This window comes from Bufo bufo, chromosome 5 (genome assembly GCF_905171765.1).
Source record: "Bufo bufo chromosome 5, aBufBuf1.1, whole genome shotgun sequence".
Taxonomy (NCBI): domain Eukaryota; kingdom Metazoa; phylum Chordata; class Amphibia; order Anura; family Bufonidae; genus Bufo; species Bufo bufo.
In genome coordinates this window covers 564,666,376-564,810,554 of record NC_053393.1, presented here as the reverse complement: position 1 = coordinate 564,810,554, position 144,179 = coordinate 564,666,376, and the positions used below count along the sequence as shown (strand labels likewise).

The window sequence follows — 144,179 nt, the reverse complement described above, 5'->3', positions numbered from 1 at the left end:
GTAGACATATGGGGAATGTAAAGTCATCACAATTTTTGGCGGTATTACTATGTACTACAGAAGTAGAGAAACTGAAACTTTGAAATTTGCTAATTTTTCAATATTTTTTTGTAAATTTTGTATTTTTTTATGCAAAAAAATTAACTTTTTTGACCCAATTTTAGCAGTGTCATGAAGTACAATATGTGACGAAAAAACAATCTCAGAACGGCCTGGGTAAGTCAAAGCGTTTTAAAGTTATCAGCACTTAAAGTGACACTGGTCAGATTTGCAAAAAATGGCCAAGTCCTTAAGGTGAAATAGGGCTGAGTCCTTAAGGGGTTAAATAAAAATGCCAATTCATCAAAAATAAGCAGACAAATTGTGAAATCGCTTTAATACCCACTGCATCCACGAAGTGTAGAAGTTTCTGAGCTCCTGGGCAGCAAGCATAGGACTCTGGATCCAAGTATGGCCCAAACTGGACCCTAGGAGCACAGTTACCACAAAATGTATTTTTGACCTCTTTGGTTTGATGGGTTTCTGAATACTTTCTTTCAGAACCTAAAGGATAGAAGGGAGAGAGACCGAAGACCTGTAATTAGACTCACACCATGGAAAGAAAATATTCTAAATCCTGAAATATATTTATATACAGGTCCTTCTCAAAAAATTAGCATATTGTGATAAAGTTCATTATTTTCTGTAATGTACTGATAAACATTAGACTTTCATATATTTTAGATTCATTACACACAACTGAAGTAGTTCAAGCCTTTTCTTGTTTTAATATTGATGATTTTGGCATACAGCTCATGAAAACCCCAAATTCCTATCTAAAAAAATTAGCATATCATGAAAAGGTTCTCTAAACGAGCTATTAACCTAATCATCTGAATCAACTAATTAACTCTAAACACCTGCAAAAGATTCCTGAGGCTTTTAAAAACTCCCAGCCTGGTTCATTACTCAAAACCGCAATCATGGGTAAGACTGCCGACCTGACTGCTGTCCAGAAGGCCATCATTGACACCCTCAAGCAAGAGGGTAAGACACAGAAAAAAATTTCTGAACGAATAGGCTGTTCCCAGAGTGCTGTATCAAGGCACCTCAGTGGGAAGTCTGTGGGAAGGAAAAAGTGTGGCAGAAAACGCTGCACAACGAGAAGAGGTGACCGGACCCTGAGGAAGATTGTGGAGAAGGACCGATTCCAGACCTTGGGTGACCTGCGGAAGCAGTGGACTGAGTCTGGAGGAAGACTGGGGAGAGGGAAATGCCAAAATGCCTGAAGTCCAGTGTCAAGTACCCACAGTCAGTGATGGTCTGGGGTGCCATGTCAGCTGCTGGTGTTGGTCCACTGTGTTTTATCAAGGGCAGGGTCAATGCAGCTAGCTATCAGGAGATTTTGGAGCACTTCATGCTTCCATCTGCTGAAAAGCTTTATGGAGATGAAGATTTCATTTTTCAGCACGACCTGGCACCTGCTCACAGCGCCAAAACCACTGGTAAATGGTTTACTGACCATGGTATTACTGTGCTCAATTGGCCTGCCAACTCTCCTGACCTGAACCCCATAGAGAATCTGTGGGATATTGGGAAGAGAAAGTTGAGAGACGCAAGACCCAACACTCTGGATGAGCTTGAGGCCGCTATCGAAGCATCCTGGGCCTCCATAACACCTCAGCAGGGCCACAGGCTGATTGCCTCCATGCCACGCTGCATTTCTGCAAAAAGATTCCCAACCAAGTATTGAGTGCATAACTGAACTTAATTATTTGAAGGTTGACTTTTTTTGTATTAAAAACACTTTTCTTTTATTGGTCGGATGAAATATGCTAATTTTTGGAGATAGGAATTTTGGGTTTTCATGAGCTGTATGCCAAAATCATCAATATTAAAACAAGAAAAGGCTTGAACTACTTCAGTTGTGTGTAATGAATCTAAAATATATGAAAGTCTAATGTTTATCAGTACATTACAGAAAATAATGAACTTTATCACAATATGCTATTTTTTTGAGAAGGACCTGTATAGTTGAAGGCCTTCTTGATGCCAATAAAGTCTTCATTAGTTTTTATGATTAAAACCTCTAGACCTTAAAAGATTCATGTTAATTCTGGATTCTGATTGGATCCGGATGTAGTATGGCCTTCTGTGAACGAATGTCCTTGTGACTGGGGAAGCTTCCTGAGCATGCCATTCTATAGTAGTGACAAGCAGAAACAAGGCCACAATGCCAGGATGAAAATGACTTCCACTTGTCCTTCCACGGTTTACCTCAGAACCTGAGGTATTGTAATAGGAAAACTGTCCATCTAATGTCTCAGGATGATCCAAACTGTTGAAACAGCAGCATATATTGGTATTTGCATTTTCCCTTGTTACCATAGTTTAGTGCTCCCATTAAAAGGGTATTCCGGTAAAGTAACTTAATTTTTGAAAAAAACTGCATTAAGGCTGCAAGCTGTGACCCAACCAGAACCCATACCTGTACCTATAACCAGAGCCCAGACCTGTACAGATAACCAGGCACCAGACCTGTACCTATAACCAGAGCCCAGACCTGTACAGATAACCAGACACCAGACCTGTACAGATAACCAGAGCCCAGACCTGTACATATAACCAGAGCCCAGACCTGTACAGATAACCAGAGCCCAGACCTGTACAGATAACCAGAGCCCAGACCTGTACAGATAACCAGAGCCCAGAACTGTACAGATAACCAGAGCCCAGAACTGTACATCTAACCATAACCCAGACCTGTACAGATAACCAGAGTCCAGACCTGTACAGATAACCAGAGCCCAGACCTGTACATATAACCAGAACCCAAACCTGTACATATAACCAGAGCCCAGTCCTGTACAGGTAACCAGACACCAGACCTGTACAGATAACCAGACACCAGACCTGTACAGATAACCAGAGCCCAGAACTGTACATCTAACCAGAGCCCAGACCTGTACAGATAACCAGAGCCCAGACCTGCACATATAACCAGAGCCCAGACCTGTACAGATAACCAGAGCCCAGACCTATACATATAACCGGTGCCCAGACCTGTACATATATGTATAGATATTGGTTCTGGTTATGTACAGGTCTGGGAACGGTTATATGTACAGGTCTGGGCTCTGGTTATATGTTCAGGTCTGGGTTCTGGTTATATGTACAGGTCTGGGTTCTGGTTATATGTACAGGTCTGGGCTCTGGTTATCTGTACAGGTCTGGGCTCTGGTTATATGTATAGATATTGGTTCTGGTTATAACAAGAACCCAGACCTGTACAGATAACCAGAGCCCAAACCTGTACAGATAACCAGAGCCCAGACCTGTACAGATAACCAGAGCCCAGACCTGTACAGATAACCAGAGCCCAAACCTGTACAGATAACCAGAGCCCAGACCTGTACAGATAACCAGAGCCCAGACCTGTACAGATAACCAGAGCCCAGACCTGTACAGATAACCAGAGCCCAGACCTGTACAGATAACCAGAGCCCAGACCTGTACAGATAACCAGAGCCCAGACCTGTACAGATAACCAGAGCCCAGACCTGTACAGATAAGGATTCTCCAGGAGGCACCAGGGTTTCAGATTAATTGATCTGAAAAAAGGGGGAGAGAGATTAATTATACAATGTAATCTGTAGTGAAGGCACCATTACTGTTACAAGTCAATATCAGAGATTAGATCAGATCTTGTATCTCGTACTCTCTATTTAACCCCTTAGGTTCCAAACTGTCCAGTTTGTGTATCCAGTATGCTTCCCTCATTTTCAATAGTTTGATCCGATCACCTTGTCTTCTGCATGTCAATTGCCAGGTATTTTAATTGTGAGAGATTATGACCTGCTAAATCAAAGTGATGTTGGATTTATGCTGATCTATGCGGCCACATGCTTTATGTGTTGTCTCACCAACATATACTTTGCCACAGGGACATTTAAGTAAATATACCACAAAGGTGGAATTATACTGTAGGTAAAGAAACATTTTATGGGAAAGCTTTTTCCTGATTGTGAGTGGTAAAAGTGTGAACCTTTTTGGACATTGTAGACAGTGTATACATGGATATGTGCCTGTCCTCTGTGTGCCAAGAAATGTTTGTCTGGGGACTCTTGTGGAGGACCCGATGTCAGCTTTAGGGCTCGTTCACACGGACATGTGAAGCCCGTGCCCATGATGTGGACCACAAATTGTGGTCTGCAATGCACGGGCACCATCCGTAGGGCAGCCGCATGGGGATCGTGGACCCATTCACTTGAATGGGTCCACGATTCCTTTGTTACGCAAAAAGATAAAGCATGTTCTATCTTTTTGCGGAGTGGAGGCACGGAACGGAACCCCAGGAAGCACTCTGTAGTGCTTCCGTAGTGTTCCGTTCCATGCTTCCGTTCTGCATCTCCGGATTTGCAGACCTATTGAAGTGAATGGGTCCGCATCTGTATTGCGGAATGCACATGGAACGGTGCCCGTGTATTGCGGATCCACAAATTCTGTCTGCAATACGGCAATGGGCAGCACACGTTCATGTGAACGAGCCCTTAACCAGTAATGTCACGATTGGTTATTTCCCCGCTTACCTACCTAACACAGGAAAACAAACAGAACAAATGACTAGGCCCAAAAGCTAGGGAGAAAAGGGTCACCTCCTAGCGATCCCTAAAAGTTTTCCCTAAACTGCTGTGCCCATGTGCATATCCTAATGGTGGATATGCACATGCCCTCGTGCCTAAACCTATACACCCTGGGCAAACCCTAAGCTGTAGGGAAAAGGGAAGAGGCAACCTGCTTCTTCAAACCCGGAGGAAGCAAGCGTCTCCCTAGAGGCCTAGATAAAAGACACAATGGGAAATAACAGATTGGACTTATCTAGATCAGAGCTGGAGCAGACGATCCACCACACATCCAGAGCTCACAGGAAAGAACTATAACCCGCACAGGCCACTGGGGGAAGGAGGGATAAATAGCCTCACTAACAATCAAACCCAGTACACCTGAGGGAAGGTGGATCCAGCTCAAACCCAAACAAACAGAGAAGTCAGACATGTGCAGCCAGTCTGACAGACCTCCGCACATTCACAGGGCAAGGTGTGACAAGTAAATCTCGTAAATTTTTCGGGTGACGTGTACAGGCCAATCCCGGATTCTTAAATTCAACTACCTGAGGGTAGGCTTTCTGTAGGATGGGCCAATGGTTCCTGATACTGTTAAGTATCTTGTTGGCACTTGGATGGAAAGTGTGTACAAAAGGGATACGTGCGATTTCTTGAGTGGGTTTGGGAGTTTTAGGTGTATCTGTGGTCTGAAGAAGACGCTGTGGATATCCTCTTTCAAGAAATCGATGTCTCATTTCAGAAATTCTCTGATGTAGGGGGTCTGTTTTGACTATTCGTCATTTTCGTTTGAATTGAGACAGTGGAAGGGATTTTTGGGTATTTTGTGAATGGAAGCTAGAGTGGGTACAGGTCTGGACTCTGGTTATCTGTACAGGTCTGGGCTCTGGTTATCTGTACAGGTCTGGTGTCTGGTTATATGTACAGGTCTGGGCTCTGGTTATATGTACAGGTCTGGGCTCTGGTTATATGTACAGGTCTGGGCTCTGGTTATATGTACAGGTCTGGGCTCTGGTTATCTGTACAGGTCTGGGCTCTGGTTATCTGTACAGGTCTGGGCTCTGGTTATCTGTACAGGTCTGGGCTCTTGTTATCTGTACAGGTCTGGGCTCTGGTTATATGTACAGGTCTGGGCTCTGGTTATATGTACAGGTCTGGGCTCTGGTTATATGTACAGGTCTGGGCTCTGGTTATCTGTACAGGTCTGGGCTCTGGTTATCTGTACAGGTCTGGGCTCTGGTTATATGTACAGTTCTGGGCTCTGGTTATCTGTACAGGTCTGGGCTCTGGTTATCTGTACAGGTCTGGTGTCTGGTTATATGTACAGGTCTGGGCTCTGGTTATATGTACAGTTCTGGGCTCTGGTTATCTGTACAGGTCTGGGCTCTGGTTATATGTACAGGTCTGGGCTCTGGTTATATGTACAGGTCTGGACTCTGGTTATCTGTACAGGTCTGGGCTCTGGTTATCTGTACAGTTCTGGGCTCTGGTTATATGTACAGGTCTGGGCTCTGGTTATATGTACAGGTCTGGGCTCTGGTTATATGTACAGGTCTGGGCTCTGGTTATATGTACAGGTCTGGGCTCTGGTTATATGTACAGTTCTGGGCTCTGGTTATCTGTACAGGTCTGGGCTCTGGTTATATGTACAGGTCTGGGCTCTGGTTATATGTACAGGTCTGGGCTCTGGTTATATGTACAGGTCTGGGCTCTGGTTATCTGTACAGTTCTGGGCTCTGGTTATATGTACAGGTCTGGGCTCTGGTTATATGTACAGGTCTGGGCTCTGGTTATATGTACAGGTCTGGGCTCTGGTTATATGTACAGGTCTGGGCTCTGGTTATATGTACAGGTCTGGGCTCTGGTTATATGTACAGTTCTGGGCTCTGGTTATCTGTACAGGTCTGGGCTCTGGTTATATGTACAGTTCTGGGCTCTGGTTATCTGTACAGGTCTGGGCTCTGGTTATCTGTACAGGTCTGAACGGTAAATATGTGAAATTTACATTATATTAATTATTGATGATGCATCAATCTAAAATATAAGTTATATTTATAGTAACCGGAATACCCCTTTAAGAGAAACAAAATAAGAGTATTGCAGGTTTGATACCTTTAAATGGCTAACAAAAATAGAAGTAATGATGTTACATAGCGAGACATCACCAATCCCTTTATCAGGCTACTACAAGAATATGTGAAGAAACAGCCATAAATATACACAATAAGAGCAGAGACCTGGGGGAATGAATGGACATTTGAAGAACAACAGAATATCAAAGATCTTGAGACAGAGTCCTTAATTATCTCACAGATAAGGAGTGTAAAAGTTTTATGGTCTCTAAATTGATGTTCTCGCAGAGACCTGGTGCCCCGACTATGTCTATAGAAGACTCTTTAGATCTTGTAGTGTGTCATTGACATAGATCCTGATTCTTCTGCTTACCAGAAAAAGATGTGATTTGCTTGGTTTTGTAACCTTCTTCCTATTAGAGAACTTGGGGTTCCTCTTGTATATTAGAGGCGTTTTACCTTGAACTTAACGTTCAAGGTAAAACGCCTCTAATATACAAGAGGAACCCCAACTTGGTTCTGAGGTAAATTTTTACTAGTTTGAGTAAAAGCAACATCTTTTCCGTCACTAAGAGATTTAAGACTTTATTCCAGCTGAGGCCCAAATTAACACGCTAGTTGAAATGGCAAGGATCTGAAACAGTTTTTGGATGGGATGTCCAGAGACCACTTTAATTCACAGACTACGTCTAGTTGCATAAAAAAATCCTTGAACTTTGAAAAATATTTCAGGGAAAACCATGGCAGATCACACACAAATTCAGATTTGAGGACTAGAATATCAAGACTTTGCTTCCTAGGTCCTCCTCCTAGTGAACTGTGTGACAACTCGCTAGGCCTGATACAGAAGGCACTTGGAGCTTAAGTGAATGCAGAGCTGTAACCCTTCTGTCCATTGGATCTCTGGGAAGTGCTGATTCTTCAGGTAGGCTAACTGATTGATCTCTTAGGCAATTTAGTTGGAGGCAGATCTACCTTTAGGGTTGATGGTGTCACAACTTTTAGGGTAAGGAAAGTAAAATAGGTGCTTTCTCTTAGACAAACCTCTTGAGTTTTCTTCACTGCTTTACTACCCTTAGAGATTTTTATCTTAATGGAATTACTCCTCAGACGTCTCCTTACCAGACACACGGGAAAGAACTTTCCCTTCAGTGTATCAGAGGAACAGTTACTGGACTGAGAACTTGGCTCCTTATCCTTAGAAATATGGCATGCTTGTGTCTTCTCCATTTATTATTATATCCATTTATATAGCACTTCCTGTACAGAGACGGTCATCACACTGCCACCTGTACACTTGGGGTTAGTCGCCTATCTGTATGTTTTCGGAATGGGAGATAAAACTGGAGTTCCTAGGTGGGAACATACAGATGTTGCTGATTTGGATCCAGGACCCCAGCGCTGTAAAGCAACAATGGTATCCACTAGGTCCAGATGTTTACCTGTGGAAAGTTTTAAGAAGTTGTTTCTTGAACCAGGATAAGAAGCTCTTGGCATCCGAGTGAAAACAAGAGTCTCCCAGTTATCAGGCAAAGACTGCTGACATGAGCCATAGATACTAGACTTGGATTCCCACTTCCTTTTGCTGGATGTTTTTGATGAGTTGAGCATTTGCAAAAACAAGCTGGGACAGTGAGCAAAGCAAAGAAGAAACCATAGTGAAATTAGGCGTGCACCTCTATGAAACGGAGGGTTCCATTCCATGGCAAAGCACAGTATCTCATTCAATGACTGGATCTAAAAAGCGGAGAAATCCTGAAAGATTTTGGCGGTCAGTGGAGACCAGTGTGCACACCAAATGATGGAAGTCCCGAACCTCAGGCACAGCCAAATGATTTACCTGGAAGAGCAGAACTAAATAGCAATTAAAATATTCGCAGTTGCAGAAACTTCTGCAATGTATCTTCCATGTGTGAATTCATGCTTAGAGTTGAGAAGGTCTGTTACAGCAGTGGGTGTGGAACGATTGTATGGGCTAATACCGCGGGTGTTATCCCGGCAGTCCACTGGTACCCATATACAGGGATCTGGATGTTGAGCAGGGGAGCCACCACACTGCTACCTCCTGAAATAGTCTCTGTGTGGGTGACAGCTAACCTACAGGGTTAGGACTAGAGATGTCCCGAACTATTCGCCGGCGAACATCGCTTGTTCGCTTTAGTCACGGCAGGTTATATTAAATCGCATTGCGAATTCAACTTGGAGCTGGGTTCCTAATGGTTGTTGTATTGCTAGAATATAATGAAGATTGAGAATATAGCGCTATATCCATTATATTCGTCAATTCTAGCAATACAACCATTAGGATCTCAGATCTAAGTTGTAATCGCAATGCAATTAATGCAGGTTACATTAATCGCATTGCGAATTTAACTTACCACACTCTGCGTCAACTACATAATTTTCCATGGGAGTTTTGCCATGGATCCCCCTCCGGCATGCCACAGTCCAGGTGTTAGTCCCCTTGAAACAACTTTTCCATCACTATTGTGGCCAGAAAGAGTCTCTGTGGGTTTTAAAATTCGCCTGCCTATTGAAGTCTATGGCGGTTTGTCCGGTTCGCAAACATTTGCATAAATTCTCGTTCGCAGTTCGCGAACTAAAAATTTTATGTTCGCGACATCTCTAGTTAGGACAACAAAGCAGAGCGCCGAGGGGTCTATAAAAATTGTGGTCAGGACGGTGACAGAACATGCAATACAGTAAAAAGTCAGAGGTCTGGACAGACAGCAAAGGGTCAATACGGAGGTCAGGCAGTGGAGAAGTTGGTGTACAGCGCACCTTCTAAGGGAACTAGCAAGCTAGACAACATATGGCTCAGGCACCCTCCCACTAGGGAAGGTGCCTTGCGTACCCCAAGGTGGGCAGCCGCAGGCTGGTGAAGGCCCTTTAAGAGCCAGAGGGAATGTGCACGCAATGTTAGAACACAATAGAAGGCCTGGGCTGGCAGTGTGTAGAGGGACAGAGGTGGCCTCACAGCTCAGCCTTCAGGGAGGCTATGGGGAGTAGGAAGGGGCTCCTTGCTGCCGGGCATGGAGTCCCAGAGCGGTGACGGCACCTAGCCACCACTGCAAAATGCCATAGAGTTCACATTCACTGTAAAACGCTAAGATCACTGGCTACGTAAGGGGGACATCTGTCAAATCCGGTTTCCTCTTTTGCTGCTGTGTTATGTGATTCCTCTGGTTTTCTTTGTCATTACATCTGATTTACAGACCAAGGATCGTCAGGAGATCTCCAGGAGGATCAGGGTGAAGGCGCCTCCATCTCTGCCTTCAGGTCCCACATAACTGATTTTCAGGTTGGCCCTGTGTTCATTTTGTTCCCCTCGCCTGTAAAGTCCCAAGGACCATGGTTATCACAGTGGAGCCTATCCCGTTGTGTCCATAGACCATGTTCTGCCCGGCAGGGTTAGAAGTCATCATCGATCACTTGATCACAGTCGGGGTAATTCAGAAGTGTTCAGTGCGGCTATAGCACCATCTAGCGGTGTTAACTTGTATCACACTTTGTGTTCCTGTTACAAGACTGTCGATTTTTGTGGGTCATTGCAAGGCATCCGGGGAGAGAGAAGTCTCCAGGACACATCATCGGGGCTTGTATGAAAAGGATTGTAAGATCTGCACACCCTTGGACGAGAGCGTGCTCGTGGAGGACTTCAGTCAGATTAATAGATTAGATAATCCACGGCACACCAAATATTTGCTTGCAATTTCGTATTTATTGCGTATAGTAGTACATAGACGTCAATATATGACTTTTCGCGCAATTTCCAGTATGCACATATTCAGTAATTAGGCCATGATATGTCCCAACGTTTCGGTCTTCTTAGACCTTTCTCAAGGGATCTGTAAGGGTATATATAAGAAAGGAACGTATTTTGAGTGACATATATCAGGGCGAAAAAAATTACATACGGTTGACGCGGTGATGTCAGCATCAAGAGAAACTGAGGAAAAAGGAGTCTCAAGAGATTATGAATAAATGAAGGAAATGAAGGTAGGTAAAGTATGGGGGATATGGGACTGGTAGAGGAGCAACTAATTGAACCTGGAAGTAGGGAGTGGAATATGGAATAATCACATGGACAAATGATGATACTATAGTAAGACATTAGGAAAAAGGTCGACCAGAGAAGAATATGATCTGTATCAGAAATGCGATCGTGTAGAGGAGGGCGCCAATGGAAACAGTAAGGAGACGAAGGTCAGTCCCAGGAGGAGTGGAGGCTTCAATTTACCTGAAAGCATGATGTAGAGAAGCTCAGCTGGAGGCGCTTGTACTGTGCGTCCCCCAGCTGAACTATAGATTGTCGAGGCGGAGGTCGCGTGATCGCAGCAGTAAGGGCGCGCATGCGCAGTTTGCTGTTTGAAGAGATATGAATGTGGGCCTTTAAAAAACAATGTAAGTAAAATTATAGCAGCAATGGTAATGCGCTTGCGCAATTGGTTGGATAAGTTAGTGGTAATGATAAACATAACTGCAGGAGCAAAGGGGTGGTGTACATTTGCCAGTGTCCATGTCCTATGGACTACATAGGAAAAACCATCAGAGAGGTCAAGCGACTGATTTGTTAAGAAAAATATCACTCCGGTTGCGTCACATGTTAACGACGTCCATGGTGGTAACCCCAACTGTCTGAAGTTCTCGATCTTGGATATGATCCCCCCATCCCCAAGGGGAGGTGACTGGGATCGCAAAATTCTCCAGAAAGAATGTATGTGGATCCACCGATTTAAATCTCAGGTACCCCTTGGGATTAACGAGAGACTTACTTTCTCTTGTTTTTTATAGTTTTCTATAGCCTGTGGTGGATGTGCCCAGTCCGATCACTCTGATCATGATTAAACCTGCTCGGTTTGATAAGTTTTGATAAATTGGCAGGATACGGGAAGTATCCGATTATTGACTGTTTGGCGTCTAATATCATACAGACGCCTGGTGAAGCCCACTATCTAGGGCTTGCACCCGGGTGAAATGTTGTGTAACATATCTGTTTTTTGATCTTTGTCCACACCGTTCTTCCCAGTCTACCCCTTTTCTCCACACCCCTCTTTACCCCCTTTTTTCATCCTGATAGCTGCAGTGCTGCCGTTGGCACTCCAGCAGAATATGGGGGTACATCAAGGAAAACGTCGATATACATATTACTAACATGTACCCTCTTGTTATATGATGCGGTCCTGATATAGTGATTACCAATATTTTGGGGATTTATAACTGTATCGGGTATCCTATAAACTATGTCAGTTTACTCCGATGTGTATGTAAACCCCAAAACAATATACACTGCTCAAAAAAATAAAGGGAACACAAAAATACCACATCCTAGATCTGAGTTAATTAAATGTTCTTCTGAAATACTTTGTTCTTTACATAGTTGAATGTGCTGACAACAAAATCACACAAAAATAAAAAAATGGAAATCAAATTTTTCAACCCATGGAGGTCTGGATTTGGAGTCACCCTCAAAATTAAAGTGGAAAAACACACTACAGGCTGATCCAGCTTTGATGTAATGTCCTTGAAACAAGTCAAAATGAGGCTCAGTAGTGTGTGTGGCCTCCACGTGCCTGTATGACCTCCCTACAACGCCTGTGCATGCTCCTGATGAGGTGGCGGACGGTCTCCTGAGGGATCTCCTCCCAGACCTGGACTAAAGCATCTGCCAACTCCTGGACAGTCTGTGGTGCAACGTGACGTTGGTGGATAGAGCGAGACATGATGTCCCAGATGTGCTCAATTGGATTCAGGTCTGGGAAACGGGCGGGCCAGTCCATAGCATCAATGCCTTCGTCTTGCAGGAACTGCTGACACACTCCAGCCACATGAGGTCTAGCATTGTCTTGCATTAGGAGGAACCCAGGGCCAACCGCACCAGCATATGGTCTCACAAGGGGTCTGAGGATCTCATCTCGGTACCTAATGGCAGTCAGGCTACCTCTGGCGAGCACATGGAGGGCTGTGCGGCCCTCCAAAGAAATGCCACCCCACACCATTACTGACCCAATGCCAAACCGGTCATGCTGGAGGATGTTGCAGGCAGCAGAACGTTCTCCACGGCGTCTCCAGACTCTGTCACATGTGCTCAGTGTGAACCTGCTTTCATCTGTGAAGAGCACAGGGCGCCAGTGGCGAATTTGCCAATCTTGGTGTTCTCTGGCAAATGCCAAACGTCCTGCACGGTGTTGGGCTGTAAGCACAACCCCCACCTGTGGACGTCGGGCCCTCATATCACCCTCATGGAGTCTGTTTCTGACCGTTTGAGCAGACACATGCACATTTGTGGCCTGCTGGAGGTCATTTTGCAGGGCTCTGGCAGTGCTCCTCCTGTTCCTCCTTGCACAAAGGCGGAGGTAGCGGTCCTGCTGCTGGGTTGTTGCCCTCCTATGGCCTCCTCCACGTCTCCTGATGTACTGGCCTGTCTCCTAGTAGCGCCTCCATGCTCTGGACACTACGCTGACAGACACAGCAAACCTTCTTGCCACAGCTCGCATTGATGTGCCATCCTGGATAAGCTGCACTACCTGAGCCACTTGTGTGGGTTGTAGACTCCGTCTCATGCTACCACTAGAGTGAAAGCACCGCCAGCATTCAAAAGTGACCAAAACATCAGCCAGGAAGCATAGGAACTGAGAAGTGATCTGTGGTCACCACCTGCAGAACCACTCCTTTATTGGGGGTGTCTTGCTAATTGCCTATAATTTCCACCTGTTGTCTATCCCATTTGCACAACAGCATGTGAAATTGATTGTCACTCAGTGCTGCTTCCTAAGTGGACAGTTTGATGTCACAGAAGTGCGATTGACTTGGAGTTACATTGTGTTGTTTAAGTGTTCCCTTTATTTTTTTGAGCAGTGTATTTGGGTTTACCCCTGAGCGACTGCACAGTGAAGGTTTAATATACCTTTTGAATCGATGTGATGTCAATAAGTAATGCGTCGGGTTTCCTAGCAATGAATATAAACAGATCAGGAACACTGTGACCGATAAACCGGATATGACGGCCACATACGTTCCAAAGACCGGATGTGACGCACTAAGAAACACCTCGCGACCGGAAGTGACTGTTTGGCGTTCCATGAAGCGCCAATTTCAAACAGCTGATGTGGGGGTATTTAGGGAAACTCAAAACAACAGTGTGTGTGACTATCTGGAGGAACGGGACGATACCAGAGCGCAGGGGAGCGCGAGTACATGACCTTTTAACTGAACCTAGCAAGCTAGATTTCTGGTGCACATCAGAGCCTTATATACTGTACAATATATGTTTTTACAGTTCTGGACACTTTATTGGTCCTTATCTGAATGGGCTCCTGATAATGATGACCTTGTCTGATGCTAAGTAAGTGTTATGAACAGTAGGGGATATAAGTCCAAATAGGACTAAGGCTTTACCCTGATACATCTCTGCCTTCTATTTACAGGTGGGGTATATCTGACTGGTCCCCTTGAGTCCTTGCACCTATCATTATCTGCGCTATCTGGTTCCGTATCCTCCATGTGCATCATTTTGTACTATAAGTGTATCACATTATATCATAACTATCTTTTAATAAGACGGTTTACCCATGACTGTTTACTTACCCCCTGATGAACCTGAAAACAGGGGAAACGCGTCGGGGATTATGCTTTAAATAGCCTGGGAACGTTTTTCTATCATTACGTTTCCAAGGGGCTGTTTTTGTGGTGGTAGAGGTGGTACCTACACCTTTACACGATATGTTTTTCCATCTACATGGGCCGCTATCGAGACAGGTGACAACTAACCTGTGAGATTAGCTATATCCGTCATTTATACAGGTTGCCGGATTATTGATCACTGAGAGGAGGGTATACGTAGGGCAGCCAGTCCAGGTTCGAGGACAGGGAGTCTCCACCATCAGGGGACGTCCCTGGGCTGAGGCTTTACAGAGGGTGAGTGCAGGGATAGGACAGATACTCAAATACTCCCCATTACTGCCCTGTGTACACCAACCTTCATAACCATATCAATGGTGGGCGATTCTGTATAAGTATTTATCACTATTTTTTGATCATTATTTGTTTCACATATATTCACTGGTGAACCACGTATGTGGTATTATTTTATAATTAAGAACTAAGTAAAAGTTACATTTTAAGAGGGTCGATTTTGCTGGAACTCTACATATTTGATGATCCCATTATAATTTATTTAACAATTCAGCTGGACGTTAATAATAAACATCCTGGTCGGTATGCAAGGGATAGAAAAAGCTATGATAAGAGAGTATAAAAGTGTGATGAGTTAATACAGAGGGTAAAAGGGCTATACAGAAAATAGAAGTGTAATGGGGGGAATTCTCAGTATAGTTACTGGAAGAAATGTAGATATAGGAGAAAGTAACAGGAGTAAGAGGATTATACAATGAAAGAAGTTGCTAATATATTATGATGAACAATTGGCAAAAAATCAAACCCTAAAATAGCTGAAACCAGTAATGTAAGATACAGTTGGCATATAGCAATATGATATAAGGTATACAGTACAGACCAAAAGTTTGGACATACCTTCTCATTCAAAGAGTTTTCTTTATTTTCATGACTATAAAGGCATCAAAACTATGAATTAACACATGTGGAATTATATACATAACAAACAAGTGTGAAACAACTGAAAATATGTCATATTCTAGGTTCTTCAAAGTAGCCACCTTTTGCTTTGATTACTGCTTTGCACACTCTTGGCATTCTCTTGATGAGCTTCAAGAGGTAGTCCCCTGAAATGGTCTTCACTTCACAGGTGTGCCCTGTCAGGTTTAATAAGTGGGATTTCTTGCCTTATAAATGGGGTTGGGACCATCAGTTGCGTTGAGGAGAAGTCAGGTGGATACACAGCTGATAGTCCTACTGAATAGACTGAGAATTTGTATTATGGCAAGAAAAAAGCAGCTAAGTAAAGAAAAACGAGTGGCCATCATTACTTTAAGAAATGAAGGTCAGTCAGTCAGCTGAAAAATTGGGAAAACTTTGAAAGTAAGGGCTATTTGACCATGAAGGAGAGTGATGGGGTGCTGCGCCAGATGACCTAGCCTCCACAGTCACCGGACCTGAACCCAATCGAGATGGTTTGGGGTGAGCTGGACCGCAGAGTGAAGGCAAAAGGGCCAACAAGTGCTAAGCATCTCTGGGAACTCCTTCAAGACTGTTGGAAGACCATTTCAGGGGACTACCTCTTGAAGCTCATCAAGAGAATGCCAAGAGTGTGCAAAGCAGTCATCAAAGCAAAAGGTGGCTACTTTGAAGAACCTAGAACATGACATATTTTCAGTTGTTTCACACTTGTTTGTTATGTATATAATTCCACATGTGTTAATTCATAGTTTTGATGCCTTCATAGTCATGAAAATAAAGAAAACTCTTTGAATGAGAAGGTGTGTCCAAACTTTTGGTCTGTACTGTATACAATTAAATGATGAGAAGGAAGGGGGAGGGGAAAGCTAGGAGGAAAAGGGAAGGGAGGGAAAGGAAGGGGGGAAGGGAAGGGGTTGGAAATCTCACCAGCTTGTATAATGACTATGTTTATATCCGAGTTAGAGAATCTGTAATAAAGGAAAAATTATATCAGTTCAAAATATAGGCAGTCGATATCGTATGATGAAGAACATATCAGTCCAGAGTCTATAAGATAGAAGATATAAATATTAATGGTTACAATAAAAGTCACATTCACGATTAAGGCCTCTCGGAAATAAAGTGTCCAATCGGTGTATCCAGAACGATTCTCTCTAAGTATCAAAGTTCGGTTCCCCCCTCTCCGTGGGGCGGAGACTTGCCCCAGAACCTGGTAACGTAGGTACGAAATCCGGTGCTTATGTTCTTTGAAGTGTGCTGGAATCGGTAAAAGGAGTTGTTCGGTCCTAATTGTCGATTTATGCTTCGAAATGCGATTTCTGATATGTTGTGTGGTCTCACCCACATTTATGGAGCCCGCACGGGCATTTAATAAGGTATATTACAAATGAAGAGTCGCATGTGTAGTATCCTTTAATGGGGAAGCTCTTTCCAGTGTATGGGTGTGTGATGAAGTTGCCCTTGATTACACTCGAACATTGGTCGCAATGAAGACACGGAAAGGATCCATATTTGGGGGTTTGTAGAAACCTCTGTTTAGGGGTTTTCATTAATGGTCCAATGTCCGCACGGATTAGATGATCCCTTATGTTTTTGGATCGTTTGTAACAGGTGAGGGGTGGAGATTGTTTTCTGATCGTGTGTTGTATTTTGGGGGCTAGAGGGCGATAGGTTAGAATGGACGGACTGCGTTGGGTGGAGTAGTATTTTGTAAGGTTGTCCTATTAAATATTGGTGGTTTATTAATGATCAACTGTTCCGGATATCCCCTTTGTCTGAATTTTAGTTTCATATCCTGCTGTCTCTGGTGAAGTGTAGATGGATTTGTGACTATTCTACCTATCCGGGTCAGTTGGGATTTGGGGAGTGATGCTTTGGTGGCCCTTGGATGATTGCGTAGTATAGTAGACTATTCCTGTCTGTTGGCTTGCTGTATAGATCAAATTGAATGTGGCCTGACTGGTCTTTGAGAACTAAAGGGTCAAGGAAGCTAATTCTATTAGAATTAGTTTTGACTGTAAAGCCCAGTTCGGGGTATATATTATTAAGATATTGGTGGAATAGTAAAGCGCTTGATTCTGGACCCTTCCACAAGCAAAAAATATCATCGATAAATCAAAGCCATATTTTGGCGTGTTGTTGAAAGAGATGGTGTGTGTATACAAATTGTTCCTCAAAGTGAATCATGAAGGCATTAGCGTAGGGTGGGGCTACATTAGCCCCCATTGCGGTGCCACGTTTTTGGGCATAGTATTAGGGCATAGTATTGGTCACCAAAGAGGAAAAAGTTTTCATGTAGTACCAGGGTGAGTAGAGACAGGCAAAATTCCTGTTGTAGGGGAGGTAAAGTGGAAGTGGTGGAGAGCGAGTGTGCTGTAGCTTTAATGCCTTTATCGTGCTCTATAGATGTATATAAACTATTGACATCCATGGTCAGGAGAATTGAATCCGGTTCAGGTTGTGTCTGTTGAATTTTGGAAATGAAATCATTTGTGTCCAATAAAAATGAACGTGATGTCTTGAGAAGTGGAGTCAATATGCGATCTACATAAACGGAAACTGGGGATAAAATAGACTCTGTAGAGGCCACAATTGGTCTCCCGGGAGGATTCTGTAGGTTCTTATGTATTTTAGGCAGGATATAGAAAACTGGTGCTATTGGATGTTGTTTAGTTAGGAAAGTTATAGTATTATTATCTATTACACCTTGTTGTTGGTAGTGTTGTAAAAATGAATGAATTTTTTTGGCAATTGTCAACGTGGGGTCGGTAGGTAGTGGTACATAAGTTGTGGTGTCGCTTAATTGATTGTATCCTTCACTGATGTACATCGACTTGTTCATGACCACTTTGTCTGCTGGTTTGATGATAATGTCTTGATTGGTCTGAAGTTCAATAATGGCCCTTTGTTCTTCTATGGGGAGATTATTTGTATGTTTAAATTCACCGGCTTGTTGGGATTTGATAATCTGTTGAATGGATTGGTATGTAAAGGAAATGTAAGTTTCTACTGGATGATACCTTCTAGGAGGCCTTTCATTTTCAAAATTCAACAGACACAACCTGAACCGGATTCAATTCTCCTGACCATGGATGTCAATAGTTTATATACATCTATACAACACGATAAAGGCATTAAAGCCACAGCACTTCCACTTTACCTCCCCTACAACAGGAATGTCTCTACTCACCCTGGTACTACATGAAAACTTTTTCCTTTTTGGTGAAAGTGGGCATAGTATTGGTCACCAAAGAGGAAAACGTTTTCATGTTGTTTAGTTAGTAAAGTTATAGTATTATTACCATTGCTGCGATCATTTTACTTACATTGTTCTTTGACTGCCCACATTCATATATCTTCAAACAGCAAACTGCGCATGCGCGCCCTTACTGCTGCGATCACGTGACCTCCGCCTCGACAATCTATAGTTCAGCTGGGGGACGCACAGTACAAGCGCCTCCAGCTGAGCTTCTCTACATCATGCCTTCAGGTAAATTGAACCCTCCACTCCTCCTGGGACTGACCTTCGTCTCCTTACTATTTCCATTGGCGCCCTCCTCTACACGATATCAGATTCTTCTCTGGTCAACCTTTTTCCTAATGTTTTACTATAGTATCATCATTTGTCCATGTGATTATTCTATATTCCACTCCCTACTTCCCGGTTCAATTAATTGCTCCTCAACGAGTCCCATATCCCCCATACTTTACCTACCTTTGTTTCCTTCATTTATTCATAATCTCTTGAGACTGATTTTTATAAGTGCATTGGAGATATTCAGGAGATACTCAGGAGGTACTCTGGAGGTGGATACAATCTAAACAAGTGAGATTTGTTTGTTATAATCTTCCCCCTCTTTACTATGGCAGACCTGGTTCTGTGCAGGAATTGTGCTTTTATTTCAGGTTCCACTCTTCAGAGGTTTGGATACTGTCTGATCTGTAGACATCTCTCCATAATGCAGCAGGAAATTTGCCTTTTTGAAATCTGAGATTTGTAAATTAACCGTAAAACAAACTCAGGCTGAGAAGGTTGCAATGCCACTGGCACAGAGGCCCCCTAGAAATGGAAGATGGGTTACTGCAGGTTCTGGTAGACTGAGAGTTGTGGATAGAAGGCATGTCCCACAGGCTGTGGCTCTCCATAATTCATTTGCAGCACTTTCAGAGTGCAAGAGCAACATGGAGGATGGCTCAAGCACAGTGGGTGAGAAACAATCATCTCCCATGCCTAAAGTATGTAAGACTGCAGCCAAAGACAAAAAGGAGAAGGTGAGGACTGATAGTAAGCAACTGTTGGTGGGCGATTCCATCATAAGAGGTGTGAAGTTTGAGGAGAATGGTGTTGTGAGTTGTCTCCCTGGTGCTACCGCTAGCAGGGATAGACGACGGATCCTTAATATTGTTAGGCAAGTAAAGCAGGAAAGGGAGGTGGATGTTATTGTCCATCTGGGGACAAACGATCTGGCTTGCAATGAGGTTTCAAAGGTGAAAGAAGCTTTTCACACACTTGGAAAGGATATACGGGAGGTTGCATCAACTGTTTCATTCTCTGCAGTTTTGCCTGTGCATAACCTTCAGCATGACAGGAAGATGCGCATTAAGGAATCCAATGTATGGCTTGGTGAATGGTGCCTGAACCAAGGGTTTGGCTTTGTGTCTCATGTTAGCTCTTGTTGGAATGGAAAAGAACTGTACAAGAAAGATCGTTTGCATCTTTCTCTCAAGGGAACTAATGTCCTCGGTGAACAGTTCCAAGTATTTGCTAAGGAGCATTTAAACTAGGAAAGGGGGGAAAAAGAGTGATAATCCAGCAGTCCGACTGCCCCCCGGAACAATGCCAGAAGATGCCAGTAGCACAAAGGTTAAGAAATGACAAGCTCAGAGTCTTATCTACAAATGCTCGCAGTCTAGGGAATAAGATCAATGAACTTGAGGCTATAATGGCATCTGAGAATATAGATGTAGTGGCTGTTACTGAGACGTGGTTCAATGGGAGTAATGACTGGGATATAACAATACCAGGGTTCTCTCTATATAGGAAAGACAGAGAAGCAAGAAGGGAGGAGGGGTGGCACTGTATGTGAAAGATAGCATAAAATCTAATTTAATACAAGTTAGCAAGACCAATTTAGAGTCAGTTTGGGTTACGTTGCAGCTTGATAATTAGATGATCTACTAGTTGAGGAAATAGCTAAAATGACATTAAAGGGGGAAGTTATCTTCCTGATGTAAACTGGAAAACCAAAATAGCTAGTTCTGCCAGGAGTACAGATATTCTAAACTCCCTACTGGGATTATCTCTACAGCAAGTAGTTGAGGAGCCAACCCGGAAGGAGGCCATTGTAGATTTAGTATTCACAAATGGGAATTTGGTATATGATATTACTGTAGGGGAAAGCTTGGGATCTAGTGATCACCAGTCAGTATGGTTTACTATAAGTACAGTGACTGAGTCACACCACACAAAAACAAAAGTTTTAGATTTTAGAAAAACTGACTTTTCTAAAATTAGATTAGTGGTATACGAGTTCCTATCAGATTGGAACAGTTTCAATGGAGTCCAGGAGAAATAGGACTACTTAGGCACTATTGAAGGCAACAGAAAATTGCATTAGGCTTGTCAGTAAAAGCAAAAAAAGGAAGAGACCACTGTGGTACTCAGCAGAAGCGGCCAAAATCATTAAAAACAAAAAGATAGCATTTAGGAATTATAAAAAAAGAAAAAGAAAAACGAGGATGACAGGGAAATTTATAAGATTAGGCAGAAAGAGGCCAAACAAGTTATAAGAGCTTCTAAAGCACAGGCAGAAGAGAAATGAGCTCAGTCAGGGAAAAAAGGCGATAAGACATTCTTCAGATACATCAATTAAAAAAGGAGACTAAAACAAGGAATTACCAAATTAAAAACAAAAGAAAAAAGGTATATGGAAGAAGATAAAGAACTAGCTGACGGCCTCAATGAATACTTCTGTTCAGTTTTTACAAAGGAAAATGAAGGAAAAAAACCTCAGTTAGGAAGGAAGATTAATGAATCTTTTGATGCATGTGTCTTTACAGAGGAAGAGGTTCTGAGTCAGCTGTCTAAAAGTACTACAAATAAGTCACAGGGGCCAAAGCGGCGAACTAGCAAAACCATTAACAGATTTATTTAACCAATCACTGGCAACAGGAGTCGTCCCAGAAGATTGGAAATTAGCAAATGTTGTGCCCATTAACAAGAAAGGTAGTAGGGAGGAATCGGGCAACTATAGGCCAGTAAGCCTGACATCAATAGTGGGGAAATGAATGGAAACCATACTTAAGGAGAGGATTGTGGAACATCTAAAATCCCATGGATTGAGAGATGAAGAACAGCCTGGGTTTACTTCAGGGAGATCATGTCAAACTAATCTTATTGATTTTTTTGATTGGGTGACTAAAACAATAGATGGCGGAGGTGCAGTAGACATCGCTTATCTAGACTTTAGTAAGGCTTTTGATACTGTCCCACATAGAAGGCTTATCAATAAATTGCAGTCTTTGGGCTTGGACTCCCATATTGTTGAATGGATTAGGCAGTGGCTGAGGGACAGACAACAGAGGGTTGTAGTCAATGGAGTATATTCAGACCATGGTCTTGTTACCAGTGGGGTACCTCAGGGGTCTGTTCTGGGACCCATATTGTTTAATATCTTTATCAGAGAAATTGCAGAAGGCCTCGATGGTAAGGTGGGTCTTTTTGCTGATGACACAAAGATTTGTAACAGGGTTGATGTTCCTGGAGGGATACACCATATGGAAAAGGATTTAGGAAAACTAGAGGAATGGTCAAAAATCTGGCAACTAAAATGTAATGTTGATAAGTGCAAGATAATGCACCTGGGGCGTAAAAACCCAAGAGCAGAATATACAATCAGTGATACAGTCCTAGCCTCAGTATCTGAGGAAAGGGATTTAGGGGTCATTATTTCAGAAGACTTAAAGGTAGGCAGACCATGTCATAGAGCAGCAGGAGATGCTAGCAGAATGCTGGGTGTATAGGGAGAGGCATTACTAGTAGACAGAGGGAGGCGCTCATGCCGCTCTACAGAGCACTAGTGAGACCTCATCTGGAGTATTGTGCTCAGTACTGGAGACCATATCTCCAGAAGGATACTGATACTTTGGAGAGAGTTCAGAGAAGAGCTACTAAACTGGTCCATGGATTGCAGGATAAAACTTACCAGGAAAGATTAAAGGACCTTAACATGTATAGCTTGGAAGAAAGAAGAGACAGAGGGGAGATGAGAGAAACTGCTAAATACATAAAGGGAATCAACAAGGTAAAAGAGGAGAGAAGATTTACAAGTAGAAAAACTGCTACGAGAGGACATCGTTTTAAATTAGAGGGGCAAAGGTTTAAAAGTAATATCAGGAAGTATTACTTTACTGAGAGAGTAGTGGATGCATGGAATAGCCTTCCTGCAGAAGTGGTAGCTGCAAATACAGTGAAGGGGTTTAAGCATGCATGGGATAGGCATAAGGCCATCCTTCATATAAGATAGGGCCAGGGGCTATCCATAGTACTCAGTATATTGGGCAGACTAGATGGGCCAAATGGTTCTTATCTGCCAACACATTCTATGTTACTGCATTCTATGAGATCTACCTCTGTTTCAAGGACTTGATGTTATGCAGAGCTGTTCAGTCAGTTGTAATTGTTACTCAGGGAGTTATTACTGTTAGATAGACATGTAATCCTGTGTATAGGCAGCCATTTTATCATGTGCCTTCACTGATAATGTAATGTTATATTACAGGTGAAACTTAAAAAATTTGAATATGGTGCAAAGTTCATTTATTTCAGCAATGCAACTTAAAAGGTGAAACTAACATATGAGATACACGTTACATGCAAAGCGAGATATTTCAGGCCTTTATTTGTTATAATTTGGATGATTACGGCTCACAGTTTATGAAAACCCCAAAGTCACAATCTCAGGTCCCCTTTGCTCAGGGGGTATGGATTAACTGAGTGTGACACTTTGAGCCTAGAATATTTAACCTTTTCACAATATTCTAATTTTAAGTTGCATTACTGAAGTAAATGAACTTTTGCACAATATTTGAATGTTTCGAGTTTCATCTGTACATGCTATCTTATGCATGTTAATTTGTATTCTAGTAGTTTTACCACATATACAATATCTCACTCACGCACACCGTGCAGAGTGTACAAGTACAACCTGTTGACCAATAAACAAGTTAGATTACAAAGAACAATCCTCCTTTTTGGAAGACTGCAGACTGTGTACGAAGACAGAACAGTAAAACAGATGCTAGTTACCAGCGATAGTAGATCTGACCATACGTAGCCACCATTAGCCCTGCGGTCCTGCATACAAGATTGCAGCGGCTGCAATACAGTCGCAAGAAGCAAGAGTGCGCCCCCAGCAAGCGCAGCACGATCCAGACCAAGTCCGCTTCTACATAGACTGGGTCTGCACAGAGACATTAGGCAGTCAGCAAAAGGCACACAATGTCTACTAGCCGGGCATCATCAGTCAGGCCGAGTTCACAAGCAAGCCGCTCTAGCAGGTCCTCAAAAACAGAAATGGCTGCTCTCTCCCACGCACAAGCTGAGGCAGCAAAAGTAAGGTCTTCCTTTGCCACACAAGACATACAACTAAAGCTTAGGCAAGCATATCAACTAACAGAGAGAGCATGCCTGCAAGTGTCACTGGAATAAGAGAGAGTGTATGCCTGCAAGCGTCACTGGAAAAACTCGCCGCAGAGAAAGAAGCAGCAGCCGCAATACCCAAATCAGAGTACCTGGAAGCAATGGAGTTCCCCGAATCCAAGAAACACAGCAAAGTACTTAGGCCAGACCTAGATCAACAAGATCCAGCACAGCGCATCTCAGAATATGTCCATTAGCATCCCAAGACAGATGACGACTATAATGCAGTATATCAGCCAGCTACCCTACCTTGAACCGCAGTACCTCGAGCAGGAAAGTATGCGACAAAGCAATGCTGACCACAACAACCGCCGTACAGAACAAAAGCTATAACCTTTACTTCGACTTAAAGGGATACCCTTCGAATCACAAAGGTACTATTCAGACTGCCCTATGCCAGAAACCCCTGATACACCACACAGGCAGCATAACAGTACATCGGCTAGTATTAGCGCTAACCAGGCTGCCATGGACTTTGCTAAGTTCTTTGCTAAATGGAAGCTGGTTATGAAAGGACTTACAAAGTTCACCGATTGGGCCGAAAACTACAGGGCATGGCGAGCCTCTTTCTAGAACACCATAGGGACTAAGATCTTTCCTGTAGTGAGGAGTTAGATCTCTTGGTAAGATGGCTTGGAAGTGAGTCTGCCGAACACGCCAAAAGAATCAGAGACATTAACATAAACTATCCGGGCAAAGGCCTAAAATCAGTGTGGGAAAGACTTGATGAGCGTTATGGGTCAATAAAAGCTATAGAAAATGCTTTATATAACAGAATTGATAATTTTACCAGAATAGTGGGTAGGGGTTACCAGAAGCTCAGGGAACTCAGTGACTTGTTGATAGAGGTACAGGTTGCTCAGGCAGAAGGAGATCTGCCAGGGTTAGCATTCCTGGACACCGCCAGAGGTGTTAATCCGATTGTCCAAAAACTCCCTTATAACCTACAGGAGAAGAAGTGAATCACGCATGGTTCCACTTATAAACAGGTTCATAATGTAACATTCCCCCTTCGTGGTGTTTGTAGACTTTATCGCTCAACAGGTAAGGATCAGAAACGATCCCAGTTTTGACTTTACTCTGTCATGTCCCACTACCCCTGCTGTCACACTTCATAAAACACCAGTGGCAGTCCACAAAACTAATGTTGCCTCCACAGGTTCTCCTTACAGGCTGTTTAAGTCTTCTCAAGACAGTGCCCCCTGCACAAGAATCCACATTCCCTACTAAAATGCAGAGCCTTCAGAGAGAAGTCTTTAGAGGACCGCAAGGATTTCCTGAAAGAAAACAACATCTGCTTCAGGTGCTGCACTACAACATCGCACTTCGCCAGGAACTGTAAGGTCAGTGTGACATGCACAGAACACAACACGGCTTTACACCCAGGACCACCCTCTCAAGTATCATTCCAAGCATGACAGAATGCAGATAGACACTGACATAGACACCCCAGATCTGTAAAGGACACGTAGGAGGGAAGTCCTGCTCAAAAATCTGCCTTGTCACTGAGATAAGGCAATCAAGGTATATACAATCTTAGATTATCAAAGCAACAAGTCTTTATCTAAATCAGTGCTGCTCAATTATTTTCTGTCATGCCCCCCCTAGGAAGAAGAAAACATTTTGCGCCCCCCGCGCGACTGTAAATAGTATCATTTGTCTATAAAATTGTAATAAGTACACCTCTGCATAACACTGTATCCTTATTAACGTATACGAGAATAAAAAAAGAAGTTTGTAAAATACAAAGATTAAAAGCATAAAAATGAGCCACACTTACATCAGTTGTGGAGCAATGGCAATAAGGCATAGATGGATGAATGCCCCCTACAGGTCGCGTTGACGCGTTTCAAAGCATAATAAAAGCCTTTTCATCAAGAACACTGACCTTTTTTGGCTGAATCGGCGGTGTCCCCTTTTATGTGTGTTCAACTCCTTTCTTTCAGGCGTTTTTCTGTACAGAGGACCGATTTCCGGGTCTAAAAAAGTCACACGGGCGGGTTTGGCCAATCAGGATAGAGCATCATCCAGGGTACTGCCTTCTAGTTCGTATACTTTTTCCTCCTCCATCCCCTGGTTACTATTTCTTTTCCCCTTTTCAGTTTTATTATCAGATTTTGTGTTTCTCCTACCTCCTCTCCCTGACCCCTGCTCTTTATGTTCTTTCTGTGCTTCAGCTCTTGTTTTCCCACCTGGTGATGCTGCGGATGTATCTTTGCGACTCTGACTTGATGACATGCCGGCGTCCTGCTCTTTCTCCTCTGTGAGTGGCACTAGGAACCGGCATATTGATTCCTGTATGTCTCCACGGGTCCTCTGCATGTGTCACGTGCGTTGGCGGTCACGTGGTCCTCCGCGTCGGGCTGCTACTGGGGCTGCGCTGGGACAATCTCCAGTGATCGCGCCGCGCTGCTCCCTCTCTCGAGCCGTAGAGTTGCTAGGCAACCGACGCCGTGTGGGACGCCGCTTGCGAGTGCGTCGGATAATCCGATCTGGACATCCAATATGACAGTGTTTGCCGAGGTCAAACGAGCCCCCCTTTACGGAGCCTCGCGCCCCACTATTTGAGAAGCACTGATCTAAATCTACCTTCTTCGACACCTTCAACATCGTAGGCCCCGGTTTTCCCTACTCCTTAAGGACATGTGCTGGTACCATTGAGACGGCAGGGAGGAAAGCAACTGGGTAGAAGGTAGAGTCCAAGGATGGTCAGACCTGCTCGTTCCTCTGCCAACCATACTGGAGTGCAATCACATTCATGACAACCGTTCTAAAATACCTACACCAGAGGTAGCAGCATACCACCCCCACCTGAAGCGTATAGCTCATCTGATACCGGAACTGGACCCAGAAGCCCCCATAGTCTTACTCCTTGGAAGAGACATACTACGAGTTCACAAGGCTAGAGGACAGATTAACAGTCCCCAAAATGCTCCATACGCCCAGAGACTCGACCTAGGATGGGTCATCATAGGAGACGTCTGTCTAGGAGGAGCACACAATCTGACCTCAGTCAACAGTATGCTCACTAACACACTTAAAAATGGATGTCCTTCCCTATTCCAGCCATGTCAGAGCAGTTTCCTGATAAAAGAATTGCCACAAAACACCCTTGTGCTTTCGCAAGATCCCTCCTGTATAGACCACGCCTGAGATGGTGAGCAAGATCACTTAGGGTGCACACTCTTCCACAGGACAAGAGAAGACAACAGGGTCGCAATGTCTATAGAAGACAGGCTGTTCTTGGATATCATGAATCAAGGAATAGTAAAAGACAAGTAAAAAAGGTGGGTCGCACCTTTACCGTTTAAACCCCGGAGTCAACGCTTACCTAACAACAAAGAACTTGTCTACAGCCGATTTATCTTCCTCAAACACAAACTTCAGAGGACACCAGAGACGAGAGAACATTTCTTTACCTTCATGGAAAGAATATTCTAGAACAACCATGCAGAAATGGCACCCGCGCTCCAAGACTCCAAGGAGTGTATAATTCTAAAAAACCAGGGCAGATAAGAGTAGTATTCGACTCGAGTGCCAGGTGCGAAGGCGTCTCGCTAAGCGATGTCTTACTGTCTGGTCCAGACCTCAACAACAGACTACTGGAGGTACTTCTCCGCTTCCGCAGAGATTCTGTAGCATTTATGGCCAAAATACAACAGTTGTTCCACTGCTTCCTCGTCAAGGAAGAACATAGAAATTACTTGAGGTTCTTCTGCTACCGCAATAACGACCCCCAATGAAGACATTGTTGAGTACCATATGAGAGTGCACATCTTCGGAAACAGTCCTTCCCCTGCAGTTGCTATCTATGGTCTCAGACATTTAGCATGAGAGGGTGAAGCAAAGTATGGGTCGGATGTCAGATTTCTATGTGGACGACACCTTGAAATTCACACCCACAAACGAGACTGCAATCAGTCTCCTAAAAAGGGCTTAAGAAATGCTCGCTCTATCTAAATAGAGGTTTTACAAAATCGCCTCCAACAGCCGTGAGTTAATGGAGGCCTTCTCCCCCCAAAATCATTCAAATTCTAAAGGAATTGGATCTTAGCACCGACTCCCTTCCCATGCAGAGGAGCCTCGGTTTGCTCTGGGATTTAAAGGCATATTGTCACGGTCCTTCCAGTGACAGAGGTTAGAAGATCTGAGAGACTGGCTGGACGTTAGGTCATCTGTCAGCCTGTCTGTTTTCACTTGTTGCAGTGCTGTTGTTGGTAATGACCACACCTCTTGTCTCAGGTGCAGCTTGTGGTCATTACTGCTCCTCTATTTAGTCTGGACTCACACTTCTTACCATGCAGTTGATATTCTCTGCCTGGAGTTGGAAGAGCTGGTGTGTGGTCCTCATTGGAGTTCCTGCTCATCCATTTTCTATTGAAGATAAGTACTTCTCTTAGTATTTTGTTGCTCCCATTTGCTCGTTGTTTACTAGGCCTCAGAGAGACGCTGGTTCATTCATCTGGTAAGGAACCAGTAGTCTCAGACCCTGTCAGTAATCCTAGGGCTTTTCAGGGTTACTAGGGCCTAGGTTTCTGGTGTATGAATATTCCCACCTTCAGGGTCTATTCTTACTGACAGGAGTCAGGGCTAGGTTTAGGGTTTCCTTAGGTGGTCACCATTTCCCTTTCCCTAGCCTTGAGGCCTAGTTACTGTTGTCATTCAGGTGTTCCTCCCCTCCCCTACACTGTGAGACATATACATTCACCTTCCAAATCAGCAATAAAGAAAAGCCCTTCACATGCAGAGGGGTCCTGTCCACCATAAACAGCTTATATGATCCTCTGGGATTCGTAGCACCCGTTACCATCCAAGGCAAAATTATGTTAAGAGACTTCACCACAGAGACGTCTGATTGGGATGATCCACTTTCCATGGAGAAAAAAAGACCTGTAGACAGGTTGGAGGAAGTCTCTCGAAGGAATGTCCAGCTTTCATGTGGCACGACCGTATGCTTCCGTGCTATCAACTGAAGTCAAGATGCAAAGACTGTATATCTTCTGTGATGCTTCAGTCAAGGCGATGGCAGCCGTGGCATACCTAAAGACCATTGACGTCAAAGAACGATGCCATATAAGGTTTGTTATGAGCCGGACCAAAGATTGGAACTTTGCACTGCTGTGCTTGCAATGGAGTTGGCTGAACCTATAACGACAGGACTGAACCTTGAAATCCAAGAAGTCAAGTTTTTCACGGACAGCAAGGAAGTCCTAGAATATATTTGCAACAAAACCAGACGCTTTTACGTCTATGTCCGTAATCGGGTGCTAAGGATCAGGAGACTCACTTGTCCTAAACAGTGGCCCTATGTGCCAACACACCATAATCCTGCGGACCACGCAACTAGATCCAAGTATGTAGCAATCTGGTCGGCACTCAAACTGAATCACGCTGCAGCGGGAAGGAGCTCACTCCACGTGTAATTCAAAGAAGATCCCAGCAGTCGTGTTGCGTATATCCAAGTCTCTATTTTATTTTCTGTTCACAGTAAAGGTTATACCAGGACGTGTTTTGGCTATACAGCCTTCATCAACAGGTAACAGGTAAACTACTGTGGTTACATATAAAGCTAAGTATCTGAGTCACATGTCAGTGACGTCAGACGCCTCCAATGGGCGGTAATTACAAAACAGGTAACATAGTAACATAGTACATAAGGCCGAAAAAAGACAATTGTCCATCCAGTTCGGCCTGTCATCCTACAAGTTGATCCAGAGGAAGGCAGAAAAAAACCTGTGAGGTAGAAGCCAATTTTCCCCACTGTAGCGGAATAAAAAATTCCTTCCCGACTAATCAGGCAATCAGAATAACTCCCTGGATCAACGACCCCTCTCTAGTAGCTATAGCCTGTGATATTATTACACTCCAGAAATACATCCAGGCCCCTCTTGAATTCCTTTATTGTACTCACCATCACCACCTCCTCAGGCAGAGAGTCCATAGTCTCACTGCTCTTACCGTAAAGAATCCATAGTCTCACTGCTCTTACAGTAAAGAGTCCATAGTCTCACTGCTCTTACAGTAAAGAGTCCATAGTCTCACTGCTCTTACAGTAAAGAGTCCATAGTCTCACTGCTCTTACAGTAAAGAGTCCATAGTCTCACTGCTCTTACAGTAAAGAGTCCATAGTCTCACTGCTCTTACAGTAAAGAGTCCATAGTCTCACTGCTCTTACAGTATAGAGTCCATAGTCTCACTGCTCTTACAGTACAGAGTCCATAGTCTCACTGCTCTTACAGTAAAGAGTCCATAGTCTCACTGCTCTTACAGTAAAGAGTCCATAGTCTCACTGCTCTTACAGTATAGAGTCCATAGTCTCACTGCTCTTACAGTATAGAGTCCATAGTCTCACTGCTCTTACAGTATAGAGTCCATAGTCTCACTGCTCTTACAGTATAGAGTCCATAGTCTCACTGCTCTTACAGTAAAGAGTCCATAGTCTCACTGCTCTTACAGTAAAGAGTCCATAGTCTCACTGCTCTTACAGTAGAGTCCATAGTCTCACTGCTCTTACAGTAGAGTCCATAGTCTCACTGCTCTTACAGTAAAGAATCCATAGTCTCACTGCTCTTACAGTAAATAGTCCATAGTCTCGCTGCTCTTACAGTAAAGAGTCCATAGTCTCACTGCTCTTACAGTATAGAGTCCATAGTCTCACTGCTCTTACAGTAAAGAGTCCATAGTCTCACTGCTCTTACAGTATAGAGTCCATAGTCTCACTGCTCTTACAGTATAGAGTCCATAGTCTTACTGCTCTTACAGTATAGAGTCCATAGTCTCACTGCTCTTACAGTAAAGAGTCCATAGTCTCACTGCTCTTACAGTAAAGAGTCCATAGTCTCACTGCTCTTACCGTAAAGAGTCCATAGTCTCACTGCTCTTACAGTAAAGAGTCCATAGTCTCACTGCTCTTACAGTATAGAGTCCATAGTCTCACTGCTCCTACAGTATAGAGTCCATAGTCTCACTGCTCTTACAGTAAAGAATCCTCTTCTATGTTTGTGTACAAACCTTCTTTCCTCCAGACGCAGAGGATGTCCCCTCGTCACAGTCCTGGGGATAAATAGATGATGGGAGTGATCTCTGTACTGACCCCTGATATATTTATACATAGTAATTAGATCTCCCCTCAGTCGTCTTTTTTCTAAAGTGAATAACCCTAATTTTAATAATCTTTCAGGGTACTGTAGTTGCCCCATTCCAGTTATTACTTCAGTAATAACAAAAAACAAATCACTGCATAGAATAAACAAAGAGTATCAATACTTTATACCAGGCATCCTCAAACTGCGGCCCTCCAGCTGTTGCAAAACTACAACTCCCAGCATGCCCAAACAGCCTACAGGTATCAGCCTACAGCAGGGCATTGTGGGAGTTGTAGTTTTACAACAGCTGGAGGGCTGCAGTTTGAGGATGCCTGCTTTATACAAATAATAATAAAGTTTCAAATATAATCACCACTTGCGGCGCTCAGCGTGATGAAGAAGTGTATATAAAAAAAGAAAAGAACAACAAAATCAAAAACCATCAACGTCTTACAGATGCATAATTTCATAATCCCTATTTAAACCCCTTAGATGTAAGGTATCGAGAGTATGGATCCAAGATGCTTCCCTGCGTAACAAAAGTTTTTTTTATATCTCCACCTCTTCTCGGTCTTTTTATCTGTTCCAAAACTTGGAACTTCAGCTGTGCTATAGAATGTTTGCATTTATCGAAATGATAAGGAAGGGGTAATAACAGATTTTTAGTCTGAGAGAATACTGACACCATTGATAAAAATTACAAATTCCTTTTGTTAGACATGTCACATTTTTTGCTAATTATTGCTGATTTACGGGCGGTATGGATACTGTTTATTCTATGCAGTGATTTGTTATTTGGGATCACTACCTGTTTTGTAATTTCCGCCCATTGGAGGCGTCTGACCTCACTGACATGTGACTCAGATACTTACCTTTATATGGAACCACAGTAGTTTACCTGTTACCTGTTGATGAAGGCTGTATAGGCGAAATGCCTCCTGGTATAACCTTTACTGTGAATGGAAAATAAAATAGAGACTTGGATATACGCAACACGGCTGCTGGGATCTTCTTTGAATCACGCAACTAGATCCGTCGCTGCGATACACCTTAAGGACACAATATGGTTTATAGGTCCTGCATTCCTGTACTATTCAACATGTTGCACTATCAGATCAGACACGTTTAAATTGGTAGAACCAGACGCTGATGAAGAAATCCGACCTGAAGTATCTGTTCTACGCACTGTAACTTCGGACCACCGACTTAAATCCCATAGTTTCAATAGGTTCTCTACCTGGATGTCGCTGTCGCTTGTTCGTGCTTCAGCCTTTCTAGTTTATATAGCTCAGTCTTACAAGTCAACGTTACCTGGGAGCCAGAAGCCCTGCAAAGGTTGGCATCACTACAAACATGCCTTTACCGCTCCTAATCTGGAAAAGTCCAAGAACATAATAATTTGCAGTATACAACGTAAATGTTATGCTAAAGAAATAGACTACCTCAGCAAAGGCCAAACAGTCTCCAAGTGCCACGCTTGGGTGTGGGAGGGAACACCACACCGAGCATGAGAGGAAAGGACGAAACAGGGAATCAGGCCTGAGAACTAGGGAAGGAAGATGGACACCTCCTAGTAAAACCCTAACCAAAATCCTGACTGACTACCAGTATGAACAGACGCCAAAGGTAGGGGTGTTCATACACAGGAATCCCTAGAGTCCTATATAGCCTTATAGGACCCTGGTACTAATGGCAGGGACGAGACTACCTATTCCTCCAAAAGGAAGAACGAACAGGAGTCTCCTTCAGGATAATACAAACAATAGGGAAATGCAACACACAGAACCCAAACAAAATACAAAAGGGAAAGGAAAGACTTAACTTCAGAGGGGCTATGGAAGCACCAGGAACTCCGCCGCTGAAGCTATAAACCGCACAGCATTGTGGGAGAAGCAACAGTAAATAAGGAAGATTTAATTACCACATTAGCAACACCTGAGGCAAGGGGTGTGGCCATTACCAGAAACAACACAGAGGCCAATTGATCCACAAGGAAAACCTGTCAGATCAAACCACGTGTTGCCAGTCTCGCTGATCTCCTGCCACTTGTCACGGGAACGTCAGTGACAGTAACCCCCCCCCTCTTCTACGGGTGACCTCCGGGCACCCAGAACTGACCTTATCTGGGTGAGACCTGTGAAAAGCTTTCACCAAACGAGTGGCATTCACGTCAGATGCCGGTACCCACATCCTCTCCTGTGGTCCATAACCCTTCCAGTGAACAAGATACTGAAGAGATCTACAGAGAACTCACGAGTCAATTATCTTGGCGATCTGAAAATCCAAACTACTGTCCAACATGACAGGAGCGGGTGGCAAGGAAGACGGCTCCAAAGGTTCAACATATCTCTTCAACAAAGATTTATGAAACACATTATGAATTTGAGGAAGTTCAAGACCAAAAGCTACAGGATTAATAATGGCAGTGATCTTATATGGACCAATAAACCTTGGACCCAACTTCCAAGAGGGTACCTTCAACTTAATGTTTCTTGTGGACAGTTACACAGTATCACCCACTCTTAGGTCCAGACCATTCATATGTTTCCTGTCAGCCATACGTTTATACTTGTTGCCCATATTCATCAAGTTATTTTGAATTTTCCGCCATATACAGTGAGGAACAGAAGTATTTGAACAACCTGCGATTTTGCAAGTTCTCACACTTGTCTGAAATTCACATTGTAGGTGCATTCCCACTCTGAGAGACAAAATAAAAAAAATAAAAAATAAAATCAGGAAATCACAATGTATGATTTTTTAAAGAATGTATTTGTCTTGCACTGCTGAACATAAGTATTTGAACACCTGAGAAAATCAGTGTTAATATTTGGTACGTGACAAGGCATCTGCCTTGACGTTCTTAACTCCAGGAGGATAAGCTACAATGAAATTATATCTGGTGGAAAACAAAGACCATCTGGCTTGTCTGGGGTTCAGTCGTTTAGCCGACTCCAGGTAAGCCAGGTTTTTGTGATCTGTGAACACCGTGATCGGATGAATCGCCCCTTCCAACCAATGACGCCATTCCTCAAAAGCCAACTTAATTGCCAGTAACTCTGTTACCCACATCATAATTTCTCTCTACGGAACAGAGTTGTTTTTTTCGAGAAAATGGCACATGGACACCATTTACCAGGTGACAGGCCCTGCGAAAAAACTGCTCCTACCCCCACCTCGGACGTGTCCACTTCCACAATCAAAGGTTGTGATACATCCGGCTGCACAGATATAGGGGCAGAAGAGAAGCACTCCTTAATCGCAGAAAAGGCTTGCAACGCCGAATCAGACCATACAGAGACATCTGTCCCTTTCTTAGTCATGTCAGTTAAGGGTTTTACTATTGTAGAATAATTCTGAATACATTTTCGGTAATAGTTAGTGAACCCCAAAAACCGCATAAGAGCCTTCAGATTTCCGGGTCGATCCCAGTCCAGTACAGCATAGATCCATTCGAAAACCTTAAGATAACAGCAGGTAGCCCAAAAACTGCACCTCGTGTACAGCAAAAAAACACTCTTATTTTGCGTACAATTTATTGTCCTTTAGGATCTGTAACACCTGTCTAACGTGATCCTGATGTGTTTCCACATCTGGAGAATAAATTAGAATGTCATCCAAATACTCGACTACAAACCTTCCCATAAGGTGATGAAAAAGTCATTCACAAAATGCTGGAAAACCGCAGGAGCATTGGTAAACCCGAAAGGCATGACCAGGTTCTCAAAGTGCCCCTCAGGAGTATTAAAAGCCATCTTCCATTCATCCCCTTCCTTGATCCTAACCAGATTATATGCCCCCTTAAATCCAACTTGGAGAACACCTTGGCACCAATAATCTGGTTAAACAAATCAGGAATCAAAGGAAGAGAGTAAGGATCATGGACAGTAATCCGATTGAGTTCACGGAAATCCAGACATTGCCAAAGTCCTTTTTTTTTTTTTTAACAGTCCTTTTTTTTAACAAAAAAAGAACCCTGCTGCCACTGGAGACTTGGAAGGTCTTTAGCCAAACTTTCAGTAATATACTCTGTCATGGCCAGTCTTTCAGGTCCAGAAAGGTTATACAACCTACATTTTGGCAACTTAGCTCCGGTAATAAGATTGATAGGACAATTATATTCCCGATGCAGAGGTAAATCCTGGCATCCGTTCTCAGAAAACATGTTGGCAAAATCAGATATAAAAGAGGGTAATGTCTTAGTAGTTAAACAGAAAAAGATGTATTCAGACAATTGTCGATGCAATAATCACCCCAATCCAGAATCTGTCTAGCTTGCCAATCGATAGTTGGATTGTGGTTGCTTAACCACGGTAAACCCAGAACCACCGATGCAGGGAGACCCTCCAACACAAAACACAAGCTAAATTATTGATGAAAGTCACCCACTCTTAATCTGATATCATGCACCACTTGAGATAAACACTTCTCAGCTAAAGGTGCAGAATCAATAGCAAATACGGGAATGTTTTTTTTTTTTATGCACTCTGTGACAACCCGTGCATACGGATGAACTGAGCATCAATCAGGTTCACCCCAGCCCCGCTGTCGATAAACACCTCAATCCCTACAATTTTGACTCTAGCGCCACCTCAGCAGCCAGGAGAAATCGGGTACTACCAGTAAAAGACAAATGCACATTTTCTGACTCCCCTCTCACCCCTCCAAGAGTCAGATGGGAATTAAATGTCCCTCTTTTTTCTTTTTGCCGTTGAATGCATGGACATACTCTGATAAAATGTCCCTTCTGTCTGCAAAAAAAAAACAAACACACTCCCTTCCTATTACCAGCATGCTTAAAAGCGGATCCAGGAGTAGCTTCTCCTAATTGCATGGGTTCATCCCCAGACATAAACCCAGGAGTAGCTTCACACAAAGTATCAGAAGAGGATGATACACTATATGATAGTACATGAAACAGAAAGACAAGTTTTAGCAGCTCTCACCTCTGATCACCTGCATGAAGCACGGAAAGAAAGTGGCTTGAACCCAGCCATACTTGATATGTCCGAAAACAAAGAGGTTGATTCCAGCTTTTAACGTATAAAATGTGTTCTTTATTCGGCTTTCATATTTTAAGATCCAACATATATCACATGGAGAGACACAAATATGTTGGATATATGTTGGATCTTAAAATATGAAAGCCGAATAAAGAACACATTTTATACGTTAAAAGCTGGAATCAACCTCTTTGTTTTCGGACTATATGATAGTACGTCTTGAGAGTGGGGGCCCCTAGATCTCTCTCAGGTGTCTATCCATGCGTATAGCCAGAGACATAGCAGCCTCCAAAGACACTGGGGTTTCATAAAAGGCCAAGGCGTCTTTCAGTCGCTCTGATAACCCTTGACATAACTGGCTACGGAGGGCAGGATCGTTCCACTCCGTATCCGTAGCCCGCCTCCTATACTCAGAGCAATACATCTCAGAGGAACGAACACCCTGACGAAGGCCACGCAGCTTGGTTTCGGCTAGGGAGGTCCAATCCGGATCATCATAGATAAGACCCAAAGCTTCGAAATATTCATCTACCCACCAGAGACTGTGATCCGGTCAGCAGAGAAAAAGCCCATGACTGCACATCCCCCTTAAGCAAGGGAATAGCCACACCAACTCGCTGTTTCTCATCCCCAGATGAGTGTAGACATAGCCTAAAATACAATTTGCACGCCTCCCTAAACAAAATGAAATTACCACGTCCCCCAGAGAATCTGTCTGGTAGGTCAACTTTTGGTTCAAGACAGGCCTGGTAACCACCACCACCACCACTAGGACCAGCAGTCTGTGGTCTCTGCATCTGTAAGAGGGTTGTACGGAGGTCAGCTACCTCCAAAGACAGCCCTTGCAGCTGACCTGCAATAGGATCCATGGCTGCACAAACAAAAAATGACAGTTTAGGCGGTTTATAATGTCACACTTCGTTGTGGGAGGGAAACAGCACACCGACCATAAAAGAGGGAAGGGGGAAACAGGGAATCAGGCCTGAGAACTAGGGAAGGAAGACGGACACCTCCTAGTAAAACCCTAACCAAAATCCTGACTGACTACCAGTATGAACAGACACCAGAGGTAAGGGTGTTCATACACAGGAATACCTAGAGTCCTATCTAGCCTTATAGGACCCTGGTACTAATGGCAGGGACGAAACTACCTGTTTCTCCAAAAGGAAGAACGAACAGGAGTCTCCTTAAGGTCTAATACAAACAATAGGGAAATTCAACACACAGAACCTAAACAAAATACAAAAGGGAAAGGAAAGACTTAACGTCAAAGGGTCTACGGAAGCACTAGGAACTCCGCCGAGATCCACACACCAGCTATCCACAACTGAAACTGAAGCTATAAACCGCACCACATTGTGGGAGAAGCAACAATAAATAAGGAAGGTTAAATGACCACATTAGCAACACCTGAGGCAAGGGGTGTGGCCATTACCAGAAACAACACAGACGCCAATTGATCCACAAGGAAAACCTGTCAGATCAAACCACGTGTTGCCAGTCTCACTGATCTCCTGCCACCTGTTGTGGGAACGTCCGTGACACCAAGGAGAGCACTTTGAAAAAGCTTGATCCCATAATTGATCAAAATGGGTTGCTAAGAATAGGAGGCAGTCTTCAAGAAGCCAGAGTGAAATTTATGGAGAAACATCCCGTAATAATTCCTGGACACCACCACGTTCAAGTAGCCGTTGGACCTCATCAGCAACACATTCCCAAGCAAGGATGGGAACGTACGCAAAGCCGAGGTCAAAGTGTGGAAGTTTGGCAAGTGCAAGCTATTCCTCAGGCCAGTAGCAAAACTTGTTTTGTGGTGTTCACCTGAAGGAACCAGTAGTGGCGTCTGTTGACACCAGGCGGGAGTGTTCTGCCCAGCAGGGTTAGAAAATCGTTAAAGTTCACTTTGCCACAGTCAGGGTAATTCAGATGTGTTCAGTGCGGCACCATCTAGTGGTGTGAAATTTTATTACACTTTGGTTTCCTGTTACAAGACTATTGCATTGTGGGTTATTGAGAAGAGAAGTCTCCAGGACACAGAGCTGTCCTATGCATGTCTCCTTCTCAAACCCCACCATCCTTGTAAAAGCATATCTGGTGAGAGATCTACCTCTGTTTCAGGGACATGATGTTATGCAGAGCTGTTCAGTCAATTGTTACTCATAGTACATGCTATCTTATCCTTTATACTTAGACATGCTATTTGTATTCTTGTAGTTTTACTACATCTGTCACTCACGCGCACCGCGCAGAGAGTACGACCTGTTGACCAATAAACCAGGTAGACTACAAAGAACAGTCCTCTTATTTGGAAGACAGGAATGGTTTATGCTGAATGTCAGACTGCACACTGTGTGAACGTGTACGAAGACAGAACAGACAAGATGTTAAATAGTTTTCCCAAATAGATTAGCAATTTTATCCTTCAATATGACAAGGCCTGAATGTGTTCTAGAGTAAAGCTATATCTGTCACATGCTCTAGAATGCAGGAAAATAGGGAATTCTGGGAAAAACATGGATCTCCCTTGTAAATGTGTGAGGATAGTTTGAGGATGTTTTTTTGGGGTTCTGCAACATTAGGCCACGGCTCTGATCACTGACTTGTTTGCCTTATGTAAAGTGATCAGAGGCTCTAGCTGCTGCTCAGTCCCTCCCATACTTTACACTACAGCTATGCTTGCTCAGAGTCACTGCTTTCTATAGCAATCTCAGCAGGAATGACATGGAAGACATATTACAGCAAGCACAGAAGACTATAAACTACAAGTAGACTCCCAGTGAGAAGATTATCAGGAGACTGCCTTATAACGTAACGTCATCTGAAAAATTCTGACAGCACCTCGTGGTGATAACACGTAGACAATGAAGGACCACAAACTCAGCTGAATCAGACAGACCTCTATGTGATCTGACATAAGTGGAGGAGAACATGGGGCATGTGCTGGTGGGCACCATATAGTACCTGTACAGCGAGACCAAGGGATAAACCTCTGTCTGTCCTTCAAGATAATGTCATCATACATAGAACCTCCTATTGTGATAACTTCACTAAAGTCAGGTTCTCAAAGTGTTCCCTAGCAACCACTGTCCACAAATCTAGGTGACCACCATTTCCATACATGGTCACCCAATCAACTAAGATACTGTATGTGCTCCGGCATATTGGGAAGAGGCTTGGTGAAACACAGTCAAGACTACCTCAGACCATGTACTAGAGTATTTTGGGCTCGCACTCTGATCTTAAGGAGTCATGCAAAACAACAAAACAGAGAAGTGGGGTCACATCCCCAGTTATTTCCGTTTCTGTAATGTTTTACTAAATTAAATATTATAAATGGAAGTTGGAACCCAACTGCACTGTAAAGCATTGCTTCTCAGTCCTCAAGTTCACCCAGCAGGTCAGGATCTCCCATAGAGAGATAACCAGTAGTCATGCCTGATGCACGGACCGAAATGTCATCCTGGTCCTGAGAACACAATCTGTGGAGGACTGGATCCAAGAAACACTGGGTTGTTGGAAGCTAATGGTATGGCCAAAAGGAATGGACTGTGCAACATATGGGTCAGTCAGCATCCAGCACAAAGGATGGAAGTCAATACCATTTATCGGAAAATCAACTCTGGTTAAATCCTCTCAATTACACAAAGCAATGGAGATAAACCAATCAAAATGCACCAAATTTATTGCATTCTGGACACTACACCCAAGGAGCGCAGTCAAGACTTGTAAAAATGCTCCACATTTAGGAAAAGCAAATAACTGATGTATGACAGCCTTGAGGTGTGCAAAAACTCTCTAGCACGCCTTGTAAGCTGTGCAGACTGTACTGACACATGCGCCATCTGGATATTTTCACCAAATTCATGGTTTATACATCTTATTGATAAATTTATCCCACCCATTTTGGACAGTGCAGGTATAAACCATGAGGTGGAAACACGGGAACCACATAAGATTCAGTTCAGAACTACCATTTGGATGATCAGACTAACGCCAGCGCAACAATCTCACTTTTGGCAGCAATGATCAGCAATAACAGCTCCAATAAACTGGCCATTGGAAGACACTGCTGTGATTTTAGTTGACCACTGTGGTGTTCAGAGTCACTTTACACACTCTGTGAAATAACAGATGGGATTGCAAATGAGCAGCAGATATACAAGGACAGTCCAGTCAGTCAGATCCTCACCAAGAACAGTGCCGTTTCCACCACCGCAGGTCAACCCTAGACCAAGCAGTGCTACTACTCTTAGAGCAGAGATCAGCAAGATGTTCTGGTTCAGACTTTTGTAGATGATCCCTCTGGCCTGGGCTTGCTGGACCTTTGCACGTTAGTCTCTCCACCTGGAATAGTTCTCCTACCATGGGATTTCTGATGCTTAACAAGTGTCGAACTTCGACTGAATCTCTTCCCGCAGTCATTACAAGAGTATGGCTTCTCCCCACTGTGGATGCGCAGGTGGATAGCAAGGTGCGAATGCTGGATGAAGCTTTTGCCACATTCTCTGCAGGTGTAAGGCTTCTCTTTGGTGTGAGTTCTACAGTGCGTCACCAGGTAGGTGCTCCGACTGAAGCTCTTCCCACACTCTGCACAGGTGTAGGGTTTCTCTCCCGTGTGGGACCTGATGTGGTTGTTATAATCAGACACCTGAATAAAGCTCTTGCCGCAGTCAGTACAGGAGTAGGGCTTCTCTCCTGTGTGAATCCTCTGGTGTCGGATAAACGCTGATTTGCATGGACAGCTCTTACCACAGTAACTGCAGATGAACATGGACCCTTTATGTGGTTTCTGTGAAGTGTTAATTATCGACATGTTGTCTGAGGCCGTAAACACATTACTGTACGTGGATTCCACAATCTCATTACTAGGATATGAATACTGAGAATCCAATTCCTCAAACTTGGCAATCTTTCCATTTACTGGAGAGTAAGGAGCTTCAAGGTCATCTAATGGACTGTCCCTCACATGGTCTGGCTGCAGTGACTGTCCTTCTGGGTTCAGGTTCTCGCTATTCTCACTTATCCCATTCACTTCCTGAGATGGTGAAAAGTTGTACTCTGTCTTGGGACTGTTCACTCTTATCATTTCAATGTCGGTTTCGGGCACACCGTTGGCTGAGGAGTGAATTTTTTCTAAGTTGGGAATGTCATCATTGTCCTTACATGGTTGCTGTGACTTCTTCTTCCATATAAACTTCTTATGATGTGGAAAAGGTGGATGATCATCTCCCGCTATCCCATCGGAGATGAGGTATTTTTCCAAGGTGATTCGTATAGGTTTGTGAGCGTTTTTTTTAATCTCTTTATGAGGTTTTCCACAGTTTGCCGTTTGCTGATCACACCCTGATGTGTCATCTGTTTCGGATTTGACATGTGGAGTTTCAGCTTTTGGAGGGGACTCTGCTGGTTCTGCCTGGTCTGTAACTGTCCCCCACGTGGGTGGGTTGTTTTGTGTGAAATTTTTAGGGACATCATCCTCCCTTTGTTTCTTACTTAAGTGCAGAGTCTTCCTCCGATGGGACTTCTTATGTTTTACCAGGGTTGAACTGCGGCTAAAGCTGTTGCCACACTCAATACAGATATAGGGCTTTTCCCCGCTGTGGATTCGCAGATGCAACGAGAGGTGTGAGTGCTGGATGAAGCTCTTGTTGCACACATTGCATGTGTAAGGCTTCTCTTTGGTGTGGGTTCTAGAGTGCGTCACCAGGTAAGTGCTCCGACTAAAGCTCTTCCCGCACTCAGCACAGGTGTAGGGTTTCTCTCCAGTGTGGGATCTGACATGGTTGTTATAATCAGACACCTGTATAAAGCTCTTGCCGCAGGCAGCACAGGCGTAGGGCTTCTCTCCGGTGTGAATCCTCTGATGTCGGACGTATGCGGACTGGCAAGGACACGTTTTACCACATTCTGAACAGATATAAATCTTTGCGTTGGATTTCTTCTTAAAGTTTGATCCAAGTGTGCCGTCTTGTAAGCCAGACTCAGTGGTCTCCATATTTTCTGGGCTGCAAGAACCATCGTCAGTGCCGGCGCTCTCAGCCTCCATACTTGTTTTTGACCCACATTTCTCTGCTTCGGCTTTGGAATAATTATTCGAGGTTTCTGTTGCGAGGCTGCGGAGATGTGCGATGATGCTGGTGATGTCACTAGGACTGCGCTCTTCTTGGCTTACTTTGTCTATTAAGTTGCTTGTAGGAGCTTGGGGAAGATTACTGGAACTGCACATGCCCCAAGATGAGTCTCGGGGAAAGCATGAGGAGAGGTCGTTATTCATCAATGGAACCGCATGGGACATTAACTGAGAGGATCCCAGTCCGTGCTGAGCAGAGCCCACCATGCCACCACCTGAAACACACAACCAAACATCATATAAAGATAGATGTTATAACTCAAGCAAAACTGCAACTCCCATCCTCCTCAGAAAGTAATCTAACATGTGAAATAGCACTGCAACTACCACCCTCTTCAGACAGTATGCAAACGTGAAATAGTACTGCAAATGGGCTTGCAGATCCCAGAAACGAACCTGCTGGGAGGTCCACAAAATCCTTCAGAGATAGCAGCTAGAAGCACATACAGTAAGACCCCAATGGTACGGTGCTAAAACATGAGGGTTGCCCTCCCTATTATTACCACAGAACAGTCCACAAGGAATGTACGCCACGGTAATCTACTCACCGGATGAGACATGTACGGCAGCTCCACCAGTTGTCTGCATGTTGCTTGCACAGGACACAACTCCTCTTTCTAACATGGACCCTGGCGGCATCTCAGACGGCACGACCGGAGGCTCTGCGCCTGGAAGAAGAGATTATAATCATATATAAGAGTGCAGAGGGCAACATGATGGAAGCTCTCTGGTTACCAAACCATTCAGTGTGACATCACCAACGTACCAAAGAAGGAGAGAAAGTCAAGGTCGAACACACCATCATCCCGTCCCTGCAGAACACCCTCGGCCATCGTTCGTAGCGTCCATGCAAACTCTCCTGGGGTTCTCAGAGTCACAGGAGTCCTGTGGAGGAAACTAGTGGTCAGTATCTGAATGCTTCAGATATCGCATACATACACTATGAAAACAGCAGCACACAACCTCCGCCCACCACCTGTGCAGGTACAACAAAGCTGGAGCAGTGTCCGGAGGCCATGTCACATCATGAAGATGACAATCATGAGTGAGAAGGACTTTAAGTCGTAGAAGTGGGAGGTTAGGGTCAGATCACAGTGGCAGATGCACCAGGAGACCACCCTTCAATGACACTTCAACTTGCAGTTCCATCTGTAACCACAAGGTGGAGCAGTAATGAGTCTGATGGCATCAGTCACCACGGTCCTTGTCCCTGTATTGACCAGCTTCCTATATGGAATGAAGTAATGAAGAGACCAAAATATCTTTAAGTCTTCACAGTGGACCCTTTCACTGATGACATTCTTCAGGAGGTTGTCGTCTGGAATGGTTTTCCAGCAGTCTTGAAGGAGTTCTCAGAAGTGCTCAGCACTTCCTTCACTCTGCATCCACTTCATCCCAGACCCTCTCATTTGGGTTAGGGTCAAGTGGTTGTGGAGGCCATGCCCCAGGACGAACGCTTCATCACCCTCTTTCTTGGTCAGAAGGCCCTTAAAATGTCTAGAGGTTTATGGTACTGTTGGAAAACAAAAGATGGTCCTACTAAGTGCAAACCAGAGTTGCGGCAGAATGTGGTGGTGGCCATGCTGGTTAACCCTTTCTGGAAATTTGCCATACATATGTAATGGATGTCCGGTCTTTAAAAATGGTGTCCGCTCTGTAGCATAACAGGCGCCATAGCCACCGTGTTTCTGCTGTTTTAACCCCTTATACCTCAGGCCAGTTTTCGCTCTTCTGCCCAGGCCATTTTTTTGCAAATCTGACCTGTGTCACTTTATGTGGTAATAGCTTTGGAACACTTTTATTTATCCAGGCCATTCTGAGATTTTTTTCTCGTGACACATTGTACTTCATGATAGTCATAAATTTGAGTCAATATATTTCACCTTTATTTATGAAAAAATCCCAAATTTACAAAAAAAATTGAAAAATACGCAATTTTCAATTCAGTTTTACACAATAATAGCATTTTTGAAAAAAAAAATTATGTTTTTGTGTCTATTTTTTGAAGGCCTTATTTTTTTTTTATTTTTCTGCCGATCGTCTTGTGCAGGGGCTCATTTTTTGCATGAAGAGTTGACGTTTTTATTGGTACCATTTTTTTGGGTACATATGATTTTTTGATCATTCATTATTACACTTTATGGGGCAAGGTGACCCAAAAAAATTGGTTGTTTTGGCACAGTTTTTATTTATTTATTTTTACAGCGTTCACTTGAGGGGTTAGGTCATGTGACATTTTTATAGAGCTGGTTGTTACGGACCCGGCGATACCTAATATGTATACTTATTTTAGTTTTTCACTTTAACACAATAATAACATATTTGAAACAAAAAAATTATGTTTTAGTGTCTCGATGTTCTGAGAGCTATAGTTTTTGTTTTTTTTTTGAGCGATTTTCTTAAGTAGGGGCTCATTTTTTGTGGGATGAGGTGACGTTTTATTGGTACCATTTTGTGGGACATATGCCTTTTTTCTTTTCAAAATTATTTTTATTGTAAAATAGTTAGAGAACAAGAACAGCGGTACATCGGTATAATTATTTTATAGGTATACATCTTGAGTTATCAATAACAGAAGTATATATTCTAGCCGTAAGATCCGAAAAGGACGTATATACACTCACCTAAAGAATTATTAGGAACACCTGTTCTATTTCTCATTAATGCAATTCTCTAGTCAACCAATCACATGGCAGTTGCTTCGATGCATTTAGGGGGGTGGTCCTGGTCAAGACAATCTCCTGAACTCCAAACTGAATGTCAGAATGGGAAAGAAAGGTGATTTAAGCCATTTTGAGCGTGGCATGGTTGTTGGTGCCAGACGGGCCGGTCTGAGTATTTCACAATCGGCTCAGTTACTGGGATTTTCACACACAACCATTTCTAGGGTTTACAAAGAATGGTGTGAAAAGGGAAAAACATCCAGTATGCGGCCGTCCTGTGGGCGAAAATGCCTTGTGGATGCTAGAGGTCAGAGGAGAATGGGCCGACTGATTCAAGCTGATAGAAGAGCAACGTTGGCTGAAATAACCACTCGTTACAACCGAGGTCTGCAGCAAAGCATTTGTGAAGCCACAACACGCACAACCTTGAGGCAGATGGGCTACAACAGCAGAAGACCCCACCGGGTACCACTCATCTCCACTACAAATAGGAAAAAAAAGAGGCTACAATCTGCACGAGCTCACCAAAATTGGACTGTTGAAGACTGGAAAAATGTTGCCTGGTCTGATGAGTCTCGATTTCTGTTGAGACATTCAAATGGTAGAGTCTGAATTTGGGGTAAACAGAATGAGAACATGTATCCATCCTCTGATGGCTACTTCCAGCAGGATAATGCACCATGTCACAAAGCTCCAATCATTTCACATTGGTTTCTTGAACATGACAATGAGTTCACTGTACTAAAATGGCCCCACAGTCACCAGATCTCAACCCAATAGAGCATCTTTGGGATGTGGTGGAACGGGAGCTTCGTGCCCTGGATGTGCATCCCTCAAATCTCCATCAACTGCAAGATGCTATCCTATCAATATGGGCCAACATTTCTAAAGAATGCTATCAGCACCTTGTGGGATCAATGCCACGTAGAATTAAGGCAGTTTTGAAGGCAAAAGAGGGTCCAACATCGTATTAGTATGGTGTTCCTAATAATTCTTTAGGTGAGTGTATATGGGCAAAGCTTGCAGAAGGTAGGTTACTTTCAGCCATATGAGACATTTTGCTATATTTTTACAACCAAACCACAAGATGTATGGGGTAGGCCAGGAGGTTAATATTTTGGAAATCTCTTGTAACATGGACAGAAAGTTATTTTTGTATAGGTGGCTAGGTTCCGTGGAGATCTTAAAGAGGACCTTTCACTAGATTAAAAAATCTAAACTAAGTATACAGACATGTAGAGCGGCGCCCAGGGATCCCCCAGTACTTAGTGTTATCCCCGGGCGCCGCTCCGTTCGCCCGGTATAGCCTCCGGTATCTTCATAGTTAGGCTCCACCCAGGGGAACCTGCCGGCGTCTCTTTCTCCCATGCTGTAGCGCTCGCCAATCGCAGCGCTCAGCTCATAGCCTGAGAGAAAAAAAAAACTCTCAGGCTATGGGCTGAGCGCTGCGATTGGCCAGCGCTACAGCATGGGAGAAAGAGACGCCGGCAGGTTCCCCTGGGTGGAGCCTAACTATGAAGATACCGGAGGCTATACCGGGCGAACGGAGCGGCGCCCGGGGATAACACTAAGTACTGGGGGATCCCTGGGCGCCGCTCTACATGTCTGTATACTTAGTTTAGATTTTTTAATCTAGTGAAAGGTCCTCTTTAACACCCAAAAACTTAATAAAAGGTTGAGACCAGTTAAATAGTGAGGTATTTGCAAGTATAGAGGACTGTCGTTTGGGTAGAGAGATATTTAAAGGCCTGTGACTTGCTCATGTTCACCTTAAAATTTGATACTTTACCAAAGTCATTAAATAAAAGCTCGATTATTGGGCGTGAGACAGATGGGTTAGTCAGCATTAATAATAGATCAGCATATGCTGCCGCCTTGTGCTCCCTACCCCCACAGAAGATCCCTTTAATACGGGGGTCCAGTCTGATTTTCTACAATAAGGTCTCCATCGTAAGCACAAATAATAAAGGAAACAATGGACACACTTGTCTGGTGCCATTAGAGAACACAGGCGACAGCACCTCGTTCACCCTCACACTGGCAGTGGGGTTTTGGTACATAGTAAAAATGGCTTCGACAAAGGTGGGTGGAATACCAAATGCCATCAAAGAAGACCTCAGATATATCCAATCCACCCGGTCGAATGCCTTTTCGGCGTCTGTGCTTAGTAGAATTAGCGGATTATTGAATTGTTGGGCGTATGTGATTAGTTGAAGAACTCTATAAATATTATCTTTCCCTTCTCTGCCCGGGACAAATCCCACCTGATCCGGAGAAATAAGGGAAGGAAGAATCTTCTGCAGTCTCTTAGCCAGAATTTTTGCAAAAAGTTTGAGATCTACGTTGAGCAAAGATATAGGACGATAATTGCTACAAAGTGCCAGATCCTTCCCCTTTTTATGAATAATAGATATTCGGGCCATCAGAGTTTGTTTATGAAAGGAGGGCCATCAAATGTGGCGTGCTACAGCTTACTAAGATGTTTGAGCAAGACATCTGAATATGTAGTATAGTAGAATGAGGACAGGCCGTCTGGACCGGGGCATTTATTTTTGAGTGTCGAGGCAATAGCGTCTTTAATTTCTTGGTGAGAGATATTGGAACACAACTGATGGGACTGTTGATTTGTGGGAGAGACAATGTAGAAAGGAAGTTGACCACTAGATCTTTTTTAAGGTGAGGATCTACCATGTCTCGGGATGTTTTCAAATTATAGTTTCATATAGAAAATACTAAATTGCTTTGCTATATCTTCTGTTTTATGTAATAAAACACCCAAAGAGTTTTTAAGGCTAGTAATGAAAGATTTGTTTTTCTTAGCCTGTGCTAGCATGAATCTAGTTGGGTTCTCGCCATGAGCGTAGGGTTTATATTTCGCATAAAGATAAGCTTGGGCAAAGCAAAGATTAAGGGTATTTTTAAGTTCATCCCGTAACGATGTAAATTCTTTTAAATGAGTGGCTATCAGGGATTTTTTATGCAGACACTCTAGCTGCGATATCTTTTGCTGTAAATTCGTTATTGTTTTTGCTTATGTACATATGCTGAAAGAGAAATAAATTCTCCTGTGATATGTGCTTTGTGAGCTTCCCATAGTGTCTGTATAGAAACCCCCCATTATCGTTTCATTCGAAGAACTCCTCTAGGAGTCGTCTGATTTTTTGGACATTTTGGGGGGATTTCAGCAGAAGGTCATTCAGTCTCCAGCATCTGGAGGGAGCAGGAGACAAGGGAATTGTGTAGGCTATTTCGACCACGGAGTGGTCTGCGAGGACATGTGTTTTGATGTCTGCGGAGTGACAGTATTGAATGTGGTTGCCAATGCCTGAAATCGAATAGCCGATCTACTGTTAAAAGTGTCAATGAGTGGATTCAGTGCAACATTAAAATCTCCTCCAAGGACTAAGGTCCCCTCTGTGAAATGTAATAGCTTTTCCAAAGTCTTAGTAAGCAAAGGAATCTGCGCCTTATTGGGAGCGTAAATGATCCCTATAGTGAACATGGAATTACATATCTTCCCTTTAATGAAAAGGTAGCGGCCGTCTGGGTCTACACATTTATCTGCTACCGAAAAGGAGACATGTTGCTAAACCCTATACTCACACCTCTTGATGCTCCACTGTCCGAGCTAGCATAAAACCACGAGGAAAAATGTAGTATATTCATGTTTGGAATGTTCCTTTTCTTAAAGTGCATTTCCTGCAGTAAGCATATATCGGATTTTTTTTTTTTTTAAGAAAGTACATTACTAGAAAGGGGGGGGGGCATGGGATTCAAATGCATAACAAGTGCAGTACAGCAACATAAAGATAACATAGATCAAGTATAGTTGTGGCAACCACAAAAATAGTGTAGTGCTAATGTTAAGGAGTGCAATACACCTCAAGGGTGTAAGACAAACAGGTACAACCGGAGACATTTCAATTATAGATGCTCCGGCAAGTAAGACCCAACTGGTCTAGTGTATATGGTGTTATATAGGTAATGAGGTATAGGGTGTAAAAGGTACAGACAGAAGATTTAGGAGAAGTGTAGTTATTCAGGGATAGAGGTAGAGTTGTGGAGCGTAAATGCTCCCTATAGTGAACATGGAATTACATATCTTCCCTTTACATATCATCCCGAGACCTTGTTCACGGCCTGAGTGAAACCATCCTCCACACCAGACGTTCCCTTTCACTCAGGCCGTGAACAAGGTCTCGGGATGAGACCGAAACATTGGCCTTAATTTTCTGGATGGATAAATAAACAACTATTTACTTTCAACTCGAGTGCCGCGGTCTTATATATATATTACATACTAAAATGAGTTTCAGGCCGAGGTGCAACTATGATAGTGGGGTATATAGACAGACTCACTGCAGCTCATGTGGTCTAGATTCCCCCGGGTCCTCCACCTCAAGGCGTCTTGGCTACTGTACGTTGTTCTCTCCACAGGAGCAACTAAGGAGATGAGCAGCGGCGGAGACTCCGACTGTAGCAGGTGAGAGCTGGAACTTCCAGGCAGTTGTCCAAGTGGTGGTACCACAGGCAATGTGGTCTGATGATCGGCAGTGTTCGCTATTAAGACCGGGTCTGGTCGTGCTTCAGGTCACCCTCCTTACTCCCGCGATTCCAGCAGGTTCTTGTCTGGGAACAAAAGACCTCACAACTGCAGCTCGTGTCCACAGATGCCCCGTGTAACGGACCGTTTCAGCAGACAAGGGGTTAAAATCCGTTTAGGCGATAAGCCCCTTTCTGAGAGACAGGCCCAGCTACTGCAGAACACCAAACTCCCGAACTGGATACAAAGTAGCACTCCAAACTGGAACCTCACGAATAGCTGCTAGCAGACGAACAGGAATCAGCTTACAATCCTGGCAATCGGTCTTCTAACAGCATACAGCGGATCCCCCCAATAACGAGACAAGGCTCCGTGTTGAGGGTCAAGCAGTGGTCTGACTGTACTTCACGTACAGCCTCTTTTATTCATAAACCACAAACATAGTACTGCCCACAGGGGTTTGAAATACAACCAATCAGTAATTTACAACACATACAATGTAACTACAGCAACCAATCGTTCACACCCCCAGAGGACCAGAATGAAGACTGTAACATAGGACAACATATCCCCACAATGCATCATGGTTTCCTCCTCTCTGTCCAGACAACCTGAAGAGCAATCCAATTATCTCTGAGGACAAAGGGAGATCGGCAATACACATGTGAGGACAACAGAACAGACATCACCATTTAAACACACAATGGGACAATGGCACAATAGAAACACACCCAGCATTTCCTCCCAAGCTGACAAGTTACACTTATTATAAATTGTTACAACTTTGTGAGTTTACATTAGCCATACATATAACTTACATTAATTCAAACAGTATAACGTGGGGACAAACCTATCCAAAATTCACTTGAATAGGTTCAGGGGTTTAAAAGTTAGTATATGCGGATAAACAGGCCTCTCCAAAACCCAGTGGCGAGGTTGGTTTCGCCACACATCTCCCCCCCCAGGGAAGACTAACCAGATACCTGACCTCACGCCGGTCGGTACCTGAGTTAGTCTGGCAGCCCACCCACAACCCAATACTGGACCTGTTGCATTTGGTAGCCTGTCTCTGTCCAGTGAGTCCACCAAGGTTATGTTGGAAGCTGGTACTCCCAGTCTCTGTATTGCTCCCTGGCTTGGAGTGGAGGTTGCTTTGTGGGCAGGGATCAGCGGTACTCTGCCCTGGTGCCAGCGCTACCACGGAAGAAGCCTGGTTGGAGCCTGGTTGTTGGAGGGGGAGACCTACTGTCTCTACCCCCTGTGCTGTAGGTGCAGAGACCACGGTCCCATCTGCACGGTTGTGGGTTTTACTGTCTCCCCCTGGTGCGTTAAGCTGCCGCTGGGGAGAGGGGGTAACGAGTTCCTCTCCCATACATACTTCCAGCCGCTGGAGAGGGCGACCGACCGTCTCCGCTCCCAACACAGTGTCCTGTTGCTGGGGAAAGGAGACTGGGCTCTCTATTCCCTGCTGGACACTCTGCCGCTGGGGGACAGGACCGACTGTCTCTGCCCCCTGTAACTCCGCCTGCCGCTGGGGAATGGAGACTGGGCTCCCAATTCCCAAAAAATCATGCTGCTGCTGGGGGGCAGGAACAACTACCTCTGCCCCCTGTAACTCCGCCTGCCGCTGAGGAGGGAGGACGCTGCTCTCCTCTCCCTGCACTTCACACTGCCACTGGGGAATGGAGACTGGGCTCCCAATTCCCTGCAATTCACACTGCCGCCGGGGAATGGAGACTGGGTCTGTCACCTTACTGTCCTGCTGAGCCTTCTCACTGGCGTGGAACAGCTGCTGGTAGCCCTGTTCCAGCTCCATCTCCCGGGTCACCAGGTGGACCAGGTCCTGCTCAATCTCATGAGGGTCGTCCCAGTCATACCTGCTCTCCCTCCATTCCAAGAGATCATGGAACCGGGCTTGTGTAGGGCTCCCAAACTCCAGCTCTGAAAAGGTCTCCCATAACAAGCCAGGACCATCAAACTCCTCTCCCTCCGGCTTGTCATGCTCAGCTGTCCTGGGTAGGTACTGTGCCCCATACCACCAGAGCGCCTGGTAGGCATCTTCCAGCCACAGCTCCCGCCATGCTAGGAGTTCCAATTCCTTTACCCATTCTTCCCGGGGCTGCTCTCCCAGGAAGGGCATCCGCAGGGCTACTCGCTTCTGCAACCGCTGGTCTTCCGTGGGGAGTCTCTCGTCCTGCATATACTCCACAATACCCAGTACCTGGTACCAGATGCCTTTGCGGACTGCATCTCGGTCATCCATGACACCCTCATTGTACTCCACTGCTGTTTCCATTCTGGTGCTGTCAGGGTCGCTGTACTGGGACATGCGTTGCCCTCAAATTGTAATTCCAGGGAATGATGTTTCTTTGTAGCTGTCCTTCTGGCTGTAGGAACGATCCCGCTGCTTGCCACCAATGTAACGGACCGTTTCAGCAGACAAGGGGTTAAAATCCGTTTAGGCGATAAGCCCCTTTCTGAGAGACAGGCCCAGCTACTGCAGAACACCAAACTCCCGAACTGGATACAAAGTAGCACTCCAAACTGGAACCTCACGAATAGCTGCTAGCAGACGAACAGGAATCAGCTTACAATCCTGGCAATCGGTCTTCTAACAGCATACAGCGAATCCCCCCAATAACGAGACAAGGCTCCGTGTTGAGGGTCAAGCAGTGGTCTGACTGTACTTCACGTACAGCCTCTTTTATTCATAAACCACAAACATAGTAATGCCCACAGGGGTTTGAAATACAACCAATCAGTAATTAACAACACATACAATGATACAACAGCAACCAATCGTTCACGCCCCCAGAGGACCAGAATGAAGACTGACATAGGACAACATATCCCCACAATGCATCATGGTTTCCTCCTCTCTGTCCAGACAACCTGAAGAGCAATCTAATTATCTCTGAGGACAAAGGGAGATCGCCAATACACATGTGAGGACAACAGAACAGACATCACCATTTAAACACACAATGGGACAATGGCACAATAGAAACACACCCAGCATATTCCTCCCAAGCTGACAAGTTACACTTATTATAAATTGTTACAACTTTGTGAGTTTACATTGGCCATACATATAACTTACATTAATTCAAACAGTATAACGTGGGGACAAACCTATCCAAAATTCACTTGAATAGGTTCAGGGGTTTAAAAGTTAGTATATGGGCCATAATCCAGGGGCAAGAGGCCAGCAGCCAGTCCTCTCCAAAACCCAGTGGCGAGGTTGGTTTCGCCACACCCCGGGAAGGTGTAGCAGGCTCAAAAGCCCCAGATGCATTAGACAGATCTTCAGCAGTGAGAGGCCTATTGAGGTGAGAGCGGCTGTTATGTAAGACCGCAAAAAATCTTCCTCTTTGTAGGTTAGTTGTAGAGTATGGCCAGTGGTGTGCGCGTGGCTCAGTCTGGACAAGATGGCGGAGCTGCAGGGGCACTGGCGGTAGATCACGAGGACAGCGACTATCTAGGCGAGATCCACGAAATGTATAAGTCAACAGGGCTGTGTAGCACCTAGAGCCGCCTGTTTATTTCCCAGAAATAATCTAGGCCGCGGTCTTCCGTAAGCGCTAGGCCCAAGCTGGGGCTCCGGTCTGGGTGGGTCAATCCGACCAATATAGGGGTAAGAATGGAGCTCATGATGTGCATAGATGGTTTAGGGTGTTTGGGAGCCACCTGTGTTCATCTGTTAGAATGATAAAGGTTGATTCAATTTTCTAGTCGGAGCACTATACAAAACCAGCCGTTCTCCTCGACTTCCGGCCACATCCCCCGTGGGACATACGCCTTTTTGATCGCTTGGTGTTGCACTTTTTGTGATGTAAGGTACCAAAAATGGCTTTTTTTGACAGTTTTTTTTTAAAAATTTTATGGTGTTTATTGGACAGGGTGGATCAAGTGATATATTTATAGAGCCGGTCGTTATGGACGCGGTGATACCTAATGTGTATGTTTTTTCCTTTTTTTTTCTATGTTTTATTATAAAATCAGGGGAAAGGGGCATTTTTTTCTTTTTTTTACTTGAAACTTATTTTTTTTATTAAAAAATTTTTTTTTTTGCTTTTTTTTAAACTCTATTTCTGTCCCACTCTGGGATCTGATCCCCTGTGCAATGCATCTGTACTGTGTGTATATATTATATATAAATATATACACACACACTGCTCAAAAAAATAAAGGGAACACAAAAATAACACATCCTAGATCTGAATTAATTAAATATTCTTCTGAAATACTTTGTTCTTTACATAGTTGAATGTGCGGACAACAAAATCACACAAAAATTAAAAAATGGAAATCAAAATTTTCAACCCATGGAGGTCTGGATATGGAGTCACCCTCAAAATTAAAGTGGAAAAACACACTACAGGCTGATCCAACTTTGATGTAATGTCCTTAAAACAAGTCAAAATGAGGCTCAGTAGTGTGTGTGGCCTCCACGTGCCTGTATGACCTCCCTACAACGCCTGTGCATGCTCCTGATGAGGTGGCGGACGGTCTCCTGAGGGATCTCCTCCCAGACCTGGACTAAAGCATCTGCCAACTCCTGGACAGTCTGTGGTGCAACGTGACGTTGGTGGATAGAGCGAGACATGATGTCCCAGATGTGCTCAATTGGATTCAGGTCTGGGGAACGGGCGGGCCAGTCCATAGCATCAATGCCTTCGTCTTGCAGGAACTGCTGACACACTCCAGCCACATGAGGTCTAGCATTGTCTTGCATTAGGCGGAACCCAGGGCCAACCGCACCAGCATATGGTCTCACAAGGGGTCTGAGGATCTCATCTCGGTACCTAATGGCAGTCAGGCTACCTCTGGCGAGCACATGGAGGGCTGTGCGGCCCTCCAAAGAAATGCCACCCCACACCATTACTGACCCAATGCCAAACCGGTCATGCTGGAGGATGTTGCAGGCAGCAGAACATTCTCCACGGCGTCTCCAGACTCTGTCACGTCTGTCACATGTGCTCAGTGTGAACCTGCTTTCATCTGTGAAGAGCACAGGGCGCCAGTGGCGAATTTGCCAATCTTGGTGTTCTCTGGCAAATGCCAAACGTCCTGCACGGTGTTGGGCTGTAAGCACACCCCCCACCTGTGGACGTCGGGCCCTCATATCACCCTCATGGAGTCTGTTTCTGACCGTTTGAGCAGACACATGCACATTTGTGGCCTGCTGGAGGTCATTTTGCAGGGCTCTGGCAGTGCTCCTCCTGTTCCTCCTTGCACAAAGGCGGAGGTAGCGGTCCTGCTGCTGGGTTGTTGCCCTCCTACGGCCTCCTCCACGTCTCCTGATGTACTGGCCTGTCTCCTGGTAGCGCCTCCATGCTCTGGACACTACGCTGACAGACACAGCAAACCTTCTTGCCACAGCTCGCATTGATGTGCCATCCTGGATAAGCTGCACTACCTGAGCCACTTGTGTGGGTTGTGGACTCCGTCTCATGCTACCACCAGAGTGAGAGCACCGGCAGCATTCAAAAGTAACCAAAACATCAGCCAGGAAGCATAGGAACTGAGAAGTGGTCTGTGGTCACCACCTGCAGAACCACTCCTTTATTGGGGGTGTCTTGCTAATTGCCTATAATTTCCACCTGTTGTCTATCCCATTTGCACAACAGCATGTGAAATTGATTGTCACTCAGTGTTGCTTCCTAAGTGGACAGTTTGATTTCACAGAAGTGATTGACTTGGAGTTACATTGTGTTGTTTAAGTGTTCCCTTTATTTTTTTGAGCAGTGTATATATATATATGGATTGGCCTACAGTTACGACAATAAAATCAGTACGGGACAACTACTGCGATCTTCAATAAAGGAAAATACACACAAACCTGTGTGCTACTCACGTCACCAGCGAGGGTGGTGCAAGATGAGCTCAAGACACTTGATAACACTGGTCACCACCGCTGCGCCGCACAATAGCTGGCTAAGGAAGGGGTTTTTGATTGCCCCGAAACGCGTCGAGCTAGTTTTAATAAAAGTCACCTCGTATTACTTTTGAAGTCCATCGAGTCATCTATCAATAGGACGACAAAGGGACTACCATCCTATAGGCGATCTCGGCGAGCGAGGGTCAAGTGTCTTGAGCTCATCTTGCACCACCCTCGCTGGTGACGTGAGTAGCACACAAGTTTGTGTGTATTTTCCTTTATTGAAGACCGCAGTAGTTGTCGCGTACTGATTTTATTGTCTAACTGTATGCCAATCCTTTTTTTATACATATTCTTTATTGACCTATAAACTGTTCAACTGAATAGAAAAACAAACTGAAATCTTTTAGGTGGAGGGAAGAAAACAAAAAAACTAACATAATATTGTTGCATAAGTGTGCACACCCTCTTATAGCTGGGGATGTAGATGTGTTCAGAATGAAGCAATCACATTCAGAATCCTGTTAGATCGGAGTCGGCATACACCGGCCATCATGTAAAGGGCCTCTGATTAACCCCAAATAAAGCTCACCCGCTCTAGTTGGTCTTTCCTGAAGTTTTCTTGGTCACATCCCACAGCAGAAGCCATGGTCCACAGAGAGCTTCCATCAGAGGGATCTCATTGTTAGAAGGTATCAGTCAGGAGAAGGTGACAAAAGAATGTCCAAGGCATTAGATCTACCATGGAACACAGTGGAGACCGTCATCATCAAGTGCAGGAAATATGGCAAAACAGTGACATCACCAAGAACTGGACGTCCCTCCAAAATTGATGAAAAGACGAGAAGAAAACTGGTCTGGGAGGCGACCAAGAGGCCTACAGCAACATTAAAGGATCTGCAGGAATATCTGGCAAGTCCTGGCTGTGTGGTCCATGTGACAACAATCTCCCGTATTCTTCATATGTCTGGGCTATGGGGTAGAGGGGCAAGACGAAAGCCTCTTCTTACCAAGAAAAACATCCAAGCCGGGCTACATTCTGCAAAAACACATCTGAAGTCTCCCAAAAGCATGTGGGAAAAGGTGTTATGGTCTGATGAAACCAAGGTGGAACTTTTTGGCCATAATTCCAAAAGATATGTTTGGCGCAAAAACAACACTGCCCTTCACCAAAAGAACCCCATCCCCACAGTGAAGCATGGTGGTGGCAGCATCATGCCAAGGGGCTGCTCTTCAGCTGGAACTGGGGCCTTAGTTAAGCGAGAGGGAATTCTGAACAGTTCCAAATACCGGTCAATATTGGCCCAAAACCTTCAGGCTTCTGCTAGAAAGCTGAACATGAAGAGGAACTTCATCTCTCAGCATGACAACGACCCAGAGCAGACATCCAAATCACCAAGGACTGGCTTCACTAGAAGAAGAGGAAAGCTTTGGAATGGCCCAGCCAGAGCCCAGACCTGAATCCGATTGACAATCTGTGGGGTGATCTGAAGAGGGCCGTGCCCAGGAGATGCCCTCACAGTCTGTGGGGTGATCTGAAGAGGGCCGTGCCCAGGAGATGCCCTCACAGTCTGTGGGGTGATCTGAAGAGGGCCGTGCCCAGGAGATGCCCTCACAGTCTGTGGGGTGATCTGAAGAGGGCCGTGCCCAGGAGATGCCCTCGCAATCTGTGGGGTGATCTGAAGAGGGCCGTGCCCAGGAGATGCCCTCGCAATCTGTGGGGTGATCTGAAGAGGGCCGTGCCCAGGAGATGCCCTCGCAGTCTGTGGGGTGATCTGAAGAGGGCCGTGCCCAGGAGATGCCCTCGCAATCTGTGGGGTGATCTGAAGAGGGCCGTGCCCAGGAGATGCCCTCGCAATCTGTGGGGTGATCTGAAGAGGGCTGTGCCCAGGAGATGCCCTCGCAGTCTGTGGGGTGATCTGAAGAGGGCTGTGCCCAGGAGATGCCCTCGCAATCTGTGGGGTGATCTGAAGAGGGCTGTGCCCAGGAGATGCCCTCGCAGTCTGTGGGGTGATGTGAAGAGGGCTGTGCCCAGGAGATGCCCTCGCAATCTGTGGGGTGATCTGAAGAGGGCTGTGCCCAGGAGATGCCCTCGCAATCTGTGGGGTGATCTGAAGAGGGCTGTGCCCAGGAGATGCCCTCGCAGTCTGTGGGGTGATCTGAAGAGGGCTGTGCCCAGGAGATGCCCTCGCAATCTGTGGGGTGATCTGAAGAGGGCTGTGCCCAGGAGATGCCCTCGCAATCTGTGGGGTGATCTGAAGAGGGCTGTGCCCAGGAGATGCCCTCGCAGTCTGTGGGGTGATCTGAAGAGGGCAGTGCCCAGGAGATGCCCTCGCAATCTGTGGGGTGATCTGAAGAGGGCTGTGCCCAGGAGATGCCCTCGCAATCTGTGGGGTGATCTGAAGAGGGCTGTGCCCAGGAGATGCCCTCGCAGTCTGTGGGGTGATCTGAAGAGGGCTGTGCCCAGGAGATGCCCTCGCAATCTGTGGGGTGATCTGAAGAGGGCTGTGCCCAGGAGATGCCCTCGCAATCTGACAGATTTGGAGGGTTTCTGCAAAGAAGAGTCAAAATGTGCCCATGCTGATAGACTCATCCCCAAAAAGACTGAGTGCTGGAATAACATCAAAAGGGGCTTCAACCAAGTATTAGTTTATTATTTACACTTATGCAACCAGATTATTATTATTATTATTTTTTTTTTTTTCTTCTCTCCACCTAAAAGATTTCTGTTTGTTTTTCCATTGAGTTGTGCAGTTTATAGGTCACATTAAAGGGGGAAAAAGTTCTGAAATGATTTATCTTTGTCTCATTCAGAAACCTGACATTTATACAGGGGCGTGTAGACTTTTTACATCCACTCTATGTGTGGTATCACTGTAATCGTACTGACCCCGAGAATGAAGGGAACAGGTCAGTTTTATCTCATAGGGAACGCTGTAAAAACAAAACCCATAAAACTATATAAATGTGGTATCACTGTAATCGTACTGACCGGAGAATGAGGAGAACAGGTCAGTTTTATCTCATAGGGAACACTGTAAATACAAAACCCATAAAACTATATAAATGTGGTATCACTGTAATCGTACTGACCTGAGAATGAAGAGAACAGGTCAGTTTTATCTCATAGGGAACGCTGTAAATACAAAACCCATAAAACTATATAAATGTGGTATCACTGTAATCGTACTGACCGGAGAATGAAGAGAACAGGTCAGTTTTATCTCATAGGGAACGCTGTAAAAACAAAACCCATAAAACTATATAAATGTGGTATCACTGTAATCGTACTGACCCCGAGAATGAAGAAAACAGGTCAGTTTTATCTCATAGGGAGCGATGTAAATACAAAACCCATAAAACTATATAAATGTGGTATCACTGTAATCGTACTGACCCCGAGAATGAGGAGAACAGGTCAGTTTTATCTCATAGGGAACGCTGTAAATACAAAACCCATAAAACTATATAAATGTGGTATCACTGTAATCGTACTGACCCCGAGAATGAGGAGAACAGGTCAGTTTTATCTCATAGGGAACGCTGTAAATACAAAACCCATAAAACTATATAAATGTGGTATCACTGTAATCGTACTGACCGGAGAATGAAGAGAACAGGTCAGTTTTATCTCATAGGGAACGCTGTAAATACAAAACCCATAAAACTATATAAATGTGGTATCACTGTAATCGTACTGACCCGGAGAATGGAGAGAACAGGTCAGTTTTATCTCATAGGGAACGCTGTAAATACAAAACCCATAAAACTATATAAATGTGGTATCACTGTAATCGTACTGACCGGAGAATGAAGAGAACAGGTCAGTTTTATCTCATAGGGAACGCTGTAAAAACAAAACCCATAAACTATATAAATGTGGTATCGCTGTAATCGTACTGACCCGGAGAATGAAGAGAACAGGTCAGTTTTATCTCATAGAGAACGCTGTAAATACAAAACCCATAAAACTATATAAATGTGGTATCACTGTAATCGTACTGACCCGGAGAATAGAGAGAACAGGTCAGATTTATCTCATAGGGAACGCTGTAAATACAAAACCCATAAAACTATATAAATGTGGTATCACTGTAATCGTACTGACCCGGAGAATGAAGAGAACAGGTCAGTTTTATCTCATAGAGAACGCTGTAAAAACAAAACCCATAAAACTATATAAATGTGATATCACTGTAATCGTACTGACCCGGAGAATGAAGAGAACAGGTCAGTTTTATCTCATAGGGAACGCTGTAAATACAAAACCCATAAAACTATATAAATGTGGTATCACTGTAATCGTACTGACCTGAGAATGAAGAGAACAGGTCAGTTTTATCTCATAGGGAACGCTGTAAATACAAAACCCATAAAACTATATAAATGTGGTATCACTGTAATCGTACTGACCGGAGAATGAAGAGAACAGGTCAGTTTTATCTCATAGGGAACGCTGTAAAAACAAAACCCATAAAACTATATAAATGTGGTATCACTGTAATCGTACTGACCCCGAGAATGAAGAAAACAGGTCAGTTTTATCTCATAGGGAGCGATGTAAATACAAAACCCATAAAACTATATAAATGTGGTATCACTGTAATCGTACTGACCCCGAGAATGAGGAGAACAGGTCAGTTTTATCTCATAGGGAACGCTGTAAATACAAAACCCATAAAACTATATAAATGTGGTATCACTGTAATCGTACTGACCCCGAGAATGAGGAGAACAGGTCAGTTTTATCTCATAGGGAACGCTGTAAATACAAAACCCATAAAACTATATAAATGTGATATCACTGTAATCGTACTGACCTGAGAATGAAGAGAACAGGTCAGTTTTATCTCATAGGGAACGCTGTAAATACAAAACCCATAAAACTATATAAATGTGGTATCACTGTAATCGTACTGACCGGAGAATGAAGAGAACAGGTCAGTTTTATCTCATAGGGAACGCTGTAAATACAAAACCCATAAAACTATATAAATGTGGTATCACTGTAATCGTACTGACCCGGAGAATGGAGAGAACAGGTCAGTTTTATCTCATAGGGAACGCTGTAAATACAAAACCCATAAAACTATATAAATGTGGTATCACTGTAATCGTACTGACCGGAGAATGAAGAGAACAGGTCAGTTTTATCTCATAGGGAACGCTGTAAAAACAAAACCCATAAACTATATAAATGTGGTATCGCTGTAATCGTACTGACCCGGAGAATGAAGAGAACAGGTCAGTTTTATCTCATAGAGAACGCTGTAAATACAAAACCCATAAAACTATATAAATGTGGTATCACTGTAATCGTACTGACCCGGAGAATAGAGAGAACAGGTCAGATTTATCTCATAGGGAACGCTGTAAATACAAAACCCATAAAACTATATAAATGTGGTATCACTGTAATCGTACTGACCCGGAGAATGAAGAGAACAGGTCAGTTTTATCTCATAGAGAACGCTGTAAAAACAAAACCCATAAAACTATATAAATGTGATATCACTGTAATCGTACTGACCCGGAGAATGAAGAGAACAGGTCAGTTTTATCTCATAGGGAACGCTGTAAATACAAAACCCATAAAACTATATAAATGTGGTATCTCTGTAATCGTACTGACCGGAGAATGAAGAGAACAGGTCAGTTTTATCTCATAGGGTACGCTGTAAAAACAAAACCCATAAAACTATATAAATGTGGTATCACTGTAATCGTACTGACCCGGAGAATGGAGAGAACAGGTCAGTTTTATCTCATAGGGAACACTGTAAAAACAAAACCCATAAACTATATAAATGTGGTATCGCTGTAATCGTACTGACCCGGAGAATGAAGAGAACAGGTCAGTTTTATCTCATAGAGAACGCTGTAAATACAAAACCCATAAAACTATATAAATGTGGTATCACTGTAATCGTACTGACCCGGAGAATAGAGAGAACAGGTCAGATTTATCTCATAGGGAACGCTGTAAATACAAAACCCATAAAACTATATAAATGTGGTATCACTGTAATCGTACTGACCCGGAGAATAGAGAGAACAGGTCAGATTTATCTCATAGGGAACGCTGTAAATACAAAACCCATAAAACTATATAAATGTGGTATCACTGTAATCGTACTGACCCGGAGAATGAAGAGAACAGGTCAGTTTTATCTCATAGAGAACGCTGTAAAAACAAAACCCATAAAACTATATAAATGTGTCAAAATAAACGCTGGCAAATCCCTAGTACTCTGTATGGGTGTTCCTGACCTCACAAGAAAACTCCTTATGACAGATTCGCCATTCAACTGGTCCTCGACAACAATTACCTATTTAGGAGTCAAATTGAGCCCAAACATACATGACCTCTTCTCTCTCAACTATATTCCCCTCAGGGACTCCATCTTTGTGGCTATTGACAACCTAGCCAGATCTAATCCAACCCTTTCCTGGTTTGGACGCAAGAATCTTCTTACCTCTCTGGTCCTCCCTCGCCTAACTTACCTACAACAAGTACTGCCTGTTCCTGTCCCCAAACAATATTATGATCAAATCTTCAAAAAATTCAGGACATTTATCTGGAACGGCAAGAGAGCGAGACTCCCGTTCTCTTTACTCACCAAGCCTAGATATGCGGGTGGGATCGGGCTACCTAACCCCGAAATATATGGCAGAGCTATCCTCCTGACCCGAGCAGTGGCTTGGCTAAGACCCTCAACGCCCTCCCTCTTAGTGGAAATGGAGTTAGATATCTTGAAGAAGTCACCTAAAGCACTATTGCTTGGCAATCAAACAGTCTTCCCAGGACAATTCTCCCACTACCCAATTATTAAAGCTACACTAGAAGCCTGGAAATGGTTCTCCTCCTCGCACTGTGCTATACCATACCCCTCTCCCCTTCTGACGGTAGGGGATATAGTTGATACAGCTCCATCGCCATTAAAATCCGCAACCTCCCAGGCCCTTAAGTCCTCACCCATACACATAAACACTCTAGCTCTCCCCTCTGGAGAATGGTTAGACACTCAAGCATTAAACTCCATCTTAAACCCACATCCATGTGATATCTTTACCATAACGTACTTAAGAGCTTACCTGAAACAACACATTAGCATAGGAGACTTGACACGACCCATGGTCTGGTTCGAATCAATAATCTCACTTCAATCAACACCTAGGAAACTAATTTCACTAATTTACAGTAAATTACGTCTACCACCCACACTTGCCAAACCTTCATTTGTGAGCAGCTGGGAGAGAGACCTCAACATAGTCCTCTCGTTTGATAACCTACCTAGTCTCCTTGGCTACCCCCACAGTGCTTCACGCTGCGTTCGAATTCAGGAAAACTGTTATAAGATTCTTACCAGATGGTATAATACGCCTGACAAAACAGCACTTTACTCTGAATCTGCCTCGGACGCGTGCTGGAGGCGCTGTGGGGAAAAAGGAACCTTCTTACACATCTGGTGGACCTGCCCCAACATACACAGATGGTGGATGGAGATTTTCGCATCAGCTAATAAGATCTGCAGATCCTCTATACCACCCTCTCCGCAGCTTGCTCTTTTATCCCTCCAACCTGCAGACCAGAAGATAAAACCACCATACATCTTTATGCAAATGTTGATTGCTGCCCGCCTGTTACTTCCCACTCACTGGCTTCAAACACAAGTTCCAACTTTGGAGGACTGGATCCAAAAAATGGACCAGCTCCACAGGTTCGAAGAACTCTCCTCCTGGGAAATGCGATCTCACGAGACATTCCTCAAAAAATGGTCCCCCTGGTCGAACTTCAGAAACCCAGCCTAGAGAGATGTAAGCATGACCGTCTGTTTTCTCCTGGTCCCCATTCTACAGATCCCCTTACCTAGCGAAATCCACTCCCTCTCTAATGCTTGTAAGTTTTCATATTATGGTCCCTCACTCTTATGTGTCGCTCAGAGGATGTGTCAAAATGTCCAGAATGTATAATTTAGACCCTTGCTGCTTCATCCATACAATGCATCATAACTGTCTCTTCACTGTCAGTAATTGTAAAGGCTTGCATGCCTATATCTTGAAACCTTGTAACCCCATGTTTCATGTTGAAAAACAATAAAAACTTTAAATCTTAAAAAAAAAAATATATATAAATGTGGTATCACTGTAATCGTACTGACCCCGAGAATGAAGAAAACAGGTCAGTTTTATCTCATAGGGAGCGATGTAAATACAAAACCCATAAAACTATATAAATGTGGTATCACTGTAATCGTACTGACCTGGAGAATGAAGAGAACAGGTCAGTTTTATCTCATAGGGAACGGTGTAAAAACAAAACCTATAAAACTATATAAATGTGGAATCACTGTAATCATACTGACCGGAGAATGAGGGGAACAGGACAATTTTATCTCATAGGGAACGCTGTAAATACAAAACCTATAAAACTATATAAATGTGGTATCACTGTAATCGTACTGACCCCGAGAATGAAGGGAACAGGTCAGTTTTATCTCATAGGGAACACTGTAAATACAAAACCCATAAAACTATATAAATGTGGTATCACTGTAATCGTACTGACCCCGAGAATGAAGAGAACAGGTCAGTTTTATCTCATAGGGAACGCTGTAAAAACAAAACCCATAAACTATATAAATGTGGTATCGCTGTAATCGTACTGACCGGAGAATGAAGAGAACAGGTCAGATTTATCTCATAGGGAACGCTGTAAAAACAAAACCCATAAACTATATAAATGTGGTATCACTGTAATCGTACTGACCGGAGAATGAAGGGAACAGGTCAGTTTTATCTCATAGGGAAAGCTGTAAAAACACCCATAAAACTATATAAATGTGGTATCACTGTAATCGTACTGACCCGGAGAATGAGGAGAACAGGTCAGTTTTATATCATAGGGAACACTGTAAAAACAAAACCCATAAAACTATATAAATGTGGTATCACTGTAATCGTACTGACCCGGAGAATGAAGAGAACAGGTTAGTTTTATATCATAGGGAACGCTGTAAATACAAAACCCATAAAACTATATAAATGTGGTATCACTGTAATCGTACTGACCGGAGAATGAAGAGAACAGGTCAGTTTTATCTCATAGGGAACGCTGTAAAAACACCCATAAAACTATATAAATGTGGTATCACTGTAATCGTACTGACCCGGAGAATGAGGAGAACAGGTCAGTTTTATATCATAGGGAACACTGTAAAAACAAAACCCATAAAACTATATAAATGTGGTATCACTGTAATCGTACTGACCGGAGAATGAAGAGAACAGGTCAGTTTTATCTCATAGGGAACGCTGTAAAAACACCCATAAACTATATAAATGTGGTATCACTGTAATCGTACTGACCGGAGAATGAAGAGAACAGGTCAGTTTTATCTCATAGGGAACGCTGTAAAAACACCCATAAAACTATATAAATGTGGTATCACTGTAATCGTACTGACCGGAGAATGAAGAGAACAGGTCAGTTTTATCTCATAGGGAACGCTGTAAAAACAAAACCCATAAACTATATAAATGTGGTATCGCTGTAATCGTACTGACCGGAGAATGAAGGGAACAGGTCAGTTTTATCTCATAGGGAACGCTGTAAAAACACCCATAAAACTATATAAATGTGGTATCACTGTAATCGTACTGACCCGGAGAATGAGGAGAACAGGTCAGTTTTATATCATAGGGAACACTGTAAAAACAAAACCCATAAAACTATATAAATGTGGTATCACTGTAATCGTACTGACCCGGAGAATGAAGAGAACAGGTTAGTTTTATATCATAGGGAACAGTGTAAAAACAAAACCCATAAACTATATAAATGTGGTATCACTGTAATCGTACTGACCGGAGAATGAAGAGAACAGGTCAGTTTTATCTCATAGGGAACGCTGTAAAAACACCCATAAAACTATATAAATGTGGTATCACTGTAATCGTACTGACCCGGAGAATGAGGAGAACAGGTCAGTTTTATATCATAGGGAACACTGTAAAAACAAAACCCATAAAACTATATAAATGTGGTATCACTGTAATCGTACTGACCGGAGAATGAAGAGAACAGGTTAGTTTTATATCATAGGGAACAGTGTAAAAACAAAACCCATAAACTATATAAATGTGGTATCACTGTAATCGTACTGACCGGAGAATGAAGAGAACAGGTCAGTTTTATCTCATAGGGAACGCTGTAAACAAAACCCATAAAACTATATAAATGTGGTATCACTGTAATCGTACTGACCGGAGACTGAAGAGAACAGGACAGATTTATCTCATAGGGAACGCTGTAAAAACAAAACCCATAAAACTATATAAATGTGGTATCACTGTAATCGTACTGACCCGGAGAATGAAGAGAACAGGTCAGTTTTATCTCATAGGGAACGCTGTAAATACAAAACCCATAAAACTATATAAATGTGGTATCACTGTAATCGTACTGACCCGGAGAATGAGGAGAACAGGTCAGTTTTATATCATAGGGAACACTGTAAAAACAAAACCCATAAAACTATATAAATGTGGTATCACTGTAATCGTACTGACCCGGAGAATGAAGAGAACAGGTTAGTTTTATATCATAGGGAACAGTGTAAAAACAAAACCCATAAACTATATAAATGTGGTATCACTGTAATCGTACTGACCGGAGAATGAAGAGAACAGGTCAGTTTTATCTCATAGGGAACGCTGTAAAAACACCCATAAAACTATATAAATGTGGTATCACTGTAATCGTACTGACCGGAGACTGAAGAGAACAGGACAGATTTATCTCATAGGGAACGCTGTAAAAACAAAACCCATAAAACTATATAAATGTGGTATCACTGTAATCGTACTGACCCGGAGAATGAAGAGAACAGGTCAGTTTTATCTCATAGGGAACGCTGTAAATACAAAACCCATAAAACTATATAAATGTGGTATCACTGTAATCGTACTGACCCGGAGAATGAGGAGAACAGGTCAGTTTTATATCATAGGGAACACTGTAAAAACAAAACCCATAAAACTATATAAATGTGGTATCACTGTAATCGTACTGACCCGGAGAATAAAGAGAACAGGTCAGTTTTATCTCATAGGGAACGGTGTAAAAACAAAACCTATAAAACTATATAAATGTGGTATCACTGTAATCGTACTGACCGGAGAATGAAGAGAACAGGTCAGTTTTATCTCATAGGGAACGGTGTAAAAACAAAACCTATAAAACGATATAAATGTGGTATCTCTGTAATCGTACTGACCCGGAGAATGAAGAGAACAGGTTAGTTTTATCTCATAGGGAACGCTGTAAAAACACCACCCATAAAACTATATAAATGTGGTATCACTGTAATCGTACTGACCGGAGAATGAAGGGAACAGGTCAGTTTTATCTCATAGGGAACGCTGTAAACACACCACCCATAAAACTATATAAATGTGGTATCACTGTAATCGTACTGACCGGAGAATGAAGAGAACAGGTCAGTTTTATCTCATAGGGAACGCTGTAAAAACAAAACCCATAAAACTGCGGCAGAATTGCATTTCTTTTCACACCCCATTTGGATTGTTTCCCATCTCCATTATCTGCAGTAATTAACGACGCAATTAGAAAATACAACTTATCTCAAAAAACAACGCGTCCTCGTACGGCTCAAAAAGTTATAGCTCCGGGCGTACGGTTTATCCGGTTATAATGGCGTCCTCCGGGCGCACGGTTTATCCGGATATAATGGCGTCCTCCGGGCGCACGGTTTATCCGGTTATAATGGCGTCCTCCGGGCGCACGGTTTATCCGGTTATAATGGCGTCCTCCGGGCGCACGGTTTATCCGGTTATAATGGCGTCCTCCGGGCGCACGGTTTATCCGGATATAATGGCGTCCTCCAAGTGCACGGTTTATCCGGTTATAATATGAACAAAGGATCCCAGCAGTCGCGTCTTTGTGAATCAAATGTCTTTTATTCCATAGACCAGGACCAGGTTTCGGCAATGTGCCTTCATCAACAGACCTGTTGATGAAGGCACATTGCCGAAACCTGGTCCTGGTCTATGGAATAAAAGACATTTGATTCACAAAGACGCGACTGCTGGGATCCTTTGTTCATATTACTGTGGATTGACGTCCTCTCCCGTGCAGCGTGCATTTGAGTGAGTGCTGGTTTCCCCACATCTATATCCGGTTATAATGGCATCCTCCGGGCGCACGGTTTATCCGGTTATAATGGCGTCCTCCGGGCGCACGGATTATCCGGTTATAATGGCATCCTCCGGGCGCACGGTTTATCCGGTTATAATGGCGTCCTCCGGGCGCACGGTTTATCCGGTTATAATGGCGTCCTCCGGGCGCACGGTTTATCCGGTTATAATGGCGTCCTCCGGGCGCACGGTTTATCCGGATATAATGGCGTCCTCCAGGTGCACGGATTATCCGGTTATAATGGCGTCCTCCGGGCGCACGGTTTATCCAGTTATAATGGCGTCGTCCGGGCGCACGGTTTATCCGGTTATAATGGCGTCGTCCGGGCGCACGGTTTATCCAGATATAATGGCGTCCTCCGGGCGCACGGTTTATCCGGTTATAATGGCGTCCTCCGGGCGCACGGTTTATCCGGTTATAATGGCATCCTCCGGGCGCACGGTTTATCCGGTTATAATGGCGTCCTCCGGGCGCACGGTTTATCCGGTTATAATGGCATCCTCCGGGCGCACGGTTTATCCGGTTATAATGGCATCCTCCGGGCGCACGGTTTATCCGGTTATAATGGCGTCCTCCGGGTGCACGGATTATCCGGTTATAATGGCGTCCTCCGGGCGCACGGTTTATCCGGTTATAATGGCGTCGTCCGGGCGCACGGTTTATCCAGTTATAATGGCATCCTCCGGGCGCACGGTTTATCCGGTTATAATGGCGTCCTCCGGGCGCACGGTTTATCCGGTTATAATGGCGTCCTCCGTGCACATGCGCCTGCCCCTGGAATTCCACTACATCCTTACCTTCTGGTCACGCTGTCTCTCACGGCGCCGTACGATTGTCCCCCGGCGGTCACTGGAACCCGCTACGTTTTCTGCCTTGGACACCGGATCCCATTAGTGAAGGCTGACTCTGGAACGCGCTCTCCTCTGTGACTCGCGGTTTCGGAGCGGCTCCTCTAGGTCCATCCATATTCCAGTCTACAGCGGCCGTGCCGACGTCGCCCAAAATTACAACTTCTCCATTTTCTACCGCTTGAGGAATTTCATCACAACTTGTCATCATAAACATCATGTGGCCCCTGGAGGCCCATCACCCCCCCCCTCGAATTACCGTGTCTACTCTGGATGTGGCCCTGTGGTGAGTCGTGGCCCGGGGGTGAGGGGGTTAGACGTGGCCCGGGGGTGAGGGGGCTAGAGGTGGCCCGGGGGTGAGGGGGCTAGACGTGGCCCGGGGGTGAGGGGGCTAGACGTGGCCCGGGGGTGAGGGGGCTAGACGTGGCCCGGGGGTGAGGGGGCTAGACGTGGCCCGGGGGTGAGGGGGGCTAGACGTGGCCCGGGGGTGAGGGGGGCTAGACGTGGCCCGGGGGTGAGGGGGCTAGACGTGGCCCGGGGGTGAGGGGGGCTAGACGTGGCCCGGGGGTGAGGGGGCTAGACGTGGCCCGGGGGTGAGGGGGGCTAGACGTGGCCCAGGGGTGAGGGGGCTAGACGTGGCCCGGGGGTGAGGGGGCTAGACGTGGCCCGGGGGTGAGTTTTGGACCGGGGTGAAGGGGTTAGACGTGGCCGCGGGATGAGGGGGGTTAGTCGTGGCCCGGGGGTGAGGAGGGGGTTAGTCGGGGCCCGGGGGTGAGACGTGGCACGGGGGGTTAGTCGTGGCCCGGGGGTGAAGGGGGTTGGTCGTGGCCGGGGGGGTGAGACGTGGCCCGGGGGGTGAAGGGGTTAGTCGTGGCCCGGGGGTGAAGGGGTTAGTCGTGGCCCGGGGGTGAAGGGAGTTAGTCGTGGCCGGGGGGGTGAGACGTGGCCCCGGGGGTTAGTCGTGGCCCGGGGGTGAAGGGGTTAGACATGGCCGGGGAGGTGAGGGGGGTTAGTCGTGGCCGGGGGGGGGGTGAGACGTGGCCCGGGGGGTTAGACGCACCTGTGACATTTGGGGGTGGACACACCGTGGTCACCTGACTTTTACAATACTCACCCATAGACCCAGGACAGCGCACCCTCCATATGTCTCAGGTCACATTCTCCCCACAGGATTACACCCACTTACCTGGGCCTCACTGGTGACAACCCCTGATGGGCACCCTGCCCTCAGCCCCCCCACACCTCCTGGGGCCCCTCTCACCTCACAAGCAGTCCAGGATTACAGCTGAGACTCCGCACAGGACATAGGGAGCAGCGCTGCTTCCTGGGATCTGTAGTCCACCTCCCCCTGATTTCAGGCACAGCTCATTCATTGTGACTACAACTCCCAGAAAGCACCGCGCAGAGCGTCCTGACAGGCTGCCTGCGGCCGCACAGCCCGCCGGGACAAGTAGTTTGTAGAACAGGAGGCAAAAGACAAAGGAGGAGCCTAAAAGACTACAAGACCCAGAATGCAACAGCCTCAGAGAGCATAGCGAGACCAGGAAGGAGGCGGGACACCGCACCGGAAAAGGCGGAGCGCTGGAGCTGCTTCCGGTGAATGGAGCCTCCCTGTGCAAATCCCATCAAGGTAACGCTCAGGTAATAACAATAAGCTATAACTGCCCCAGCCCTGCCCGCCCCTGCGCTGTGCCCGGGAGACCCCGTGTGTGCGGGGGTGTACAGAGGGGTAACCCCGTGTGTGCGGGGGTGTACGGAGGATTAACCCCTTGGGGGTGTAGGGAGGGTTAACCCCGTGTGTGCGGGGGGGTGTACAGAAGATTAACCCCTTGTGTGCTTGGGGGGTGTGTGTACGAGGGGTTAACCCCTGGTGTGCTGGCGGTGTACAGCGGATTAACCCCTTGGGGGTGTAGGGAGGGTTAACCCCTTGTGTGATTGGGGGTGTACAGAGGATTAACCCCTTGTGTGCTGTATAGCGGATTAACCCCTTGTGTGCGGGGGGGACTACGGAAGGTTAACCCCTTTGTGTGCAGGGGTGTACGAAGGGTTAACCCCTGGTGTGCGGAGGGGGCGACTACGGAGGGTTAACCCCTTGTGTGCGGGGGTGTACAGAGGATTAACTCCTTGTGTGATTGGGGGTGTACGGAGGGTTAATCCATTGTATGTGGTGGTTGTAATGAGGGTTAACCCCTTGTGTGCGGGGGAAGGGGGGGTGTACAGAGGATTAACCCCGTGTGAGCGGTGGTGTGTGTGTGTAATGAGGGTTAACCCCTTGTGTGCCGGTTGTGTACGGAGGGTTAACCCCTTTGTGTGCTGGTGGCGTATAGAGAGTGTACAGAGGGTTAACCCCGTGTATGCTGGGGGGGGGGGGGGGTGAAGAGTTGTCCCGTGCACTGATACGTCTCTGTGCTGTCAGCTCTCGCCTCCAGTCCTAGGAAGAGGCCATGAGCGAGCGGAGAGAAGCCGCACACATGTGGGACCCTCCCGGCTCAGACGACGATGACTGCCCTATACCTTACACAGGTAGAGAGATGAGATGAGTAAGTCAGGAGGTGGGGGCGGGGAAATGAAGGGGATCGCCCCCTACTGTCATTGGGAAGTTATTAGGTTCAGATTACAATATGTAGGGAGCTCCCCCTAGTGGTGGCGACAGGGATGGAGGAGGGATGGGGGCGAAGGGCTGGGATGGGGGACGGATGGGGCGAAGGGCCAGGATGGGGGTCAAAGGGCCAGGATGGAGGAGGGATGGGTGCGAAGGGCTGGGATGGAGGAGGGATGGGGGTCAAAGGGATGGAGGATGGATGGGTCAAAGGGCCAGGATGGAGGAGGGATGGGTGCGAAGGGCTGGGATGGAGGAGGGATAGGGGTCAAAGGGCCAGGATGGAGGAGGGATGGGTGCGAAGGGCTGGGATGGAGGAGGGATGGGGGTCAAAGGGCCAGGATGGAGGAGGGATGGGTGCGAAGGGCTGGGATGGAGGAGGGATGGGGGTCAAAGGGCCAGGATGGAGGAGGGATGGGTGCGAAGGGCTGGGATGGAGGACGGATGTGGCGAAGGGCCGGGATGGAGGAGGAGGGATGGGTGCGAATGGCTGGGATGGAGGACAGATGGGGCGAAGGGCCAGGATGGAGGAGGAATGGGGGGCGAAGGGCCGGAATGGGGGGCGAAGGGCTGGAATGGAGAAGGGATGGGGGCCAAAAGGCCAGGATGGAGGAGGGATGGGGGGTGAAGGGCCAGGATGGAGGAGGGATGGGGGGCAAAGGGTCAGGATGTAGGAGGAATGGGATGGGGGGAAAGGGCCAGGATGGGGGCAAAGGGATGGAGGATGGATGGGTGCGAAGGGCCAGGATGGAGGAGGGATGGGTGCGAAGGGCTGGGATGGGGGTCAAAGGGCTGGGATGGAGGATGGATGGGTCAAAGGGCCAGGATGGAGGAGGGATGGGTGCGAAGGGCTGGGATGGAGGAGGGATGGGGGTCAAAGGGCCAGGATGGAGGAGGGATGGGTGCGAAGGGCTGGGATGGAGGAGGGATGGGGGTCAAAGGGCCAGGATGGAGGAGGGATGGGTGCGAAGGGCTGGGATGGAGGAGGGATGGGGGTCAAAGGGCCAGGATGGAGGAGGGATGGGTGCGAAGGGCTGGGATGGAGGACGGATGTGGCGAAGGGCCGGGATGGAGGAGGAGGGATGGGTGCGAATGGCTGGGATGGAGGACAGATGGGGCGAAGGGCCAGGATGGAGGAGGAATGGGGGGCGAAGGGCCGGAATGGGGGGCGAAGGGCTGGAATGGAGAAGGGATGGGGGCCAAAAGGCCAGGATGGAGGAGGGATGGGGGGTGAAGGGCCAGGATGGAGGAGGGATGGGGGGCAAAGGGTCAGGATGTAGGAGGAATGGGATGGGGGCAAAGGGCCGGGATGGGGGCAAAGGGATGGTGGGCAAAAGGCCAGGATGGGGGGGGCGAAGGGCCGGAATGGAGGAGGGATAGGGGGCAAAAGGCCAGGATGGAGGAGGGATGGGGGGCGAAGGGCCAGGGTGGAGGAGGGATGGGGAGCGAAGGGCCAGGGTGGAGGAGGGATGGGGGGCAAAGGGCTGGGATGGGGGAAAAGGGCCGGGATGTAGGAGGAATGGGATGGTGGAAGGATGGGGGAAAAGGGCCGGGATGGAAGAGGGATGGGGGCAAAAGGCCAGGATGGAGGAGGAATGGGGGGCGAAGGGCCGGAATGGAGGAGGGATGGGGGGCAAAAGGCCAGGATGGAGGAGGGATGGGGGGGCGAAGGGCTGGCATGAGGGGGGCGAAGGGCTGGGATGGGGGGGCGAAGGGCCAGGATGGTGGAAGGATGGGGGGCGAAGGGCTGGGATGGAGGAGGGATGGGATGGAGGAAGGATGGGGGCAAAGGGCCGGGATGGAAGAGGCATGGGGGCGAAGGGCCGGAATGGAGGAGGGATGGGGTGAAGGGCTGAGATGGAGGAGGGATGGGGGGACGAAGGGCTGGGATGGGGGCAAAGGACAGGGATGGAGGAGGGATGGGGGGTGAAGGGGAGGGATAGTGGCGAAGGAAGGGGATGGAGGAGGGATGGGGGCAAAGGGCCGTGATGGAAGAGGGATGGGGGCGAAGGGCCGATATGGAGGAGGGATGGGGGTGAAGGGCTGAGATGGAGGAGGGATGGTGGACGAAGGGCTGGGATGGAGGAGGGATGGGGGCAAAGGACAGGGATGGGGGTGAAGGGGAGGGATGGTGGCGAAGGACAGGGATGGGGGGCGAAGGGCCGGGATGGAGGTTGAGGACAGGGATAGAGGAGGGATGGAGGTGAAGGATAGGGATGAATGGCAGGGATAGAGGAGAGAGGGGTTTGAAGGGTCGGGATGGGAGCGAAGGGAAGGGATTGAGGAGGGATGGAGGCGAAGGGCAGGGATAGAGAAGGGAATGGGACGAAGGCCAGGGATAGAGGAGGGATGGGGTTGAATGGCCGGGATAGGGGCGAAGGGCATAAATAGACGAGGGATAGGGGCGAAGGCCATAGATTAAGGAGGGATGGGGGCGAAGGGCCAGGATAGAGGAGGGACGCGGGTGCAGGTCGGGGTGAAGGAGGGATGGGGGTGAAGGACAGGGATGGAGGAGGGATGGGTGCGAATCCCCGGGATGGAGGAGGGCTGGGATAGAGGAGGGATTGGGGCGAAGGGCTGGGATAGAGGAGGGATGGGGGCGAAGGGCTGGGATAGAGGAGGGATGGGGGGCGAAGGGCCAGGCTAGAGGAGGGACGCGGGTGCAGGTCTGGGATGGAGGAGGGATGCAAGTGATGAGAAGTGTCTGCAGGGATGATGCTCCGCTGTACACCAGTGACATCATCTTCTCCCTCTGCAGACGCGTTTGGACCGATGAATGGAGCTGAAGACGAGAACACGTTGTACATCCAGCAGTGCGGCGTGATCTTAGACTGTCACGACGACGTTGACGACATTTCTCAGTCGGTTCCAGGTGAAGAGAGCGAGGAAAGCTTCTTTGATTCTGAGAAGAAGAATTGCTCACCTCACAGCGGCTCAGCCAAAGCGGGCCCCAGCGGCAAAGGGACGAGCAAGCTGTCTAACATCATAGCCCATCTACAGAGCTTGGCCAGCGAGCGGGAGTCGTCCCGCAGGGAGACTGGGGTGGAGGAGAACGACGCTTTTCAGATGGCTGAAAGCTCTTATGGTTATGACACACAGGATATTCCCTTTGAAGATCACGCCGAGCACTTGGCCTCCCCCAGGGGGCGCTCACACTCCTCAGATCAACGCCTAAAAGCTTTTAAAGCCATTAAAATCCTGCAGGACACTGACTCGAAGGACAAAAAGTATATTTGTGTGGAGTGTGGTAAGACTAGCCGTTACAAGTCTGCCTATCTACGGCACAAGAGGACGCACACTGGCGAGAAACCCTTCAGTTGTACCGATTGTGGTAAGTGTTTCCGGAGGAGTTCTCAGCTGGTAACTCACCAGCGAATCCATACCGGTGAGAAGCCCTACACCTGCCTGCGCTGCGGGAAGAGCTTCAGCTGTAACTCCACCCTGGTGACCCACCAGAGGACCCACACGGGCGAGAAGCCTTATATCTGCATTGAGTGCGGTAAGGGCTTCATCCACAGTTCTGACTACAACCGTCACCACCGCGTCCATCGTGGAGAGAAGCGCTACACCTGTAAGGAGTGTGGGAAGAGCTTCAGCCAGAGCTCCTACCTGGTCATCCACCAGCGCATCCACACCGGAGAGAAACCATTTGTGTGTAATGATTGTGGAAAGTGTTTCAGCCGCAACTCTTCACTGGTGACGCATCAGAGGGTGCACACCGGCGAGCGGCCATACACCTGCGCAGAATGTGGAAAGAGCTTCCGCCAAAGTTCCCACCTCCTCATCCACCAGAGGACACATACTCCAGACAGTCACCTGGCGCTTCGTGCCATGATGTGAGAGGTTGCATAGTGTTCTTGGTGCCGTCAGTGCACCAGAGGGAACTGTTGGGGTCACCCCCTTCCAAAGATGATTGCATAGGAAAGAAGGAACTTACATAATGGCCCAACTTGTATAGGGTGCGAACCACCCTCGTCGACAAGCTGAGGTCCTGAACTTCCCGGTGCTAATGCAGAAGTCTAGAAGACCCCTCCCCCGTGACTGCCCCATCCGTTTCCTCATTGTGCACTCACTTCAGGTCATTCTTTGCCGTATGGTGTGCCTGTCCCTCCCCTCCCCCACTATTTATACTTGATGGTTAGCTTGGAAGCCTGAGCCCGTCGGCAGTCTCGGGTAGAGTCGCTGTCCTAAGCTGTGTAGTCCTGATTGCATGCCACTATCTCAGCCAGTAAACCATGTCTAACCTAGTCAGTTCTCTGCTAAACTTTGACCCGTCAGCCTGTGCTGCTTTACATGAAGGAGTCCGGGGCGTGTGTTCCAGATGGTTTGTGCATGTCCCGTCATCCCAGACAAGAGTCAAGGTGGCAGAAGAGGTCAGCAGAGACTTCCTGTGTGGCTGGTACATGAGGAGGCCTGCTAGGTGACCACTTACTGCAGGTGTCATGTGGAGAACAGGTGGAGGTTCCCAGCGTCACTGCGTGCAGTATCTGACTCTAGCCTGTGTTCACATGAGACGGTGATTCCTGTACAGGCCTACATCCCAGTATTTCATTTAGTGACGTCCTGTTGGATTGTGGATAGGGATGTGTAAGGTGGGAAGCAGAACTCTGGAGAGTCCACACCTTCTGTCCCCGACGCCATGACTTTTGTCTGGGGGGTGGGAATCATGTGTCGTATACCTCCAGCCCTGGCTCCATCACTCACCCTGTACACTCGTGAGATGTTCTCCAGATATGGCTGGAGCACAACGTAAACACAACCATGGTCCTGAGACCTGGTCTTTGGTTTCTGAGATCTTTGTTGAGGACATTAGCTGCAGCTCCGGTCTAGAGTGAAGGATCGTCACACATGACACTATTATTTATAAGTACTCGTAGAGGGCGATGCATCAGCCGTATGGGCGTCCACCGCTCACTGAACACTACACCTGCTGTTCTCACCGCTCTCTAAGTACAACGTTTTCTCGGAAGCACTTTTATACTGTGACTGTTGTATCAGTAAATATGTGAAACCATCATGTGTGAGAGTCCGTGTCTAACCCAGGGCCAAGGACCAGCGTCAGCACAGCTAAACTCTGACCATCACACCTACATGAGCTTGTTGGACGGCCCACCCCACAACCATGGCTGTTAATATGAGTTGGTGCCATTGGTTGGGAAGACTTTCCACAAGACTACGACTGCTGACACGCCACTCTACCGATAGCAGCCATGATCATCAGATGTATTGACACTCATCCGATAATACATGCAGTGACCATGGCTGCTGACTCTACAGATCATACATCGGGTGGCCATGACTGCTGACTCTACAGATGATACATGTGGTGACCATGGCTGCTGACATGATGACTATTGGTAACATATAGAGTGCCTATAACTGCTGACACACTGACTCCATACATAATCCATCCAGTGCCCATAACTGCTGACACTCTGACTACAGATAATACATGCAGTGACCATGGCTGCTGACACGCTGACTCTATAGATAACACATGCAATGTCCATGGCTGCTGACACGCTGACTCTATAGATAACACATGCAATGTCCATGGCTGCTGACACGCTGACTCTATAGATAACACATGCAGTGTCCATGGCTGCTGACACGCTGACTCTATAGATAACACATGCAGTGTCCATGGCTGCTGACACGCTGACTCTATAGATAACACATGCAGTGTCCATTAATGCTGACACGCTGACTCTATAGATAACACATGCAGTGTCCATGGCTGCTGGCACGCTGACTCTACAGATAACACATGCAGTGTCCATGGCTGATGACACGCTGACTCTATAGATAACACATGCAGTGTCCATGGCTGCTGACACGCTGACTCTATAGATAACACATGCAGTGTCCATGGCTGCTGACACGCTGACTCTACAGATAACACATGCAGTGTCCATGGCTGCTGGCACGCTGACTCTACAGATAACACATGCAGTGTCCATGGCTGCTGACACGCTGACTCTACAGATCATACATCGGGTGGCCATGACTGCTGACACTCTGACTCTACAGATTATACATGCAGTGACCATGGCTGCTGACACACTGACTCTATAGATGATACATAGAGTGACCATGGCTGCTGACACGCTGACTCTATAGGACCCTGCGACAAAACTGCTCTGACTCCCACTTCTGACGCGTCAACCTCCACAATGAAAGGTTGAGACACATCAGGCTGCACCAGAATGGGAGCGGAAGCGAAACATTTCTTTATTGCAGAAAAAGCATGTAATGCCTCTTCAGACCAGACTGAGAAGTCCACACCTTTCTTGGTCATATTGGTCAAAGCTTTGACAACAGTAGAATAATTCAGTATACATTTTCTGTTGTAATTAGTAAACCCCAAAAACCGCATCAGCGCTTTCTGATTCTAAGGTCGATCCCAGTCTAATACTGCACGGACCTTTTCGGGATCCATACGAAAACCTGAGGAAGAAATCAAGTAACCCAGGAACTGCAGCTCCTGAACAGCAAACACACATTTTTTTAACTTAGCATATAACTTATTCTCCCGGAGGATCAGTATTAATTGTCTTAAATTATCCTGGTAAATTAGTCAGGCAAGTAAATTAGTATGTCATCAAGGTAAATAACAACAAACCTCCACACCAAATGATGAAAAATGTCATTGATAAAGTGCTGAATGACCGCCGGAGCATTAGTAAACCCAAAGTTCTCGAAGTGGCATTAAAGGCTGTCTTCTATTCGTCCCATTCTATGATTCTTATCAGATTATAAACCCCTCTTAAATCCAACTTGGAAAACACCTTGGCACTGTAACGGACCGTTCAGCACACAACTCCGTTCCGACGATATTCTCCTTTCCATAGCTACTGCAAGCACCAGTCTGCCGAACTGCAAACTACACGAACACTGGAAAAGCATACAATCGGCTTACACTCCTGGCAATCAGCACACAATCCAATTCCCCCAAGAACGAGACGACACTTCGTTTTGAGGTCAAGCAGAACTGACTGTACTTCACATACAGCCTCTTTTATTCATAAACCACAAACAGTACTGCCCACAGGGTTTTGAAATACAACCAATCAGTAATTTACAACACATACAATGTAAGTACAGCAACCAATCGATCACACCCCCAGAGGACCAGAAGGGAGACTGCAACCCAGGACAGATACAACATATCCCCACAATGCATCATGGTTTCCTCCTCTCTGTCCCGGAGACAACTGAGGAGCAATCCAATTATCTCTCAAGACAAAGGGAGTGTCAGGATTCGAACCAGTGACCAGCCATGTCCCAGGCAGTAGCTCTAGCCACTAGACTACCAACCCTTCTGGACATTTCCTTCTACTGAACTCTTTGATCTACCTTGTTCCAGCCTTGCCTTGTTAATCTCTGTGATTCCTTGCACCTGCTACTTCCTCTTTATAAGCCCAGCCTCTTGCACCAGATCCTTGCTGGTTATTGCTCTTCTGGACTTGATCCTGCTGCATCTACCGCTGTTCCTCTGTTGCTTCTGCTACCAACTTGACTGCTGCCGACCTCGGAATTGTCCCCGACTACTCTTCTGCTTGTCCCTACCAACTGAACTGCTACCACCGTTCCCGATCCGGATTGTCTGACCACGCTCACTGCCGCCTGCCCTGACCCACCGCCTGCCAACCGATTACGCCTCTGCCTGACTTCCTGCAACTACAACCTGCCTGCGGTCCTTGCCACTGGGCTCCCACCTCCAGCCAGCTGTCCTCTGACTCAGGTGAGCCTGTAGGATTGCAACAGAATAACCAGCCAAAAAATGGAGTCCGCGATGGCCACCCTGAGCAAACAAGTCTCCGAACTTCAGGAGTTTGGCACCTCTGCCCAAAAGGACATGGCCCAACTTCAAGGCGCAATCCAGTAGAAGGAAATGTCCAGAAGGGTTGGTAGTCTAGTGGCTAGAGCTACTGCCTGGGACATGGCTGGTCACTGCTTCGAATCCTGACAGGGAGATCGCCAATACACATGTGTAGACAACAGGACAGACATCACCATTTAAACACACAATGGGACAATGGCACAATAGAAACACACCTCACATATTCCTCCCAAGCTGACAAGTTACACTTATTATAAATTGTTACAACTTTGTGAGTTTACATTGTCCATACATATAACTTACATCAATTTAAACAGTATAACTTAGGGACAAACCTATCCAAAATTCACTTGAATAGGTTCAGGGGTTAGTAAAAGTATCTTAAAGGGCCGTAATCCAGGAGCAGGAGGCGGGCAAACAGCCCCCTCCAAAACACTGTGGCGAAGTGGCTTTCGCCACAGGCACCAACAATCTGATCAAATAAATCTGGGATCAAGGGAAGGGGATAAGGATCACGGACAGTGATACGATTTAGCCCCCGGAAGTCTAAACACGGTCTAAGGGTCCAATCTTTTTTTTTTAACAAAAAAAGAAGTCGGCAGCCAAAGGTGACTTGGATGGTCTAATATGTCCATTTGCCAAACTCTCAGTAATATACTCTGGCATAGCTACTCTTTCGGGTTGGCAAATATTATACAACCGAGACTTTGGCAATTTAGCTCCGGGAATAAGAATGACCGGACAATCATACTCTCGGTGAGGGGGGCAACTCCTGATCACCCTCAGAGAATACGTCCGAAAAATCTGAAAGAAACGGGGGTAACACCTTAGTGGATATTACAGAAAGTGACGCGCCGAGACAGTTGTCTATACAGAAATCACTCCCAATTACTGATCTGTCTTGCTTGCCAATCTATGGTAGAATTATGTTGGGTCAACCATGGTAAACCCAGCACTACAGGGGCAGGCAAACCCTTCAGTACGAAACGGAAATGACCCAGAAATGGACTCAACATGGAAATGACCCACCCTCAAATGAATATCGTGTCCCATATGAGTCAGACACTTTTGCGAGAGAGGAGCGGAATCAATAGCAAACACAGATATCCCCCTGTTTAATGCGCTTGTTTTTAAACCATGACTCTGATTGAACTGATATTCCATAAGCTTAACCCCTGCACCACTGTCAACAAATACTTCTAATTCAATATTTTCGGAGTCTAGCGCCACTATGGCAGGCAGGAGAAATCGGGTTCTACCGGTAAAAGACAAAAATACCTTCTCCGACTCCCCACCCACACTGCAAAGAGTAAGAGAACTAGACCCATTAGTTACAACCTTTTTTTTCCCCCTTTTTCACCTTGAGGTTTCATATAAGGACATACAGTACAGACCAAAAGTTTGGACACACCTTCTCATTCAAAGAGTTTTCTTTATTTTCATGACTGAAAATTTTAGATTCACACCGAAGGCATCAAAACTATGAATTAACACATGTGGAATTATATACACAACAAACAAGTGTGAAACAACTGAAAATATATTATTTACAATTGGCCACTAAGACCATCAGTGTCCCTCGATTTACACGTGTTAGTGATTCTAAAATATAGCTTTTATTGCTTGTCCATAAAATAGCTTACTGGCAACTCTATCTTAACTCTATAGTTAAAATTATCAGCATAGCCTGCCTGTCTGTTGACAATTATAACAATGTGTTCTCTGATTATAAAGTCCGTCCACTAGGTGGCTGTTTCATACGTCCTTTATTATTCAGGTGCCTCTCTGCTTGTGTAATGCACGCTGTTCTTCCCACAGCGTGTAGGCTCCAGCCACTTTCTTCAGGGGTTTGGGCAGAGGACGCCTGGTTGGCGAAACATGTCGGGGGGCAGCTAGTGAAGTTAGCGTTTTAGCCAGCAATAGCCTGGCCGTTATTCATGTCTGAGTGAGTCACTAATACATGAGTCTAGTCCGCTAAAGTGGCTGGAGCCTACACGCTGTGGGAAGAACAGCGTGCATTACACAAGCAGAGAGGCACCTGAATAATAAAGGACGTATGAAACAGCCACCTAGTGGACGGACTTTATAATCAGAGAACACATTGTTATAATTGTCAACAGACAGGCAGGCTATGCTGATAATTTTAACTATAGAGTTAAGATAGAGTTGCCAGTAAGCTATTTTATGGACAAGCAATAAAAGCTATATTTTAGAATCACTAACACGTGTAAATCGAGGGACACTGATGGTCTTAGTGGCCAATTGTAAATAATATAAGTTAAGGTCCCAACACGTGCTAGGGGGATATGTATAAATCCAAACAACTGAAAATATCTCATATTCTAGGTTATTCAAAGTAGCCACCTCATCAAGAGAATGCCAAGAGTGTGCAAAGCAGTAATCAAAGCAAAAGGTGGCTACTTTGAAGAACCTAGAATATGACATATTTTCAGTTGTTTCACACTTGTTTGTTATGTATATAATTCCACATGTGTTAATTCATAGTTTTGATGCCTTCATAGTCATGAAAATAAAGAAAACTCTTTGAAGGAGAAGGTGTGTCCAAACTTTTGGTCTGTACTGTAGGTTAATAAAATTTCCTTCTTTACCACAGAAGAAACAAAGTCTTCTCTAAACCCTGAAGTTCCTATTACCAGGGCATGAAGAGATCTGTCCCAATTGCATAGGCTCATCACCAGACACAAGCTCGAATGTCCCTATACCCCGTGGGACAGAAGAGACTGCTTCCCCATATGGTAGTGCATCCCGAGTGAGGGGGAACCTTGCATCTCTCTCTCAGACGTCTATAAATCCGTATGGCCAGGGACATAGCTGCCTCCAAAGAATCAGGGTTTTCATGGAATGCCAGGGCTTTTTTTAGTCTCTCAGACCGCCCTTGACAGAATTGACTACGGAGTGCTGGGTCATTCCACTCTAAATCAGTCGCCCATCTCCAAAATTCGGAGCAATATGACTCTGCAGAACGTTCTCCCTGATGCAAACTACGCCGATCGAAGGGATTTGGAACCGATCGGTAGAGAAAAGGCCCAGGACTGAGCATCACCTTTCAGCAGAGAAATAATAATCCCCACTCTTTGATTTTCGTCCCAAGAGGAGAGCAGACGCAGTTGAAAATACAGTTTACAAGATTCTCTTGTTGTAGTAAATATTAATAGTTGTAATCAGCTCGCATCAAAGTTTGTGTAAGGAAAAAGGTGAGTCCCCCTTCCCTCAGCCCCAGTCAGAGAGAGACACCAATGTTACCATCTTGTTTGAAAATTCTGAGCGACTCCCCCGCCCTGCTCAGTCTGCTCACCTTTTATTTACTAACAAAGGGTGTAAAAGGGGCTGGCCCAAGACAAGGATACAGGAAGTGATGACACACAGGAAGTGATGTCAAAGGACAGGGCGGGGCAATCAATGTGGCTGGGCAGACAATACACACGCCCCATCCCTGTATAAGGAAGGATGAGTCATGTCCATTGTCTGATCAGCCAGGTGGCCGCCCACCCCCCATCACTGTCAGCATGGACCTCATTCAACACTGCTCAAAGGTGATCAGTATCTAATAAAGATCCTTCTACTGGTTCCCATAGGTTTGAAATCATCTTCGAGACATTGCTACAGCTATTGTCAGTATACGGTACTAGTATACCGACAAGGCAGATATGCATGTCTTAACAGGGAGACAGATGACAAACTATAAAAACACACACACATCCTAAAGTAAAATGTCCGCATAATAAAATTATCACTCCCCCAGAAAACCTATCTGGGAGGGCGACCTTAGGTTCAAGGCTGACCTAGTTCCCACTAACGGAACCAGACTTCTAAGAATTGTGAAACTGTGCAACTGAATTGCGGAGGTCAGCTACCTCCAAAGATAATCCCTGCATGCGATCCACCAGTGCATCAACAGTATCCATATCTGCACAAAGCAAGGAATATAATGACGGTAGGGGCAGTTGATATTGTCACGGCAAGTGAGGATAAGAGGAACACCAAGTAAAGGGACCAGCGTCTCCTGAGACCTAAAAGCAAAACACGCAAAAAGGGAAAACAGGAGGACTTAGCTTGAGACGAGCGGGAAGAAGAGGATCCACAAACAACCAGTATAGAACTCCAGAAGGAAAATATCAACCGCAAAGTCAGCAGTAAGAGGCGGACTTAAATAGAGCCTCAAAAACAGCTAAAGAGCAGAACCTGTGGAGAGGTGGGATCCTGCCCACAACAACAAACAGAAAGGAAACACAGAAAGACCTATCAGATAATCACGTGCTGCAAGTTTATCTGATCTTCTCAGATCTCTCACAGGGCAGGCAGTGACAGCCCATGGCTGCTGACACGCTGACTCTATAGATAACACGTGCAGTGTCCATGGCTGCTGACACGCTGACTCTATAGATAACACATGCAGTGCCCATGGCTGCTGACGCGCTGACTAGAGATGTCCCGAACTTTTCGCCAGCAAACAGTTCCCGGCGAACATTGCTTGTTCGCGTTCGCCGTGGCGGGTGAACATATGCGATGTTCGGTCCGTCCCCTATACGTCATCATTGAGCAAACTTTGACCCTGTACCTCACAGTCAGCAGACACATTTCAGCCAATCAGCAGCATACCCTCCCTCCCAGACCTTCCCACCTCCTATCAAAAAGCAAGGACAGCATCCATCTTAGATTCATTCGGAAGCTGCAGTGTTAGTGAGAGCAGGGACAGTGCTGCTGCTGCTGCTGATTTAATAGGGAAATCGATAGTTAGGCCAGTGTTCTGTGTCCACTGCAGTCCTGAAAGACTCATCTGATCTGCTGTAAGGACAGCGTCCTGACAGCACCCCAAAAAGCCCTTTTTAGGTACAGTGCTTTTTTTTTTTCTCTGTAATCTAATTGCAGTTGCCTACCAGCGTGTGTGTCAGGCCTACAGCGTGTACTGTTCCCACTACTGCCAGTGCCACCACTCATATCTGGTGTCACAGTAGCTTGCACGCATAGTACCACTAATACAAAAAAAAATGACAGGCAGAGGCAGGCCACCCTGCAGGGGCCGTCGTAGTCGTGGTGCTGCGATTTCCTTTGGCACTAGAATAATGCCCAGTGTTCAGGGGCCACGTACCCTAAACTCAAAAAGTTCTGAGGACATAGTTGACTGGCTAACACAGGACACCCAATCTTCTACAGCTTCTGCTCAGAACCTTGACGCGCCATCCTCCTCCAGCTCAGCTTCGGGCAGCTCTCAAGTTACCACTCGCCCGCCCACCGCCACCACCAACACTAGCACCACAGCTGCTTCACTTGATCTGTCAGAGGAGTTATTTACACATAGGTTGGAAGAAATGAGTGATGCGCAACCATTATTGCCAGAGGATGTAGATAACAGGGATATGTCTCAGTCAGGCAGCATTACACATGGACGTACAGTGTGATGATGATGATGATGTTTTACCCACTGCTGCTTCCTTTGCTGAGTTGTCAGATACAAGTGAAGCGGTTGATGATTACAATATGTCCGTGGATGTCACTTGGGTGCCCGCTCGAAGAGAAGAAGAACAGGGGGAAAGTTCAGATGGGGAGACAGAGAGAAGGAGGAGACGAGTTGGAAGCAGGGGGAGGTCGTCGCAAGGAGCTAGTGGCACAGTCAGACAGCATGCATCGGCACCCGGGGTCAGCCAGACAGCACGCCAATCAACGCATGCTGTTGCCACCACCAGAATGCCGTCAATGCAAAGCTCAGCAGTGTGGCATTTTTTTTGTGTGTCTGCCTCTGATAACAGCGATGCCATTTGCAACCTGTGCCAAAAGAAACTGAGTCGTGGGAAGTCCAACACCCACCTAGGTACAACTGCTTTGCGAAGGCACATGATCTCAAATCACAAACGCCTATGGGATCAACACATGATGAGTACAAGCAGCACACAAACTCAAAGCCACCATCCTCCTCCTGGTCCAGCATCTTCAGCCACGTCAACCACTGCTGTCCTCCTTGCCCCCTCTCAACCATCCGCCACTCCGCCTCTCACCTTCAGCAGTTCCTGCTTGTGGCGAAGCCAACCTCGCCACTGGGTTTTGGAGAGGCCTGGCTGCTGGCCTCTTGCCCCAGGATTATGGGCCATATACTAACTTTTAAACCCCTGAACCTATTCAAGTGAATTTTGGATAGGTTTGTCCCCAAGTTATACTGTTTAAATTGATGTAAGTTATATGTATGGACAATGTAAACTCACAAAGTTGTATCAATTTATAATAAGTGTAACTTGTCAGCTTGGGAGGAAAATGCTGGGTGTGTTTCTATTCTGCCATTGTCCCATTGTGTGTTTAAAGGGTGATGTCTGTCCTGTTGTCTGCACATGTGTATTGGTGACTTCTCTTTGTCTTGAGAGATAATTGGATTACGCCTCGGGTGTCTCCAGGGCAGAGAGGAGGAAACCATGATGCATTGTGGGGATGTATTGTCTCTGTGTATCCTACAGTGCTGCATATCTGTCCTATGTCACATGTCTTCATTCTGGTCCCCTAGGGGCGTGTACACCAGATGGGCTTGGTTGTTTTATACCTCCCTGTGGGCGGACCTGTAATTGCAACAACTGTAATAAAAACCAGGCTGGGTGTGCCAGCACCTCAGACCACTGCTTGACCCTCAACACGGAGCCTTGTCTCGTTATTGGGGGGATCCGCTGTATGCTGTTAGAGACTGATTGCCAGGAGTGTAAACTGATTCCTGTTCGTCTGCTAGCAGCTATTCGTGAGGTTCCAGTTTGGAGTGCTACTTTGTATCCAGTTCGGGAGTTTGGTGTATCCTGCAGTAGCTGTGCCTGTCTCTCAGAAAGGGGCACATCGCCTAAACGGATTTTAACCCCTTGTCTGCTGAAACGGTCCGTTACATTGGTGGCAAGCAGCGGGATCGTTCCTACAGCCAGAAGGAGAGCTACAGGAGACACCATTTCTTTGGATTTTACAACTTAAGGGCAACGCATGTCTCAGTACAGCGACCCTAAAAGCACCAGGATGGAACCAGCAGTGGAGTACAGATACTCTGTCGAGGAATTTGACCGTATGATGTGGTTGCGGCTGAACTTCTTCAGGTCCAATCCAGCTGAGAAATACGTGACGTTCGTGAGTAGTCTAGTGTTCAAGACCCTACTATACCGCGCAGAAGGTGACGGTCAGCTGCCACGTTGGGTGGACTTCCATCGGAAATTACAGTTGCGGAACAGAGAGAGCTCAGTCTCCCCTCCCCAGCGGCAGAGTGTCCAGCAGGGAATTGGGAGCCCAGTCTCCATTCCCCAGCGGCAGTGTGAATTGCAGGGAATTGGGAGCCCAGTCTCCATTCCCCAGCGGCAGTGTGAAGTGCAGGGAATTGGGAGCCCAGTCTCCATTCCCCAGCGGCAGTGTGAATTGCAGGGAATTGGGAGCCCAGTCTCCATTCCCCAGCGGCAGTGTGAAGTGCAGGGAGAGGAGAGCAGCGTCCTCCCTCCCCAGCGGCAGGCTGAGTTACAGGGGGCAGAGGTAGTTGTTCCTGCCCCCCAGCAGCAGAGTGATATGCCGGGAAGGCAGTGTGAAATGCAGGGAGAGGAGAGCAGCGTCCTCCCTCCCCAGCGGCAGGCTGAGTTACAGGGGGCAGAGGTAGTTGTTCCTGCCCCCCAGCAGCAGAGTGATTTTTTGGGAATTGGGAGCCCAGTCTCCATTCCCCAGCGGCAGAGTGTCCAGCAGGGAATAGAGAGCCCAGTCTCCTTTCCCCAGCAGCAGGACACTGTATTGGGAGCGGAGACGGTCGGTCGCCCTCCTCAGCGGCTGGATGTATGTATGGGAGAGGAGCTCGTTACCCCCTCTCCCCAGCGGCAGCTTAACGCACCAGGGGGAGACAGTAAGCCCCACAACAGTGCAGATGGGACCGTGGTCTCTGCACTTACAGCACAGGGGGTAGAGACCGTCGGTCTCCCCCTCCAACAACCAGGCTCTAAGCCAGGGAGCAACACAGAGACCGGGAGTACCAGCTTCCAACATAACTTCGGTGGACTCACTGGACAGAGACAGGCTACCAAATGCAACAGGTCCAGTATTGGGTTGTGGGTGGGCTGCCAGACTAACTCAGGTACCGACCGGCGTGAGGTCAGGTATCTGGTTAGTCTTCCCTGGGGGGAGGAGATGTGTGGCGAAACCAACCTCGCCACTGGGTTTTGGAGAGGCCTGGCTGCTGGCCTCTTGCCCCAGGATTATGGGCCATATACTAACTTTTAAACCCCTGAACCTATTGTATGGACAATGTAAACTCACAAAGTTGTATCAATTTATAATAAGTGTAACTTGTGTCAGCTTGGGAGGAAAATGCTGGGTGTGTTTCTATTGTGCTATTGTCCCATTGTGTGTTTAAAGGGTGATGTCTGTACTGTTGTCTGCACATATGTATTAGTGACTTCTCTTTGTCTTGAGAGATAATTGGATTACGCCTCGGGTGTCTCCAGGGCAGAGAGGAGGAAACCATGATGCATTGTGGGGATGTATTGTCTCTGTGTATCCTACAGTGCTGCATATCTGTCCTATGTCACAAGTCTTCATTCTGGTCCCCTAGGGGCGTGTACACCAGATGGGCTTGGTTGTTTTATACCTCCCTGTGGGCGGACCTGTAATTGCAACAACTGTAATAAAAACCAGGCTGGGTGTGCCAGCACCTCAGACCACTGCTTGACCCTCAACACGGAGCCTTGTCTCGTTATTGGGGGGATCCGCTGTATGCTGTTAGAGACTGATAGCCAGGAGTGTAAACTGATTCCTGTTCGTCTGCTAGCAGCTATTCGTGAGGTTCCAGTTTGGAGTGCTACTTTGTATCCAGTTCGGGAGTTTGGTGTATCCTGCAGTAGCTGTGCCTGTCTCTCAGAAAGGGGCACATCGCCTAAACGGATTTTAACCCCTTGTCTGCTGAAACGGTCCGTTACACTGCTCATCTGCCCACAGTCATTTGTCTGTCAAGGAAATGTTTGAGCGTAAGAAGCCAATGTCACAGAGTCACCCCCTTGCCCGGCGTCTGACAGCTGGCTTGTCGGAACACTTAGCCCGCCAGCTTTTACCATACAAGCTGGTGGAGTCTGAGGCCTTCAAAAAATTTGTAGCTATTGGGACACCGCAGTGGAAGGTACCCGGCCGAAATTCCTTTTTACAAAAGGCAATCCCCAACCTGTACTTCATTGTGGAAAAGGAAGTCATGGCATGTCTGCCACACAGTGTTGGGGCAAGGGTCCATCTGACCACTGATGCCTGGTCTGCAAAGCATGGTCAGGGCAGGTATATCACGTACACTGCGCATTGGGTAAACCTGCTGACGGCTGCCAAGCATGGAATGCGTCGCTCTGCAGAGGAGTTGGTGACACCGCCACGACTTGCAGGCAGGCCTGCTGCCACCTCCTCTACTCCTCCTACTCCATCCTCTTCGCTAATCTCCTCAGCTGAGTCCTCTTCTGCTGCTGCGTCTTGCTCCACATCAACTGCACCCCCCCAGATCCCCAGGGACTATTTCAGATCCCGGATACGACAGTGTCACGCCGTCTTGGGGTTGACTTGCCTTAAAGCAGAGAGTCACACCGGACCAGCACTCCTGTCCACCCTGAACGCACAGGTGGATCAGTGGCTGACTCCGCACCAACTGGAGATCGGCAAAGTGGTGTGTGACAACGGAAGCAATTTGTTGGCGGCATTGAATTTGGTCAAGTTGACACATGTGCCGTGCATGGCACATGTGTTGAATCTGATCGTACAACGCTTTGTGTCTAAGTACCCTCAAGCAGGCCAGGAAGGTGTGTGGCCATTTCAGGCGTTCCTACATGGCCATGGTGCACTTTTCAGATATTCAGTGGCGAAACAACATGCCAGTGAGGCGCTTGATTTGCGACAGCCCGACACGTTGGAATTCAACACTCCTAATGTTCGATTGCCTGCTCCAACAAGAAAAAGCCGTCAACGAGTATTTGTATGACCGGGGTGCTAGGACAGCCTCTGCTGAGCTGTTTTTTTTTTTACCCGTGGTGTTGTACGTGGCTGGGGGGGGAAGAACAGGCCTTCAATGAGATCAGTGAGGACGAGGAACGGGACATGAGTAGCTCGGCATCCAACCTTGTGCAAATGGGGTCTTTCATGCTGTCATGGCGGACAGGATGTCATATACACAGATAACTAAACAAACAAGTTTCTAGGCGAGAAGCTGGGGATAAGGTCACCTCCTAGCAAATCCCTACAGCTCTCCCTATTCTGCTAAGCCCACATTTAGACCCTGAAGGTGGGAATAATGTGTCCTCGTGCCTGGGCTGAGAATACCCTAGAATCCCTGAGATGGTGAAAGGGGAAAAGGGGTAGCCTGCTCCCTCAGCACCAGGAGGGAACAGACGACACTCAAACAGCCTAGACAGCAAACCAAAGAAATAAGAAACCAACTTATCTTATCAGAGCAGGAAAAGCCAATCCTTCACTCCTTGCTTCCACCACCTGACAGAAGCTATAACCTGCACGGTACACTGGGAGTTAGAGTAGAGTAATTTAAACCAACGACCCCACCTAGTGCACCTGAAGGGAGGCGTATCTAACACAACTCCAAATCAAAACACAAGACTAGACGCGTGCTGCTAATCTGGCAGACCTCCGCACATAGTCTGAGCAGGGCATGACAGTACCCCCCCCCTTCTACGGGTGACCCCCGGACACCCCGGACCAACCTTATCCGGGTGGGATCTGTGAAAAGCCCTCACCAGTCGGCTGACACTGACATCCAGCGCCGGAACCTACATCCTTTCCTCAGGGCCGTATCCCCTCCAGTGTACCAGGTACTGAAGGGAACCCCCGAAGAACTCTAGAGTCGAGAACCCTGGAGATCTCGAACTCTAAATTTCCATCGACCAGAACAGGAGGAAGGGGCAATGGAGATGGTTCCACCGGTCTCACATATTTTTTCAGTAAAGACCTGTGGAACACATCATGGATCCTCCAAGTCTGCGAAAGATCCAGCCGAAACGCTACTGGATTGATCACCGCAGATATTTTGTACGGACCAAAAAATCTTGGACCCAGTTTCCAAGATGGCACTCTCAGTTTAATATTTTTAGTGGACAACCACACCAGATCACCCACACACAGGTCCGGACCAGTCACACGTCTCTTGTCAGCCATTTGCTTATACCTCTCACCCATCTTCTCTAAATTCACTTGGATCCTCCGCCAGATAGAAGACAAGGCAGAGGAAAATCTCTCCTCCTCTGGCATCCCAGAGGAACCAGTCCCAGAAAAGGTACCAAACTGAGGATGAAAACCGTGTGCGCCAAAAAATGGCAACTTACCTGTGGACTCCTGCCTACGGTTATTTAAAGCAAACTCTGCTAGGGACAAGAATGAGGACCAGTCCTCCTGATTCTCAGCCACAAAGCACCTCAAGTAGGTCTCCAGGTTTTGATTAGTACGCTCTGTCTGTCCATTCAACTGCGGATGAAAAGCCGAAGAGAACGAAAGTTGAATGCCAAGCCGAGAGCAGAACGCCCTCCAAAACCTGGAGACAAACTGCGTGCCCCTATCAGAAACCACATCCGAAGGAATACCATGCAATTTCATGATATTATCAACAAAAATCTGCGCAAGAGTCTTAGCATTAGGCAGAATAGTTAACGATATTAAGTGAGCCATTTTACTAAAACGGTCAACAACCACCAAAATTACTGTTTTCCCGGAGAAACTTGGCAGATCCGTAATAAAGTCCATAGACAAGTGTGTCCAAGGACGAGACGGAATAGACAAAGGGAGAAGTGAACCAGCCGGTCGAGTATGAGCAACCTTTGACCGTGCACAGGTTTCACAAGCTGCCACGTAATCCTCAATGCTCTTACGTAACCCGGGCCACCAGAACCTCCGGGACACAAGATCAAAGGTGGACTTACCACCAGGATGTCCAGCAAGGACAGTATCGTGATGTTCCTTGAATACCTTGTATCGCAGGCCTTCAGGAACAAACAACCTCCCTGGGGGACAAGACCTCCATCTCCAATTCGGGGTACAGAGCGGAGACCACCACCCCATCAGCCAAAATCAGAGCAGGATCCTCTGAATCACATCCCCCAGGAAAACTGCGAGACAGCGCATCTGCCTTGACGTTTTTAACCCCCGGGCGAAAAGTAACCACGAAATTGAACCTGGTAAAAAACAGTGACCATCTGGCCCGTCTAGGGTTCAGACGCTTGGCAGATTGTAGGTAAGACAAATTCTTATGATCCATATATACTGTAATGGGGTGAGACGCCCCCTCCAACCAGTGACGCCATTCCTCAAAGGCCAACTTGATGGCCAGCAACTCTCTATCTCCTACATCATAATTTTTCTTGGCGACCGAGAGCTTCTTGGAAAAAAAAGCACACGGGACCCATTTGCCAGGAGATGAACCCTGCGACAGCACCGCTCCAACCCCCACTTCTGATGCATCAACCTCCACTATGAATGGCTGAGACACATCGGGCTGCACCAGAATGGGAGCAGACGCAAAACACTCCTTAATAGTCGAAAAGGCATGCAATGCCTCATCCGACCAGGCAGAGACATCGGCGCCCTTCTTAGTCATATCAGTCAGAGGTCTTACAATGGTAGAATAGTTAAAAAAAATAATTCTATAATAATTAGTAAACCCCAAAAACCGCATCAAAGCTTTCTGATTCTCTGGTCGATCCCATTCCAGAACCGCCCGGACCTTTTCGGGGTCCATGCGAAACCCAGAGTCAGAAAGCAGATATCCCAAAAACGGAAGCTCCTGCACAGAAAACACACATTTCTCCAATTTGGCATATAATTTATTCTCCCGAAGGATCGTCAAAATCTGTCTCACATGATCCTGATGGGTCTTCAGATCAGGAGAGTAAAGTAGAATGTCATCCAAGTAAACTACTACGAACCTCCCCACCAAATGATGGAAAATGTCATTGACGAATCGCTGAAATACCGCTGGCGCGTTCGTCAACCCAAAAGGCATAACCAGATTCTCAAAATGACCCTCGTGCGTATTGAAGGCCGTTTTCCACTCATCCCCCTCCTTGATCCTGATTAGATTGTAGGCCCCTCTCAAATCCAACTTAGAGAACACCTTGGCTCCAACAATCTGATCAAAAAGGTCAGAGATCAAAGGAAAGGGATACGGATCCCGGACTGTAATACGGTTCAATTCCCGGAAATCCAAACAAGGTCTCAGCGATCCATCCTTTTTCTTTACAAAGAATAAACCTACTGTCACCGGAGACTTAGATGGCCTAATATGACCTTTTGCCAAACTCTCGGCGATATACTTCCGCATGACCTCTCTTTCGGGTTGAGAAAGATTGTAAAGCCGAGACTTTGGCAACTTAGCCCCTGGGATGAGATTAACTGGACAATCATAGTCACGATGAGGGGGCAATTCCTGAGCCCCACCCTCCGAAAAGACATCCGCAAAATCTGAGAGATACTGAGGTAGAGCCGTAATGGACACCCCAGAGATAGATGTGCCAAGACAATTATCTGAACAAAATTCACTTTGTCTTGCTTGCCAATCTATAATTGGGTTATGTTTTGTCAACCACGGTAACCCTAAAACTATAGGAGCGGGCAAATCCTTCATGACAAAACAAGACATAATCTCAACATGTGAATCACCCACCCTTAACTGAATACCATGAGCAATATGAGTGAGACTCCTTTGAGAAAGAGGGGAAGAGTCAATTGCAAAAACTTGGCATATAATTTGGCATATAATTTATTCTCCCGAAGGATCGTCAAAATCTGTCTCACATGATCCTGATGGGTCTTCAGATCAGGAGAGTAAAGTAGAATGTCATCCAAGTAAACTACTACGAACCTCCCCACCAAATGATGGAAAATGTCATTGACGAATCGCTGAAATACCGCTGGCGCGTTCGTCAACCCAAAAGGCATAACCAGATTCTCAAAATGACCCTCGTGCGTATTGAAGGCCGTTTTCCACTCATCCCCCTCCTTGATCCTGATTAGATTGTAGGCCCCTCTCAAATCCAACTTAGAGAACACCTTGGCTCCAACAATCTGATCAAAAAGGTCAGAGATCAAAGGAAAGGGATACGGATCCCGGACTGTAATACGGTTCAATTCCCGGAAATCCAAACAAGGTCTCAGCGATCCATCCTTTTTCTTTACCAAGACAACATGTGAATCACCCACCCTTAACTGAATACCATGAGCAATATGAGTGAGACTCCTTTGAGAAAGAGGGGAAGAGTCAATTGCAAAAACCGGAATCTCTCTTTCTAAAGTGCAAGTACTTAGACCCAGATTTTGAAGAAAAAGAAAGTCAAGGTTTACCCCAGCACCACAGTCAATGAATACTTCAACAAAAAAATTATTGAGTCTAGCGCCACCATAGCTGGAAGGAGAAAGCGAGTATTACAGGGAGCTTGCATACCTGCTTGCTCCACCACTCCATTCACGCTACCAAGAGTCAGGACGGTTCTCTCTTTCTCATCAACATGCGGTTTAACAAGAGAACAAGCAAAAATAAAATGACCACTTTTCCCACAGTAGTAACATAGTTTATGCAATTTCCTAAAGTCTCTACTACCAGAACGGAAAGATACCTGTCATGCCCCACTCTGACGATGTGCGGAGGTCGGCCAGGATTGCAGCACGAGTTTAGTGTTTGTTTTGGAGTCGTGCTGGATCCGCCCCTCATCAGGTGCACTGGGTGGAGTCATTAGTTTAAATAGCTCCTCTGCCCAGTGCCCTGAGCGGATTATACTCATCATTGTGGTCTTGGAAGCTAGGAAGGAAGGTTGTCTGCTCTAGCTCAGGAAGATAAGTGTTGTTTCTAGTTGGTTGTTTTGTGTCATCTATCCCATCCAGGTTCTGTGCGAGCAGGCTGCTCCTATTTCCCACTTCACCATCTCAGGGAATTCAGGGTTTTGTCAGCCCAGGCACGGGGACATCTCAGATCTACCTTCAAGATCTGTAGATGGGCTGAGCAGTGCAGAGAAAGAGGTCAGGGATTAGCTAGTAGGTGACCCTTCCCCTGTCTCTCGCCCAGAGCCTGGTTGGTTCGTTATCTGTTATACTGAGTGCACGCCCGCCGTGACATTATAATCCGCCATACTGTGACTGCCATCACTCAACGCTTTTATGATGGCGTCAATTGATGCACTGGTTGACCGCATGCAGGGTTTATCCCTAGAGGTTGCGGATCTGCGTAGTACGGTCACACAGCGTCAGAGGTTTCTGGGATCAGGTACAGGTCAAATTGGTGGGGAGCCTAAAGTCGCTCTTCCCGACAGATTTACAGGGAGTACGGATGATTTTTTCCGCTTTAAAGAGTCATGCAAATTGTACTTTCGATTGCGTCCATTTTCGTAAGGTAATGAGGATCAGAGGGTTGGTATCATCATGTCTCTGCTTAAAGGGGACGCTTAATCCTGGGCTTTTTCTCTACCGCCCGGTTCTCTGGCTCTCCGGTCAGTGGAGGAATTTTTCCAAGCCCTGGGATTGATTTACGATGACCCAGATCGGGTCTCGATGGCAGAATCGAAATTGCGTAACTTACTGGAGGGTGAACATACTACAGAGGGTTACTGTACAGAGTTTAGGAGGTGGGCTACTGAGTCGGGGTGGAACGACCCCGCGTTACGTAGCCAGTTTTGTCAGGGGTTATCTGAGAGGTTGAAAGATGCCCAGGCTTTTCATGAGTATCCGGATACTTTAGAGAATGCAATGTCTTTGGCTATACGGTTGGATAGACATATCCGAGAGAGGGGTAAGGGTCCCTCCGTGCAGGGGATCCCTCCTGCGTGTGGTTTTGTTTCTTCTTCTGCCCAGGGTGATATTGCTTATAACTCTGGAGTAGCGGAGGAACCCATGCAATTGGGTTAGATTTCTTGCCATTCTGATAGTAGAGACTTTAGGAAATTGCACAAACTTTGTTACTTTTGTGGAAAGAGGGGTCATTTTATTTTTTCTTGTCCTCATGTTAAATCACAGGTGGAAGAGAAAAATAAAAAATAAAAAAAAAACTCCCTCACACTTGGTAGTATGAATGGTGTGGTGGAGCAGACAGGTATGCAAGCTCCCTGCAGTTCCCGTTTTCTCCTTTCAGCTATGGTGGCGCTAGAGTCAAAAAATGTGTTTGTTGATGTATTCCTTGATTGTGGTGCTGGGGTAAACCTAATTGACTTTCTTTTTCTTCAAGGCCTGGGACTAAGTACTTGCACGTTAGAGAACGAGATTCGTGTTTTTGCAATTGATTCTTCCCCTCTTTCTCAAAGGAGTCTCACTCACATTGTTCATGGTATTCATTTAAGGGTGGGTGATTCACATGCTGAAATTATTTCTTGTTTTGTCATGAAGGATTTGCCAGCTCCTATAGTTTTGGGGTTGCCATGGTTGACTAGACATAACCCAATTATAGACTGGCAAGCGAGACAAATCATTGGTTGGAGCGAGTTTTGTTCGGATAATTGTCTTGTCACATCTATTTCTGAAGTGTCCATTACGGCTTTACCTCCGTATCTCTCGGATTTTGCGGATGTCTTTTCGGAGGGTGGGGCTCAGGAATTGCCCCCTCATCGGGACTATGATTGTCCAGTTAATCTCATTCCTGGCGCTAAGTTGCCAAAGTCTCGGCTTTACAACCTCTCTCAACCCGAAAGAGAGGTCATGCGAAAGTATGTCGCCGAGAGTTTGGCAAAGGGTCATATTAGACCATCTAAGTCTCCAGTGGCAGTAGGTTTGTTCTTTGTGAAGAAAAAAGATGGATCACTGAGACCGTGTTTGGATTTCCGGGAGTTGAACCGTATTACAGTCCGGGATCCATATCCCCTGCCTTTGATCTCTGATCTTTTTGATCAGATTGTTGGAGCCAAGGTGTTCTCCAAGTTGGATTTGAGAGGAGCCTACAATCTGATCAGGATCAAGGAGGGGGATGAGTGGAAAACGGCCTTCAATACGCACGAGGGTCATTTTGAGAACCTGGTGATGCCTTTTGGGTTGACGAACGCGCCAGCAGTATTTCAGCGATTCGTCAATGACATTTTTCATCACTTGGTGGGGAGGTTCATAGTAGTTTACCTGGATGACATTTTAATTTATTCTCCTGATCTGAAGACCCATCAGGATCATGTGAGACAGGTTTTGACGATCCTTCGGGAGAATAAGTTGTATGCCAAATTGGAGAAATGTTTGTTTGCGGTGCAAGAGCTTCCGTTCTTGGGATACATGCTTTCTGATTCCGGTTTTCGTATGGATCCCGAAAAGGTCCGGGCGGTTCTGGAGTGGGACCGACCAGAGAATCAGAAAGCTTTGATGCGGTTCTTGGGGTTTACAAATTATTATAGGAAATTTATTTCGAATTATTCTACCATTGTAAAACCTCTTACTGATATGACCAAGAAGGGCGCCGATGTCTCTGTCTGGTTGGATGAGGCGTTGCAGGCCTTTTCGGCTGTTAACCACCTCCGGACCGCCTAACGCAGGATCGCGTTCCGGAGGTGGCAGCGCTGCGCACAGTCACGCATATACGCGTCATCTCGCGAGACGCGAGACTTCCTGTGAACGCGCGCACACAGGCGCGCGCGCTCACAGGAACGGAAGGTAAGAGAGTTGATCTCCAGCCTGCCAGCGGCGATCGTTCGCTGGCAGGCTGGAGATGTGTTTTTTTTAACCCCTAACAGGTATATTAGACGCTGTTTTGATAACAGCGTCTAATATACCTGCTACCTGGTCCTCTGGTGGTCCCCTTTGTTTGGATCGACCACCAGAGGACACAGGTAGCTCAGTAAAGTAGCACCAAGCACCACTACACTACACTACACCCCCCCCCGTCACTTATTAACCCCTTATTAGCCCCTGATCACCCCTAATCACCCCTGATCACCCCTGATCACCCCATATAGACTCCCTGATCACCCCCCTGTCATTGATTACCCCCCTGTCATTGATCAACCCCCTGTAAAGCTCCATTCAGACGTCCGCATGATTTTTACGGATCCACTGATAGATGGATCGGATCCGCAAAACGCATCTGGACGTCTGAATGAAGCCTTACAGGGGCGTGATCAATGACTGTGGTGATCACCCCATATAGACTCCCTGATCACCCCCCTGTCATTGATTACCCCCCTGTCATTGATTACCCCCCTGTAAAGCTCCATTCAGACGTCCGCATGATTTTTACGGATCCACTGATAGATGGATCGGATCCGCAAAACGCATCCGGACGTCTGAATGAAGCCTTACAGGGGCATGATCAATGACTGTGGTGATCACCCCATATAGACTCCCTGATCACCCCCCTGTCATTGATTACCCCCCTGTAAAGCTCCATTAGCGGTACCCCCCTGTAAAGCTCCATTCAGATGTCCGCATGATTTTTACGGATGCACTGATAGATGGATCGGATCCGCAAAACGCATCCGGACGTCTGAATGAAGCCTTACAGGGGCATGATCAATGACTGTGGTGATCACCCCATATAGACTCCCTGATCACCCCCCTGTCATTGATTACCCCCCTGTCATTGATTACCCCCCTGTAAAGCTCCATTCAGATGTCCGCATGATTTTTACGGATGCACTGATAGATGGATCGGATCCGCAAAACGCATCCGGACGTCTGAATGAAGCCTTACAGGAGCATGATCAATGACTGTGGTGATCACCCCATATAGACTCCCTGATTACCCCCCTGTCATTGATTACCCCCCTGTAAAGCTCCATTCAGATGTCCGCATGATTTTTACGGATGCACTGATAGATGGATCCGATCCTCAAAACGCATCCGGACGTCTGAATGAAGCCTTACACGGGCGTGATCAATGACTGTGGTTATCACCCCATATAGACTCCCTGATCACCCCCCTGTCATTGATCACCCCCCTGTCATTGATCACCCCCCTGTCATTGATCACCCCCCTGTCATTGATCACCCCCCTGTCATTGATCACCCCCCCTGTCATTGATCACCCCCCTGTCATTGATCACCCCGCTGTCATTGATCACCCTCTGTAAGGCTCCATTCAGATATTTTTTTGGCCCAAGTTAGCGGAATTTTTTTTTTTTTTCTTACAAAGTCTCATATTCCACTAACTTGTGTCAAAAAATAAAATCTCACATGAACTCACCATACCCCTCACGGAATCCAAATGCGTAAAATTTTTTAGACATTTATATTCCAGACTTCTTCTCACGCTTTAGGGCCCCTAGAATGCCAGGGCAGTATAAATACCCCACATGTGACCCCATTTCGGAAAGAAGACACCCCCAGGTATTCCGTGAGGGGCATATTGAGTCCATGAAAGATTGAAATTTTTTGTCCCAAGTTAGCGGAACGGGAGACTTTGTGAGAAAAAAATTAAAAATATCAATTTCCGCTAACTTGTGCCAAAAAAAAAAAAATTTCTATGAACTCGCCATGCCCCTCATTGAATACCTTGGGGTGTCTTCTTTCCAAAATGGGGTCACATTTGGGGTATTTATACTGCCCTGGCATTCTAGGGGCCCCAAAGCGTGAGAAGAAGTCTGGTATCCAAATGTCTAAAAATGCCCTCCTAAAAGGAATTTGGGCACCTTTGCGCATCTAGGCTGCAAAAAAGTGTCACACATCTGGTATCGCCGTACTCAGGAGAAGTTGGGGAATGTGTTTTGGGGTGTCATTTTACATATACCCATGCTGGGTGAGAGAAATATCTTGGTCAAATGCCAACTTTGTATAAAAAAATGGGAAAAGTTGTCTTTTGCCAAGATATTTCTCTCACCCAGCATGGGTATATGTAAAATGACACCCCAAAACACATTCCCCAACTTCTCCTGAATACGGCGATACCACATGTGTGACACTTTTTTGCAGCCTAGGTGGGCAAAGGGGCCCATATTCCAAAGAGCACCTTTAGGATTTCACAGGTCATTTACCTACTTACCACACATTAGGGCCCCTGGAAAATGCCAGGGCAGTATAACTACCCCACAAGTGACCCCATTTTGGAAAGAAGACACCCCAAGGTATTCCGTGAGGGGCATGGCGAGTTCCTAGAATTTTTTTTTTTTTGTCACAAGTTAGTGGAAAATGCTTATTTTTTTTTTTTTTTTTTTTTCATACAAAGTCTCATATTCCACTAACTTGTGACAAAAAATAAAAACTTCCATGAACTCACTATGCCCATCAGCGAATACCTTGGGGTCTCTTCTTTCCAAAATGGGGTCACTTGTGGGGTAGTTATACTGCCCTGGCATTCTAGGGGCCCAAATGTGTGGTAAGGAGTTTGAAATCAAATTCTGTAAAAAATGACCTGTGAAATCCGAAAGGTGCTCTTTTGAATATGGGCCCCTTTGCCCACCTCGGCTGCAAAAAAGTGTCACACATCTGGTATCTCCGTAATCGGGAGAAGTTGGGGAATGTGTTTTGGGGTGTCATTTTACATATACCCATGCTGGGTGAGAGAAATATCTTGGCAAAAGACAACTTTTCCCATTTTTTTATACAAAGTTGGCATTTGACCAAGATATTTATCTCACCCAGCATGGGTATATGTAAAAAGACACCCCAAAACACATTCCTCAACTTCTCCTGAATACAGAGATACCAGATGTGTGACACTTTTTTGCAGCCTAGGTGGGCAAAGGGGCCCACATTCCAAAGAGCACCTTTCGGATTTCACAGGTCATTTACCTACTTACCACACATTTGGGCCCCTAGAATGCCAGGGCAGTATAACTACCCCACAAGTGACCCCATTTTGGAAAGAAGAGACCCCAAGGTATTCGCTGATGGGCATAGTGAGTTCATGGAAGTTTTTATTTTTTGTCACAAGTTTGTGGAATATGAGACTTTGTATGAAAAAAAAAAAAAAAAAAAAATCATCATTTTCCACTAACTTGTGACAAAAAATAAAAAATTCTAGGAACTCGCCATGCCCCTCACGGAATACCTTGGGGTGTCTTCTTTCCAAAATGGGGTCACTTGTGGGGTAGTTATACTGCCCTGGTATTCTAGGGGCCCAAATGTGTGGTAAGGAGTTTGAAATCAAATTCAGTAAAAAATGACCTGTGAAATCCGAAAGGTGCTCTTTGGAATATGGGCCCCTTTGCCCACCTAGGCTGCAAAAAAGTGTCACACATCTGGTATCCCCGTACTCAGGAGAAGTTGAGGAATGTGTTTTGGGGTGTCTTTTTACATATACCCATGCTGGGTGAGATAAATATCTTGGTCAAATGACAACTTTGTATAAAAAAATGGGAAAAGTTGTCTTTTGCCAAGATATTTCTCTCACCCAGCATGGGTATATATAAAATGACACCCCAAAACACATTCCCCACCTTCTCCTGAGTACGGAGATACCAGATGTGTGACACTTTTTTGCAGCCTAGGTGGGCAAAGGGGCCCATATTCCAAAGAGCACCTTTCGGATTTCACAGGTCATTTTTTACAGAATTTGATTTCAAACTCCTTACCACACATTTGGGCCCCTAGAATGCCAGGGCAGTATAACTACCCCACAAGTGACCCCATTTTGGAAAGAAGAGACCCCAAGGTATTCGCTGATGGGCATAGTGAGTTCATAGAACTTTTTATTTTTTGTCACAAGTTAGTGGAATATGAGACTTTGTAAGAAAAAAAAAAAAAAAATCATCATTTTCCGCTAACTTGTGACAAAAAATAAAAAGTTCTATGAACTCACTATGCCCATCAGCGAATACCTTAGGGTGTCTACTTTCCGAAATGGGGTCATTTGTGGGGTGTTTGTACTGTCTGGCCATTGTAGAACCTCAGGAACCATGACAGGTGCTCAGAAAGTCAGAGCTGCTTCAAAAAGCGGAAATTCACATTTTTGTACCATAGTTTGTAAACGCTATAACTTTTACCCAAACCATTTTTTTTTTACCCAAACATTTTTTTTTTATCAAAGACATGTAGAACTATAAATTTAGAGCAAAATTTCTATATGGATCTTGTTTTTTTTGCAAAATTTTACAACTGAAAGTGAAAAATGTCATTTTTTTGCAAAAAAATCGTTAAATTTCGATTAATAACAAAAAAAGTAAAAATGTCAGCAGCAATGAAATACCACCAAATGAAAGCTCTATTAGTGAGAAGAAAAGGAGGTAAAATTCATTTGGGTGGTAAGTTGCATGACCGAGCAATAAACGGTGAAAGTAGTGTAGGTCAGAAGTGTAAAAAGTGGCCTGGTCTTTCAGGGTGTTTAAGCACTGGGGGCTGAGGTGGTTAAGGAGCGTTTTGCGTCCGCTCCCATTCTGGTGCAGCCGGATGTGTCTCAACCATTCGTAGTGGAGGTTGATGCATCAGAGGTGAGGGTTGGGGCGGTGCTGTCACAGGGTTCATCTCCTGGCAAGTGGGTCCCGTGTGCCTTCTTCTCCAAGAAGCTCTCGGTTGCCGAAAGGAATTATGATGTTGGAGATAGAGAGTTGTTGGCTATCAAGTTGGCCTTTGAGGAATGGCGCCACTGGTTGGAGGGGGCGTCTCACCCCGTTACAGTGTATACTGACCATAAGAATTTGGCTTACCTGCAATCTGCCAAGCGTCTGAACCCTAGGCAGGCCAGATGGTCACTGTTTTTTACCAGGTTCAATTTTGTGGTTACCTTTCTCCCAGGGGTCAAGAACGTCAAGGCAGATGCCTTATCTCGCAGCTTTCCTGGGGGAGGTGATTCAGAAGATCCGGCGCCGATTTTGGCGGATGGGGTGGTGGTCTCCGCTCTGTACCCTGAATTGGAGATGGAGGTGTTAGGAGCCCAGGAGGGGGCTCCTGGTTCTTGTCCCCCAGGGAGGTTGTTTGTTCCTGAGGGCCTACGATACAAGGTGTTCAAGGAACATCACAATACTGTTCTCGCTGGACATCCTGGTGGTAAGTCCACCTGTGATCTGGTGTCCCGGAGGTTCTGGTGGCCAGGGTTGCATAAGAGTATTGAGAATTACGTGAAAGCTTGTGAAACCTGCGCTCGGTCAAAGGTTGCTCATACTCGACCGCCTGGTTCACTTCTTCCATTGTCTATTCCATCTCGTCCTTGGACGCATTTGTCTATGGACTTTATTACGGATCTGCCGAGGTCCTCCGGGAGAACAGTGATTTTGGTGGTGGTTGACCGTTTCAGTAAGATGGCTCACTTTATACCACTAACTAGTCTGCCTAACGCTAAGACTCTTGCGCAGATTTTTGTGGATAATATTGTGAAATTGCATGGTATTCCCTCGGACGTGGTCTCTGATAGGGGCACACAGTTTGTCTCCAGGTTTTGGAGGGCGTTCTGCTCTCGGCTTGGCATTCAACTTTCATTCTCTTTGGCTTTTCATCCGCAGTCGAATGGTCAGACGGAGCGTACTAATCAAAACCTGGAGACCTACTTGAGGTGCTTTGTGGCTGAGAATCAGGAGGACTGGTCCTCATTCTTGTCTTTAGCAGAATTTGCGTTGAATAACCGTAGACAGGAGTCCACGGGTAAGTCGCCATTTTTTGGCGCATACGGTTTCCATCCCCAGTTTGGTACCTTCTCTGGGTCTGGTTCCTCTGGGATGCCAGAGGAGGAGAGATTCTCTTCTGCCTTATCCTCTATCTGGCGGAGGATTCAAGGGAATTTGGAGAGGATGGGTGAGGGGTATAAACGAATGGCTGACAAGAGACGTATGACTGGTCCGGACCTGTGTGTGGGTGATCTGGTGTGGTTGTCCACTAAAAATATTAAATTGAGAGTCCCATCTTGGAAACTGGGTCCAAGATTTATTGGTCCGTATAAAATTTCTGCGGTGATCAATCCTGTGGCGTTTCGGCTGGATCTTCCGCAGACTTGGAGGATCCATGATGTGTTCCACAGGTCTTTACTAAAAAAATATGTGAGACCGGTGGAACCATCGCCATTGCCTCCTCCTCCTGTTCTAGTCGAGGGAAACTTGGAGTTTGAGATCTCCAGGATTCTCGACTCGAGAGTTCTTCGGGGTTCCCTTCAGTACCTGGTGCACTGGAGGGGATACGGTCCTGAGGAGAGGATGTGGGTTCCGGCGTCGGATGTCAACGCCAGCCGACTGGTGAGGGCTTTTCATAGGTCTCATTCGGATAAGGTTGGTCCAGGGTGTCCGGAGGTCACCTGTAGAAGGGGGGGTACTGTCATGCCCCACTCTGACGATGTGCGGAGGTCGGCCAGGATTGCAGCACGAGTTTAGTGTTTGTTTTGGAGTCGTGCTGGATCCGCCCCTCATCAGGTGCACTGGGTGGAGTCATTAGTTTAAATAGCTCCTCTGCCCAGTGCCCTGAGCGGATTATACTCATCATTGTGGTCTTGGAAGCTAGGAAGGAAGGTTGGCTGTCTGCTCCAGCTCAGGAAGATAAGTGTTGTTTCTAGTTGGTTGTTTTGTGTCATCTATCCCATCCAGGTTCTGTGCGAGCAGGCTGCTCCTATTTCCCACTTCACCATCTCAGGGAATTCAGGGTTTTGTCAGCCCAGGCACGGGGACATCTCAGATCTACCTTCAAGATCTGTAGATGGGCTGAGCAGTGCAGAGAAAGAGGTCAGGGATTAGCTAGGAGGTGACCCTTCCCCTGTCTCTCGCCCAGAGCCTAGTTGGTTTGTTATCTGTTATACTGAGTGCATGCCCGCCGTGACAATACCTGACCCAGCTGTCTGGGTTCCTTCCCTAACCCAGAGTTACCTGTAACATCACCCTGGGAAGCAGTAGAGACGAAACCACTTACAGAAGGGATCCATTGCGCGGAGGGAGCCTTACACCTCTCTCTAATACGTCTATCTAACCATACTGCCAAAGACATTGCATTCTCCAAAGAATCTGGGTACTCATGAAAAGCAAGGGCATCTTTCAATCTCTCAGATAACCCCTGACAAAACTGACTACGTAACGCGGGGTCATTCCACTCTGACTCGGTAGTCCATCTCCTAAACTCCACGCAGTAAACCTCTGCAGTATGTTCACCCTGTAATAAATTACGCAATTTGGATTCCGCCATCGAGACCCGATCTGGGTCATCGTAATCTAATCCCAGGGCTTTGAAAAATTCCTCCACCTACCGGAGGGCCAGAGAACCGGGCGGCAGAGAAAAGGCCCAGGATTGCGCGTCCCTTTTAGCAGAGAAATGATTATACCAACCCTCTGACTTTCATCACCTGATAAAGATGGACGCAGCCGAAAATACAACTTTCATGACTCTTTGAAGCGGATAAAGTCATCCACACCTCCTGCAAATCTATCAGGAAGAGAGACTTTAGGCTCCCCACAAATTTGACCTGCACCTGATGCCAGAGCATTCTGACACCGTGTGACCGAACTACGCAGATCCGCAACCTCTAGATATAATCCCTGCCTGCGGTCAACTAGCGCATGAATTGACGCCATCACAAAACCGCTGAGCAATGGCAGTCACAGTATGGTGGGTTATAATGTCACGGCGGACAGGATATCATATACACAGATAACTAAACAAACAAGTTTCTAAGCGAGAAGCTGGGGATAAGGTCACCTCCTAGCAAATCCCTACAGCTCTCCCTATTCTGCTAAGCCCACATTTAGACCCTGAAGGTGGGAATAATGTGTCCTCATGCCTGGGCTGAGAATACCCTAGAATCCCTGAGATGGTGAAAGGGGAAAAGGGGCAGCCTGCTCCCTCAGCACCAGGAGGGAACAGACGACACTCAAACAGCCTAGACAGCAAACCAAAGAAATAAAAAAACAACTTATCTTATAAGAGCAGGAAAAGCCAATCCTTCACTCCTTGCTTCCACCGCCTGACAGAAGCTATAACCCGCACGGTACACTGGGAGTTAGAGTAATTTAAACCAACGACCCCACCCAGTGCACCTGAAGGGAGGCGGATCTAACACAACTCCAAAACACAAGACTAGACGCGTGCTGTTAATCTGGCAGACCTCCGCACATAGTCTGAGCAGGGCATGACACATGCCTGTTGAGGGACCCTCGTATAAAAAGGCTGAAGGAGAACGACCTGTACTGGGTGGCCTAGATACTAGACCCCCGGTATAAGCAGAAAGTGCCTGAAATGTTACAGAATTACCGGAAGTCGGAAAGGATGCAGCAGTTCCAAAACAAGTTAAAAAGTATGCTTTACACAGCGTATAAGGGTGATGTCACAGCACAACGGGAATCTAACAGGGGAAGAGGTGAAAGTAATCCTCCTCCTACCACGACCACGGCGGCAAGGACAGGACGCTTTACAGACGATGAACCCCTTGATTACTGGGTGTGCAGGCTTGACCTGTGGCCTGAGCTATCCCAATTTGCGATAGAACTTCTGGCCTGCCCCGCTTCAAGTGTCCTGTCAGAAAGGACCTTCAGCGCAGCAGGAGGTATTGTCACTGAGAAGATAAGTCGCCTCGGTCAAAAAAGTCTAGATTACCTCACCTTTGTTAAGATGAATGAGGCATGGATCCCAAAGGGACTGACAGTGGGGGATGCATTTGACTAAAAAAGGCCTGATGAGATGCCTTGGGCTATAAAATGGTCCACACGCTGCTGTATTTAATCTCTGCATGCCGGATGACTTGCGTGACTTCTCCGCCACCAACTAGGGTTCAAGCCACAATGTTTTAGTGCACTTTCTGCCTGGAAAACATAAATTTTTCCCGCGGCTGCAACAGTACCTGATTTTTCAGGCATGTGTACATGCCTAATGTTTCTGGCCTCTGGTGCTGCACTGTGGCTGCAAAACAAAACAAAAAAAAAAAGGCACATACAAGTGTCAATCCCCCTTCGTGATCGTTACCTTGTTGTGCTGAAGGGGCTTGCGTATCACAATGAAGCGACCACCTCTATGAGTGTGTTGGCAATAGCAATGTTGGCACACCCCAGGTGAGATAAGGTCGTTGCTAACTGGATAATTTTCCATAGAAAAAACATTAATTTTCTTTGTGATCATCTAAGGTGTGACCATTAAAGCCTACTAGGCCAACAATGGGCCCAGAGGTCAACCACCTAAAATATAACTTTTAATGGAAAATATTAAAAATTACCATAAATCCCTCACGTGGGGACAAATAGAGCAAGACAAACAAACAAACAAGCACAATTGGGCTAAATCAGGACAGGAGGGAAGATGGTATGGCAGAGAAAAGGGCAGGCCAGAAGGGTCCCTAGTATAACCCTAGGGCATCCCTTACTCCTGCTCAGCCCAGAGATGCACCCAGATGGTGGGAGCACTCTGTCCCCGTACCTGCCCTATCTGTCCTAAAATTAACCCTAAAACACACAATAGACCCTTATGAATGCCCAGGTCATATAATATAGTAGGATATGAATACTGAATTGATTGTTTAAAATAAATTAAAGGTTCTCGTCTCGACGCGTTTCCCCATTAGATTTGGTTCGTCAGGAGACAACTAGAGAAAAACCCAATGCAGTGCTAACACACTGCTAAGTCTACACATACACAATCCACGGGAGGAATATAGACCAATATACTGGAGCACCAGGCAAACACCTTCAAACCGCCTGACGCACAACCGGAAAAGCAATGATAATGCAATTAGCAAAAATGATGTAAAAGCAGGACATACAGTGAAATGAGTACAACAATGGGCCCACACTGCAGAATCATTGTTTTCTGGGTCACTTAACTGTCACTGAACTACCTCAGCACGACCATAGGCTTTGAAAAACCGCCATCGCCTGCAATCTTCCAAACGTGCGCACGAGCACAGTCATAACTACACCAAGATTGAGTGTGTCAACTATTCACAACTCTTTGCGGTTGTCTAAACTCTATTCCATACACGTCCCCTGATAGGGGACGTAACAGGGATTAAACTGATAGGAATAGTACTACTTAACACACCACTCATATAGGGTAGCACAGTACATTGCACGGCGCACGCGCAGTGCCCCAAATTGGGAGTAAGAGGACCGACCAAGCATCTTTTTCCATCTCCCGCTTCCTAAAATCTATTCCAAACACCGGCCCCTGATAGGGGACAAAACAGAGATTAAACTGGTAAGAACAGATTTTTTTTTATAAAAAAATAAAAGAGGACAGCCTCTGCGGAGCTGGGTATTTTTTGGGCGTGTTACTGAACGCTCATGCACAATGGCTGTAGGCTCATGCGTCCTTTTGCGGAGGTGACAAACCTGGTCAGTCAAACCCAAGGCAACATCATCAACCTCATCCCATATGCGTTTTTTCTGGAGCGTGCCCTGCGAAGAGTGCTGGATCAGGCGGTAGATGAGCATGAAGAGGAAGAGTTGTGGTCACCATCACCACCAGAAGCGGCCTTGTCGTCGTCTATTGCTGGACCTGCGGCAACGCAGAGAGAGGAGTCTGAAGAAGAGGAGTCCGAGGAGGAAGGTGGCTTTGAGGAGGTGGAAGACCAACCACAGCAGGCGTCCAAGGGGGCTTGTTGTCACCTTTCGGGGACCCTTGGTGTTGTACGTGGCTGGGTGGAGGAAGAGACCTTCAATGACGTCAGTGAGGACAAAGAACGGGACATGGCTAGCTTGGTATCCAACCTTGTGCAAATGGACTGTTTGCGGTTGTTTGCGGTGCGTTAAACAAGGAGTTTGGTCTGTCACTGTGAAGCGCGGCGTAACCCTTACACTACCTGATCGATGCAACATCAAACCTGATGTTTTAAAGCACGTTATTCCAAACAATTTATGAATGTTAGGTGATTTATGCCCTTTATGGATTAAAACCCGAATCAGCGTCAACTATGTAATTTTCCATGGGAGTTTTGCCATGGACCCCCCTCCGGCATGCCAGAGTCCAGGTGTTAGTCCCCTTGAAACAACTTTTCCATCACTATTGTGGCCAGAAAGAGTCCCTGTGGGTTTTAAAATGCGCCTGCCTAATGAAGTCTATGGCGGTTCGCATCTCTAACGCATGCAGTGTCCATGGCTGCTGACACGCTGACTCTATAGATAACACGTGCAGTGTCCATGGCTGCTGACACGCTGACTCTATAGATAACACGTGCAGTGTCCATGGCTGCTGACACGCTGACTCTACAGATAACACATGCAGTGTCCATGGCTGCTGACACGCTGACTCTATAGATAACACGTGCAGTGTCCATGGCTGCTGACACGCTGACTCTATAGATAACACATGCAGTGTCCATGGCTGCTGACACACTGACTCTATAGATAACACGTGCAGTGTCCATGGCTGCTGACACGCTGACTCTATAGATAACACATGCAGTGTCCATGGCTGCTGACACGCTGACTCTACAGATAACGCATGCAGTGTCCATGGCTGCTGACACGCTGACTCTATAGATAACACATGCAGTGTCCATGGCTGCTGACACGCTGACTCTACAGATAACGCATGCAGTGTCCATGGCTGCTGACACGCTGACTATAGATAACGCATGCAGTGACCATGGCTGCTGACACGCTGACTCTACAGATAACACATGCAGTGTCCATGGCTGCTGACACGCTGACTCTATAGATAACACATGCAGTGACCATGGCTGCTGACACGCTGACTCTATAGATAACGCATGCAGTGTCCATGGCTGCTGACACGCTGACTCTATAGATAACACATGCAGTGTCCATGGCTGCTGACACGCTGACTCTATAGATAACACGTGCAGTGTCCATGGCTGCTGACACGCTGACTCTATAGATAACACATGCAGTGTCCATGGCTGCTGACACGCTGACTCTATAGATAACACATGCAGTGTCCATGGCTGCTGACACGCTGACTCTATAGATAACACATGCAGTGTCCATGGCTGCTGACACGCTGACTCTATAGATAACACATGCAGTGACCATGGCTGCTGACACGCTGACTCTATAGATAACACATGCAGTGTCCATGGCTGCTGACACACTGACTCTATAGATAACACATGCAGTGTCCATGGCTGCTGACACGCTGACTCTATAGATAACACATGCAGTGTCCATGGCTGCTGACACGCTGACTCTATAGATAACACATGCAGTGACCATGGCTGCTGACACGCTGACTCTATAGATAACACATGCAGTGTCCATGGCTGCTGACACGCTGACTATAGATAACACATGCAGTGTCCATGGCTGCTGACACGCTGACTCTATAGATAACACATGCAGTGTCCATGGCTGCTGACACACTGACTCTACAGATAACACATGCAGTGTCCATGGCTGCTGACACACTGACTCTACAGATAACACATGCAGTGTCCATGGCTGCTGACACGCTGACTCTATAGATAACACATGCAGTGTCCATGGCTGCTGACACGCTGACTCTATAGATAACACATGCAGTGACCATGGCTGCTGACACGCTGACTCTATAGATAACACATGCAGTGTCCATGGCTGCTGACACGCTGACTATAGATAACACATGCAGTGTCCATGGCTGCTGACACGCTGACTCTATAGATAACACATGCAGTGTCCATGGCTGCTGACACACTGACTCTACAGATAACACATGCAGTGTCCATGGCTGCTGACACACTGACTCTACAGATAACACATAAAGTGACCATGGCTGCTGACACGCTGACTCTATAGATAACACATGCAGTGACCATGGCTGCTGACACGCTGACTCTATAGATAACGCATGCAGTGTCCATGGCTGCTGACACACTGACTCTATAGATAACACATGCAGTGACCATGGCTGCTGACTCTATAGATAACACATGCAGTGACCATGGCTGCTGACACGCTGACTCTATAGATAACACATGCAGTGTCCATGGCTGCTGACACGCTGACTCTACAGATAACACATGCAGTGTCCATGGCTGCTGACACGCTGACTCTATAGATAACACATGCAGTGTCCATGGCTGCTGACACGCTGACTCTATAGATAACACATGCAGTGTCCATGGCTGCTGACACACTGACTCTATAGATAACACATGCAGTGACCATGGCTGCTGACTCTATAGATAACACATGCAGTGACCATGGCTGCTGACACGCTGACTCTATAGATAACACATGCAGTGTCCATGGCTGCTGACACGCTGACTCTACAGATAACACATGCAGTGTCCATGGCTGCTGACACGCTGACTCTATAGATAACACATGCAGTGTCCATGGCTGCTGACACGCTGACTCTATAGATAACACGTGCAGTGTCCATGGCTGCTGACACGCTGACTCTACAGATAACACATGCAGTGTCCATGGCTGCTGACACGCTGACTCTACAGATAACACATACAGTGTCCATGGCTGCTGACACACTGACTCTATAGATAACACATGCAGTGTCCATGGCTGCTGACACGCTGACTCTATAGATAACACATACAGTGACCATGGCTGCTGACACGCTGACTCTACAGATAACACATGCAGTGTCCATGGCTGCTGACACGCTGACTCTATAGATAACACATGCAGTGCCCATAACTGCTGACACTCTGACTACAGATAATACATGCAGTGACCATGGCTGCTGACACGCTGACTCTATAGATAACACATACAGTGACCATAGCTGCTGACACGCTGACTCTATAGATAACACATGCAGTGACCATGGCTGCTGACACGCTGACTCTATAGATAACACATGCAGTGTCCATGGCTGCTGACACGCTGACTCTATAGATAACACATGCAGTGTCCATGGCTGCTGACACGCTGACTATAGATAACGCATGCAGTGACCATGGCTGCTGACACGCTGACTCTACAGATAACACATGCAGTGTCCATGGCTGCTGACACGCTGACTCTATAGATAACACATGCAGTGACCATGGCTGCTGACACGCTGACTCTATAGATAACACATGCAGTGACCATGGCTGCTGACACGCTGACTCTATAGATAACACATGCAGTGTCCATGGCTGCTGACACGCTGACTCTATAGATAACACATGCAGTGTCCATGGCTGCTGACACGCTGACTCTATAGATAACACATGCAGTGTCCATGGCTGCTGACACGCTGACTCTATAGATAACACATGCAGTGTCCATGGCTGCTGACACACTGACTCTACAGATAACACATGCAGTGTCCATGGCTGCTGAGACACTGACTCTACAGATAACACATGCAGTGACCATGGCTGCTGACACGCTGACTCTATAGATAACGCATGCAGTGTCCATGGCTGCTGACACGCTGACTCTACAGATAACACATGCAGTGTCCATGGCTGCTGACACACTGACTCTACAGATAACACATGCAGTGTCCATGGCTGCTGACACGCTGACTCTATAGATAACACATGCAGTGTCCATGGCTGCTGACACGCTGACTTTACAGATAACACGTGCAGTGTCCATGGCTGCTGACACGCTGACTCTACAGATACATGCAGTGTCCATGGCTGCTGACACTCTGACTCTATAGATAACACATGCAGTGACCATGGCTGCTGACACGCTGACTCTATAGATAACACATGCAGTGTCCATGGCTGCTGACACGCTGACTCTATAGATAACACATGCAGTGTCCATGGCTGCTGACACGCTGACTCTACAGATAACACATGCAGTGTCCATGGCTGCTGACACGCTGACTCTACAGATAACACATGCAGTGTCCATGGCTGCTGACACGCTGACTCTACAGATAACACGTGCAGTGTCCATGGCTGCTGACACGCTGACTCTATAGATAACACGTGCAGTGTCCATGGCTGCTGACACGCTGACTCTATAGATAACACATGCAGTGTCCATGGCTGCTGACACGCTGACTCTATAGATAACACATGCAGTGTCCATGGCTGCTGACACGCTGACTCTATAGATAACACGTGCAGTGTCCATGGCTGCTGACACGCTGACTCTACAGATAACACATGTAGTGACCATGGCTGCTGACACGCTGACTCTACAGATAACACATGCAGTGTCCATGGCTGCTGACACGCTGACTCTACAGATAACACGTGCAGTGACCATGGCTGCTGACACGCTGACTCTATAGATAACACGTGCAGTGTCCATGGCTGCTGACACGCTGACTCTATAGATAACACATGCAGTGTCCATGGCTGCTGACACGCTGACTCTATAGATAACACATGCAGTGTCCATGGCTGATGACACACTGACTCTATAGATAACACATGCAGTGACCATGGCTGCTGACACACTGACTCTATAGATAACACATGCAGTGTCCATGGCTGCTGACACGCTGACTCTATAGATAACACATGCAGTGACCATGGCTGCTGACACGCTGACTCTATAGATAACACATGCAGTGTCCATGGCTGCTGACACGCTGACTCTATAGATAACACATGCAGTGACCATGGCTGCAGACACGCTGACTCTATAGATAACACGTGCAGTGTCCATGGCTGCTGACACGCTGACTCTATAGATAACACATGCAGTGACCATGGCTGCTGACACGCTGACTCTATAGATAACACATGCAGTGACCATGGCTGCTGACTCTATAGATAACACATGCAGTGACCATGGCTGCTGACACGCTGACTCTACAGATAACACATGCAGTGACAATGGCTGCTGACACGCTGACTCTATAGATAACACATGCAGTGTACATGGCTGCTGACACGCTGACGTTATAGATAACACATGCAGTGTCCATGGCTGCTGACACGCTGACTCTATAGATAACACATGCAGTGTCCATGGCTGCTGACACGCTGACTCTATAGATAACACGTGCAGTGTCCATGGCTGCTGACACGCTGACTCTACAGATAACACATGCAGTGACAATGGCTGCTGACACGCTGACTCTATAGATAACACATGCAGTGTCCATGGCTGCTGACACGCTGACTATAGATAACACATGCAGTGCCCATGGCTGCTGACACGCTGACTCTATAGATAACACATGCAGTGTCCATGGCTGCTGACACGCTGACTCTATAGATAACACGTGCAGTGACCATGGCTGCTGACACGCTGACTCTATAGATAACACATGCAGTGTCCATGGCTGCTGACACGCTGACTCTATAGATAACACATGCAGTGTCCATGGCTGCTGACACGCTGACTCTATAGATAACACATGCAGTGTCCATGGCTGCTGACACGCTGACTATAGATAACACATGCAGTGACCATGGCTGCTGACACGCTGACTCTATAGATAACACATGCAGTGTCCATGGCTGCTGACACGCTGACTCTACAGATAACACATGCAGTGTCCATGGCTGCTGACACTCTGACTCTATAGATAACACATGCAGTGACCATGGCTGCTGACACACTGACTCTATAGATAACACATGCAGTGTCCATGGCTGCTGACACGCTGACTCTATAGATAACACGTGCAGTGTCCATGGCTGCTGACACGCTGACTCTATAGATAACACATGCAGTGTCCATGGCTGCTGACACACTGACTCTATAGATAATACATGCAGTGTCCATGGCTGCTGACACGCTGACTCTACAGATAACACATGCAGTGTCCATGGCTGCTGACACGCTGACTCTACAGATAACACATGCAGTGTCCATGGCTGCTGACACGCTGACTCTATAGATAACACATGCAGTGTCCATGGCTGCTGACACGCTGACTCTATAGATAACACATGCAGTGTCCATGGCTGCTGACACGCTGACTCTATAGATAACACATGCAGTGTCCATGGCTGCTGACACGCTGACTCTATAGATAACACATGCAGTGACCATGGCTGCTGACACGCTGACTCTATAGATAACACATGCAGTGTCCATGGCTGCTGACACGCTGACTCTATAGATAACACATGCAGTGACCATGGCTGCTGAAACACTGACTCTACAGATAACACATGCAGTGCCCATGGCTGCTGACACGCTGACTCTACAGATAACACATGCAGTGTCCATGGCTGCTGACACGCTGACTCTATAGATAACACATGCAGTGACCATGGCTGCTGACACGCTGACTCTATAGATAACACATGCAGTGTCCATGGCTGCTGACACGCTGACGTTATAGATAACACATGCAGTGACCATGGCTGCTGACACGCTGACTCTACAGATAACACATGCAGTGTCCATGGCTGCTGACACGCTGACTCTATAGATAACACGTGCAGTGTCCATGGCTGCTGACACGCTGACTCTATAGATAACACATGCAGTGTCCATGGCTGCTGACACGCTGACTCTATAGATAACGCATGCAGTGTCCATGGCTGCTGACACGCTGACTCTATAGATAACACATGCAGTGACCATGGCTGCTGACACGCTGACTCTACAGATAACACGTGCAGTGTCCATGGCTGCTGACACGCTGACTCTATAGATAACACATGCAGTGTCCATGGCTGCTGACACGCTGACTCTATAGATAACACATGCAGTGACCATGGCTGCTGACACGCTGACTCTATAGATAACACATGCAGTGTCCATGGCTGCTGACACGCTGACTCTATAAATAACACATGCAGTGACCATGGCTGCTGACACGCTGACGTTATAGATAACACATGCAGTGACCATGGCTGCTGACACGCTGACTCTACAGATAACACATGCAGTGTCCATGGCTGCTGACACGCTGACTCTACAGATAACACATGCAGTGACCATGGCTGCTGACACGCTGACTCTATAGATAACGCATGCAGTGACCATGGCTGCTGACACGCTGACTATAGATAACACATGCAGTGTCCATGGCTGCTGACACACTGACTCTACAGATAACACATGCAGTGTCCATGGCTGCTGACACGCTGACTCTATAGATAACACATGCAGTGTCCATGGCTGCTGACACGCTGACTCTATAGATAACACATGCAGTGTCCATGGCTGCTGACACACTGACTCTATAGATAACACATGCAGTGTCCATGGCTGCTGACACACTGACTCTATAGATAACACGTGCAGTGTCCATGGCTGCTGACACGCTGACTCTATAGATAACACATGCAATGTCCATGGCTGCTGACACACTGACTCTATAGATAACACATGCAGTGTCCATGGCTGCTGACACGCTGACTCTATAGATAACACATGCAGTGTCCATGGCTGCTGACACGCTGACTCTATAGATAACACATGCAGTGTCCATTAATGCTGACACACTGACTCTACAGATACATGCAGTGTCCATGGCTGCTGACACTCTGACTCTATAGATAACACATGCAGTGCCCATGGCTGCTGACACGCTGACTCTAAAGATAACACATGTGTAACGGACCGTTTCAGCAGATAAGGGGTTAAAATCTGTTTAGGCGATATGCCCCTTTCTGAGAGACAGGCACAGCTACTGCAGAACACCAAACTCCCGAACTGGATACAAAATAGCACTTCAAACTGGAACCTCACGAATAGCTGCTAGCAGACGAACAGGAATCAGCTTACACTCCTGGCAATCAGTCTCTAACAGCATACAGTGGATCCCCCCAATAACGAGACAAGGCTCCGTGTTGAGGGTCAAGAAGTAGTCTGACTGTACTTCAAGTACAGCCTCTTTAATTCATAAACCACAAACATAGTACTGCCCACAGGGGTTTGAAATACAACCAATCAGTAATTTACAACACATACAATGTAAGTACAGCAACCAATCGTTCACGCCCCCAGAGGACCAGAAGGGAGACTGCGACACAGGACAGATACAACATATCCCCACAATGCATCATGGTTTCCTCCTCTCTGTCCCGGAGACAACCGAGGAGCAATCCGTTTATCTCTCAGGACAAAGGGAAATCACCAATACACATGTGGATATAACAGGACAGACATCACCATTTAAACACACAATGGGACAATGGCACAATAGAAACACACCCAGCATATTCCTCCCAAGCTGACAAGTTACACTGATTATAAATTGTTACAACTTTGTGAGTTTACATTGTCCATACATATAACTTACATCAATTTAAACAGTATAACTTGGGGACAAACCTATCCAAAATTCACTTGAATAGGTTCAGGGGTTTAAAAGTTAGTATATGGCCCATAATCCTGAGGCAAGAGGCGGATAAACAGGCCTCTCCAAAACCCAGTGGCGAGGTTGGTTTCGCCACAACATGCAGTGACCATGGCTGCTGACACGTTCGCTCGAGCAGTGATTTTTTGATCAATATCAATTTTTTAAAGGACAGTCTTACAGAATTGCAGCCACTTTATGACATCCACAGTGACTATCACCCTCACCATCTAACATCTAAGAAACGCCTTACAGACGGTGCAAAGCTTTCCTGATGGAAGAGCTCATTCCACACTCAACAAATTCATGAGAAAATTGAGGGAAACAGTCAAATTCACGTCTCTAATACATTTCTGGCAGCGACTCTCCGATTATCCTCAAATTACACAACAAGGATTTGTTACAGGGCACCCATGTGCTATGCCAGCATTTAGTAACCTCAGGGGGCACAGGCAGGAGCCGCTCCGCTCACTAATCCTGGCACAGCACATTGTTACAGGGCACCCATGTGCTATACCAGCAGTTAGTAACCTCGGGGGCACAGGCAGGAGCCGCTCCGCTCAATAATCCTGGCACAGTACATTGTTACAGGGCACCCATGTGCTATACCAGCAGTTAGTAACATCGGGGGCACAGGCAGGAGCCGCTCCGCTCAATAATCCTGGCACAGCACATTGTTACAGGGCACCCATGTGCTATGCCAGCATTTAGTAAACCTCGGGGGCACAGGCAGGAGCCGCTCCGCTCACTAATCCTGGCACAGCACATTGTTACAGGGCACCCATGTGCTATGCCAGTATTTAGTAAACCTCGGGGGCACAGGCAGGAGCCGCTCCGCTCACTAATCCTGGCACAGTACATTGTTACAGGGCACCCATGCCAGTATTTAGCAGCAATGTGCGCTCCTGCCCGTACTCCGTCCTTTGCGGCCCCATTGGTGTACAGTCCGTACTCCGTACACCGCTGAGAAGTCAGTAATGTGCCAGATTAGTGAATTTAAAACACGCCGGAAAATCTCTGCTTGTGAAAGGGGGTGCGAGTATCTTTAGTAAAAAGTTAAAATCAATAAATAAAGTATATTACAAAAATATTTTTTAGGGCATTTGGGACATTATTAAAAATAAGTTGAATAAAACTTTAGTTACTCTTTAACCCCTTAAGGACCGGGCTCATTTTCACCTTAAGGACCCGGCCATTTTTTGCAAATCTGACCAGTGTCACTTTATGTCTGAATAACTTTAAAAAGCTTTGACTTATCCAGGCCATTCTGAGATAGTTTTTTCATCACATATTGTACTTCATGACACTGGTAAAATGGAGTAAAAAAATGAATTTTTATTTATAAAAAAAATCCAAAATTTACCATAAATGTGGAAAAATTAGCTAATTTCCAAATTTCTATTTCTCTACTTCTATAATACATAGTAATACCTCCAATAATAGTTATTAATTTACATTCTCCATACAGGGAGTGCAGAATTATTAGGCAAGTTGTATTTTTGAGGATTAATTTTATTATTGAACAACAACCATGTTCTCAATGAACCCAAAAAACTCATTAATATCAAAGCTGAATATTTTTGGAAGTAGTTTTTAGTTTGTTTTTAGTTTTAGCTATTTTAGGGGGATATCTGTGTGTGCAGGTGACTATTACTGTGCATAATTATTAGGCAACTTAACAAAAAACAAATATATACCCATTTCAATTATTTATTTTTACCAGTGAAACCAATAACATCTCAACATTCACAAATATACATTTCTGACATTCAAAAACAAAACAAAAACAAATCAGTGACCAATATAGCCACCTTTCTTTGCAAGGACACTCAAAAGCCTGCCATCCATGGATTCTGTCAGTGTTTTGATCTGTTCACCATCAACATTGCGTGCAGCAGCAACCACAGCCTCCCAGACACTGTTCAGAGAGGTGTACTGTTTTCCCTCCTTGTAAATCTCACATTTGATGATGGACCACAGGTTCTCAATGGGGTTCAGATCAGGTGAACAAGGAGGCCATGTCATTAGATTTTCTTCTTTTATACCCTTTCTTGCCAGCCACGCTGTGGAGTACTTGGACGCGTGTGATGGAGCATTGTCCTGCATGAAAATCATGTTTTTCTTGAAGGATGCAGACTTCTTCCTGTACCACTGCTTGAAGAAGGTGTCTTCCAGAAACTGCCAGCAGGACTGGGAGTTGAGCTTGACTCCATCCTCAACCCGAAAAGGCCCCACAAGCTCATCTTTGATGATACCAGCCCAAACCAGTACTCCACCTCCACCTTGCTGGCGTCTGAGTCGGACTGGAGCTCTCTGCCCTTTACCAATCCAGCCACGGGCCCATCCATCTGGCCCATCAAGACTCACTCTCATTTCATCAGTCCATAAAACCTTAGAAAAATCAGTCTTGAGATATTTCTTGGCCCAGTCTTGACGTTTCAGCTTGTGTGTCTTGTTCAGTGGTGGTCGTCTTTCAGCCTTTCTTACCTTGGCCATGTCTCTGAGTATTGCACACCTTGTGCTTTTGGTCACTCCAGTGATGTTGCAGCTCTGAAATATGGCCAAACGGGTGGCAAGTGGCATCTTGGCAGCTGCACGCTTGACTTTTCTCAGTTCATGGGCAGTTATTTTGCGCCTTGGTTTTTCCACACGCTTCTTGCGACCCTGTTGACTATTTTGAATGAAACGCTTGATTGTTCGATGATCACGCTTCAGAAGCTTTGCAATTTTAAGAGTGCTGCATCCCTCTGCAAGATATCTCACTATTTTTGACTTTTCTGAGCCTGTCAAGTCCTTCTTTTGACCCATTTTGCCAAAGGAAAGGAAGTTGCCTAATAATTATGCACACCTGATATAGGGTGTTGATGTCATTAGACCACACCCCTTCTCATTACAGAGATGCACATCACCTAATATGCTTAATTGGTAGTAGGCTTTCGAGCCTATACAGCTTAGAGTAAGACAACATGCATAAAGAGGATGATGTGGTCAAAATACTCATTTGCCTAATAATTCTGCACGTAGTGTATGTCTACTGTATGTTTTTGAGAGGCCTGTTTAAAAGCCTCTTGCCTCAGGATTATGGCCCATACTAACTTTTAAACCCCTGAACCTATTCAAGTGAATTTTGGATAGGTTTGTCCCCAAGTTATACTGTTTAAATTGATGTAAGTTATATGTATGGACAATGTAAACTCACAAAGTTGTAACAATTTATAATAAGTGTAACTTGTCAGCTTGGGAGGAATATGCTGGGTGTGTTTCTATTGGGCCATTGTCCCATTGTGTGTTTAAATGGTGATGTCTGTCCTGTTGTCCCCACATGTGTATTGGCGATTTCCCTTTGTCCTGAGAGATAATCGGATTGCTCCTCGGTTGTCTCCGGGACAGAGAGGAGGAAACCATGATGCATTGTGGGGATATGTTGTATCTGTCCTGTGTCGCAGTCTCCCTTCTGGTCCTCTGGGGGAGTGAACGATTGGTTGCTGTACTTACATTGTATGTGTTGTAAATTACTGATTGGTTGTATTTCAAACCCCTGTGGGCAGTACTATGTTTGTGGTTTATGAATAAAAGAGGCTGTACTTGAAGTACAGTCAGACCACTGCTTGACCCTCAACACGGAGCCTTGTCTCGTTATTGGGGGGATCCGCTGTATGCTGTTAGAGACTGATTGCCAGGAGTGTAAGCTGATTCCTGTTCGTCTGCTAGCAGCCATTCGTGAGGTTCCAGTTTGGAGTGCTATTTTGTATCCAGTTCGGGAGTTTGGTGTTCTGCAGTAGCTGTGCCTGTCTCTCAGAAAGGGGCATATCGCCTAAACGGATTTTAACCCCTTGTCTGCTGAAACGGTCCGTTACATTGGTGGCAAGCAGCGGGATCGTTCCTACAGCCAGAAGGACAGCTACACAAGACCCTACTATACCGGGCAGAGGGGGACGGTCAGCTGCCACGTTGGGTGGACCTCCATCGGAAGTTACAGTTGCGGGACAGAGGGAGCTCAGTCTCCTCTCCCCAGCGGCAGAGTGTCCAGCAGGGAATTGGGAGCCCAGTCTCCATTCCCCAGCGGCAGTGTGAATTGCAGGGAATTGGGAGCCCAGTCTCCATTCCCCAGCGGCAGTGTGAATTGCAGGGAATTAGGAGCCCAGTCTCCATTCCCCAGCGGCAGTGTGAAGTGCAGGGAGAGGAGAGCAGCGTCCTCCCTCCCCAGCGGCAGGCTGAGTTACAGGGGGCAGAGGTAGTTGTTCCTGCCCCCCAGCAGCAGAGTGATATGCCGGGAAGGCAGTGTGAAATGCAGGGAGAGGAGAGCAGCGTCCTCCCTCCCCAGCGGCAGGCTGAGTTACAGGGGGCAGAGGTAGTTGTTCCTGCCCCCCAGCAGCAGAGTGATATGCCGGGAAGGCAGTGTGAAGTGCAGGGAGAGCAGAGCAGCGTCCTCCCTCCCAGCGGCAGGCTGAGTTACAGGGGGCAGATGTAGTTGTTCCTGCCCCCCAGCAGCAGAGTGATATGCCGGGAAGGCAGTGTGAAATGCAGGGAGAGCAGAGCAGCGTCCTCCCTCCCCAGCGGCAGGCTGAGTTACAGGGGGCAGAGGTAGTTGTTCCTGCCCCCCAGCAGCAGCATGATTTTTTGGGAATTGGGAGCCCAGTCTCCATTCCCCAGCGGCCGTGTGATTTATTGGGAATTGGGAGCCCAGTCTCCATTCCCCAGCGGCTGGGTGAGTTATTGGGAATTGGGAGCCCAGTCTCCATTCCCCAGCGGCCGTGTGATTTATTGGGAATTTGGAGCCCAGTCTCCATTCCCCAGCGGCAGGCGGAGTTACAGGGGGCAGAGACAGTCGGTCCTGTCCCCCAGCGGCAGAGTGTCCAGCATGGAATAGAGAGCCCAGTCTCCTTTCCCCAGCAGCAGGACACTGTATTGAGAGCGGAGACGGTCGGTCGCCCTTCCCAGCGGCTGGAAGTATGTATGGGAGAGGAGCTCATTACCCCGTCTCCCCAGCGGCAGCTTAACACACCAGGGGGAGACAGTAAGCCCCACAACAGTGCAGATGGGACCGTGGTCTCTGCACCTACAGCACAGGGGGTAGGGACAGTCGGTCTCCCCCTCCAGCAGCAAAGCTGGGTATCCAAAGGGGAGACAGTCGGTCTCCCCCTCCAACAACCATGCTCCAACCAGGCTTCTTCCGTGGTAACGCTGGCACCAGGGCAGAGTACCGCTGATCCCTGCCCACAAAGCAACCTCCACTCCAAGCCAGGGAGCAACACAGAGACCGGGAGTACCAGCTACCAACATAACCTTGGTGGACTCACTGGACAGAGACAGGCTACCAAATTCAACAGGTCCAGTATTGGGTTGTGGGTGGACTGCCAGACTAACTCAGGTACTGACCGTGAGGTCAGGTATCTGGTTAGTCTTCCTTTGGGGGGGGGGGGGGGGGGGGAGATGTGGGGCGAAACCAACCTTGCCACTAGGTTTTGGAGAGGCCTGTAATTCTGCACGTAGTGTATGTCTACTGTATGAGAGGCCTGTTTAAAAGCCTCTGGCCTCAGGATTATGGCCCATACTAACTTTTAAACCCCTGAACCTATTCAAGTGAATTTTGGATAGGTTTGTCCCCAAGTTATACTGTTTAAATTGATGTAAGTTATATGTATGGACAATGTAAACTCACAAAGTTGTAACAATTTATAATAAGTGTAACTTGTCAGCTTGGGAGGAATATGCTGGGTGTGTTTCTATTGTGCCATTGTCCCATTGTGTGTTTAAATGGTGATGTCTGTCCTGTTGTATCCATAAGTGTATTGGCGATTTCCCTTTGTCCTGAGAGATAATTGGATTGCTCCTCGGTTGTCTCCGGGACAGAGAGGAGGAAACCATGATGCATTGCTTCTGGTCCTCTGGGGGCGTGAACGATTGGTTGCTGTACTTACATTGTATGTGTTGTAAATTACTGATTGGTTGTTGTAACGGACCGTTTCCGCAGACAAGGGGTTAAAATCCGTTTAGGCGATAAGCCCCTTTCTGAGAGACAGGCACAGCTACTGCAGAACACCAACTCCCGAACTGGATACAAAGTAGCCCTCCAAACTGGAACCTCACGAATAGCTGCTAGCAGACGAACAGGAATCAGCTTACACTTCTGGCAATCGGTCCTCTAACAGCATACAGCGAATCCCCCCAATAACGAGACAAGGCTCCGTGTTGAGGGTCAAGCAGTGGTCTGACTGTACTTCACGTACAGCCTCTTTTATTCATAAACCACAAACATAGTACTGCCCACAGGGGTTTGAAATATAACCAATCAGTAATTTACAACACATACAATGTAACTACAGCAACCAATCGTTCACGCCCCCAGAGGACCAGAATGAAGACTGTGACATAGGACAACATATCCCCACAATGCATCATGGTCTCCTCCTCTCTGTCCCGGAGACAACCTGAGGAGCAATCCAATTATCTCTGAGGACAAAGGGAGATCGCCAATACACATGTGAGGACAACAGAACAGACATCACCATTTAAACACACAATGGGACAATGGCACAATAGAAACACACCTAGCATTTTCCTCCCAAGCTGACAAGTTACACTTATTATAAATTGTTACAACTTTGTGAGTTTACATTGGCCATACATATAACTAACATCAATTTAAGCAGTATAACTTGGGGACAAACCTATCCAAAATTTACTTGAATAGGTTCAGGGGTTTAAAAGTTAGTATATGGCCCATAATCCAGGGGCAAGAGGCCAGCAGCCAGTCCTCTCCAAAACCCAGTGGCGAGGTTGGTTTCACCACAGTTGTATTTCAAACCCCTGTGGGCAGTACTATGCTTGTGGTTTATGAATAAAAGAGGCTGTACTTGAAGTACAGTCAGACCACTGCTTGACCCTCAACACGGAGCCTTGTCTCGTTATTGGGGGGATCCCCTGTATGCTGGTAGAGACTGATTGCCAGGAGTGTAAGCTGATTCCTGTTCGTCTGCTAGCAGCTATTCGTGAGGTTCCAGTTTGGAGTGCTATTTTGGTATCCAGTTCGGGAGTTTGGTGTTCTGCAGTAGCTGTGCCTGTCTCTCAGAAAGGGGCATATCGCCTAAACGGATTTTAACCCCTTGTCTGCTGAAACGGTCCGTTACAGAAACCACCCAAAAATGACCCCATTTTACAAACTACACCCCTCAAGGTATTCAAAACTGATTTTACAAACTTTGTTAACCCTTTAGGTGTTCCACAAGAATTAATAGAAAATAGAGATAACATTTCAAAAGTTCACTTTTTTGGCAGATTTTTCATTTGAATCCATTATTTCCAGTTACAAAGCAAGGGTTAACAGCCAAACCAAACTCAATATTTATGGCCCTGATTCTTTTGTTTACAGAAACACCCCATATGTGGTTGTAAACTGCTGTACGGGCACACGGCAGGGCGCAGAAGGAAAGGAACGCCATATGGTTTTTACACCCCTAGAGTAGAAACTCCAAAAAAGTGACCCCATTTTGGAAACTACAGGATAGGGTGGCAGTTTTGTTGGTACTATTTTAAGGTACATATGATTTTTGGTTGCTCTATATTACACTTTTTGTGAGGCAAGGTAACAAGAAATAGCTGTTTTTATTTTTTGTTATTTACAACATTCATCTGACAGGTTAGATCATGTGGTATTTTTATAAAGCAGGTTATTACGGACGCGGCGAAACCTTATATGTCTACTTTTATTTTATTTATGTAAGTTTTACACAATTATTGCATTTTTGAATTAAAAAAAATCATGTTTTAGTGTCTTCATAGTCCGAGAGCCATAGTTTTTTCAGTTTTTGGGAGAATATCTTGGGTAGGGTATGATTTTTGCGGGATGAGATGACAGTTTGATTGGCACTATTTTGGGGTGCTTATGACTTTTTTATTGCTTGCTATTACACTTTTTGTGATGTAAGGTGACAAAAAATGTTTTTTTTGCACTTTTTAAATTTTTTTTTACGGTATTCATCTGTGGGGTTTGGTCATGTGATATTTTATAGAGCAGGTTATTACGAAAGCGGCAATACCTAATATGTATACTTTTTTTTATTTATGTAAGTTTTACACAATTATTTCTTTTTTGAACAAAGAAAATCATGTTTTATTGTCTCCATAGTCTGAGAGCCATTGTTTTTTCAGTTTTTGGGCAATTATCTTGGGTAGGGTATGATTTTTGCGGGATGAGATGACAGTTTGATTGGCACTATTTTGGGGTGCGTATGACTTTTTGATTGCTTGCTATTACACTTTTTGTGATGTTAGGTGACAAAAAATTGCTTTTTTACACTGTTTTTTTTACGGTATTCACCTGAGGGGTTAGGTCATGTGATATTTTTATAGAGCAGGTTATTACGGACGCGGCGATACCTAATATGTGTAGTGCATTTTATTTATTTTTATTTTTAATCAGTGATAAATGTGTTTTTTTTTTAACTTTTTTTTCTTTTCATTTTTTGGACCCAGACCCACTTGGTTCTTGAAGATCCAGTGGGTCTGATGTCTGTATAATACAGTACACTACACTATATAGTGTACTGTATTGTATTTTCACTTTACACTTAGTCTGATCAGACTTCTGCCTTTAGCAGAAGTCTGATCAGCACCATGGAAAGCTGGAAGCCTGTGAAGGCGTCCGGTTGCCATGGTAACCATCACCCGCTGCCACAACAGAGCAGCGGGTGATGGGGAGGGAGGGGGGCCCCCTCCCTCTGTTATCCCATCAAGAATCGGGGGCTGAAATGACACAGCAGCCCCCGATGGGAGAGGGAGGGAGCTCCCTCGCTGTTAACCCCTTCCATACAGCGGTCCCTACGGACCGCGGCATGGAAGGGGTTAAACGGCTGACATCACAGCACAGATGTCAGCCGTTTCAAGCAGAGTGTCAGCAATGTGCTGACACTCTGCTTGCTAACCGCTCGGCCATCCTGGAAATGAGAAGGGGCGGGTGGGATGATCGTGCGCCTGACCGCCCGCCCCCCCAGCACCGCCCGCCCGGGTTAAAAATAAAAATGTAGGTCATTTTGAAGTTTCTGATCCCTGCAGTCACGGACCGCTGGGATCAGAAACTTCCGAAAGCGCTGCAAACCGCAGGTCTGAATTGACCTGCGGTTTGCAGCGATCGCTGATACGGGGGGGTCACAGGACCCCCTTCGGCATTGTCCCAGGGTGCTTGCTGATTGATTTCAGCAGGCACCTAGTTCCGATCACTGCCTGCCGCACAGCGGTGATCAGAAATACACATGACGTAACAGTACGTCATGTGTCCCCAAGAGGTTAAAGGGGTTCTCTGGGAATTAAGAAAATCCTTTAAAGGGAACCTGTCATGTGGATATTTGATTATAATCTAACCAATTATACACTGCGTGCAGAATTATTAGGCAAATGAGTATTTTGACCACATCATCCTCTTTATGCATGTTGTCTTACTCCAAGCTGTATAGGCTCGAAAGCCTACTACCAATTAAGCATATTAGGTGATGTGCATCTCTGTAATGAGAAGGGGTGTGGTCTAATGACATCAACACCCTATATCAGGTGTGCATAATTATTAGGCAACTTCCTTTCCTTTGGCAAAATGGGTCAAAAGAAGGACTTGACAGGCTCAGAAAAGTCAAAAATAGTGAGATATCTTGCAGAGGGATGCAGCACTCTTAAAATTGCAAAGCTTCTGAAGCGTGATCATCGAACAATCAAGCGTTTCATTCAAAATAGTCAACAGGGTCGCAAGAAGCGTGTGGAAAAACCAAGGCGCAAAATAACTGCCCATGAACTGAGAAAAGTCAAGCGTGCAGCTGCCAAGATGCCACTTGCCACCAGTTTGGCCATATTTCAGAGCTGCAACATCACTGTAGTGCCCAAAAGCACAAGGTGTGCAATACTCAGAGACATGGCCAAGGTAAGAAAGGCTGAAAGACGACCACCACTGAACAAGACACACAAGCTGAAACGTCAAGACTGGGCCAAGAAATATCTCAAGACTGATTTTTCTAAGGTTTTATGGACTGATGAAATGAGAGTGAGTCTTGATGGGCCAGATGGATGGGCCCGTGGCTGGATTGGTAAAGGGCAGAGAGCTCCAGTCCGACTCAGACGCCAGCAAGGTGGAGGTGGAGTACTGGTTTGGGCTGGTATCATCAAAGATGAGCTTGTGGGGCCTTTTCGGGTTGAGGATGGAGTCAAGCTCAACTCCCAGTCCTACTGGCAGTTTCTGGAAGACACCTTCTTCAAGCAGTGGTACAGGAAGAAGTCTGCATCCTTCAAGAAAAACATGATTTTCATGCAGGACAATGCTCCATCACACGCGTCCAAGTACTCCACAGCGTGGCTGGCAAGAAAGGGTATAAAAGAAGAAAATCTAATGACATGGCCTCCTTGTTCACCTGATCTGAACCCCATTGAGAACCTGTGGTCCATCATCAAATGTGAGATTTACAAGGAGGGAAAACAGTACACATCTCTGAACAGTGTCTGGGAGGCTGTGGTTGCTGCTGCACGCAATGTTGATGGTGAACAGATCAAAACACTGACAGAATCCATGGATGGCAGGCTTTTGAGTGTCCTTGCAAAGAAAGGTGGCTATATTGGTCACTGATTTGTTTTTGTTTTGTTTTTGAATGTCAGAAATGTATATTTGTGAATGTTGAGATGTTATATTGGTTTCACTGGTAAAAATAAATAATTGAAATGGGTATATATTTGTTTTTTGTTAAGTTGCCTAATAATTATGCACAGTAATAGTCACCTGCACACACAGATATCCCTCTAAAATAGCTAAAACTAAAAACAAACTAAAAACTACTTCCAAAAATATTCAGCTTTGATATTAATGAGTTTTTTGGGTTCATTGAGAACATGGTTGTTGTTCAATAATAAAATTAATCCTCAAAAATAAAACTTGCCTAATAATTCTGCACTCCCTGTATACAATCATTAACTACTATAAAGTGCCTTAGATGTATTCACTTACTGGTGTGACAGACGGTTACCTCATAATATACACACAAAGATGCCGCATGCCGCATGCTAATGAGCTGATTGGAGTCCAGCGTGATGTCATTGAGTCCAGCGTATATTTAATTAACAGCTATAGCCACTCCCCTGCCCACCTGCTGCTGAGTCATATGGAAAATAACTGTCAATCAGCAGCAGGTGGGCGGGGAGAGTCAGGAGCTCATGAATATTCAGGACTCATCATTATCAGCTGGAGCTTTTCAACACAAGATGTTGGCAGATTGACTGAGTCAATTAAAGAAAGTGATTTTGCTAAGAGAATCAGTCACTTATTTATGTTGCCCTTAGTTAGGACACCATAAAACTGGTGACAGGTTCCCTTTAAGTCCATTACAATAAACATTAGTAGGAACAGCCTATATTAAATAGCAAGGGAATTTGACCACATTGTATTTCTTTTTTTTTCTTTTTTGTCAAAAATATTTTGGCAAGAAGTCAAAAGTAAAATAATAATAAAAATAAAAATGGAAACGTATGTATCACAATACTGTAATTATAATTATTATTGCCTTAGTGTAAAACTTTGTAACAATCTGCAATATACAATATCTGAAGCAGATATTCAGGAAAAATGTATTTTTTTTACCTCTTGAATGTTTTCTATAACATTTCTTTATAGACCAACAACATTTCTTGTAAATATTCTGTCTGAATTTGGCAACAGTTTGCCTTGTTCAGGACAATCTACAACCTTTACAACCACATCTGAAAAAGTTTGAATTCTTGATAATACAACATATAGCTGACTGTGGCTGAACACTGGTTCTGGCAAGTAAATGGCAGCTTTTTCTAAGGTTTGTCCCTGAGCTTTATTAATTGTCATGGCTGGTGGCCGAGACTGTTGGCTGTGGCTAAGACTGCTGGCACTGTGACTGATGGCTGAGACGACTGGCACTGTGACTGGTGGCTGAGACTGCTGGCACTGACTGCTGGCTACAGCTGAGAATGCTGGCACTGACTGATGGCTGAGATGGCTGGCACTGACTGGTGGTGCTGAGACCACTGGCAGCAACTGAAGGCTAATACTGCTGGCAGCAGCTGCTGTGTGTGTCAGACAATACTAGAATTTGTGTGACTCTGACGGATGTAATAGCGGCGCTCTGACAGAAAGCACACCATAGCAGATGGTGATTGGCCGGCGCGCAGGTGTGGGTGGTAGGGGCGAAGTGTGGGGCAGCTGTGATAGGACGACACCATGGTGTGGGCGGTGTGTGGTGCGCCGTGTGTTGATTGGCCGGCGCAGGTGTGGGCAGTACGGGCGGTGTGTGGGGCAGCTGTGATAGGACGGCGCGCTGGTGTGGGCGGCGTTTGGTGCACCGTGTGTTGATTGGCCAGTGCGCCACACATGCGCACATCAATAATGGGCACACACGCATGGACACCATCCCTGAGCCATTATAACTAATGAAAGGTATTTTGGAATAGATTTATAATAAAGTAGTATTTAAGGATGTTCATTCTCTTAATTCCCAGAGAACCCCTTTAAAGACACTGCTGTGAGGTGAGGGACTATGGCTATTGTAGTGTATCTTCAGTTCCTCTCTCTCCTATTCATGGTACTACCATTGTGATGGACCTTCACCTGTTCTCGTCTTCCTCTTCTTGGTACTACCACAGAGTTGAATTTTCGCCTGTTGCCTGTTCTCTCCCTCCTCTTCTTGACACTGCCATAGTGGTGCTTCTTCAGTTCCTCTCTCTCTCCTCTTCACTGTGTTGTCATCATTGTGGATCTTCACCTGTCCTCTACCTCCTCTTCTTAGCACTCCATTGTGTTGGATATTCACCTCCCCTCCCCTTTATCATCTTGGCACTACCACTGTGGTGGACCTTAACTCCCTCTCTCCCTCCACTGCAGGAAACTTCACCCACTCTCTTCCTTTTGATATTGGTACTAGCATGATGGTAGCCCTTTAACTCTTCTCACTTTGTTCTTCTTGGCACTACCACTGTGTTGGAGCTTCACCTTCTGTCTGCCTTTTCAACATGGTACTGCCATTGTGGTGGACCTTCAGTTACCATTTCCCCTTTTTTAAATTAAGCTTTACCATGTTGGTCAGCCTTCATCAACTAGCTCCCTCTTTTTCCTGGCACTACCATTGTGGTGGACCTTCACCGGCTATCTTACTCTTCTTCATGGTACTATCATGGTGGTGGATCTTCAACCGCTTTCTCCCTCCTCTTCAGGCACTACCATTGTGGTGGGCCTTAACCTACTATGCCTTTCTCTACTTGGCTTTACCATGGTGGTGGACCTTCACCGGCTATCTTACTCTTCTTCATGGTACTATCATGGTGGTGGATCTTCAACTGCTCTCTCCCTCCTCTTCATTGTGTTGGATCTTCTCCTGTAGTCTCCTACCTCTTCATTATGGCGGACCTTCACCTGCTGTCTCACATTTCTTCATGGCACCACCATTGTGGTGGACTTTAACCTGCTGCCTTCCACTTCTTCATCACAATGGACCTTTGCTTTCTAACTCCCTCCTCTACTAGGCTTTACTGTGGTGGTGAAGCTTCATCCCTATAACAGCATGTTAGTGAGCTGACCTACCAGCATTGACTGTGATGCCCCTCTGACTGTGTCCTGCTAGCAGCACCTAACATCTCCACTAGCTAACACTACTACATAGACAGTGTCCATTCCGTAGTCTATGTCCACCCTCCCGCTGATGATACAGAACAGGAAGTGATCTCCGTGTCCTCCAGGTTGAATGGGGTGATAGAGACAATTAGAGTAATCGTCATCATCCATTATCATAATGACACAGCAGCAGGATTCCTGGAACAATTATTACACTCATCATCCTACACAAAGCCTCATATCTAGATCAACCATAAAGAACACCACAGAGAAATAGAGGCGACGAATCACCCCAAAAAAGGACTATAGGAGCCTCAAATAAGTATAAGATCAAATATATAGTACAGCGTGTGACATTACACAATGATTATCAATATTACATGTGTAATATTGCACTGTGAAGTGTCTGTATTACGGTGTACAGTCCTGCTTCTCCTGCTGCCCCTGTGTACGACCCCGCTTCTTCTGCTGCCCCTGTGTACGACCCCGCTTCTTCTGCTGCCCCTGTGTACGACCCCGCTTCTTCTGCTGCCCCTGTGTACGGTCCCGCTCCTCCTGCTGCCCCTGTGTACGGTCCCGCTCCTCCTGCTGCCCCTGTGCACGCTCCTGCTCCTCCTGCTGCATCTGTGTACGGTCCCGCTCCTCCTGCTGCCACTGTGTACGGCTCCGCTCCTCCTGCTGCCCCTGTGTACGGCTCCGCTCCTCCTGCTGCCCCTATGTACGGCCCCACTCCTCCTTCTGCCCCTGTATACCGCCCCACTCCTCCTGCTTCCCCTCTGTACGGTCCCGCTCCTCCTGCTGCCCCTGTATACGGCCCCACTCCTCCTGCTGCCCCTCTGTACGGTCCCGCTCCTCCTGCTGCCCCTGTGTACTGTCCCACTTCCCCTGGAGCTGCCCCTGTGTACGGCTACGCTCCTCCTGCTGCCCCTGATGTACAGCTCCTCTCCTCCTGCTGCCCCTCTGTACAGTCCCGCTCCTCCTGCTGCCCCTCTGTACAGTCCCGCTCCTCCTGCTGCCCTTGTGTACAGCCCCGCTCCTCCTGCTGCCCCTCTGTACGGTCCCGCTCCTCCTGCTGCCCCTGTGTACAGTCCCGCTCCTCCTGCTGCCCCTGTGTACAGCCCCGCTCCTCCTGCTGCCCCTGTGTAGGGCCCCACTCCTCCTGCTGCCCCTCTGTATGGTCCCCCTCCTCCTGCTTCCCCTGTGTACAGTCCCGCTCCTCCTGCTGCCCCTGTGTACGGCTCCGCTCCTCCTGCTGCCCTGGATGTATGGCTCCGCTCCTCCTGCTGCCCCTCTGTACAGTCCCGCTCCTCCTGCTGCCCCTCTGTACAGTCCCGCTCCTCCTGCTGCCCCTCTGTACAGTCCCGCTCCTCCTGCTGCCCCTCTGTACAGCCCCGCTCCTCCTGCTGCCCCTCTGTACAGCCTCGCTCCTCCTGGTGCACCTGTGTACAGTCCCGCTCCTCCTGCTGTCCCTGTGTACAGCCCCGCTCCTCCTGCTGCCCCTGTTTATGGCCCCGCTCCTCCTGCTGCCCCTCTGTATGGTCCCGCTCCTCCTGCTGCCCCTGTTTACAGTCTTGCTCCTCCTGCTGCCCCTCTGTACGGTCCCACTCCTCCTGCTGCCCCTGTGTACAGTCTCGCTCCTTCCGCTGCCCCTCTGCACAGTCCCGCTCCTCCTGCTGCCCCTGTGTACGGCTCCGCTCCAACTGCTGCCCCTGTGTACGGTCCCACTCTTCCTGCTGCCCCTGTGTACGGTCCTGCTCTTCCTGCTGCCCCCGTGTACGGCTCCACTCCTCCTGCTGCCCCTCTGTACAGTCCAGCTCCTCCTGCTGCCCCTGTGTACAGTCCCGCTCCTCCTGCTGCCCCTGTGTACAGTCCCGCTCCTCCTGCTGCCCCTGTGTACGGTCCCGCTCCTCCTGCTGCCCCTGTGTACAGTCCCGCTCCTCCTGCTGCCCCTGTGTACAGTCTCACTCCTCCTGCTGCCCCTGTGTACAGTCTCACTCCTCCTGCTGCCCCTGTGTACAGTCCCGCTCCTCCTGCTGCCCCTGTGTACAGTCTCACTCCTCCTGCTGCCCCTGTGTACAGTCTCACTCCTCCTGCTGCCCCTGTGTACAGTCTCACTTCTCCTGCTGCCCCTGTGTACAGCCCCGCTCCTCCTGCTGCCCCTCTGTACAGTCCCGCTCCTCCTGCTGCCCCTGTGAACAGTCCCGCTCCTCCTGCTGCTCCTGTGTACAGTCCCGCTCCTCCTACTGTTCCTATGTACGGTCCCTCTCCTCCGGCTGCCCCTGTGTACAGTCCCGCTCCTCCTGCTGCCCCTGTGTACAGTCCCGCTCCTCCTACTGCCCCTATGTACGGTCCCGCTCCTCCTGCTGCCCCTGTGTACAGTCCCGCTCCTCCTGCTGCCCCTGTGTACAGTCTCACTCCTCCTGCTGCCCCTGTGTACAGTCTCACTCCTCCTGCTGCCCCTGTGTACAGTCCCGCTCCTCCTGCTGCCCCTGTGTACAGTCTCACTCCTCCTGCTGCCCCTGTGTACAGTCTCGCTCCTCCTGCTGCTCCCATGCATGGCTCCGCTCCTCCTGCTGCCCCTCTGTACAGTCCCGCTCTTCCTGCTGCCCCCGTGTATGGTCTCGCTCTTCCTGCTGCCCCCGTGTACTGTCCCGCTCTTTCTGCTGCCCCCGTGTATGGTCCTGCTCCTCCTGCGGCCCCTGTGTACTGTACCACTCCATAATGTGAGTGGTCTCACTGTGGGGGTCTCTAAAGGAAGACTTGATCTGAGCCCTATAGATGGGTCATAAGCCTAGGGTTCCTCATCGTGGTCCTTACTTTCTTCTGGATCAAATGAGGTGTCTAACTGTGGTTTACAGGAATCTAGAGATTTCTGCTCCTCCTCCCGCCGCTCATGTCTACAATGTATGGAATCTTCTTTCTATCCGCCGCCAGGCACTCAATCTGCAGCCGCACCTCCTCTGGCGCTTGAGGTTTTTAATGCTGTATTGCTTCTATGAATTATTCAGGTCTGTATATAGTGTCCCAGCCAGGGGAAGGGATGGAGAGATCATCTGAAATCACTTCTGTGAGGGAAACAAGGGCTGAGACATCCGGTGGTCCAAGGGGACACCTCCCCGCTGTAATGTCTCATACAGCACAGTCCCCTCTGTGTTGTGTAAGTAATAGCACCCCTTTCACACCCTCTGGCTTCATTCACTAACTCACCCGATAGATCCAGGGCTTTCCGGTATTAGAGGAGCATTTCCACTTCTCCCACATGTCAGCCCCTCGTTATCTCTCCCCAAATGTCTATGGCTGGCGCCCAAACAAAAGGCGTCAACATCTGTATTGCCAAGCTGGCCCCATTCTCCCTGAGGGCCGCTGATTGTGGCCCCTAACACTCAGCAGATCTGTTTGTGTTGGTGGACACAGGGACCCAGGAGATTCCAAGTCCATTCTCACACTAAACTTGGAGAACTCTTCTCACCCTTCTTACCCCCTTCTCAGACCATGGGGTGCCACTTGGTGGATATTTGGCGCAAACCACATCTCACTGGAGTCGTCCCGATACCACAATTTGATTTGATTTTGATATCAAGAAAAGATATTGCAATAATCCTTACCACAATCCATACCCACACATCAACCTCCTCTTGTCAGGAAACAAGGGGTTAATGTGTACGTTTTGTTTTTGCCCATTACGGGGAGGCACTTGATGGGGTCACTAAGGGTCCATTCACATGTCCGCAAGTGTTTTGGCTTGGCTGCGGCCAAGAATAGGATATGTTCTATTTTTTTTTTTGGGGGGCCGTGGAACAGAAGTGCGGATGCGGACAGCACACAGTGTGCTGTCCGCATCTTTTGCGGCCCCATTGAAAATTAATGGGTCTGCACCCGTTCCGCAAAATTGAGGCACTTGGAAGTCTGATATACTTACTATTAATGTGAGGTACACGATGGGGTTACTTACTTCATCGCCCAATAAATAAAAAATAAACTATGGCCCACAATATGGAGACACTAAAACATATTTTTTTTGGTTTAAAAAATGATGTTATTTTGTAAAACTTAAGTAATTTAAAAAAGTAGACATATTAGGTATTGCCACGTCCGTAACAAACTGCTCTATAAAAATACCACATGACCTAACCCCTCAGATGACCCCTGTAAAAAAAGCCAATATTTGTCACCTTACATCACAAAAAGTGTAATAGCAAGCGATCAAAAAGTCATATGCACCCCAAAATAGTGCTAATCAAACCGTCATCTCATCCCGCAAAAATGATAGCCTATCTAAGACAATCGCCCAAAAACTGAAAAAACTATGGCTCTCAGGCTATGGCGACACAAATTTTTTTATTTTTTTTTGTTTCAAAAATATCACTGTGTAAAACTTACATAAAAAATATTAGGTATCGCCGCGTCCGTAATAACCTGCTCTATAAAAATATCACATGACCGCACCCTCAGGTGAACGCCGTAAAAAAAAAAAAAAAAAAAAAAAAAAACGGTGTCAAGCCATTTTTTGTCACTTTACATCACAAAAAGTGTAATAGCAAGCGATCAAAAAGTTATATGCACCCAATAGTACCAATCAAATTTTTTTTCAAAAATCTTTTGTCATGTAAAACTGAAACAAACAACCAAAAAAAGTAATCATATTTGGTATTGTCGCGTCCATAACAACCTCATATAACAAAATCATATGTACCCTAAAATAGTACCAACAAAACTGCCACCTTCTGCCCTAGTTTCCAAAATGGGGTCACTTTTCTGGAGTTTCTACTCTAGGGGTGCATCAGGGGGGCTTCAAATGGGACATGGTGTCAAAAAAACTGTCCAGCAAAATCTGCCTTCCAAAAACCATATGGCGCTCCTTTCCTTCTGCGCCCTGCCGTGTGCAGCACACAATCCGACGATTCCTGCAGACAGTGCACCCGTCCTGTTGCAGCTGGGTCATCCGGCCAGCACTCCGGTGCTGACACTGGTACCAGTGGTTTCTCTTGGAGGGTTACGGCTACAGCAAATGGCCCTGAAGGGACTCCATGGGGTGTACTCCACCTCATCTCCCTTATAGAGGCTGTGGTGGGCCTGAGGGAGGTAAGGGCGCTTCACGGAGCGTCTGTTGACAAAAAGCTCCTGCCTGGTCTTTTATGAAGACAGACCCCCCTCTCAACCGAGAACCACACCACGCTTCCGGTCCTCCTCTCTAAAAGCGGGTCCCTGGGCTGGGGTCGATCCCAGGGGCGGACATAAGCCGATGCAGCTGGTTCAGCTGCACAGGGGCCCGGCGTGTGAGGGGGCCCATTCATACTAGTGAGCGCATCCAGAAGCGCTCACTAATATGCAAGAGATTGGCGATTACTTACCCCTCCGGCCTGACTGCGTACAGCGCGCACTATGACCTGACGCCGTATGCAGTCAGGTCATGTGACTGTGCAGTCCGCGGGCGGTTGGAGACCAGCAGGGCAGGCTCTCACATCAGGACACGGGGAGCAGCGGAGCAGGAGAGGCACGTTTCAATTATTTATCTTTAGTCTGATCTGAGGTCTGATGGAGCCCTGGGGGTCTGTCACATCGATATGGGGGGGGGGGGGGGGCTGAATAAATAAACAACTGATATTGGGGGGGTCCTCCTGAGTAACTGATATGGGGGGGTCCTGGGCAACTGACATCTGGGGGGGGGGGGGTGAATAAATAATCAACTGATATTGGGGGGGGTTCCTCCTGAGTAACTAATATGGGGGGGGGGGGGCCTGGGCAACTGGCATATGGGGGGGTCTGAGCAACTGATATGGGGGCGTGAATGGGCATCTGATAGGGGGGGTCCTGAGCAACAGATATGGGGGCCTATCTGTGCAAGTGACATATGGGGGGGCCTGCCTATTTTATATACTGTAATATGCAAAATAACTGTTTTATATACTGGCAGACATGGGGGGCACTATGGAGGGGGAGGAGCACTAAAGGGGGCCCTATTTTGTATACTGGCACACATGGGGGCACTATGGAGAAGGGGGGAAAGGAGCACTATAGGGGCATCTTCTGGGGCCCTATCTTATATACTGGCAGATATGAGGGGCACAATGGAGGGAAGGAGCACTATGGGGGGCCCTATCTTGTATACTGGCAGACATGGGGGGCACAATGGAGGGGAGGAGCACTATGGGGGGCCCTATCTTGTATACTGGCACACATGGGGGGCACAATGGAGGGAAGGAGCACTATGGGGGGCCCTATCTTGTATACTGGTAGACATGGGGGGCACAATGGAGGGGAGGAGCACTATGGGGGGCCCTATCTTATATACTGGCAGACATGGGGGGCACAATGGACGGGAGGAGCACTATGGGGGGCCCTATCATATACTGGCAGATATGAGGGGCACAATGGAGGGAAGGAGCACTATGGGGGGCCCTATCTTGTATACTGGCAGACATGGGGGGCACAATGGACGGGAGGAGCACTATGGGGGGCCCTATCTTATATACTGGCAGATATGAGGGGCACAATGGAGGGGAGGAGCACTATGGGGGGCCCTATCTTGTATACTGGCAGACATGGGGGGCACAATGGACGGGAGGAGCACTATGGGGGGCCCTATCTTATATACTGGCAGATATGAGGGGCACAATGGAGGGAAGGAGCACTATGGGGGGCCCTATCTTGTATACTGGCAGACATGGGGGGCACAATGGAGGGGAGGAGCACTATGGGGGGCCCTATCTTGTATACTGGCACACATGGGGGGCACAATGGAGGGAAGGAGCACTATGGGGGGCCCTATCTTGTATACTGGCAGACATGGGGGGCACAATGGAGGGGAGGAGCACTATGGGGGGCCCTATCTTATATACTGGCAGACATGGGGGGCACAATGGAGGGGAGGAGCACTATGGGGGGCCCTATCTTGTATACTGGCAGACATGGGGGGCACAATGGAGGGAAGGAGCACTATGGGGGGCCCTATCTTGTATACTGGCAGACATGGGGGGCACTATGGAGGGGAGGAGCACTATGGGGGGCCCTATCTTGTATACTGGCACACATGGGGGGCACAATGGAGGGAAGGAGCACTATGGGGGGCCCTATCTTGTATACTGGCAGACATGGGGGGCACAATGGAGGGAAGGAGCACTATGGGGGGCCCTATCTTGTATACTGGCACACATGGGGGGCACAATGGAGGGAAGGAGCACTATGGGGGGCCCTATCTTGTATACTGGCACACATGGGGGGCACAATGGAGGGAAGGAGCACTATGGGGGGCCCTATCTTGTATACTGGCAGACATGGGGGGCACAATGGAGGGGAGGAGCACTATGGGGGGCCCTATCTTATATACTGGCAGACATGGGGGGCACAATGGAGGGGAGGAGCACTATGGGGGGCCCTATCTTGTATACTGGCAGACATGGGGGGCACAATGGAGGGAAGGAGCACTATGGGGGGCCCTATCTTGTATACTGGCAGACATGGGGGGCACAATGGAGGGGAGGAGCACTATGGGGGGCCCTATCTTGTATACTGGCACACATGGGGGGCACAATGGAGGGAAGGAGCACTATGGGGGGCCCTATCTTGTATACTGGCAGACATGGGGGGCACAATGGAGGGAAGGAGCACTATGGGGGGCCCTATCTTGTATACTGGCAGACATGGGGGGCACAATGGAGGGGAGGAGCACTATGGGGGGCCCTATCTTATATACTGGCAGACATGGGGGGCACAATGGAGGGGAGGAGCACTATGGGGGGCCCTATCTTATATACTGGCAGACATGGGGGGCACAATGGAGGGGAGGAGCACTATGGGGGGCCCTATCTTGTATACTGGCACACATGGGGGGCACAATGGAGGGAAGGAGCACTATGGGGGGCCCTATCTTGTATACTGGCAGACATGGGGGCAGGGCTGTGGAGTTGGTAGATAAATGCTCCAACTCCGACTCCTCAGTTTTTGGTACTTCTGACTCCGACTCCTCTGTTTAATATGTGACTGTATTTTATACATTCCTTGAAGGAAAGAAAGGCCACGTACGTGTCATTACCACAGAAGTACTGGCCAGGAGCCGCTGCCTTCTCCGTTGTGCGGATCTTCTGCTGATGACCGGGCAGTAGGGGGATCCAGGACGGGGGGCAGTTATTGTAAGACCCGATTCCCCAGTAGAATCCCACAGTGTAAAGGTTCAGCTACAATCTGAGGTCACAGGTTTTATGGCCTCAGCTGAAGGACAGCAGTTTGTCAGATGGTTTCCAGCTTCAGTCTGGAGCTATTGACCAGCAGCGAGGTTACCCATGGGCGCTGCGTTCCCTGTAACAGCGGAAAGTATAAGTATTGCCGCTCCTGTGCGTTGTGTGCCATATAGTGAAGCATGTGAAAAGCTACTTCACGGTCACTTAGCGTGTTCGTTTTGCGGTAACGTGACGCACCGCGTGCATTGGCCTTTATTCTTACAGTAGAGAAGTTCCGTATTTTTTGCAGAAGTGGGGGAAAAATAGCAGTGCGTCTTATGGGGGCGAAGCTGCGACCGTCCGGTGAATAGGCTGAGAGGGAGGAGGGGCTGGGGGCTGGCATCTATAATGGGGCCCGGTGCAGTCACTGTATTCTACTACACCGGGCCCCGCTTACTGTAGTATACGGTAATCATATCTAACTTGTGGGTATTGTTAAAGTATTCCAATCATCTTAAATCTAGCGCTGTACTACTTACTACTAACTGCTTGGCATCAGGAGGCCGGGTGGGTGCTCGTAGCGTAGCTCACTGCGTCACGCGCCTGCGCCGCCCGCTTTATGAATGAAGCTGGCACCGGGCCCCATTCACTACACAGGGACACTGTTATGGGGGGGATCTGTGGATGACACATAAGATAAGATGCTATATACGGTATGTGCCACCCACAGATGCCCCCACAATGATCCCCCATAGCAGTGCCATCCACATATGCCCCCATAACAGTGCCACCCACAGATGCCCCCATAACAGTGCCATCCACAGATACCTTCACAATGATCCCCCATAACAGTGCCATCCACATATGCCCCCATAACAGTGCCATCCACAGATGCCCCCATAACAGTGCCATCCACAGATGCCCCCATAACAGTGCCATCCACAGATGCCCCCATAACAGTACAATCCACAGATACCCCCACAATGATCCCCCATAACAGTGCCATCCACAGATGGCCCCATAACAGTGCCATCCACAGATGCCCCCATAACAGTGCCATCCACAGATGCCCCCATAACAGTGCCATCCACAGATGCCCCCATAACAGTGCCATCCACAGATGCCCCCATAACAGTGCCATCCACAGATGCCCCCATAACAGTGCCATCCACAGATGCCCCCATAACAGTGCTGTAACGGACCGTTTCAGCAGACAAGGGGTTAAAATCCGTTTAGGCGATAAGCCCCTTTCTGAGAGACAGGCACAGCTACTTGCAGAACACCAACTCCCGAACTGGATACAAAGTAGCACTCCAAACTGGAACCTCACGAATAGCTGCTAGCAGACGAACAGGGATCTTACACTTCTGGCAATCGGTCCTCTAACAGCATACAGCGGATCCCCCCAATAACGAGACAAGGCTCCGTGTTGAGGGTCAAACAGTGGTCTGACTGTACTTCACGTACAGCCTCTTTTATTCATAAACCACAAACATAGTACTGCCCACAGGGGTTTGAAATACAACCAATCAGTAATTAACAACACATACAATGTAACTACAGCAATCAATCGTTCACGCCCCCAGAGGACCAGAATGAAGACTGACTTAGGACAACATATCCCCACAATGCATCATGGTTTCCTCCCCTCTGTCTGGAGACAACCTGAGGAGCAATCCAATTATCTCTCAGAACAAAGGGAGATCGCCAATACACATGTGAGGACAACAGGACAGACATCACCATTTAAACACACAATGGGACAATGGCACAATAGAAACACACCCAGCATTTTCCTCCCAAGCTGACAAGTTACAATTATTATAGATTGTTACAACTTTGTGAGTTTACATTGGCCATACATATAACTTACATTAATTCAAACAGTATAACTTGGGGACAAACCTATCCAAAATTCACTTGAATCAGTTCAGGGGTTTAAAAGTTAGTATATGGCCCATAATCCTGAGGCAAGAGGCCAGCAGCCAGTCCTCTCCAAAACCCAGTGGCGAGGTCGGTTTCGCCACACATCTCCCCCCCCCAGGGAAGACTAACCAGATACCTGACCTCACGCCGGTCGGTACCTGAGTTAGTCTGGCAGCCCACCCACAACCAAATACTGGACCTGTTGACTTTAGTAGCCTGTCTCTGTCCAGTGAGTCCACCAAGGTTATGTTGGAAGCTGGTACTCCCAGTCTCTGTGTTGCTCCCTGGCTTGGAGTGGAAGTTGCTTTGTGGGCAGGGATCAGCGGTACTCTGCCCTGGTGCCAGCGCTACCACGGAAGAAGCCTGGTTGGAGCCTGGTTGTTGGAGGGGGAGACCGACTGTCTCTACCCCCTGTGCTGTAAGTGCAGAGACCACGGTCCCATCTGCACTGTTGTGGGGCTTACTGTCTCCCCCTGGTGCGTTAAGCTGCCGCTGGGGAGAGGGGGTAATGAGCTCCTCTCCCATACATACTTCCAGCCGCTGGGGAGGGCGACCGACCGTCTCCGCTCCCAATACAGTGTCCTGCTGCTGGGGAAAGGAGACTGGGCTCTCTATTCCCTGCTGGACACTCTGCCGCTGGCGGACAGGACCGACTGTCTCTGCCCCCTGTAACTCCGCCTGCCGCTGGGGAAAGGAGACTGGGCTCCCAATTCCCAAAAAATCATGCTGCTGCTGGGGGGCAGGAACAACTACCTCTGCCCCCTGTAACTCCGCCTGCCGCTGAGGAGGGAGGACGCTGCTCTCCTCTCCCTGCATTTCACACTGCCGCTGGGGAATGGAGACTGGGCTCCCAATTCCCTGCAGTTCACACTGCCGCTGGGGAATGGAGACTGGGCTCCCAATTCCCTGCAGGACCGGCGGAGAGACCTCGGTCCCATCTCTACCGGCCACCTGGGGTCCTTCCCAGTAACACTCTACAATATCTGCCCAGCTGAATGGGTCTGGATCTGGGTCTGTCACCTTATCGTCCTGCCGAGCCTTCTCAATGGAGTGGAAGAGATCTCGGTAGTCCTGCTCCAGTTCCCACTCCAGGGTTGCTAGGTGAGCCAGGTCTTGCTCTACCTCATGGGGGTCATCCCACTCATGCCTAGCCTCCCTCTCATAAAAAATGTCCTGAAGTCTGGACTGTGCAGGGCTCCCGAAGTCAGGCTCTGCAAAGGACTCCCATAACAAGCCAGGACCATAAAACTCCTCTCCCTCTGGCTTGTCATGTTCGGATGTCCAGGGTATATACTGTGCCATATACCACCAAAGCGCCTGGTAGGCATCCTCCAGCCATAGCTCCTGCCATACCCGGTGCTCCAGTTCCTTCACCCATTCCTCCAGGGGCTGCTCTCCCAGGAAGGGCATCCGCAGGGCCACTTGCTTCTGCAACCGCTGCTCTTCACTGGGGAGACTCTCACCCCGCTGGTATTGTAGATTATCCAGGGCCTGGTACCAGATGCCTTTCCTTAATGCATCCCGGCCATCCAGGTCCTCCTCCTCATATAACACTGCTGGTTCCATCCTGCTGCTGTCAGGGACGCTGTACTGGGACATGCGTTGTCCTTAAATTGAAGAATCCACAGAAATGGTGTCTCCTGTAGCTGTCCTTCTGGCTGTAGGAACGATCCCGCTGCTTGCCACCAATGTAACGGACCGTTTCAGCAGACAAGGGGTTAAAATCCGTTTAGGCGATAAGCCCCTTTCTGAGAGACAGGCACAGCTACTGCAGAACACCAAACTCCCGAACTGGATACAAAGTAGCACTCCAAACTGGAACCTCACGAATAGCTGCTAGCAGACGAACAGGAAAAGCATACAATCCTGGCAATCGGTCTTCTAACAGCATACAGCGGATCCCCCCAATAACGAGACAAGGCTCCGTGTTGAGGGTCAAACAGTGGTCTGACTGTACTTCACGTACAGCCTCTTTTATTCATAAACCACAAACATAGTACTGCCCACAGGGGTTTGAAATACAACCAATCAGTAATTAACAACACATACAATGTAACTACAGCAATCAATCGTTCACGCCCCCAGAGGACCAGAATGAAGACTGACTTAGGACAACATATCCCCACAATGCATCATGGTTTCCTCCCCTCTGTCTGGAGACAACCTGAGGAGCAATCCAATTATCTCTCAGAACAAAGGGAGATCGCCAATACACATGTGAGGACAACAGGACAGACATCACCATTTAAACACACAATGGGACAATGGCACAATAGAAACACACCCAGCATTTTCCTCCCAAGCTGACAAGTTACACTTATTATAGATTGTTACAACTTTGTGAGTTTACATTGGCCATACATATAACTTACATTAATTCAAACAGTATAACTTGGGGACAAACCTATCCAAAATTCACTTGAATCGGTTCAGGGGTTTAAAAGTTAGTATATGGCCCATAATCCTGAGGCAAGAGGCCAGCAGCCAGTCCTCTCCAAAACCCAGTGGCGAGGTCGGTTTCGCCACAAGTGCCATCCACAGATGCCCCCATAACAGTGCCATCCACAGAACCCCCATAACAGTGTGTCCTCCACAGATGGCCCCATAACAGTGCCATCCACAGATCCCCCATAACAGTGTCATCCACAGACCACCATTAGTTCAAAACCCACCAAAAGCACACCTTATATTTTTTTTCTTATTTTCCTACTCAAAAACCTAGGTGCGTCTTATAGGGCGAAAAATACGGTAATTAATTATACCTTTTTGTGAATTGGGACATTCAAACTTGCTTTTTTTATATTTTTTTATTCCAATATAAATTTAGTAGGAATCGGAGTCGGTTAATTTTTTGCCGACTCCGACTCCAGGTGTCCAAATTGCCTCCGACTCCGACTCCACAGCCCTGCATGGGGGGCACAATGGAGGGGAGGAGCACTTTGAGGGCCCTATCTTATATACTAGCACACATGGGGGGCACAATGAAGAAGGGGGGAGCACTATGGGGGCATCTACTGGGGACCCTATATTATATACTAGCACACATGGGGGGCACAATGAAGAAGGGGGGAGCACTATGGGGGCATCTACTGGGGACCCTATATTATATACTAGCACACATGGGGGGCACAATGAAGAAGGGGGGAGCACTATGGGGGCATCTACTGGGGACCCTATATTATATACTAGCACACATGGGGGGCACTATGGAGAAGGGAGGAGAGGAGCACTATTGGGGTCATTATATAGGGAAATTATACTGGCACACATTATGGGGGCATTTTATTCTGGCTCATTGTCAGGCACCATGGGGGCAAGGAGAGGCGCACTATTGGGGCACGATATAGGAGTATTTTATACTGGCACAAATTATAGGGCACTATGGGGACCTTGTCTCAACTGGGGGCACTAAGAGGTTTTTTGGGCACACAGTAAGGGGCATTGGCACACATTATGAGAGTACTATGGGGACATTGGCTCTACAGGGGACACTAAGAGGAGGTATTTTTTATACTGCCACACAACAGGGCACTTTTATTTTTTACTGTAACACATTATAAAGAGAATTATTACTACTGGGGGCATTATGGTGGGTTTTATTACAGTGGGACAGACACAGTGGGGTCATTATTACTGTAGGGGCACTATTACTACTGGGGGCATAATGGTGGGCTTTATTACAGTGGGACAGACACAGTGGGGACATTATTACTGTAGGGGCACTATTACTACTGGGGGCATAATTGTGGGCTTTATTACAGTGGGACAGACACAGTGGGGTCATTATTACTGTAGGGGCACTATTACTACTGGGGGCATAATGGTGGGCTTTATTACAGTGGGACAGACACAGTGGGGACATTATTACTGTAGGGGCACTATTACTACTGGGGGCATAATGGTGGGCTTTATTACAGTGGGACAGACACAGTGGGGTCATTATTACTGTAGGGGCACTATTACTACTGGGGGCATAATGGTGGGCTTTATTACAGTGGGACAGACACAGTGGGGACATTATTACTGTAGGGGCACTATTACTACTAGGGGCATAATGGTGGGCTTTATTACAGTGGGACAGACACAGTGGGGACATTATTACTGTAGGGGCACTATTACTACTGGGGGCATAATTGTGGGCTTTATTACAGTGGGACAGACACAGTGGGGTCATTATTACTGTAGGGGCACTATTACTACTGGGGGCATAATGGTGGGCTTTATTACAGTGGGACAGACACAGTGGGGACATTATTACTGTAGGGGCACTATTACTACTGGGGGCATAATGGTGGGCTTTATTACAGTGGGACAGACACAGTGGGGTCATTATTACTGTAGGGGCACTATTACTACTGGGGGCATAATGGTGGGCTTTATTACAGTGGGACAGACACAGTGGGGACATTATTACTGTAGGGGCACTATTACTACTGGGGGCATAATGGTGGGCTTTATTACAGTGGGACAGACACAGTGGGGACATTATTACTGTAGGGGCACTATTACTACTGGGGGCATAATGGTGGGCTTTATTACAGTGGGACAGACACAGTGGGGACATTATTACTGTAGGGGCACTATTACTACTGGGGGCATAATGGTGGGCTTTATTACAGTGGGACAGACACAGTGGGGTCATTATTACTGTAGGGGCACTATTACTACTGGGGGCATAATGGTGGGCTTTATTACAGTGGGACAGACACAGTGGGGACATTATTACTGTAGGGGCACTATTACTACTGGGGGCATAATGGTGGGCTTTATTACAGTGGGACAGACACAGTGGGGACATTATTACTGTAGGGGCACTATTACTACTGGG

General features: G+C 46.8%; 3 protein-coding genes across 8 annotated transcripts; 2 read left to right on the top strand and 1 right to left on the bottom strand.

The window, feature by feature from the left end:
- Positions 1-39,727: 39,727 nt before the first annotated feature.
- LOC121000946 (zinc finger protein 2 homolog) lies at positions 39,728-69,721 on the bottom strand. Of its 3 annotated transcripts, none has more exons than XM_040431769.1 (4): positions 69,604-69,721; positions 42,954-43,072; positions 42,736-42,855; positions 39,728-42,402 (listed from the first exon to the last, which is right to left on the bottom strand). In XM_040431769.1, exons 2-4 carry the CDS (start codon positions 43,018-43,020, stop codon positions 40,337-40,339), a joined length of 2,253 nt encoding a protein of 750 aa, XP_040287703.1. In that variant the 5' UTR covers positions 43,021-43,072; positions 69,604-69,721; the 3' UTR covers positions 39,728-40,336. The 3 variants fall into 3 exon arrangements, with proteins under 3 accessions (XP_040287703.1, XP_040287704.1, XP_040287705.1); XM_040431770.1 differs by lacking the exon at positions 69,604-69,721 and adding an exon at positions 69,529-69,590; XM_040431771.1 differs by lacking the exon at positions 69,604-69,721 and adding an exon at positions 49,210-49,514.
- A 178-nt stretch (positions 69,722-69,899) lies between these two features.
- LOC121000948 (oocyte zinc finger protein XlCOF6.1-like) lies at positions 69,900-75,938 on the top strand. 4 transcript variants are annotated; one of them, XM_040431773.1, is made up of 3 exons: positions 69,913-69,983; positions 70,759-70,865; positions 73,700-75,938. In XM_040431773.1, exons 2-3 carry the CDS (start codon positions 70,787-70,789, stop codon positions 74,779-74,781), a joined length of 1,161 nt encoding a protein of 386 aa, XP_040287707.1. In that variant the 5' UTR covers positions 69,913-69,983; positions 70,759-70,786; the 3' UTR covers positions 74,782-75,938. The 4 variants fall into 4 exon arrangements, with proteins under 4 accessions (XP_040287710.1, XP_040287707.1, XP_040287708.1 ...); XM_040431774.1 differs by having other exon boundaries at positions 69,942-69,972; XM_040431776.1 differs by lacking the exon at positions 70,759-70,865 and having other exon boundaries at positions 69,900-69,983.
- A 2,798-nt stretch (positions 75,939-78,736) lies between these two features.
- LOC121002665 (basic proline-rich protein-like) lies at positions 78,737-131,991 on the top strand. Its single transcript, XM_040434098.1, has 3 exons — positions 78,737-78,825; positions 129,694-130,170; positions 130,659-131,991. The coding sequence occupies exons 1-3, from the start codon at positions 78,737-78,739 to the stop codon at positions 131,989-131,991; spliced, it is 1,899 nt and encodes a 632-aa protein (XP_040290032.1).
- Positions 131,992-144,179: the final 12,188 nt, after the last annotated feature.

Excerpts from the sequence above, each read along its gene's own strand:
- LOC121000946 (XM_040431769.1), bottom strand. The coding sequence starts at position 43,020 with ATGGCCGAGGGTGTTCTGCAGGGACGGGATGATGGTGTGTTCGACCTT. Across the intron at positions 42,856-42,953 it reads TGACTTTCTCTCCTTCTTTG|GCGCAGAGCCTCCGGTCGTG; the intron begins GTACGTTGGTGA and ends CTCTTCTTCCAG. Across the intron at positions 42,403-42,735 it reads TGCCGTACATGTCTCATCCG|GTGGTGGCATGGTGGGCTCT; the intron begins GTGAGTAGATTA and ends TGTGTGTTTCAG.
- LOC121000948 (XM_040431773.1), top strand. The coding sequence starts at position 70,787 with ATGAGCGAGCGGAGAGAAGCCGCACACATGTGGGACCCTCCCGGCTCA. Across the intron at positions 70,866-73,699 it reads CTGCCCTATACCTTACACAG|ACGCGTTTGGACCGATGAAT; the intron begins GTAGAGAGATGA and ends CTCCCTCTGCAG.
- LOC121002665 (XM_040434098.1), top strand. The coding sequence starts at position 78,737 with ATGGCCACCCTGAGCAAACAAGTCTCCGAACTTCAGGAGTTTGGCACC. Across the intron at positions 78,826-129,693 it reads CAACTTCAAGGCGCAATCCA|TCCTGCTTCTCCTGCTGCCC; the intron begins GTAGAAGGAAAT and ends TACGGTGTACAG. Across the intron at positions 130,171-130,658 it reads TCCCCTGGAGCTGCCCCTGT|CCCCGCTCCTCCTGCTGCCC; the intron begins GTACGGCTACGC and ends CCCTCTGTACAG.